The 139,954-nt window shown below is 40.7% G+C and overlaps 1 protein-coding gene across 1 annotated transcript; it reads left to right on the forward strand.

The window, feature by feature from the left end:
- The first annotated feature begins 38,700 nt into the window (after positions 1-38,700).
- Positions 38,701-115,417, forward strand: ptch1 (patched 1). The gene is made up of 24 exons (XM_078214409.1): positions 38,701-39,211; positions 40,373-40,565; positions 63,470-63,659; positions 63,937-64,006; positions 64,159-64,250; positions 66,662-66,860; positions 67,081-67,202; positions 70,115-70,262; positions 71,662-71,793; positions 73,975-74,130; positions 77,290-77,388; positions 78,295-78,420; positions 81,528-81,646; positions 82,815-83,220; positions 85,250-85,562; positions 90,463-90,605; positions 92,093-92,276; positions 96,372-96,652; positions 99,255-99,392; positions 101,920-102,062; positions 106,593-106,692; positions 108,112-108,366; positions 111,228-111,755; positions 112,543-115,417. The coding sequence occupies exons 1-23, from the start codon at positions 39,044-39,046 to the stop codon at positions 111,753-111,755; spliced, it is 4,305 nt and encodes a 1,434-aa protein (XP_078070535.1). The 5' UTR covers positions 38,701-39,043; the 3' UTR covers positions 112,543-115,417.
- The last annotated feature ends 24,537 nt before the right edge of the window (positions 115,418-139,954 follow it).

Genomic DNA, 139,954 nt, shown 5'->3' on the forward strand with positions numbered 1-139,954 from the left:
ATAATATTAAACTGCCTGACCAGCCTGTCGGCTGGATGGTTCTTCAGAAACTCCCAAATTTCAGAACGTTCTTGTTTTAGTAGTACTGTATAAAAGAAAATAAATTAAGCAATTAATAACGAACAGATCTTGAATGACTGCAACTGCATAGAAACCTGCTTCTACCTCTTTCCAAGTATGATGTCCTGAAGCATCAAACAAGGTACTCTCCTCACAACCACCTCATGAAGAACCACCTCCACTGAACCAACTATCTGAGGGTGGGGTGGGAGGGAGGGGGTGTTGGGCACTGGGTTATCTAATTAGTTTTCCGCAGGCATGTATTTCCACATTGGATTCCCTTTCACTTAATCTTTTCCTGTCACTTATCTTCCCACCTCCTTCTTCGCCTTCAGGCTTTGGTTTGAACCATTCAAAATACATAAGAATTTTTTCTCCTGTGGAATGATAAGACCATAAGACATAGGGGCCGAATTAGGCCACTTGGCCCATCGAGTCTGCTCCGCCATTCAATCACGGCTGATATTTTTCTCATCCCCATTCTCCTGCCTTTTCCCCATAACCCCTGATCCCCTTATTAATCAAGAACCTATCTATCTCTGTCTTAAAGACACTCAATGACCTGGCCTCCACAGTCTTCTGCGACAAAGAGTTCCACAGATTCACTCTCTGACTGAGGAAATTCCTTCTCATCTCTGTTTTAAAGGATCGTCCATTTAGTCTGAGGTTGTGCCCTCTGGTTCTAGTTTCTCCTACTAGTGGAAACATCTTCTCCACGTCCACTCTATCCAGGCCTCGCATTATCCTGTAAGTTTCAATAAGATCCCCCCTCATCCCTCTAAACTCCAATAAGCACAGACCCAGAGTCCTCAACCGTTCCTCATACAAGAAGCTCTTCATTGCAGGGATCATTCTTGTGAACCTCCTCTGGACCCTTTCCAAGGCCAGCACATCCTTCCTTAGATACAGGGCCCAAAACTGCTCACAATACTCCAAATGGGGTCTGACCAGAGATATATACAACCTCAGAAGTACATCGAGAAGCCTTCTTGACACGAATGCTAACATTGCATTTGCCTTCCAAACTGCTGACTGAACCTGCACGTTAACCTCAAGAGAATCTTGAACAAGAACTCCTAAGTCCCTTTGTGTTTCTGGTTTCCTCATCATTTCCCCATTTAGAAAATAGTCTATGCCTCCATTCCTCCTTCCAAAGTGCATAACCTCATACTTTTCCACATTGTATCCCATCTGCCACTTCTTTGCCCACTCTCCTAACCTGTCCAAGTCCTTCTGCAGCCCCCCCCCCTCCCCCCCCCCCGGCTTCCTCAATGTTCCTGTCCCTCTACGTATCTTTGTATCACCTGCAAACTTAGCAACAGTGACTTCAGTTCCTTCTTCCAAATCATTAATTGTGAAAAGTTGTGGTCCCAGGACTGACCTGAGGCACACCACTAGTCACCAGCTGCCATCCTGAAAGAAATCCCTTTATCCCCACTCTCTGCCTTCTGCCAGTCAGCCAATCTTCTATCCATGCCAGGATCTTGCCCTTAACACCATGGGCTCTTAACTTATTTAACAGTCTCCCATGTAGCACCTTGGTCAAAGACCTTCTGGAAATCTAAATAAATCACGTCCACTGGTTCTCCTTTATTTAAATTCTTTATTACCTTCTCAAAGAACTATAATAGATTTGTCAGACATGACAGGGCGGCACGGTAGCACAGTGGTTAGCACTGCTGCTTCACAGCTCCAGGGTCCCGGGTTCGATTCCCGGCTTGGGTCACTGTCTGTGTGGAGTTTGCACATTCTCCTCGTGTCTGCGTGGGTTTCCTCCGGGTGCTCCGGTTTCCTCCCACAGTCCAAAGATGTGCAGGTTAGGTTGATTGGCCAGGTTAAAAATTGTCCCTTAGAGTCCTGAGATGCGTAGGTTAGAGAGGTTAGCGGGTAAATATATGTGGGGGTAGGGCCTGGGTGGGATTGTGGTCGGTGCAGACTCGATGGGCCGAATGGCCTCCTTCTGCACTGTAGGGTTTCTGTGATTTCTGTGACCTCCCCTTGACGAAGCCGTGATGACTCAGCCCTATTTTATCTTGCACTTCCAAGTACTCCGCGATCTCATCTTTAATAATGGACTCTAAAGTATTACCAATGTCCGAAGTCAGGCTAACTGGCCTACAATTTCTCGTCTGCTGCCTCCCTCCCTTCTTAAACAACAGTGTTACATTAGCTACTTTCCAGTCCTCTGGTACCCTCCCTGCCTCCAGCGATTCCTGAAGGATCACCACCAATGCCTCCACAATGCCCTCAGCTATCTCTTTTGGAACCCTGGGCTGTAGCCCATCCGGTCCAGGTGGTCTTTCCACCTTCAGACCTTTCAGTTTCCCCTGAACCTTTTCCTTAGTGATGGCCATGACATCTTGGAGCACGAAGCTGTCCAAAGGGGTTGGGAGGAGGGGAAGCAAAATGTTGTGTAGTTATAGGAGATTCAATAGTCAAGAAGATGGACACAATCAACAGGATTCAGATCTCCACATGATATGGGTGTGGGCTCAAACTGGGTTGAGAGGATATTAGAGAGGAAAGGGAAGGATTCAGTCATTGTGATCCATGTTGAGACCAACAACATAGGGAAGACTAGGCAAGTGGTCTTGTTTGGAGTATACCAGGAACTTAGGAGCTAAACTGAATAGCATGATCTCAAGGATTATAATCTCTGAGTTATAACCCAAGTCACATGCTAATTAATGTAGGGATAAGCAGATCCAGTCGGTGAACTTGTGGCTAAGGAAGTGACGTGGGTAAGAGGGGTTCCATTTCATGAGACACTTGACACCAGTACAACAACATAAAGAAACTGTGCTGTTGGGATGAGTTGCACTTGAACTGAGCTGGAACCACGATCACAACGGAAATAATAAATAAGGCGATGACCTTACTTAAGGTGAGGACTTTAAACTAATAAATGGTACAGAGTCTTCTCTGGTGGAAAAGAACAATAGTTTGAAAATAAACAAAAGGGAAAAGAGTGGAGTAACAGTCAGAGATTGTAGTTTAGGCACCACAGGTAAAAGATTAAAGATGCAAAATAATTAAACCAGGAAAGAGAACTAAGAAAGTTTGTGAATAGAAAAGAAATAGAAGAGTATTATTTAAATGGAGAAAAACTACAGAAAGCTGCAACACAAAGGGACTGGGAGGTACTTGTGCATGAAACACAGAAAGCCAGCACACAGGTGCAGCAGGAAATTAGGAATGTTGGCCCTTATTTCAAGGGGGTTGGAGTATAAGAGTAGGGAAGTCTTGCTGCAACTGTACAAGGTACTGGGGGGGCCACATCTGGAGTACCGTGAGCAGTTGTGGTCCCCTTATTTAAGGAAAGATATTATTTCATTGAAGGCAGTTCAGGGAAAGTTCACTAGGATGATCCCTGGTCTAGAGGGATTGTCTTATGAGGAAAGGTTAAACAAGTTGAGACTCTACTCATTGGAAGTTAGAAGAATGAGAGATGATCTCATTGAAACATATAGGATTCTTTAGAGTTTGACAGGATAAATGCTGAGAGGATGTTTACCCTCATAGGAGAGTCGAGGACCAGAAGGCATGGTCTCAGGACAAATGGATGCCAATTCAATACTGAGATGAGGAGGAATTTCTTCCTCAGAGGGTTGTGAGTGTTTGAAACTCCAGAGAGCTTTGGGGCAGAGTCCTTGTGTATATTTAAGGCTGAGATTGATAGATTTTTGATCAGTAAGGGAATCAAGGGTTATGGGGAAAGGGCAGGAAAGAGGACGAGAGGAATGTTGGATCATCCATGGTCTTATTGAATGGTGGGGCAGGCTCAAGGGGCCAAACGGCCTACTTCTGTTCCTATTTCTTATGGTCTTATGGACAAGTTAGGGTGCGTGGCCTAAAATGGTGTTTTACAAACACACGGGCTGGACCTTCCCAAAATTTGGTTAAGTGTCATTTTTGGCCTGAAAATCGGAGCAAATTCCGACGGCCCCATCAGCCCGATCCATACTGAGATTGTTAAGACACTTTTTTTTTAAATGCTCATGGGAATAATGCCATGCCTGTGGCTCAATGTGTCTGAATCAGCTGCCCAGGGAAAAGCTGTGGCAAATAGCACTGTAGCGGAATACAGTGGTTCATCCATTGTGCAATGGTCCCATCCATTGACTCCGTCTACACTTCCCACTGCCAGCATAATCAAGGACCCCATGCACCGCAGACATACTCTCTTCCAACTTCTTCCGTTGGGTAAAAGATACAAAAGTCTGAGATCACGTACCAACCAACTCAAGAACAGCTTCTTCCCTGCTGCCATCAGACTTTTGAATTGACCTACCTTATATTAAGTTGATCTTTCTCTACACCCTAGCTATGACTGTTTATAGTCTGCACCCTCTCCTTTCCTTTTCCCCTATGTACTCTATGAATGGTATGCTTTGTCTGTATAGTGCGCAAGAAACAATACTTTCCACTGTATCCCAATATATGTGAAAATAAATCAAATCAAATCAAGAAGACAGGAGACCACTACCTGTTCAAGGACAATTAATGATAGGAAATAACTGTTAGCTTTATCAGCAATTCTCACATCCCTTGAAAGACTTTTTTAAAAATTCAATGGATTTTGGTATGGGCAAATGTGAGGTCATCCACTTTGGACATAAAGATTATAGAACAGAGTATGCTCTAAAATATAAAATACTAGAAACAGTGAAAATCCAAAGAGACATATCTAGAGGACCATGTACAAAGGTTATTAAAATGTAATGAATAGGTACAGAAAATATTCAATGGGCTTAATGGAATGCTGGCTTTTATATCTAAAGGAGGTAGGCTACAGCGACATAAAACCCTGTTTATACCACACTTGGAGGGTTTATGAGCAGTTCTGGGCACCACACCTGAGGAAGGATTGGTCTTGGAGGAAGTGCACCGGAGAATTAACAAAATTATACCTGGACTCCAAGATGAAGAGAGATTACACAAACTAGGATCACAGTCAATATACCCTCTAATTTTCTCTTTGGAGTCAGTGGCATCATTATCTTATTTTATGTGGTCACACATAAAATGTAACTTAAAGAGACTGATTTGTACACAGCCTGTAACTTTCAGATTGCCTGGAATTTAGAAGATAACTGGGCAATTTAATTAAGTTTTCAGAACATTAGAGGATATCAGAGGAACATATAGATAGGTAAGTCGAAACTATTTTGCTGTTTGGGGAGCTTAGGACTAGGAGACACAGTCTGAAAATTCGGACGAAGCATTTCAGGAGTGAGGTTAGGAAACCCTTTTACATGAAAAGAATGACAGTGGCAAGATGGCACAGTGGTTAGCACTGCTGCCTCACAACACCAGGGACCTGGGTTCGATTCCTGGATTGGGTCACTGTCTGTGTGGAGTTTGCACATTCTCCCTGTGTCTGTGTGGGTGTCCTCCGGATGCTCCAATTTCCTCACACGGTCCAAAGATGTGTGCGTTAGGTGGATTGGCTATGCTAAATTGCCCCTTAGTGTCAGGGGGACTAGCTTAGGTAGGTGCATGGGGTTGTGGGGATAGGGCCCAGGTGGGATTGTGGTCGGTGCAGACTTGATGGGTTGAATGGCCTACTTCTGCACTGTCGGAGTCTATGAATGACAAATAGCACTTGTTGCTGAATAAATTGTTAATTTTAAGTCTGTGATTGATATATATGATTTTAAACCAAAATTGAGGAATATGCAGCAAATATTGGATATGGAATTAGATTGCAGATCAACCATGGTTTATTTGAATGGCAGAACAAGTTTGACTGACTAAATTGCGTACTGCTATTCTGTAATCACTACTGAGATACTGGTAGGAAAAGGTATATTGCATTTAATGGGGAATATGAAGTCTGCTTATGGGACTAATGTGATATCCAATGTAAAAGCTGGATTGTCCCAATCACAGAGAGAAAGATAGTCTGGAATGTTAGATCTTAAAAGATGCAAGCAGAAGCAGAGAAGTCAATGATCATTAACATCTCGATGGCTAGAAAGAGCCATTATAACTTTACTTCAATGAATGGAAATCTAGAACATCGGCAAACCTAATTGAACTTGGTATTCATAGTGATGAAGTAATTCCATCAGCAGTTCCTGTGGAAAGGGAGTAATTAAAAACTCCATTCCCAGGCAGCAAAGTATATCTTGGCAGATTTTTCCCATTTCAGCAGTTTTCTTTTTCCAGTGATGCTAAGGTGAAAGTGAAGGCTCTGTGGGGTAGTTCGATCCTCACGTTTGTATTACAGATTCTGGTCCAGGGTTAATTATTCAGACAATTAGTGAAGTATTTATCTTATTCATTCATAGGATGTGGGTGTCACTGGCTGGCCAGCTTTTATTGCCCATCCCTAATGCCCTTGTGAAGATGGTAGTGAGCCAACTTCATGAACCGCTGCAGTTCATGTGGTGTAGGTATACTCAGTAAGAGTTTTAACAACACCAGGTTAAAGTCCAACAGGTTTATTTGGTAGCAAATGCGATTAGCTTTCACTAATGGCATTTGCTACCAAATAAACCTGTTGGATTTTAACCTGGTGTTGTTAAAACTCTTACTGTGTTTACCCCAGTCCAACGCCGGCATCTCCACATCGTGTAGGTATACCCACAGTGCTGATAGGAGGGGGGTTCCAGGATTTTGACCCAGTGACAGTGAAGGAACTGTGATATAGTTCCAAGTAATAATGATATGTGACTTGTAGGGGAATTTGCAGTTGGTAGTGTTTTCACGCATCTGCTGCCCTTGTCATTCTAGGTAGTAGATATTTCAGGTTTGGAAGCTGCTGTCAAATGAACCCTGGGGAGTTGATGGAGTGCATCGTGTAGGTGGTACACATCACTGTCACTGCGCATTGATAGTGGGGGGAGTGAATATTGAAAGTGGTATATGAAGTCCCAATCAAGTGGGCTGCTTTGTCCTGGATGATGTCATGTCTTGAGTGTCGATGGAGCTACGCATATCGAGGCAAGTGGAGAGTATTCCAACACACTCCTGACTGCTTTGTAGAACCATAGAATAGAACTATAGAATTCCTACTATGCAGAATTTGGACTATTGAGTTGATGGCCCACTCAAAGAGCATCTTACCCAGGCCCTGTAACCTCACACATTTACCATGGCTAATCCACCTGACCTACACATCGTTAGACACCAGTGAGCAGTTTAGCATGGCCACTACAACTAATCTGCACATCTTTGGACTGTGGGAGGAAACCAGAGCACCCAGACAAAACCCACGCAGACACAAGGAGAACGTGCAAACTCCACACAGACAGTCCGCCAAGGCCGGAATCAAACATGGGTCCCTGGCACTGTGAGGCATCAGTGCTAACCACTATGCCACCATGCTGTCCAAATAGTGTAGACAGTGGACAGGCCTTTTGAAGTCAGGAGGTGAGTTACTCTCCACAGAAGTCTCAGCCGCTGACCTGCTCTTGTAGCCACAGTATTTATATGACAAGTGCAGTTCAGATTCTGGTCAGTGGCCACCCACATGATATTGATAGTGGGGAATTTGGCAGTGGTAGTGTCATTGACTGTCAAGGGGAGATGGTTAGATTCTCCCTTGTTGAAGATGGTCATTGTCTGTCACTTGGCTGGCACAAATGTTACTTGTCACTATCACCCCAGGCCTGAATGTCATCCAAGTCTTGCTGCATATGGACAAAGACTGCTTCAATAATCGGGGGAGTCAGAAATGGTACTGAACATTGCACAATCATCAGTGAACGTCCCCACTTCTGACCTTATGATGGAAGGAAGGTAATTGGTTAAGCAGTTAAAGATGTTGATCCAGGACACTACCATGAGGAACACCTGAAGTGGTTCCTGAGACTGAGATGATTGACCTCCAACAACCACCACCATCTTCCTTTGTGTTATGCACAAGTCCAACCAGTGGAGAGTTTTACCTCCTGATTCCCATTAACCTTAGTTTTGCTTAGGGTCCTTGATACTACACTCGGTCAAAAGCTGCTTGTGTGTGAAGGCTAATCACTCTCACCTCACAACTTCAGCTCTATTGTCTATATTGTGACCAAGGCTGTGTAATGAGGGCAGGAGCTGAGTGGCTTTGGCAGAACCCAAACTGAGCACCCGTGAGCAGGTTATTGATGAGCAAATATCACTTTACTGATGATCGAGAGTAGACGGATGTAGAAGGAATTGATCGAGTTTGATTTCATAGAATCAAAGAATCATAGAATCCCTACAGTGCAGAAAGAGGCCATTTGGCCCATCGAGCCTGCACCGACAACAATCCCACCCAGGTCCTATCCCCTTAACCCCACATATTTACCCTGCTAGTCCTCCTGACACTGAGAGACAATTTAACATGTCCAATTAACCTTATCTGCACATCTTTAGGGTGCAGGAAGAAACCGGAGCATCCGGAAGAAACCCACGCAGACACGGGGAGAATCTGCAAATTCCACACAGTGACCCGACGCCGGAATTGAACCCGGGTCCCTAGTGCTGTGAGGCAGCAGTGTCAACCACTGTGCCACCCTGGATTTGTCCTCCTTTATTGTGTACAGGGCATGCCTAGGCAATTTTCCACATTGCCGGGTAGATGCCAGTATTGTAGTTATATTGGAACCACTCGGCTAAGAGCGCTGCAAGTTCTGGACCATAGTCTTCAGTACTATTGCTGGAAGATTGTCGGGGCCCAAAGCCTCTGAAATATCAAGTGCCTTCAAGTGTTTCTTGATATCACTTGGATTGAATCAAATTGGCTGAAGACTGACATTGTGTCATTGAGGAGGAGGCTAAGATTGTTCATTCACTTTGAACTTCTGGCTGAAGGTGGTTGCAAATGATTCAGTCTTCTCTTTTGCACCGATGTGTTGGACTCCCCCTTCATTGAGGGTAGGGATACTTGTGAAGCCTCCTCCTCCTGTTACTTGTTTAATTGTCTACCACCATTGGCGATTATATATGCTGTCTTACTGAGCTTAGATCTGATCCTTTGATTGTGGATCATCCAGCTCTGTCTATCACTTGTTGCTTTTACTGTTTGGCATGAAATTCATCCCGTGTTGTAGTTTCACCAGGTTGACATCTAATTTTTAGTTATGCTCCTGGAAAACCCTCCTATGTTCTTCATTGATCTGGTGTTCATTCCCCAGGTTGGTGGTAATGGTAGAGTGGGGGATATGCTAGGCCATGAGGTTGCAGATTTTGATTGTGTACAATTCTGCTGTAGCTGATGGCCCATTGAGTCTTGTGTGTTGCATCTTATGTTATTTTGTGATCTGAGGAGTTGTAAATTAAATGTAACAATGGAATCTCATGCACTGGTCTCTTGCCACTGTGTCTACTTCTAATATATGTAATTCATAGGTAGAAAGTCTGACAGAGTACAAGTTGGTCTTGTTCAACCCCATGCAATAGCACATGATTGGGCCACAATTTGTGCATCGAAAGAAAGGCCTCACTTCTGACAGTATCCTTGGTGCTGAGCAGAAGAACTATCTGGTGAGCATCCAAAACCATAAGAATGGTGGCGATGTAGATTGGATAAAAATATTAAAGAATATTACCCACAGACCAAACACGTTGGTCCTGACATTCCTGGGGTATTCTCCCAGTCCTCATTCATAACTCTAAGCACCTCCAAAAGTTTTCAGCCATTTACACAATTTCTTTGTTGGTAGTGGGGTAAGGGGAGCGGAGGAGGCAGTTCAACAGATCTCCCAGAAGAGTTAGAATGGAAAAAACATTGTGATTTTCAGTGTCAGGCTGTTCAATTTTTTAAATCTACGGGGTTTAAAATGAGCATGAGAAGTGCAGATTGTGAGGTAGAATTAGTCCCACCAGCTGTGTGGGGGGTGGGGGGAGGGGAGCAAATGATGGGCTTAACAATTAGAACTGCTTAGACGAGAGTTGCAAAGGAGCAGCACAAGTTCAAGGAGTCGTAGCACTGGAGTTGGGAAGAGTGATAATGTACATGTGAAGCTGAAGGGAAGTAGAAGCAGTACTAACATGCACTTGAACTGATGGAGAAGAGTGTTACAACAAGACCCAGAACATAGACTACAATGAACATTACCCATAATCTGGTACATGATCAACACAGAAATGCCAACTCCATTCCAAAATGTAATGATGGAATAGATGTAGTTAATCATTTGGAAGCATTTGAATTGGTAACTGGACATACAGATGAACCAAGGGATATGAGCAGAGAGATTTGTGCCATCATTCAGTGGAAAGTCCCTTTGCTAATGCTTGGATCCTGAACTATTATATTGTGAAATGTATGATTCTCATACCTTAAGTTCATAAGCATAAATTTAAGTCATTTCAGAAACTCAATAATGTCCAAAAAAATCAGGCTCAGAGGTTTGTTCACATGTTCTAGGAAATACATTAAATTCATGTGTGGACTTCATTGTAATGATTCTTATGAGCACTCAGCACTACCCTCACTGTTCATTGGTTGAAGAACTGTTTGGAGGGCTCTGGAAACTGTGCATCTCTGATGCCAATTAAAAGCACCTCTTAAAAGGGGAAATGTACTCTTGCTGTGGATAGCAGAGAATATTTATAAAGTGTAAAATGGCTGCAAGAGGTGCAGATACGGCTCCCAAGTTTGTGGGCAGCAAACAGCAAGAGGGAGATCCTGTTAGCAACCTCCAGGGAGCAGAAAGCCATCCAGACAACATCTTCATTGCCAGTGGCAAGAGGTTGTTGAGGAGGTTAATGCAAGGTGCTTAGCTCCCAGGAGATGATCATAATGTTGAAAGGTGTTCGACGACCTTACCAAATTTATCAAGATAAGAATACTGCTCACTGACTCTCAACTCACACTTCCACCACACCCCACCTCACAAAAATCCCATTATGAGTTTCCTTTCACTCACCTACAATCATTGTACAACAATTCATTTCACTACCTCTTCCCTAGATTCACACACTACTGTAATTCTCCCCACATATTTTGCACACCGCGTACCAACTATTCCATCATCACAGGCTCATTCTCCAAAAACCCCACAGGACTATCACTAGCACATTCCAAGTTTCCTCCTTCTTCTCCAACTTTGTGTTGGGAGTGTCTGATCGGAGAATCAGCCTTCGTGTGTTTATTTGAACTGTATGAGCTCATACTCAAAGAGCAATTAGGGACTTGTTCCTTAGTCTCTTCTTTTTCCAATCACACACACAATATGAAGCAACATTCAAGGAAACCACTTGTTTGCAAAGTTCAATAAATGGATAGAAAATCAGACACCCAAGGCTCTGGTTTTCCCTGTCTAGCACACCCTTCGAGCACTATTCCTCCCTAACCATGTGTAATTGGGGAATCAGCCTTATATTCATTATGTAAATCCTCTACAAACTTAAATGTTAAGTATAAGAAATACATGCAAAAGTAATCTGTGCTTGGAACAACCTTTATAAGAATGAACTTATACACAAAGCATAAGTCCTGGAGTGTTCACATTTGTGTGTTAGTTTTTCTTTCAATACAACAACAAATGATGGAAAATGAAATATTCATAACATGTGGGTGATGCTTTATGTTAAAAGAATGGGTTTGTGTTCTTTTAATATGTTGATTTGAAGATGGTGTTGTAACTGGATATGGATTGCACCACAGCCCTTTATTTGCTTGCTTAACCGTTTATAGTCACTATACTGAGCCTTTAGACAAGTTAAACAATGTGAAATTACAAAGTAAAATATCTTGAAATAAACAGTTGCAGCCAAATCAAAGCTAGAATGCACTCAGTCATCAAACATATTTTCATGATTAAAGTGATTTCTTTTTGCTTTCAAAAATGTAAACATAGTTCACATTATTTATTGATTGTACAAAGTCTTAGCAACAGCAAAATGACTTTTACAATGTTAAGACCTCATGACACTGACCTTAAACAAGGACAGTACATTGTACGCCTATGGGGACTTCCAAACTTCTGTAAATGAGAGGCAAGGGAAAGGGGAAGAAATGCTAAAACCATACAAAGTGGTTTGTGGCAAGGCTTTGTCAGAAATAGATGCAGCACCAGTAAAAATTCATTGGGTTGTTTGTTAACACTGATAATTGTGAAGGCAAATTGCAAATTCCAATTTGACGACAACCACTGGGTGAATATCAGTAGTTAGAGATGCAAACTTAAAAGGAGCAATGTAGCAGAGTTGAGTATTTTAAGGAGGCAAGAAAACAAGCATGATGCCTGCCCACAGATGTCTCTTCACACTGATTGGAAAGGAAAAAGAACATGGATGCAATTAAGACATGGTGCGCCAGAGCAAAACTCACAACAACACAAAGCAGAGGAATGCCAGTTCAAGCTCCACTGAGTTCTCAAATCCCAGTCATTCTGTTCAGGAGGCTACATTTGGAAGCAGGAACCGACCGTCTGAAGGAGGGAAAGTCAAGTGAGATGCCCCCACTGGTTTATGGTCAACTGAATATGGTAGCAGTAGTGTCCATGAAGCAAGTTGCCTACTTTGCTTTGTTAGCTAGGGAAGCATGTTGCAAAATCTGGGGATTGAAGATATCAACTGAACAGTTTCTACCTTTTATTGTATGTTAGCATGCCCTAAAAAACAACCAAATGATAAACAAATTGTTGCCGATTGCCTCAATAAGAAATGAAATACTTGACACCGCAACATGTTACAGGCACCATGGAAAACATACCTGTTTTATGGAGTCTTATTGAACTCAGTAATTTTGGATGGCAGTTGCTATTCTGCAGTTTACATTGGAATAAAACAGTTTATTATTCATACAAAACTCAGGCTTATCTATTGCTAATTTGATCTACCTCAAAAAAAGTTAAATGTATGTAGCAGACACAGAGAACTGGTCCAGTTCACAGGAGTTTCTTTAAAGTTTATTTATTAGTGTCACAAGTAGGCTTACATTAACACTGCAGTGAAGTTACTGTGAAAATCCCCTAGTCACCACACTCCAGCACCTGTTCGGGTACACTGAAGGAGACTTTAGCATAGCCAATGCACCTAACTAGTATGTCTTTCGGTCTGTGGGAGGAAACTGGAGCATGCAGAGGAAACTCACGCAGACATGGGGAGAACGTGCAGACTCCACACAGTGAACCATGCCAGGAATCGAACCTGGGTTCCTGGCGCTGTGAGGCAGTTAAACTCCTGTGTTCTGTTACCGTCCAAATAGATATTGGATGCTACAGGTGGAATTTTGCCATTTTTTTGGCAATGCATCATCTTGAATGAGGCCACCCTGCCTGCAACAGCCCCAATTCTAAAAATAAAATTGCAACACCTCCCCTCCCACCCCACAACCCACCTCCCCGCTGGCACTGCTCCCGGCACTATCCACTGACATTGCCTGGACAGTGCCAAAGTGTCAGGGTGCTGTCAAGGCATGACCCTCTCCCCTTGGGGGCTGTACTCACCTGTGTGCCTCCAGCAGTTTCTGCTCACCAGGTGTACAGTGTGGGGGACCTGCCATGATTCATGTCAGCGTGCCCTCGTACAGCATGGTATGACAATTTAACATGGGGGGGACTGTAATAAGTCTTTGGAGGCAGGAGTCCCTTCACCAGAATCCTTATATTTACAATTCTAACAGCAGTACACAGAATGCTAGCAGTCTATCTCCGGGAGCATCAGAGGAACTGACACTTCCAGTTAAATACAAGGCAATTGGATCCTTAATCAGGGATCTCATACTCTAATAGACCAACCTCAATGGCCTGATTGAAGTTATCACAGAGACTGTCTGGCATAAATACTGATAATTATACTTAACTTGATGCAAATGGGGATCCCAGCTTTTAAAGTCAGGGAAAGGGGAAGAAATGCTAAAACCATTGATTGGGAGTGGGGACATTCAATCAGGGAAATCCACCAGCGGAAAAGCCGTTTTGGGACTCCCGTGCAATTCTCCATCACTTCTGACATTCCCACCCCCTGAAAACAGGAGCAGAAAATCCATTCCCGCCGCACCCCCCCCCTCCCCCCCCCCCGCCTTTCCGAGTCATCAGTGAAGATTGGGATATATGTGGAGCCTTTTCCAAGTGGTATTCAACATGGAGTAATACTGATCAGATCAAATGAGGGAGGGTGGTAGGTGGTAATCAGCTAGAGGCTTCCTTTCCCATGTTTGACCTGATGCCATGGGACTTCATAGGATCCAGAGTCAATGTTGAGGACCCCAGGGCAACTGCCTCCAAACTGCATATCACTGTGCTGCCACATCCGATGGATCTGTCTTTTCAGTGGGACAGATGAGGGTCTGTGAGATTCAGTGAGTATGATTATATCAGTCTATTGCTTGACTAGTCTGTGAGACAGCTCTCCTAATTTTGATACAAACCACAGATGTTAGTGCAGAAGACTTTGTAGTTTTGATAGGGCTGGGTATGCCATTGTTACTTCTGATGCCTCGGTCATGCCAGGTGGTCCATCCAGTTTCATTCGGTTTCGACTTTGGCCGGATTCTCTCGAATTGAGACTAAGTGCCCATACCGGCTGGAAACCTTAAGGGTTTAATTCCGATTGACAGTCTGTGGTTTCACTCCCACTTTGAAGTGGTTTTCAAAAGAGGAAGTGAAACCACAGGCTGTCAATCGAGATTAGACTGTGGTCAGGATCAGTGGGGTACTTGAGGTAGAGTCAACCGTGAAGGGAAATAAAAATAAGCACAGGTGGCTGGAGGATGATAGAAATCCATTGAGTTGACAGCCGAATGTTTACAAAGCAATGCACAGCTTGATACAGATCAAAGGCTTCAAAAGTTTTCAATGATTTCTGCTTGCTGGGAAGTGTCAGCAACTTCAAATCAAAGCTGTGTGCATACATTGGGGCTGAGTGCAGAGCTGGGTAGCATGGAGCACACCCTCCCCCACCCCGCGCCCCCCCCCCCCCCCCCCCCAGGTGAAATTGAAATTTTCTCGCTGTCAGAGGACTTCAAAGAGGTCTGCTCTCACCTGCAGCTTCTGACAGGGAGAAAGGAAATTCTCTGGGGCCGGCGGGGGGTTGGGGGGGGGGGGGGGGGGGTGTTGGGGTTGGGGGGTGGAGGTGCATGGAGGTTAAAGTTAGCTAGCCACTTCAGAATTTGCACAGTGAACAAGCAGGAATGCAGAAATTGGTCACAGGGCTGCCTGAAATCATCATACCAGGGGTGATCTTCAGGTCTCCCGAGGCTAGAAGGGGCAGTCCAGCCATGACACTCCCATCCCAGTGGAGAGTGGTGAGGTCCGCCCATTCCCCCAGCCTGAGCCCACCCAACTCCCAGGACCCTTGGTGGACCCTCTCTCTACAGCCTGGCAGCAGCAGATGGGCAAATGACCTCTGGACCTACCTCCTCAAGCCCCCGTGGGGCCCAAAGCACCAGGCCAGGGTGGCAGTGCCTGAGTGACAGAGGGCAGTGCATTGTTGGTACTGACAAGGTGCTTGGCCTGAAGGGAAGCTGAGTGAGAGGTCTCTGGGGGAAGGGGGATCTGGGAGGGATAGGGGGCTGTGTGGGGGGGGGGTCAAAGGGGGAAGGAGGATGAGTGGTTAGGTGGGATAAGCCTCATGCCTGCGCAGTGTGGGGAGGAAAGATGCCTCTCATTGCTAAGGGGCTGGTGGTGCTTCCTCAACTCATAGGGTTTAACATGGCAGTTCCTTGCTTGTGAGGACCTGCATGAAAGCCCACCCGCTGAAGATCCCACTGAGAAGGCGGGTAAATAGCAAGGGCCATTTGACTTGGGTTGTAAGCCCGCTAATTATATCTAAATGTGTGGTTTTGAATATGCCACTATGGGCAGGAACCCGATCGATGCTGGCAGCACTGCCTGGGAGGGTTGCAACGCGTTTGGCGCCCGATGCAAAACCCACTTTTCCGCCGATTCCCGGTCCTCCAGGCCATCTTGATTCGCAATCAGAGCCAGCATGTGCGCAAAGAATCCCCCCCTTTGTAGTTGTTCGATACAACTGAATGTCTTGCTGGGCCATTTCAGAGGGCAGCTAAAGATCAACCACATTGCTGTGTGTCTGGAGTCACAAGTCGGGCAAAACCAAATATGGACAGATTTTCTTAGCGAACCAATCAACAATGGTTTCATGATTACTATTAGTGAGATTAGCTTTGAAATCCAGATTTATTGATTGAATTTAAACTCCACCAGCTGCCGTGATGGGATTTGAACCCATGTCCCCAGAGCTTTCGCTGGGACCGCTGCATTACTAGTCCAGTGACATTGCCACTATGCCACCACGTCATCTTGACTAAGAAGGGAGTCAACGTTGACTGGGGCTGTGAGGAATGTGGAGCTGAGGCTGCAATAAGATCAGCTCTGATCTCATTAAATGGCAGAGCAGGCTTGAGGAGCTGAATTGCTTGCCTACTGCTGCTCCTAATTTGTATGCTTGAATGTTTTCATAAACTGCACATGACATAAAAGGCTTTGGCAGAGATATGTCAACCCCTGAAAAGACATCTCCAGCCAACAATACCATTGGCGTGACACTTCCACAGTACTGAACATGTCTGCCTTTGACTAATTCAAGCCACTGGTTACAGATATACCAAGCAGGCAACTGGTGCTTTTCCATCAGGGTGAAAGTGCCACACTTTTCATATGAGTAACCAGCAGTCGAATCTGAGGGCAGTGTAGGTTTTCCTCTAGATCAGAACATCAGTGGTAGCACCCATTTTAGGAACCACACAAACTTTCCACTCAAACAATCTGCCAGTAATTTGTAATCATCAAAACAGCGTCATGCAACAGAGCGTTGATTTCTCAGGCAGCAGATATGTTGGGTGGGATTTTCCAGCTGCGCTCACCCTGAAACTGGATATTCCCGGCCAAGGTCAACGGACCTTTGCATGGTCTGTTTCCCGCCTGCTACGATTCCCTTGGCGGGCGGGGGATGGGAAAATTCTGCCTGTTTTCTTTTAAGGCAGTTCAAGTCAAAATTATTTGAGCCGAAAGAAGAATGCAGGGGCAGTGCCGGGGTGGGCGGGGGGGTCGCTAGAGGTGGGGCATCCCATGGGGGCAGTGGGGTGCCCTTTACCTAAGTTGCTGCTAGGAAATCATAGTTAACCTCTTGAGTCCCGGCTAATAATACCTTTAAAAGAATCAGTAACAGCAACACAGCACGGGTATACAGAAGCCAACACAGTCATCATGATTTTACCCCAATACCTTGTAGGTGTTGTATATTGGAGAATGACGCCGGGGAGCACAGAGGGTTAAAAACAACAGAGCTTTATTTACAGGTGTGTGTTCCCTTACATGGCTGCTTAGTCTCTGCCTGTTTCCCGCACTAGAGACTTATGACATTACTTCTGGTGAATACATGAATACAGCAGAGCTCAGTAAGCCAATAAGAATTAATAAAAATACATAACAGTAGGCAACTTGAAACAATGCATCTTCAAATGGTTATTATCCCCCCCGGGGGAAACTATAAACCAAAATGGTCAAATTTACTAACAGACCCCCAAATAAGAAATTACCGTCACGTCTTCACTTTTTCTAACTTTTACTTTAACACAAATCAGAAGCAACACAAATTGAACAGGAATTAACAGGTACATGATACTTCAAATAAAACGATAAATTTAACCTTCAATTGTCAACACAACAAATATAAGTCTTACACAACCATGAGCACCCACAGCACTCTCCATAGACATGTGGCACCATTCCAAATTTCGCTATATCAGGCTCTGGTGCATAAGATCTCTCACCTTCCCACACTATCAATTTGATTATTGAGTCAGATTCATTGCAGCTACATTCCATCTGAAGTCCCTGGAGTGGTCGTCACCCAAATGGCATACTCCTGCACAATCTTTAGCTATCTTCACAACAGCCATGGTGGCACAGGTTAACCAGGGACTCCTTTAGCTCATCCCTTTTAATAAAACCCAATAAACAGTCTGGTTAGCTGTGGCAAAATTGAAGCAGCAGTAAAATTATCTTATTTACAATCTTTGCTCTATCCATGCCTTTGGTTTCTGTCCTGTTTAACTGTGTTATATACACACATTTGTCTGTCCTCCCATATGCAGCAGCTCTCCTTTGTCTGCAGATCTCCTTTGTGTTTGGCCACATGGCTTTTGGTCTTAACTTTGTTTCAGATGGTACTGATTCCAGGTCAAGGGTCCCCAGGTTACATGGACCAATTTTTTTTATTATTGAAGAAAATGACAATTGATCACTTTACAAATGATACAAATACTTAAGAAGCCTTTTCAAACATCCTTAAAAACAATGACATATTCCATTGACATTTTAAAGAAATGACAAATATTCCTTACCTGTACTGCTTCCAGGTCAAATGTCATAAAGAACATTTGAGATAAGATCTCTAAAATGACCACGTTCATGCTCCACAATTTTGCCATCCATACAGGCATAAAAATTAAGCAGAGTACATAGGAAGATATTGAATCAGAGTCAAGAACACAGCAAGGTGGAAGATAGTCCGACTGACCCACATTTGTAGGCAGCGAGAGCATACAGCAATAATGACAGGATCAGAGAGTAGAAAAAAATGAAATAATACCAGACAAAGTTATTTCATCCGATTAATTTAACTATGTTTCGAGACAGTTAGAAGTCCTTTATCTATGAAGCATACAGACTTGAAAAACTGAGTAAGTGTTTGACTGGAGAATTCCAGAAAGAGTTTAGCACAGCCTTCCAAACCTCTCTTGTAACAAGGAAAATGGTATTATGTTAATTCCTTCAATTATTGTACATTCAAAATGTTTAATTCATTGAAGGACAATCTGCAAAATTAATTTTCACACACTCGTTTGGTTCAGAGAGCATTCCTTCACACAGTTGCATGCATACTCGGATTAGGAATCAGCAAAGTTATGAAAATGGAAATCACTTTTATGTCAATAAGAACACCATGTAACATTATGCAAATTGCAGGAGTATGTATGATGGGGGGAGGGTTGGTGTTAAGCAGAGGCAGAACTGCAGGTGTTCTTACCTGAAGTAGACCACCAGTGGATATATGCTCCAGTTGCACCTGTGAGCAACCACAACTGAGCCAGGATGCCTGAGGTGGAGCAAGTGTAGGCAGACAGAGAGTTTCAATAGCATTTGGGTGTTACCAATAGTTTAAACGTAATGTAAGTTTTTGAAATGTATTTGCAATACAAACGGTACTGAACTTCTGTGAAATTACACCGCTCTATTTACTCTACATTGAGTAATTTTATGAGTCTGCACCACCAGTAAGGAGCCTCACAGCAGCACATGGTTAAATTGTAGGCACATGCTGCCGACAATGCTCCAGCTGTTAATTTTGTGGTTAGAAAACCACAGGCAGCTCAAACCTGAACTTCCAATGTGTGGTTCCAGTTGGTGAGACTCCCTACTGGCAGAACAAACTCAAAATATTGCTTCATATTTGATATGTATGTATGTATTGATATGACTGTAGTCGCCAATGTCAACATATCTGCTGCAGGACCAAGTATTTCACTGAGCCTAGTATCCCAGAATGTGATGTTCCATGCCTGTACTTATTTGTAAGCTCTCATTTGCACTCATTTTAAGAAGTAGGGCATTGTTGCTGTCAACTGAATGGAAACTCATCATTTTGTTTAAAAGACTCCAAATTAAGTGTCTGGGAAATCCACAAAGGTAAGTTTCTGTTTGCCCAATGTTGAGTCAACATCCCCCTTGAAATAATAAGATGAAATGTGCCAAACATCTTACTCTTCTGCCTAACACAGATCCTCATGCGAGATCTTTGACAACAGGATGTGGCTATTCCAAACTTTCCTATCCTTCCAAGGTGCTCAATGACAGATCAATTTGTTACTGAAGCCACTCTTCCAGTTGATCATTATCCTTTGTTGCCACTTTACAACATGGTAACAACTAAAATTTCCATTTATATAATGCCTTTAACATAGAAAAAAGTCCCAAGATGCTTCATAAGAGAACTGTCAAACAAAAGTTGACACCCATCCACATAAAAGGATATAAGGGTGAACGACCAAATGACTGGTCAAATGTGTAGGTTTTAAGACACATCTTAAAAATCACAGAATGGTTTCAGCACAAAAGGACATCATTTGGCCATAATGTCCGTTGTAGCTCTCTGCAACAGCAAATCAGCCTTTTCCACTCCCATATCCTTGCTACAGGATGAGTGAGAGAGATAGAGATACAGAGAGGCTTATGAAGGAAATCCCAGAGTTTGGGGCCAAGTCAGTTGAAAAATACAATAGCCAATTATGGGTCAATAGAAAGCAGGGATGAGCAAGAGACCTGAATTGGAGGAAATCATGGGAAGGTTGTAGGGCTGGAGAAGATTACATTGGTAGGGAGGACCATTAGATCAAAGGTCAGCTCTGAGTCAAATAGGGTACCAAGGCTCAACCTCTGACAGTGGCCAGGGCCACATATCTGCAAAGCCCCTTCCTGGGAGTGATGATTGGAGTTTCAGTTGGGCACTGGATGTTTCCTGGCTAAAGCCCAACCTGAAGCATATGAGTCCTTCAACTGATCAGCTAGCTCCAATTTATTGGAACAAGTGTCTTCTATTGCTATTTAAGTGGTCAAACAACATCTTAATTTTCCCTATGAAAGTTTGATAATGTAGTCTGCCATCTTAAATAGTATGCAAATTGGGAGAGTACTCCACTGTTGCCAATCTGACTGAAAGTAGTACCTGGTTGACACCCATTCTTGCGGCATCTCATGCGATTATCCTCAATCAAGTCTGAATCTTCTCAGTCATGTTTGAAATTAGTGTTCAGCCATTCAAAATGTTTGATCAGGAAACAGCACTTCTTCCCTGAATAAGAGTGATGCTGAGGAATGCAATGTGAAATGATTAAGTTAGTCGAAACTTGGAACTCTCCTGAAACTATAAAGGGTCATGAATGAAGCCCAGTCCATGACTCAAACCAGCCTCCCACCCATTGACTCTGTCTACACTTCCCACTGCCTTGGAAAAGCAGCCAGCATAATTCAGGACCCCACACACCCCGGACATACTCTCTTCCACCTTCTTCCGTCGGGGAAAAAGATACAAAGGTGTGAGGTCAAGTACCAACCAACTCAAAAACAGCATCTTCCTTGCTGCCATCAGACTTTTGAATGGGCCTATCTCGCACTAAGTCGATCTTTCTTTACACCCTAGCTATGACTGTAACACTACATTCTCCACTCTCTCCTTTCCTTCTCTATGTACAGTATGTTTTGTCTGTATAGCACGCAAGAAACAATACTTTTCACTGTATACTAATACATGTGACAATAAATCAAATCAAATCAAATCCTAAAAGACTGTAGATGTTAGGTCAAATGGAGCTTTTAAGACTGAGGATAAGCAAATTTTTATTAGGATATGGTTTTTAAAAGGGATATGGTTTTTAAAAGGGATATGGTTAAAGGTAGGAAAATGCAGCTGAGAGTTAAATCAGCCATGATCTAAAGGAATGGCAGAGCAGGCTCAAAGGCCGGAAAGGTCTACTCTAATATACCCCAAAAACAGTGAAATGCCAAATGAGCCATTCTTTCAACAATACTTGCACTTATTCTGGCAGCAGATGTAAATTCACAAGTATCCTTAATAAATGCATTTTTAATACAAAGTGCATAACTTATTCCAAATACTGAACAAATTTAGCCATTAACACGTTTGAATAATCATAAATAGAAAATACATTGGCAACAGTTTTCAATTGTTGTGCATGCGAAGAATCAGCTATTTAGAATGCTTATAAAAAGATGTGATATCTTTAACAACTCACTATCACCATTGTGATTTATTTTAATGAGCTGTTCCTTCTTGCAGTGGTCACGCCATGCTGCCTGTAAGTGGATCTTGTAACCATTAAAAGCCAGAAGATGGGGCCTGCACAGGCTGCATAGGATTCAAATAATCCATGATTGTGGTTATTCATTAAAATCTATTTTTCTCCAAGAACACAGTATCCTCATCACAACTGAGGTCAGGAGAAATTTCTTCACCCAGAGGGTGGTGAATATGTGGAATTCACTACCACAGAATGTAGTTGAGGCCAAAACATTGTCTGATTTCAAGAAGAAATTAGATAAAGCTCTTGGGGCTAAAGAGATCAAGGGATATGGGGGAAAGGGGGATCAGGATATTGAATTCGATGATCAGCCATGATCAAGATGAATGGCGGAGCAGGCTCAAAGGGCCGAATGGTCCACTCCTGCCTCTAGTTTCTAAGATTCTATGTAACCACAATCAAGTAGGATGCTTGATTTTGAATTAACCAACTATTTATTTACAGAAATTAAATAAATAAGAAATATATAAAACACTGTAGGATTACAACAGTAAAATAGCAAGATTTTTTAAAATTACACTCTGCTTCTAAAAGTAATAAATATAGCAATAAAAAATAGTAAAAAGTAGCAAATAAAAGTCACTTGATTACCAAATTGTAACAGATTCCTACAATATCTTTCTGTTTTAGAAAATTCTGATTCTCAAATTTCCTACTTTACAATTTTTTCTTTATTTTTGGAGCCTCCACCTCCTTAAATGTAACATGCGCCTTTGAATTTAAGCTACAGAAACTTCCAGGCAGACATAAAATAATGCATATGTTTCAGTAATTATCAGGTAAGATGATCCACCGGAGGGATCTACAAATGTCTTCTTGGCTTAATTAACACTTTAATACTTTAGAGAATTTGAAGACAATAGCAACCTTTCAGAAACCCGCATGCTGTTGTTGGATGACCATCACAGAGTTCACTCTGTCTTAACTTTACATTTGTACAGCTCCCAATAAGTTAATAGGTACAGTTATACTGTTTTTACTCTATATACTTTACACAGTGACAATACCATCCAAAGAGAAAAAGTGCAAAACACAATAAAATGCATTTTGTTTACTTCCTGCCTAGTGGCCCGTATTATTCCTGTTTGTGTTTAGAACAGCATGTGCCTTCTACTTCCTGGTCCATTACTCCCTTGAGGAGATGTGGGGGGGAGGGGGCAGGGGATGTGAGTTAATTGTGGTGGCAGACTTCTAGTACTCATGGGATTAATTGGTGAAATACCTCCTGATGCTAGGTCATAAATGGCCTAGCCACTATTGCCAATACGTCAGGTCCCAAATTGGCTGGTTATGTCATAGTTGGTGTCTGGAAAGTCCTTCCAGGGGCTCACTTGAGTTTAATGAATATGGCAGCATCATGAGAGGTAACTGTCTCCTCCTAACTGGTGGACATTTCTTCTGAATGACCCAACAATCTGTATTGGAACAGATCACTGGGCGTCACAGAGGTGTGTGAAATCCACTAACTCAAGCAAATATCTGCATAATCCAGAAATATGAGCAAACTATAAATTGGAGATCCAAGTCTCAATAGCTTCATGAAGAGAATTCATGATGGAAACTACACTTATGTTTTAGAGCACTGTTGTTAGAGCTTCCCCTGCGTGGAATTCCCAAGTGTTCCATTTTGTGCTGCAAGTTTATGAATGCATTTCACATTGCTGCAAGGACATTGGTGCTGCTGGAAACTGCAAAGTCTCTGAAACACCATTCAAAGTGCTATAAATATTCCTGAAAAACCTCATGAACACTTTTGCTCATTTAGGCAATCTCTATAAGAAATAAATGAAGGATCCCTGTGGTGAAATGATACCTAAGTCACCTAATACCATTCAACTGATTCCTGCTTCTTGGTAAATTTACATAATGGGAGTGAGAAATTGGGGGAATTAGGACTATGGATGGCAGAGTACCATAATGTCACTGGCAGTGATGGGAGAGTGAAAGGAACCATGTAATTTCCTCCTCCCCACCACTGCCAATTCAACATACTGGTGGCAAGCAGAAGAAGTGTCTACTCTCAAAGTGCAATTCTCTGGGCTGTGAAGAAGGAATGGAAATCTAGCAGATCTGCGTTTCACCTGAACTTCTATTTCCACCACATCACCTCCAACTCCATCCCCACCTCTCCCCGCCAATAGAATCAAACTCAATTTGGGCAATTCTCAAGGCAAAATTTCTTGCTTTGTATTTTCAGTTACACCACATAAGAACATAAGAGCAAAGGAAATGGGATCAAAAGTTGGCCATTTAGTCCCTTGAGCCTGCTCCGCATTCTTTGCTTCCCTTAGTATCCAAAACTCTGTTGATCTCAGACTTGAAAATACTGATAAGGCTGATGCACATCAAAATAAATGTGAAATCTTATGAAAAGAACTGTGACGTAAAAAATGAGTGGATCCATGCATCAAAGTAATCTTATAGGTTACTTGTATGTGGAGCTGTTTTCAAAGTGTAAATTATTTGCATTTTGCTGTATGTTTGGCTACAGTAATTGACTGATCAGAGATGGTCCATTAACATCGGGTGAAAGAAGAAATTAAATTGCTCATGAAGACGAGGAAATGGGGGCAGAAAGTAATTGTCAAAATATTTGGAAATTAAACAAATGAAACTAAATTTCTATTTTTTGAAACTTGGATATTCCATTTCTTTAAAAAGTAACAAATATGTCACTATGACTTATTTTTTGTAATCAATTTAAAGAACTCCAATTTCACTAACAAATTGCATTTTTCATTTATTTACAATCACAGCATAAATCATATTGAAAGAGATGTTTAGTGTGGCTGAAAATGGAGGACAATCTGTGATATCACCTTGACAGTTACCCTGGGTTCTCAAGGCATTTGCATTAATTAGGGAAAATGTGTTCAAGAAGAAAGATATTTGGGAGAATATGGATGTTTAGAGATTCCTACAGATTATAGAAACGGGTTAAAAGAGGAATTGTTTTTCTCAAGTGCTGCTAGAAGCCTGCCCCTCGCACTTGAGGTAAAAAGAAACAAAGACAGAGTAGGCAAGAGAGAAAGGTGGGAAATGATAAACTGACTGTGACAGGAGGGGACAGAGAGTACAAATCTAAGAGTAAGTCAACAGATAAGGCTAGATGCTACAAAAATAATAAAAAGACAAAACTAAAGGCTTTGTATCTAAACGAATGTAGCATTCAAAACAAAAGAGATGAACGGATAGCACAAAGAGAAATTAATAGGTAAGATCTGAGAGAGCCATTATGGAGACATGGCTACAGGGTGACAAAGACTGAGACCTGAATATTGAAAAGTACATGACATTTAGGAAGGATAGGAAGTTAGGAAAAGATGGAGGGGTGGCTCTGTTAATTACTGATGATATTAGCACTTGGAGGGGGATGACCGAAGTTCAGGAAACCAGGATATAGAAACAGTTTGGGTTGAGATGATAAATGATAAAGTAAAGAAACTACTTGTGGGAGTGGTGTACAAGCCCCTTACTTGTAACTACATGGTAGGACAGAGTATAAAGGAAGAGATAATGGGAGCTTGTCAGAAAGGTACAGCGATAATCATGGAAGATTTTAATCTACATATGGACTGGGAAAATCAAATGGGCAAAGGTGGTGCAGATGAAGAGTCCATTGAATGTTTTCAGGATAGTTTCTTGAAGCAGCATGTTCTGAAGCCAACCAGAGGGCAGGCTATGCTGGTATAGCAGAAGCATATAACTGCGCAATGATGGGTGGTAGATTAGAAACTTGGACAGATTACAAAGAACAGCAAAGAATGAGAAAAAGATTAATAAGGAGGGAAAAAATTAGACTATGAGAGAAATATAGTTAGAATGATGTATAATAACAGTTTCTATAGGTATTTAAATAAAAAAAGAGTTAACAAGGTGAACATTGGTCCTATAGAAAATGCATCTGGGGAATTGAAAATGGAAAGTAGGGAGATGGCGGATGAATTGAACTGATATTTTGCACTCCAGAGGTTACAAGTAAAATCCCAGAAATATCTGTAAATCAGTAAATAAAAGGGAGGGAGGAACTCAGAAAAGTTACAATTACCAGGAAAGTGGTATTGAGCAACTTTTTGAGGCTGCAAGCTGACAAATCTCTGGATCCAGATCGACTTAACCCTAAGGTTTTGACAGAAGTGGCTAATGAGACGGTTGAAGCATTGGTTTTAATTTTCCAAAATTCACTAGATTCAAGGAAGGTTCCATTAGATTGGAAAATAGCAAATGTAACTCCATTATTCAATAAGAGAGGGAGACAAAAGTGGGAAACTACAGACCAGTTAACCTAACATCTGTCAGAGGGAAAATGTTAGAAGCTATCACTAAAGATGTTATAGCAGGGCATTAAGAAATTTTTTTTTTGATTTATTATTGTCACATGTATTAACATATAGTGAAAAGTATTGTTTCTTGCACGCTATACAGACAAAACATACTGTTCATAGAGAAGGAAACAAGAGAGTGCAGAATGTAGTGTTACAGTCATAGCTAGGGTGTGGAGAAAGATCAACTTAATGCAAGGTAAGTTCATTCAAAAGTCTGACAGCAGCAGGGAAGAAGCTGTTTTTGAGTTGGTTGGTACTGTGACCTCAGACTTTTGCATCTTTTTCCTGAAGGAAGAAGATGGAAGAGAGAATGTCCGGGGTGCGTGGAGTCCTTAATTATGCTGGCTGCTTTGCCGAGGCAGTGGGAAGTGTAGACAGAGTCAATGGATGGGAGGCTGGTTTGCATGATGGATTGGGCTACATTTACGACCTTTAGTAGTGCCTTGCGGTCTTGGGCAGAGCAGGAGCCATACCAAGCTGTAATACAAACATTCCAAGCAATCAGGCAGAATCAACATGGTTTTGTGAAAGGTAATTCATGTTTAACCAATTTATTGAAGTTCTTTGAAGGAGTCACCTGTGCTGTAGATAAAGGGGAACAAGTGGATGTGTTGTACTTGGATTTCCAGAAGGCATTTGATAAGGTGTCACATTAAGAACATACGAATTAGGAGCAAGAATAGGCAATTCAGCCCCTCAAGCCTGTTCCACCATTCAATATGGTCAAGGCTGATCTCAGCTCGGCCTCATCGCCACTCTCCTGCCTGTTCTCCATAACTCCTCAACCCGTTACTAATTAAAAATCTGTCTATCTTCTCCTCAAACTTACTCAATGTCCTGGATTCCACTGCACTGTGGAATAGTGAATTCCACAGATTCACGACACTTTGAGAAAAGTAGTTTTTCTTCATCTCTGTTTTAAATCTGCAACCCTTTATCCTAAAACTATGCCTCCTGTTCTAGATTGCCCCACAAGAGGAAACAACTGCTCTATTTCTAGCTTGTCAATACCTTTTATCATCTAATATACATCAATTAGATCTCCTCTCATTCTTCTAAATTCTAGAGAATATATGAATCACACAAGGCTACTATAGAGGTACAGCAAGTAATTAGGAAAGCTAATAGGATGTTATCATTTATTATGAGGGGAATTGATTACAAAAGTAGGGAGGTTATACTTCATTTGGACACAGCATTGCAGAGACCACATATGGAGTACTGTCTCCTTATTTTGGAAAGGATGTAAATGTGTTAGAGGCAGTTCAGAAAAAGTTTATTAGGCTAATAGCAGGGGCGCGATTTAGTGGCTCTGTTGATCGTGGGAGCAAATCCTATAATGACCGCTAAATCTCGTGGCTTTCTATAAATCCATGCCTCCACCACACTTTCAGGCAGTCTATTCCAGACCTGAACTATTCATTGTGTGAAAACACTTTTTCCTCACATCACATTTGTTTCTTTTACAAATTACCTTAAATCTGTGCCCTCTTGTTCTTAATCCCTTCACGAGGGGAACGGTTTCTCCCCGTCTACTTTGTCCAGTCCCCTCATGATTTTGAACATCTCTATCAAATCTCTTCACAACCTTCTCCTCTCCAAAGAGGACAGTCCCAACCTCTCCAATCTATTCTCACAACTGAAGTTTCTCACTTCTGGAACAATGCTTGTCAACTTCTTCTGCACTTTCTCCAATGTGTTCACATCCTCTCTATAGTCTGGAGCACAGACAATATTCCAGCTGACGTTTAACTAGTGTTTTAGATAAGTTTAGCATACCTCCTTGCTCTTGTGCTCTATGCCCCTAATAATAAAGCCAGAATAGTGTTTGCTTTATTAACTGCTCTCTCCATCTGTCCTGCCAACTTCAATGATCTATGTATATATACACCCAGGAAGTGCAACTTCTGGACCCCTTCAATAATTTTACCCCTTATTTTATATTGTCTCTCCAAGTTCTTCCTACCAAAATGCATTACCTCACACTTCTCCGCACTGAACATCATCTGCCACCTATGTGCCCACTTAACATACTTGTCAATATCCTTTTGAAGTTCTACACTGTCCGCTTCACAGTTTACAATATCTCCAAGTTTTGTATCATCTGCAAACTTTGAAACTATCCGCTGCTCATCAAGGTATAGATGATTAATATATATCAGGAAAAGCAAAGGTCCCAATACGGACCCCTGGGGAACACCACTTCAAACCTTCCTCCAGCCCACAAAATATCCATTGACCATGACTGCCTGCTTCCTATTTTTCAGACAATTTTGTATCCAGGTTGCTACTGTCCCTTATATTCCATAAGCGGTAACTTTTGTCACAAATCTGTTGTGTCGCACTGTATCAAATGCCTTCTGAAAGTCCAAATACGCCACCTCAACAACATTACCCTCATCACCCTTTCTGTCACCTCCTCAAAAAACTCCAATAAATTAGTTAAATATGGTTTCCCCTTCAGAAATCCATGATGGCTCTTCCTAATCAACCCACATTTTTCCATGTGACTACTAATTCTATCCCAAATAATTGTTTCTAGCTTGCCCACTACTGTTTTAAACTGACTGGCCTGTAATTGTTGGAGCTATTCTTACAACCTTTTTTGAACACGCACGTAACATTTGCAATTCTCCAGTCCTCTGGCACCTCCTCTGAGTCTACAGAAGACTGGAAGATTATGGCCAGTGCTCCCAGAATTTCCATTCTCGCTTCCTTCAATATCCTTGGATGCATCTCATCTGGTCCCAGTGCTTTGTCAACTTTCAGTACCAACAATCTATTCAACACTTTGTCCTTATCAATTATGAACCCAAAATTTCCTCGACTGTCACTATGTCCTCGGTAGCATCTACTTCCTTGATAAAGGCAGATGCACAATATTCATTTAATACCTTAGCTTTATACCTGGGCCTTTATACCTTTATACCTGTATCTTTTATCTCAAGGTTTACTGAGATAAGCTACCGCTTTTTGTAACTGCTCAGCCCCAAGATAGCAGAACCTTCTGTTTCAGTGATGTAAAACATACAACTAACATCTTTTCCTTTATGTATCCCTCTAGTTTGGATTGTCTCTAGCTATCGAACCTCAGTTCCCTCATGTGCCATTAACATGACATTGTTCAGTTTCAGACCGCCTTTCCTTGTGTACTCATTTTCTTTCAAATTTTCGGGCAAGATATTATGGTATAGCCTGGGTGGGATGATGTTATTCTGTGCTTTGGTATCAACCTTTACATTCAGATTTGTTACTGTGAGTCTATTTCTCATCCTCTTTGTGATCTGAATGTTTGAGTAAATTTATTTTCTCTGAGAAATGTTGCATCCAACCACCCCATGCAAATGGATGGTTCCTATGTCCATTGTGTCCTCAAACTCATTATGTTTTAATTATTTCTATTATTTTAATTTGCCCTGTTGCTCTGTCCCTGGTAACTTGTTTACCATTGGCTTTCATTGTCCTGTACGTCTTTTCCCAGTGATTGGATTTTCCGCAAACTCTGCAATTTGATCTATGCGTAGAACATTCCTTATTGTCGATGAACTAATGTGGTCATCCACAGATCTTGCACATCTTACCCTCTGCCTCATTAGCATTCTTTTGCTGCTGTTTCACTGCATCAACCATGCTGCCTTTCTCTTGTCTTAACTGAAAGTTAGCCATTTGCATAGTCAGCATCTTCGTTCTGTCTAATTGTGGCTTTAGGCACTCTGGCAGTGTCTACAGGCTTGCAATATTGTGACTTGCTCTTTCCAGTTAAATCATTCCTGTATATCAGGGTGTGCACGTCTCCAATTTAACTGATCTAGTGGCTTTTGTCTGTGTTCTTGAATTTACATTTTCTGGTTACATTTTTCAATCTTGTTAGGAAATTGCCAACTGGCTCACCTGATTCCTTCACATTGCAGGAGACCTGATAATTTGGCTGAAGATGTGTGTTGAATTTTTCAAAATGTTTTCTCCAGGTTTCTGCTGTTGTGATTACTCAGCTCCCAGCTGTTAAATGAATTTAACTTTTTCACTCTGGCCCAGGAAAGGACAGGGTTGACCCTTTGTTCTTTGCCACTGCCTTCCAGTAAACTGTTAAATGTCAGTTTGCACTTTTGATTAAACTTCTCAAATGCCTTCCATCAGCCTTCCAATTCATCACACATTGGGGCTGTGTTATTGGTCCGGTGACCATTTCATTTTTGCATGATTCACTCAGTTTCTTTCTCTCTGGCTCTATTTCAGTTGAATTTTCAATCTCATTAAGCATTATTTTTGTTTAAAATGTTTGGGCTTTTACTCACTGCCACCATGTTATCTATTCGAGTTCCCAGAATTCAAAATAATCATATCTTTGGACTCAAAATGCTGGGCTTCAATGAGAGCATGTCTTACCCTTCATCATGTGGCTGGTAAACTAATAGAATGATGCATTGCTACTGCGCACATGACTGCAGTTCAATGTTGCACCCTGGGCCATATGTTTACATAACAATTAGCTCCTAGCTCTTTAAGAATAATATAACAATGTAGCATTGCCTATTATGGAGAGGTGAACGATGTTTTTAGACCCATTAATTAGACCTAGGATGCCACATTCTCATATGAATGACATTTCAATCAGTTTGCAAAGCCGGTAAAGGCCCGGCCAGGATCAGTCAGTTAGCCTGGTGCTCCTTGCTCAACGAGAAAGCCCAACACCGGCCTTCGCCTCCAGACCTGGGACATATTGATGACAACCTCCGGCTCCCACCAACTTCAGCCAAGAGTCCCCATCTCAGTTAATATAGCACGGCATTGAACAAAGCAACATATTGCTTCACTTAGGGACTGTTATTGGAAAATGGGAATGGTTTCACTCTTGTACCCCCATGTGGTAGTATCTCAGTATCTTCTCTGTCAATCTCTTGCTGAACTGTTCCTACAAAACCATTTGGCCATTGAGGCGCGCAAGTCTGCAACTGGGAAACATTCTGTGACAGATATTAAAGCTGTTGTTCGTTTTTACTGGCAGTAAGATTTTTAAAGTTGCTTTAATGAAATGTCACATAAACTATTAACCCGGTTAGGGACTGAGTGTGCAAAACTATACAGCCAAATTAAAATAAGAAAATTCGATATTTAAAAAAACCAGACTGGGTTAGTGCAACTAGAACAGACGCACTTCATTAAGGGTTAGAATAAGTTTTTTTTCTTATTGTTTTCCAACTCTGTCTCCCCGTCTCGTAGAAAAATGCAATTAAAACAGCTCAAAACATTATCTGACATCTGCGGAGTGTTCTCAGCTTCCAGAATGAAAGGAGTTCTCTGCAACTAAAATAACAATTTAAAAATTATCAACGAACACTAACGATATCCCTTTCCACCATAAGATAGCCTCTCTAAAGATTAACAGGATCCAGCGTTATCTGTTTCTCATACTGTTCATTTCTTGTGATGAACAGAATTGCCACTGTTGAACGTTGCTCACCATTAAGTTTGTAAAGGACAGGAATCTGTGATTATATCATATTTGTATACACTGTACAACCAACAGGACAAAAATCAAGAATGATTACTCTGCAGTTAGTTACCCTGTATTCCTTGGCTCTGATACGTGGGTCGAAATCAATCTATGTCTTGTTTAACATTTAAAAAATGAGCTACTACACATTACACGTTGATGTATTAATATATTATACTCGATCTCTTTCGCAAATATTCTTATTTATAAGCTGACTCCTTCACTCGCTGTGTTTCTCTATCACCCCTACACACAAACGCACACACTTTAACAGTCTGTCTACATTTGATGTGTTTCTGACAGTATTTCTTACATTTTTTCTGTCTTTCACTCAATCTTCTGTCTTGGTGTCTCATTATTTCTAACACTGTTTTTCTGCCTTTCACCTATTGTTGCTCGGTGTCTCGTTCTCTTCCTGTATCTCTTTTTCTCACACATACACATCTTTTTGTCTCTCTTTATTCCACTGTCACATATCTTTTATTTTCCATGTCTTTCCATGACCATTGTCTTGAATCTTGCATCCTCGTCTGGTTCGCTATTATTCATCCCTCCTCGCCTCGTGTTACACTAAAGATATGAATTATTAAACGATAGACTAACGGTAACATTTAATTCCCAGATACCTTTGTTGAATTCTGTCGCAGCATGGGGGTGATAACAATTCATACCTAATGCAATTGCTAGATTGGGGCGGATAACTGTATGTAGTTAAGGTTTATCACAATCCAATTATTGGGGGCAACATTTTGAGATGTTTGAACGGCTACTTGTGAAATTAAGTGAATTAAATGGCTGTCTCTCTCACATAAGCCATGTAAAGGACGTAGTTACACAATTTCATCTTTTCAAACTGAATCACGTCAATGTACAATTGTGTTGCCATTCAATTTGGTCCCATTTATTTTCGTCACACAAAGAATTGTTTCGTGCAATTTCACGTCCTGTTTTAGTTGTCAATGCTTTTGGAGAACTGAATATGGATTTCACAGCAATTGAATACGTGGTTCCTCTTGGTTTGTGCTTTGCAGGCTGTTTACACAGTACTGATAGCATGCTAGTTTCGTTTAGATTTAAGTTTAGTTTATTGCGGGGGGGCGGGGGGGCGGGGTGGTGTTGGGGCAGTCACGTGACGGTGACAGGTCCTGCCTATTGAGAGCAGACCACCCACCTCGAGGATCGCGCTGCTTAATAGAAACAGGCATGTAATTGTGAGACCTTCCAGCACACAGCAGAATGACTGCAACCTAGCAGGATTATTACACTCCCTGTTCCTTAAAAAAAAATATCACTTTTTAAACCTTGTGAAAAATAACATCGCATACTCCCCGAAAATATAAAGCAAAGCTAGACCAGTACGGTCACACAAGGGAGCCTCGAGGAAGATGGTAAGTAAAATTACCTTTGGTGAAAAAAAAGACTGCAATGCTCTTGGGGTAAACTCTTGGCAAATAGCTTGGGCATGTTGTGTTACTGATATAGTTAATTCAGCCACTGTTGCTGTAGCTAATAGTGGGATTATTATGGTTGGGTGGTATCAGAGCATTGATATGTATCTGAGGTGATTTTGTGTTCTCACTGTATTCGGAATACTCACAGTTAGACTTAGTTGCTGAACAGACGGGGTCATTGATGGAAACGCTGACAGAGTTGGGGGTCCTTAGGATCCCTGTAACCTATTTTCACGCTCCGAGGGGTCGCCCCCAGCTTCCGTTCAGTGCAATTCCTATTGAGATGCACCTCTGGGACAAAAAGAAATCTCTGATTAGTGCTGTCCTCAGCAGGGGAAAAAGACATCTAGATTTTTTTTTCACCTCGATTGCTGTTTCATTTAAATTATTTGTCAGTGGATGTTGTATTTTTTCTTTGCTTTACTTCAAACACATTGAATGCTTTAATGATATTTAAAATCAAAACTAGTTGGTCTGCCTATAAAAGTAATCCAAAGCATGGGTGATAAACCGAATCATTTATTTCTGATCACAGGCAACAATACAACGTGCAGTCAGATAATTATATTTAAAGCGTAGTCCTTTTGCAAAAAAAAAATCTTCAACCACAAAAAGGGGATGGTGGAGATCGCTGCGTGTAAAGAAATGTCTTAATCTTTCTCATTTTCACTTAAATAGTTTTCCCCCATAGACATCAGCAACCCCCCCCCCTTTATTTTTTGCTGGTAATAGTCCTATTGAGTGATGTAGGCGTGAGGTGTAAACCGGATTAGCAGAGTCAAAGGGTGAGCACAATGAGGCGCGATTGTTTTACTTCCTTTCATTTCTCATGCCTATATATCTAATAAATTTGTTGCTACAGCGGTAGGTCAAAGGATCGTGTCGCCAATCGTGTTCGACAAGACGTGATGCTAGGTTGTCAAATGAATGGCCCCTGAAATGATTAAAATTACTTACTGAAAGCAGATCTTTTTGTGTGTGTTTGTCAGTGTGTATATGCCTGTGTGTTGTACCCCTAATTCGGTGTCCATGCTCTGGACAGCATGCAATCCACTTCTCTTTCAGCTCCATCAAGGGTAATTAGTTGCATTATTTTGACAGATTTTGTGAGCAGTGCCCCCCCCCCCCCGCCCAACGTGTGTGGGAGAAGTGGGAGGAGGGGAGGAGTGGGGGGCTTGACATATTGAAACGGGTTACAAGATTAAAACTCACTGGAAGACAATATCTACTTCAGTTGAAAATCCCTGTTAACTGAAAATAGTTCAAAGGAAGAAGTGCAAGTAATGTTCGCATTCTGATGAAGTATCCTTATTAATTAGTCCTGGCAAAAAGCTACATTGAATATATGTTGCACTGTGAGATGAGTCAATGTGATCTGCAATGTTCCATCACTCAAAGTGTTCCAGGTGTAAAGCCAATCAATATATGAAAAACTCAAATGAAACTAAACGAATTAGAAGTGTTGAAGAGAGTATTAATTCAAAATCAGTAGGCGAAACACATAACTCCAAAGTAACACTTGGTACAAGTTGGAAATGATGTCCAAAGTCCCAGTTCATTTATGTTTATTGGAATTGGAAATGGGATGAATGATCCATGTTAGTCAGTGATGGTCATTTATAGAGAGCCTGCACTTTTTGTACCGTTGTCGCCAGAGCTGCTTAGAAATGGGTGGTCTTTAAATTCTAAAGATTAAAAACCTATATATGTTGGAGTTGGAAGAATATAATGGGACATGTAATGTGTCACAATGCATACCTGCTGGCATTGCCTGTTAAGCGGGAGTTAATAATGCAATACTTCAAAATCTGCCTGAAGGCAGCATGGGCAGAGGGAAGAACAGCCTGGCACAGTATATGGATGGGTGGATAGAGTGAAAAAAGGAACAGTATATCTGCCATATTTCATAATATGCACTGATTGACCTAAATATACGATTGGATAGACAACTTGTAACAGATCCATATAACAGTTTTTAAAAGTATACCCTTATTGCAAATTTAAAACCAAACCAAATGATGCTCAAAGAAACATGTTCAAGATATTGGATTTTATGTATGTCTCTACCTAACCATGATGATAAATGAAAAATAACAGAGTAAAGTTAAAAATCCACGTAACGTAAAACATGGGTATCCCGTTAATGTATGAATGGGTGGTTGACTAAATGTATAGAAATCCTGTTAATAAGTACCATTACAGAAAAGAGTGGTCAAACGCAGGAGAGCCAGACTAGCTTGCTAGTTGTACTCTGCAAAACCCAACTGACAAATAAAATTGATTCAATCCATTTGAGAAAAAAACGATTCTGACCACTATGAGGAGACCTTTAGTGATTTGTTGAAGTTAACCCAACCGGGCGTCGAGCGCCGTTTACATGAGCAAGGCATGCATATTAAAGACAACAATGCTTCCAAATGTAAATAAGGCTAGATTGATTACGAACAACATTATCGCTTCGGAATGGAACACTCGCATGCATTAGCAATGAGGCAAATTGAGGGCATCCATAGCTGGCCACCCAAGTTGCGAGTTTGTGCTCACACTTCTTCCTTTCTCTCCAGCCATACAGAAGCAAGTCAATTATATGCCAAATGTACTCCATCCAATCCCTTTGCCATTAAAGCAGTTAACTGAGGATCACAAGATTAAAATGCCTTTTAAACTTTTTTTTCCTATTTTAAGTAGAACAACAATTTATAATAAATTGGAGGAAAAATCATCATTGTAGCTTAAACATTTTGTCAAAACGGGTCTCTGAACACGTTTGTTTCACCACAAAACAGATTTGCACACCTTTAAGTATATATGTAAATAGGTGCGTGAAAATGAAGTTCTCCGCAGCTACTGATTAACAACGCCCCCTTTCAGATAGTTTTGTAATGTTAAGGTAGCAAATACATTTTTCATTCAGGTCAGTGTCATAATATCAGATTCAATCAATAAGAATTTTCTCGTTAATCGTATAAAGCTTTAAATCGACAAAGGTTTAATGATACAATCACCAAGAATGACTTTCCTTGACAGTTCAGATATAGAAGACATATTTTGTATATAGATTAAAATTCACAGACAAAAATGACCCAATTAACATGATAGTGTTCCTTTAACATTTCGTGGTACTATTATATGTGGAAAATTATCAATTAAGAAGCGTGGATTTTTACCCAAATTACGTTTATCTCTTGAAATTTAATATTATTCTTTTCTCGTGTTTCATCTGTGATGGCTTTATTTAAAAATATTTATTATAGACAGAATACCAAGACCCCTAACACACACATACACACATTCAGAGAATGTAGGATACATTTTGAACAGGAACAGCTATCTTGGTAGTAAATGCTAATTCAGAATTTGGATTGCATTTCGACCAATTCATCAAGCTTCAAAGTGGTTCATTGCAGTACCTATTCCGGTCTCTAAGGGGCATAGTATAAAATGCATTTTGGGGGACAGGTACAGTCATAAAATGCATTCACCAGATGGGTATGGTTAACGATATTGTATTGCATTACAGTTAACGTATTGACCAGAAATGTATGTGTCTGTTTGCATGTCATACATTCATAATTGGGACCTTATTTGCTTTCACTGTCCTAATACCAACAGAAATACTAATCCATGAAGATACTGTGTTGACCACATATCTGTAGGGTTCATGTAAGTACAGTCGAACCAAATTGAAATAAATAATGATTAAATAATAATTCTCAGATACTAAACAATTCATGTATATATTGAATAAATTAAGTCAGTAAAAAGTGATGGAATGTTTAGTTGTTTGTAGTAGTAGTCAACGAGCTTTCCATTTACTCAATAATGAAATCCAATTGTGCTAAGAATTAAGATGAAATAAAAATGCGAAAACATCTGTGGCTATGATGGAATCGATTTATCCTCAATATTGGAATAAATGATGCTTTATTATGCAAAGTATGGTCAATTACTGAGAATTGGTACTTCTTTCTTGAATTGATAAATCGCGACTTCTGCGGTTATGTTAAATTTCTCCTTTGGTATTGAAGTAATATGACCCTATTTCCGTTTGATCTCATATGAAAAGGTTGAAAAGGCTGAATAAACAATTCCGTATGTCCACCCGGCCCATCCTCTGCCTTGCCCACATGCTCATGTTTCAGCTCTTGCATTCCATGTGATTGCTGGTCCCTGTGATTCTGAACTATTATTCCAATTGAAACTTGAATTTGTTATAACATACTGCAGCGTCACGTTACAGTATTGCGCTCGATAAAATAACACATCTCAACGAGCCCAGCTCAAGGCCTTGAAACACTATCTAATTGTGGCATTGAATGAAAGGAGGGCTGCAAAGGAAATAAAGTTCCTGCTTAGGTTCAAACTTCCACCAGGAGCACTGGTAAACGGGACAGTATTGGCTAACGGCGAATGGGTAGCCCTCTTCGGGCTTGTCTCTAAAGCACCTTAACAATATGAAGGTGAAAGCAAAATACAGCGGATGCTGGAATCTGAAACAAATACAGAAAGTGCTGGAAAATCTCAGCAGGTGAAGGTGAAATTCGATTTATCAGGTTTCCTTCCCCAGCCAGCCACCTCCTTTTCCTTCTAGAAATTAACAGAAGTTTGTTAATTAGCCATGCAAATCACATTGATTCTGATGGAGTTTGACAGGACTACTGAGCTTTTTGTTTTCTTCCTGTGTTACTCCTGTCATTCAGTCATTCCCACATTGTTGCAGCGCGTCGCCCTGGGTACGCCGGTCACATGACCTCCAGTGAAACTCCCCTATCTCAATGAATAAAATGAAAATGTGTGTGTGTGGTTTGTGTGGGGGCGGCCGGGAGGCATGTGGGAGATTTCTATGATTAAAAATTGATGATAACCTTATTTGTATCCAAAATGCACCCTATCCCGTGATTTAACAAATAAATAAGTTTGTTTTTCTCCAGTCTGATAATATTCCCTTTTACTCGGGGCGATTCGCCCCCCCACAAAAAAAGTTTATTTTGTTCTTCATTTAATGTGTGGATCGAGAAAGAGCAGCTATTGAGATTTCGAGTGAATGCAAAAAGCTGACACTTCCCCACTGCACGATGCAGGCACTGTCATTATTTGTGCAAGCTGGCGATTCAACGGGGAGACCTCCCAGCATTTGTTACAACTTGGGGCCAAGATGCCGCTAAAGGGTTTTCTCTAAACCAGAGCAAAGTGCCTCCAAAAGTTCAATCTCCTCGCGAGAATCGGCCCGCTGTGTAATCTGCAGAAACCCCCGAGGTGCCCGCTGAAGAAATATAATCCCAGGATCATATCTTTGTACATTAACTCTTGTTTTAAACCGAGTGCGTGCAAAAGAAGGGAGAGGGAGACGGGAGTGGAGAGCTATGATTTCTTTCAGGCGAACCGCGGCTCCCCTGAAGTGGGCATGGATGCATTCACAGCCTGGGTGGTCTCTCTACTTTGGTGAGCTGTTGCTAAGCAGCTAATAATAGTCGTGTTTGCTGAGTAATTTCTGCCTTCCTCGGCCAATCAGAGCCAAGCAATACAAGCCTTCTCCCAGCCATCTGACGGCCCTGGAGGCGGGTTTTTGCTTTCCTTCCCCCCTAAATGGAGAGAGAGGCTTTTTTTCTATTGAATCAAGGCTCACAGAGTTCCAGGGCCTGGTGCATAGAATGGTTCAAGCGAGTGATCGGTGCGGGTAAACTCCCCAGTCTCTGGAAGAAGGTGAACGTTTTCAAGCTTCGCTCTCCGGGTCTCTCTTAAAAGCGCACCGTTCCCGTGAATGTAGAAGATCGCCGGGATCCCCCAGATCGCGAAATGTGGGAATGGAAGGCGCAAACTTTGACTCGCCATCGCTCCGAGGAGTATGAAGTTTGCCAGACAGCGTCTACTTTGCTGAGGATTAAAGTGGCCGTTTGGTGGGAGCTAAGACGGTGTGTGATTATCCTAGCCCAGTCGCATCCACAACATGGCCTCGGCTGTTAACACTGCGGAGCGCCGAAGGACAGAGGAGGACCATGTTCAGCAAAACAGGAGGAGGAGAAGGAGAAACCTGCGGCATCCGACAGCGGTTTTAGATTATCTGGAACGGCCGAGCTATTGCGATGCTGCCTTTGCGCTGGATCAGATCTCAAAGGTGCATTTCCAGTTTGTAAAAATCCTTCCTTTTTCTTCCTTTTTGCACACCCTTTTGTGTTCCCTATTATTATCCGAAAGCGAGATAGTGGGAGCTGGACGCCGCCGGACCATTGCTTTTTACCCGTGTTATCAAGCAATTCTCTTAAAATGAGTGAAAGTTTGAAGCAAGGGTAAACAAAGCTTAGCTCTCGGAACGGTGCTTCCAGAGCTGCTGCAAGTATTAGTAGCAGGGGAACATCGGGCACACTTGGAGATGTGTGTGTGTGTGTGGGATTTCATGTCTCTTAACACGCCATTTTTCCAGATAAATACATTAAACCGAAGAGGATCCCGGATTATCTATTGTTTTAAGAAAGCACGAGAGGCAGTAAAGATCCTGGCTGCGTGTTTAAGGTTTAAAGTAAACAAAAAGCGAAGCATTCTTTGAGCGATGGTATCTGTTGAGAGTAGGGTTCTAAGCTGAAATCCATGTGGCTGCCCTCTTCCGTTCGCAAATATTGTCGTAAGTCTCAGATGGCTGCTGCACTTCCTAATTCAGATCACAGCGTCCTGATACTGCTATGGAAATGAATTACTCCAGCTTATGATGTTTCAGCAGAGCAACCACGTGGATGTACTATTTGCTACTATGTATTCCATTAGATGTTGACCCAATAAATGTGGTTGTTACATTGAACATGCTAGTTGGGAAAACTTAACATGTTGATCCTCTTTTGGTGTTTAACCCCCCCCCCAAAAAAAAAATATGCATTTTGTTGTCATCTTAATTCATTTGCTGAGAAATGTAGCTTTGATACCACGAATCTGTTTGCAACATCTGTATTTCACTCCCCGCAGTATCCTGTCACCACTGTCGGTAGATTTGCAATGATACCCCACTCAGACAGATGATGTGACAGTCGCTGTGGTGACCAGCCGTCATCTTTAGTAACATAATACCTTTACCCTCAATGTGTTTTGAACACAAAAGAGTTGCCGAATGTTGCAAGTTTGGGTAAACACCTTGCGATATGAAAGGTTCATTTTCTGACTGAAATACTTCTCACTGTGACTGGCGGTGGGCTATCAGAAGGAGTGCTGTCTCTTTAAGGACGCGCGATTGTCCGCTGAGTTCCCCTCAGTTCCTTAAAGTCTCTCATTCTGGTCTTTTATTTTCTAGGGAAAGGCTACTGGAAGGAAAGCACCGCTGTGGCTTCGAGCTAAGTTTCAGAAACTGTTGTTTAAACTGGGCTGTTACATTCAAAAGAACTGTGGAAAGTTCTTCGTTGTGGGCCTGCTGATATTTGGGGCTTTCGCAGTGGGATTAAGGGCTGCTAATCTAGAAACCGATGTCGAGGAGCTGTGGGTGGAAGGTAAGAGGAGACTTTCTGGCCATTTTCTTTCAGCTTTAAAACAAATAATAAATGTGATATTAGACGGGGGGTGGGCGGGGGGGAGATGAAGAAACATCGTCCCAGAGTGGGATTGTTTATTGTATGGCTGTTTTGGCCAAGAGCCAAGGGAAAGTTACAAAGAAGTTGCTGTAATCCATAATGATGAATTTCTACGTTTGTGCAAAACTTGCTGGAACCTGGTGTTAGGGGTGATGATAGTGATTTGTGGCATATTGTTCAGGAGAGGCGGATGAGGTCTTAAAAAGTGTTTTTTTTTGGTTTAAAAGAGTGCAGCTTGTCAAAGCCGCCATTTTGTGAGTGCCCCCAGCAGCAGAATGTGATCAGTGCAGCTCTCTGTGAGAGAGAGAGAGAGAGTGTGTGTGTGTGTGGTCCTGTTTTGGACAGCTTTCAACTTTCAAAAAAAACATTTGTCTCAGGAAAAAAGTGAAGTCGTACAGACTGGAACGCATGTTTGCAAAGTAGATTAATGTAACCTAGCGGGTGGTGACGTATGTTTAATATAATTGCAGTTAGTATTGCATTAAAAAACAAGTTTTCTATAAGTCGTGTTTTTTTTCTTCTGTGGGAGGAAACTTAAGTTCAATTAAGAAAGATTTTGTGAGCTTTGATCTACATTCTAGTGGTCAAAAACAATGGGACAAAAATGGTGAATTGTTAATTGATGCATGAGTAGTTCACGATCTGAAATGCATTTAGTGAGCTTTTAGCACTGCAAATGAACAGTTTTTATTGTTTGGGAGGGAGAAGTGAAAACATTGTTGTCTCAAATGTTTCTCACAGTACTTTTTTACTAATTAAAAGTGGATTGTGAAACTTGTGCAGCGGAAGATACTTTTCTTTAAACTGTTATTCTAATATATATATCAAATGAAACTTTCATTTGTGAAAGTTTTTGTTTCTTATTTATATTGATAAAGTCTCATGAAAGTCAGTAAATGCCACTTTATGAACTAAAGTTTCAACATGTTATTTTTATGAGTAATCCTCTTATGGTTTTATTTTCATTTGTTCAAAGTTTTTATTGCTACCAGTAGCTGTGATTTTTTTTTCCAAATGATTTTTGTCTTCTCATTTGCTTCACATATTGCCTTTGTCCCTCTGTCTTTCCTCCTCCTCCCCAAATGGCTGACAGCAGCAGGAATCTTATGTAGCTGTGTGTGTTCTCAGTAGAGTGTGTAACGCTTTGGTCACGAACATGGGCTCTGCACAAATAAACCAAATGAGCAGCAGTTGCATATTTCTGTGGTTAAATGTATAAACAGAAGGGAGTGCAGAGTGAGGAACTGAGAGAGAAGTTGTGGGGGGGCATGGGGTTCTGTATGGGGGGGACCAGTTTTCTTGGTTTGCGAAAATTGACATCATAAATGATGGAGTTGAGAGGGGAATCATCATAAATAATGGGTTGAGGGGGGATCATTGTGAACAACAGTTTCACAACCTTTATGTTCAGTCCATCAATTTTCAATCAAAAATTTTTGGAGCATTTTAGTGTAAATTTAATTTGACCTATTGCAGAAAAGTATTGCTTTCATACTCCACACATCACTAGCTACTGATGGAATCCAGTAAATATACCTTGCTGATGAGAATGTGCTGAGTTTCACATTAAAATTGTATCTAAAATTGATGATACAAAATCATTTTAGTTAACTTGTTGTTTTGATAATTTGTTGAAAGGACATGTAGCTATTTCTATAGTTATTGGATTTTCATAATTCATTGCAGTTGGGTGTGCGTGCATTTTTGCATATTGAAAAATGTGTACAGTATCTGTCCCATATGAATGAAGATGATGTTTACCAAATCTGGTCTTCAAAAGGTTCATATCTAAAGGACTGAGCTCACTAAATACAAAAGGATTCTGTACATTTGCAGTTTTCTTCCAATGACTCTTATAATGTGGATACCCCAGAAGTTAATAAATTATACTTCATAACATACCACTGTGTCTTTCTACAAGGACATGGATTTAAATGTTATACAAATTTATAGCCAAAATATTTAAATTGTTTATAATAATGTACTTTTGGAACAGTGTTACAAGTTGCATAATCTTAATTTAGTCACTTAGCTTTTTGTACCTCCTTTATTATTTACCACTTCAATTTGTGAATTCTCCATTTTTTTGCTCCACAGTTTATTCACCAGCAGGTAAATTTGAGCAGTATGGAATGGTTACCAGCCAACTGTTCACTTCTAGCCATGATTGGCAGGTGCTCCCTAGGAGAAACTTGAATGTAGATATAATTTGTTACTAAAATTGATATGGTTATAGGCTTCTTGAGAGTTTTCAGACATAATTTTCTCTTGAAATTGGCTTTCCTATCAGTCAATTGATAAGAATAATGGGGCACTACTTTATCATCACTAAATTTATATACAGTGCCTGGCACTGTTGGTATCTTTCAGAACAAACTACCACTTATTCAGATCATGTATCCAATTGAAGTAGTTGATGCCAACTGCCTTGTTAATAAACAAAAGGACCTAAAATATTGTTCCGTGTTTGGTTAAAACAACAACGTTCAAAGTCTTCTAGGAAAAGGACCTCACTGTTCAGATCAGATGTATTTCCTGTACTGTGCCATAGGATACTAAGCCATACCATACCTGTTGGCATTGAACCGGATGCATTCAGTGGAAATTAATATATTTCCTTCTGGAAAAAAAATCTAATTGATTACAAATATAACATCCTAAAAGAAGATCTTAAACTGGAGTCTTTCTCACCTTGTAGAGTCAACATAATCAATAGATTTTGAAGTTTCTCTGCATTTATTGACAATTACTATTTATTCCTGTTATTGTATATTTACCAAGTATTTCAGCAATGAAAGCTTTTTTTGATGACTAGTATTCTGAGTTAAATAAATGATCTAATTAGTTGAATACTCACTATTTATGAAAAGCTTAACACTTACAATAAGTTAAACGATTTAAATTATAAAGTGCAAAACACCTGGGAGCAGGTTAAGAACAAAAGAAAGAGTAAAATCAGGTGGGGGGGGGGCTTCACCCATTGAGGCCATTTCTTCCACAGACCATATATAATCTATTGTATTTTAAGTGTTTTCCTCTCCACCCTATTTTGTTTTCTGCCTACATACTCCTTGATATCCAAAGGCTTTTAAGCATTCACACCCAGTACAAACAAGGTCTTTGCCTATTAGAGTTCTAAATTCCTCCTGTGCACAAAATTGTGGCACCATGATATAAACTAACATTTAGTTTCCTCTTGAGACATTTTGGTTTTTTTAAATTTTAAAGATGTTCTTTACAGAGCTTCCCAGTCCATGTGGTAAAATACATAGGAACATAGCAGTTAGGAGCAGGAGTAGACCATTCAGCCCTTTGATCTTGCTGCACCATTTAATAAGATCATGGCCATGATCTTGGTGTTTCTCAACTCCCCTTTGACATCTGCCCCCATAATCCTTGACTCCCTGGTCTATCAAAAATCTCTCTAATGCCGCCTTGAATAAATTCAATGACCCAGCCGCCACTTCTTCTTTCTGGGAAAGAGAGTTCCACCATACTAACGACACTTTGAGAGAAATAATTCCTCCACATCTCCATCTTATGGTGGTCTCTTGTGCTTGAACTGTGCCCTTTGGTTCTAATCTACCCCACAAATGGAAACATCCTCCCAATATCTACCCTATCAAATCTACCATCAGGATCTTGTATGGTTCAATAAGATCACCTCTCGTTCTTCTAAACTCTTATGGATATAGGTCCAACCAATCCAATCCTTCTTTATATAATAAGACCCTCATTCCAGTAATGAGTTGAATGAACCTTCTCTGAACTGCTTCTAACCAAACCATACACATAAGAAATAGGAGGAGAAGTAGGCAATTTAGCCCCTCAAGCCTGCTTCGCCATTTAGTATGATCGCAGCTGATCTCATTTCGGCCTCAACTCCACTTTCCTGCATATTCACCATAGTCCTTCAAACCCTTACTAATTAAAAATCTGTCCACCTCGTCCTTAAATTTACTCAATGTGCCAGCATTCCCCATGCTTTGTGATACTGAATTCCACAGACTCACAACCCTTTGAGAGAAGTAATTTCTGCACATCACTGTTTTAAATTTGCCACCTCTTATCCTAAAACTATGACCTCTTGTTCTAAATTGCCCTACAAGAGGAAATATACTCTCTGCGTTTACTTTGTCAATCCCCTTTATCATCTTGCACACCTCAATTAGATCTGTTCTCATTCTTCTAAACTCCAGGGAGTATAGGTCTAAGCTGCCCAATTTCTCTTTATAAGACAAACCCCTCCTCTCTGAAATCAAAATACACAGTATTTGAAATATGCCCTGTGCAGTTGCAGTAAAATGTACCCATTTTTATATTCAATTCCTCTTGCAATAAGTGCAAATGTTCCATTTGCCTTCCTAATCACTTGCTGTACCTGCATACTAACATTTTGTGATTCATGTATCAGGCCACACAGATCTCTCTGTACCACTGAGTTCTGCAATCTCTCTCCATTTAGATATTATACTGCTTTTCTATTCTGCCAAAGTGGCAAGTTCACATTTTCCCACATTATACTCCATCTGACAAAATTTTGCCCACCCACTTAACCTGCCTACATGTCCCTTTGCAGACTCTCATCCTCCTCTTGACAACTTAGTTTCCTATCTATCCTGGTGTCATTGACAACTTTTGATACCATACGTTTGGTCCCTTCATCTAAATCATTGACGGAGATCGTAAATAGTTGAGGCCCCAGCACTGATCCTATAATTTTCACTTGTCACAGTTTGCCAACCTGAAAAAACCCATTATCCCTGGTCTCTGCTTCCTGTTTATTAACTGAATCTTTATCCATGCTAATATGTTACTCCTTACACCCTGTAATTTTATGTTGTGTAGTAACCTTTGATGTGGCACTTTATCAGATGCTTCTGGAAGTCCAAGTACACCACATCTACAGGTTCACCTTGACCATCTTGCTTGCACTTTTTCAAAAAAACTTTAATAACTTAGTTAAACATGGTTTCCCTTTCACAAACTCATGACGACTCTACACAATCAAATTATAATTTCCTAAATATCCTGCTATGAGCTCCTTCTTAATGGATGCTAGCAATTTCCTAAGGCAGATGTTAGGCTAACTAGCTTGTAATTGCTTGCTGTCTTCCTTTTTTGAATAAATTAGGTATTTTACAATCTACTGGGACCCTTCCAGAATCTAAAGAATTTTGGAAGGTTATAACCAATGCATCTACTAACCCTGCAGCCACTTCTTTTAAGACCCTAGGATGCAGGCCATCTGGTCCTGGAGACTTGTTAGCCTTAGGTCTAAAAGCTTTCTTAGCACCTTTTCCTTAGTGACGATGATTGTTTTAAGTTGATAATTGATTTTCAAGTATCTTTGGGAAGTTTTCTAAGTCTTCTATAGTAAAAACAGACACAAAATACCTATTGAATGCCTCTCCAATTTCCTTGTTTTCATTATCAGTTCCACAAACGCATTCTCAAGGGGACCAACACCAGCTTTAATTGCTATTTTCCTATTAAAAAATTTGTAGCAACTCTTATATGCTTTTAAATAAGTAGCTTGCTTTCCGCCATTCTCTTCTTTCTCTTTTTAGTTGTTCTTTGTTGATTCTTAAAAACTGACCTAACATCTGACCACTAATCTTTGCAGATTTGTATGGTTTTTTTTTCAATTTGATACTATCCTTTAACTTCCTTATTCAGTCATGAATAATGCATCATTCTCAAAGAGTCTTTTTCATTGGGATATATCTTTGCTGAAAGTTATAAAATATCTCCTTAAAAATCTGCCATTGCATTTCTACTGTCCTACATTCTAACCTAGCTTCCCAATTCACTTTTGCTAGATCTGCATTCATACACTTATAATTATCTTTATTTAGGTTTATAACACTAGTCTTAGACTCACACTAAACTGAACATGAAATTCTATCATGTTATGATCACTATTGCTAGAGACTCCTTTACAATGAGGTTATTGATTAATCCTGACTTATTGCTCATTACTAAGTCCAAAATACATCGACAGAACAAAAATAAATCAATCCACCACTACTAAAAATGGAAGTATGGCAATTCAAAATTAAAAGCAGAGTAACATTGGTAATTAACTCGCAGATTATGCAACTACCATTTATTATGCAAAATAAACTTTGATCTGGATTATAATTGTGGCAGTACAGTCAGTATTTACAAAGTTGGAATTCAGTTCCACATGACCATTTACCAGTGTGCAATGAACATCAATGCTTCCTATAACATACCTTAAGAAGTACTGTTACAGTAGCATATAAACTTAAGATAACACAATTGTTTGAAAATTCCTTTCTTTGCTGAAATGTTTTATGCCAGTTTATGCACTTACTGTCAAAAATACTGGGATAGGCTCTCATTCACTAGTTTGGTTTGGACTTGAATTGAGTTCTCCCAGACAGTATAAATAAGCTGTCCAGGCCATAATGAACTTGAGCGTTCACATTGTGTAGTGTAACTGAATCTTTTGATCTCCTCCGTGTCTACATACTCTTGCATCCTTCAATTGTTGTGCTCCCCACTTCGAGTGTTCATATGAACATATGAATTAGGAGCAGGAGTAGGCCACTTGGTCCCTCGAGCCTGCTTCTCCATTCAAATAAGATCATGGTTGATCTGATTGTAACCTCAATTCCATATTCTTGCCTATCCTGAACCTTATACCCCTTTGCTTATCAAGAACCAATCTACCTCTGTCTTAAAAATATTCAAAGACTCTGTTTCCACTGCCTTTTGAGGAAGAGCGTTCCAAAGTTCCATATGATCTGTACAAGGTTTAATAATTTATTTGGAATATTACTCAAGTTCCACTAGTAAATTTTAATACTCAGCTAAAACGGTCGATATGATTCCATATTTAACCTAAATAATATCATCATTTGACATCAATAGTATAATTGTGTACATGTATTACAGTCTTCAGCTACATTCTCAAATGCTTATTCCTTTTGATTGAGATTTCTGACTCCCAATAAACTACAGTTTGATTTATGTAAAAGATACTACAGATGTTGTTATTGCAGTATTCTATTGAATGATCCACTGTTGCACAGTTGCTGCTTGAAACATATTTTCTCCATGTTGTTCCACAAGAATGCACAGCTCACACAAGGATGAGTATTGCATTATTGACTGCTGTTGCAATCTCAAAGGTACATTGTCTGTACTTCCAGTTATACAAGAGTGACCTCAAGCCAAAGCTCCCTTGGCCCAGATAATCTTCAATTGAGGTAATGGCTAACACTTCAGTAAACCTTCAATGACAGACATTCTAAAAATGGAATCCTAGCCATATGAAATACTAGTTTTTTTAAAATGAGAATGAACAATGTTCTTTAAAAACTTGTTCACCACTTTGGTCGCTACTGAAACAAACAATATAACTTTTGAAAAATGACTCATAATCCATACCATTAGAACTCTGAAGGTTTTGTCTATTTTATTGACTTATTTTGTTAGAGATTGGGTTACTGCTTCACCCTCTTTGGGCCTGGCTAATCAAGTAGTCCATTTTGTTATTTTATATATTCATTCTGGTTTAAGCCATGCTTTAAATTTGGATTATATACAATACATGGTGCAGGAATGACCATTCAGCCCAACCGATCCATGTCAGAGTTTATGTCCTACTGGTGCCTTGTCCCATTTTTCCTCCGTATAAATGTATCATAACCCTCTATTCCTTTCTCCCTCTTATACTTGTCAAGCTTCGCGATAAATACATATATAATGTTTGCTTCAACTTGTCTGCAAGAATCAGTTCCAAATTCTCATCATTCTTGGGTAAATAAATTTCATCTGAATTCCCTATTTGTTCCTGATTTAGTCATTTCTACTTACACAACCACTACTTTTCTCTTGAAAGTTTGAATGAGATTCATTTTTGTTTGTTTTCAACACACCGGTAACAATTCTACAGCTGTACTTACCTGGTCATTCATTGCCAAGATGTCCCAAAATGTATTAATAATTTATAGTCTTGAATTCAATATTAAAATAGCTCTTTTATTATCTTTTTGATGTTGGTAAATGTGGATGTGTCTTCCACTAAATTACAGTCATGTCATGTGTGTTCTGCCCAAAGGCAGGACCTTGGCTCATTGTCTGCTGATGCTTCATTCTGAGCTGTTTCCTTGTCTGTTTATGTCAGTGGTGGTCTCAGGAGCAGGATGAGGAGCAGGTCCAAAGCATACCCCAGTCAGGACAGGAATCAAACCCAGAGGTGCTATTATGAATCACATGTTGGCCACCTAGCCAACTGAGATAACCAGACTCCCTTAAGTTATAGTGTAACATCTAATCTCTTGTGCTGCAAAGGACATTATCACATCAAACTATTCACTCATTGAAGATCTCTTCCACCACTGTAAATCTGTAAACTGGACACCTTAAACATGTCGAATAACTTGTGTTACATTGGTATTAATATATTATTCCAACATTCAGGTCAATGGAGCACCATTTGAGTCTGGCAGAAATGCCAATTATGTATTTTTAAAATAATTTTTTCCCTTAATATTGTGCTGTAATCAAGTATCACACATTGCCTAACATGCATTTTATAAAAAGCATCTTCTCTTGACTCATACAAAGCTCTCCTTACTGCATTGGACAATATAGGACAACATGTGGGTAAAGCACTTGTAGATTGTAAGATTTATTTTACAAGGCTCTGACTCTCAAATGTAAAACAAAAAGCTTGTATGTTGGACCGGTATTTAAACTGTATATATCTGTGCTTGAAGACTAAAATAAGACAGCTTCCAGATGTATGAACTGAGTGATCCATTTGTTTAGATTATGCTCCACAGCTGATGCCTAGATTAGTGCTGGCTGGACGAAGCTATGGGAGATTTGTCTGGTTTCCACGATGCCATGTTTATATTTCATTTGGATTCCTCCTTCAAAGCTGACCTCCCTGTGACCTGCTGATAGGCTATGTCCACTAGGATACTGGCTTCATCTGGGCTGCAACTGATCTCAATTGAAAAATTCAGATTCAGATTTTTTTTTCTGTTCTGTTTTTATTGTCCTGCTTTGAGATTAATTTTGTCCAAATAATTTTGACCTTATTCTGAGATGTTGCTGGTGGAAGTTGGAGGTAACTGGTTAATTATATCTTGTTGCACTTTGGAAATGTATTATATCAAGACTGGATTACTATATATGTAGATCAAGATGTGCAGTTCTCTTGCATTTATTATTTAATTAGCTTAAAAAGTAGTTTAGTGCCATTGTTGATGGAAATGAGGACAAAGTGGTTGATGTTATCAGTATCTTTAGTGATAAATTTCCAAATAAAAGTATTACAAAAGGGAAAGGAAATAAATGGCTAGTGTAGAGGTTTTAAAATAGTATAGCTAAAAGGCTTTTGGCCCAAGGCTAAGGGATCCTGCCCAAAAATGCCATATGTATTACACAATCATGCACTGCAATGTAAACAGAATACTGTGCCATGGAAGCAGGGTGGTCTAAACCTCCATCCCTCTTTCCTCCCCCTCCCCCAGTTAAAAAATCTTCTGTGCTGTGAAATGACCACAGTAGTTGTAGTGTTATTTCTGTTTTGGCTGCTGAGCCAGGTTTTGGAACAAAACTGACAGTGAACATTTGAATTATTATAGACTCTGCACTGCCAAAGAACTGCAACTGAATTCAAAATCCGGTAGAATCTGGGTCAGATCCAATTGTCTCATTGTTTTTCAACAGCTTAATATACATATAAAATATATATCCACGTTTATATTTGCCAACTTTAGTAACATAATGTATTTCTCTCTTTCTATATATACATATGTTACATAATTTCTGCCAATGGTACAGCCCAATTTTACCATCATTGCCTTTGATGTAGTGTCCTTTTAAATAAAAGTGAATTCAATTTGAAATGTAAATGTCTTTAAATTGCATCTAAAGATACAATATTTATATAATTTATACTTTGACAAACTCTGAAGGTGTTTGATAATTAAGTAGCTCAAAATATTGTGCAAAACTTTTTCTTTCAAATTAGAAGGCAGTCTTTTCCCTGAGCATTCTGGAGGTGGTTGTTGCACAGTATCTTTCAGCAGTCCAAGATGATTTTATTGTTAATTAGTAATTCATTTATTCTCTGTGAAATACTGGAGGAGGAGATTTTTTTTCTGTGACTTTTATCTAACTAGTTTTATTGTTTTAATACCTGCTGTAAAGAGAACCAATGCGCTTCATTCTGGAGATCTTGGGAAGAAATGGGTGGATCTAGTAGTTTTTCTTTTTTTTTAAAGCTACTGTTTCACATGGCTTGCAAAAGATATCTCTTTTTTTTGTTTCCCACACCAATTGATTTATCATTTTGCTTGCAAGCAGACTTAGAATGTTAGGGCAGGAACACACTCACTTTTTTCTCGTAACTTTTTTGTTGCAGGCCGAAACCAGTTGACTTGAATAAATTTTTCTGCAGTCTGAATGAAGCCAGCAACGTGGAAAAATCTTGCCATTCAGGGTTGTCTGAATGTACATTTCAGCCACACAGTAAGCTGTATTTGTAGGCAGTGGACTGCTAAATACAACCATTTTTCGCAGCGGAGAGTTAGACAGGTGATTAGCATAATTAGCACAGACCAAGCTATACATATGGAAATGCTAAGTGTGTAAATGCCAGCTGCGGTGTAAAATTTATGTCAGGGGGTCGACAGGGCTGTGTGAAAGTATTGTGTTACAGCTGCAGGTCAAAGCCTCCATTCCTTACCCCCTTTCTTTTGATAGTGAATGCGCTAAACAGAAGAGAGGAGAGAAAGAACGGGAAAGAGAAGAGAAGAAGGAATATAACAGATAAGGCTTTGATAAAACATCATGATTGCTCTAAAAGTTTCTATTTTCTTTGGTGGGTTTGTTTTTATTCTTTTTCCCACCTTCAGTGCATCTGTGTATTTGTTGACTTTAACCGTTTCTTGTCATAATTTCCATACAATGTTGCACCCATTTTAGTTTCTGAAATTTGTGAAATACGTTTGAAAGGAAGCATCTGTTTTGGTTTGCAGTGAAATATAACAACCACTGAGACAGATGTAAGTGTATTTTTGTGTAAAATGTTCCTTCCATGTGCATAAATATCAATTTGGTAGCAAAACTGAATGAGAGCCTACTGTAGCATGAGATGTGATCTTTTGGAAGATAAAAGTCTAGATTCCTTTAGTTTTTTTCAGATAGGTTATTAAATGTATTTCTAAAGTTCCTTCTTATTTCCTGACAGGGAAAAAAAGCACTAGGGGGATATATTTGAATGAGCACATAAGTTTCATTTTCTATAAATTGTTCATTCGGTTTTTGGTTGTGTACCTATTTTGTGATAGACTTGTGGTGTCAGTAGTGGAGTATAGTTAACATCACACTGACCCTGTGATGAAACTTCCTTGTGTCTGCAGGGGGTCCTTATGAGTCGGCCCCTAATCCAGCTAATCCTAGTCGCAACAAAATCATGAAAGTGGCCCCCAGTGATGTGTGTTTCCCTGCACAGATGCAGAAGGAAAAGTGTTGGTTATAAATCACTCTGAAATGATGTTCCATACAGACTGGGGAGCTTGTGTGAAGCTGGGGGCGGCCATTGTGTTTGCCCCATGTGGCCTACAGTGGAAAACCAATGAAAAGAGACTTTGTTGCCTAGAGGTGAGACCTGCTCAGAACTGATCAGTGATGTCAGCTTTACAGAATGTGGATAAGAGGAGTGGGGGTCAGTGTGACGCAACAAAAGTGAACATAGTGACATGAGATTTCAGCTTTTATCAGAGTGTAAGACACAAGTTTTTTTGTAATAAGACTAGTCAAGTAGATGTTAGAGTTTTTTTATACTTTGGAACTCAAATTTATTTCCTTTAATTTCATGAGTATTATGTGTTGCAACGTAAATTTATTTTTACAAGAGGATAGCCAAAAGTTAATTTTGCATGGTTTTACAATTATGAATATTTACAGTTCAAGTTTACATTCAACAAAATTGTAATTTTCAGTTCTATATGCCTTTTTTTTATTCGTCACAGAATGTGGGCATCGCAGATCCCTAATTACCCGCAGGAAGGTGGTGGTGAGCTACTTTGTTGAACTGCTGCAGTCTATTTGATGTAGGAACACCCACAATGCTGTTAGGCAGGGAGTTCTAGGACTTTGCCCCAGCGACAGTGAAGGAATGGCGACATATTTCCAAATCAGGGTGGTGTGTGACTTGGAGGGCAATTTGCAGATGGTGGTCATGCTCCCATGCATCTGCTGCCCTTGTTCTAGGTGGTACAGGTCATGGGTTTGGAAGGTGCTGTCGAAGGAGCCTTGGTGAGTTACTATGATGCACCGTGTAGATGGTACACAGTACTGCCACTGTGAGTAGTAAAGGGATTCAGTGTTGCTGGAAGGGGTGCCAATCAAGCAGGCTGCTTTGTCCTGGATGGCATCAAGCTTCTTCAGAGTTATTAGAGTTCATCCAGGCAAGTGGAGAGTATTCCATCAACTCCTAGGGTGGTAGCCTTGGGTGATCAGGAGGTGTGTTACTCTGCAGAATTCCCAGCCTCTGACCTGCTCTTGTAGCCACAGTATTTAAATGGCTGGTCCAGTTCAGTTTCTATGAATGGTAACCACCAATATGTTGATAATGGGGGAATTCAATGATGGTAATGCCATTGAATTTCGAGGGAAGATGTTTGGATTCTCTCTTGTTGGAGATGACATTGCCTGGCGCTTTTGTGGCGTGAATGCTATTTGCCACTTATTAGCCCAAGCTTGCTGCGATGCACAATCATGCAGACCAACTATCAAGTCTGATCTGTAACTGCCTGTTAACTGATCCAGTTAATCAAGCACTGCAGTTATTCTCCAAACCAGCCGTTAGGATGGAACAAAAATCAGCCCAAGGTTCTTGCTTATAATCAGAAATGTTGCTGGAAAATAAACATGTCTAAAGAATGGCTGAAGGTGGAATCAGTTCAGCTATGCATTCGTGCTGAATAGTCTGATAACACTTACTTACGCGTGATATCAGAGGCTTCTAGTATCAATGGAATGGTACCCCAGCGTGATTTGTCTCCTTCAGGAGAGAACACTGAAACAGCATTTATTTTTAAGTCACTGAGCTACAAATCTTAATCTTGCTTTTGGTGAGAGTGGTACCGATTCATACATGATAGTGTAGTGAACCTGATCAAATTTTTTGTAAAGATAGTAAAATGTGATTTTGTTCATTTTCACTTTATCTTGATGGAAGAGTGCCGGGTTTCAAATTTACCCAAACTGTGCTCCTAGGGTGGAGGTCAGGCATGACAACCCGAGGTAGGACATTTTCCATGACCCAGGGATGCTAGAACTCCAATCTGAATCTTGTCTGTTGATAATGCAGCCGGCCTGGTTTTTCCATCCATTCCAAGTATCAGAGCAGCTGAGGAGAGGAACTTCCAACCACTGAGGGCAAGCTGGACATGGAATGTGTACAGGTCACTCAGTGGTACATTTGGGGTTCACCAGGAGTCCAAGCTTGGTTCCAGCCCAGAATCCCTGTTGGAAATCCCATAGCATGATGGGCATCAGACCGCTGTACCTTTTATAAATAGTTTATTTTGAAGACTGTCAATGACTGACCATTTATTTTCACCAAGCCTCCTCTGGTAAACTATGTGCATCATGACAAAGGCATCCATAAATTGAATACAAATCAATTATCTAATCTTTATCTTGGAAATTTTTAACAGGGTTAGAAGTGAGGATCACCAGTTCCCACTCTGCGAAAGCCTACTTTGACAAAGCAGGTCTAAGGATTTTTGGGTCTATTTTGATTAGTTATGACATTAACACTATTAAGAATCTGGTTTCCTGTATAAGTTAATCATAATGCCTCTGTTATTAATATTGAAGTAGACTGGGTTAGCAGGAGATACTATCTATTAAACATTTATCTTCCCATGGCCAATTTGGATGGGAGATTTTATCACCTATTCATCTCCTGTGGTTAGGCTGGCATGGTGGGTGGTTTGACCACCAACAGTGCTGTTGTTGGCCAGACAACAGGAGTGACTCAGTGGGGATTAATTTTCTGATTTTTCTTTTCCATATGAGGTCTATAACCAGTTTCTTCCAATCAATATAGCTGAGATTGGAAATTCATTCTAGTGAACATTCTCTTTTTAAAATGGCTTCTGTGAACTTGGGTAACAGAAACCATATTGATTTTGTACAAAAGAAATTCAGTGTAAATAGTTGACAGAGCAGAAATGTTCCAAATGAAAAAAAAATACAGATTGTTGGCAAATAAAACCATACTTTAATGAAAAAGGAGCTTTCCTGGTTGTTTCTAGCAGAACAATCACAATTCTTGGATGAGGCATGGGGACTCTGCAGGCAGTGACATGATTTGAGTTTCACTCACTGGGAAATGTTGTTCTGATCTGATCATGCTCAGCGGAGAGTATACATAGTGAAAACTTTGCATTGTGCAGGACTTTAGAACTCCTAAGACTTCATGGCATTGGTAAATAATTTCAGTAAACCATACCAATCCATAATTTTTTCAATCAATTAATAAGTGAAACTTCTGAGGCCTTGCTGCAATATATATGTCTGTATTTCCTAATTTAATGATAACATTTACAGACATCTGATTTCAAGATCCTATCCTTCACTTACGATTTCATGAAGTAAAATACATCTTGCATAATTTGTGTATTTACATAGTTTCCTTGAACACTGATTATTACCTAAATAAAAGAGGCCTTTCGTCTTGCATTCATTAGGACAATTGGCAAGAGTTCCAAATGTAAAGGGAACAATAATTTATACTGCATGAGAAGAGAGTGCTGGACACTGATTGGTAGAAGCATTGCCATGGAGAATGAACCAGTTAACCGATGACTGACAGTTAACTGCCAAAACCAGGCAGGTTGACTTTAATTGGTCAAGGCATTGCCCTGGGGAATGAACCGGAGGCTGGCTGTCACCCACTTTGTTTAGTTGAAAAAGACGCAATGTGTGTACGTGTTCTTTCTGTCTGCAAAGGATAGGGTCCTGTGTATTAATATATGTAGCTTCTATAACATGCTAAGTGAGCCACACTGTAAACCCGACTGATAATCTTAAATTGGTTGACAGTCTAAATCCTTAGCAATATACTTGAAAATATATCAAGCAATATTTTCAGCAATGTATCAAGATACTTTATTACACAAATATTGACTGGGGTTAAGACAGTAGCAGTAAGTTAACTGTTGACCTGAGTGTTCCTGAATGTGAGGAAAATGTCATCATTAGGTTGAAATATCTCTCTGTGATATTATTAACACAATAATTAAAGGGAAAATATTTCTAGCCTCTTGACTTTAGCTTTGGGTGGATATCACGGGTGCATCACCAAAATTATTCCTATTTTGGCCCAAACTAAAAATCTACCCTGTGGCGTACCATGATCATACATATACAGCTTGGCTTGAACTTCCATACTATGTCATTGAAAAGCTGAACGTAGATGAATTAGAGGAAGGAGCTAAGAGTTGATCCTGGCAGGTTTCCCAATGTGACAGCGTGGGGCTGAGAAGGGAAGCCATTGATAGTCTGGTAACAATTGGGTAGATGAATGGAACCAAGCAGCAACCTTTCCATGGAGATGGACAACAAGAACAGGAGAATGATGTGGTCAGTCACTTCATGTAGCCAAGGAGGAATATTGCTTTATGGCTGGTGTCATAGAGAATTGCATTCACTGGTGTAGTGGAAGAATGCCAGATTGATCAAACAGAGCTGCGGGAGAAATGGCCGTAGAGCTGGGAGACAAGGTGGAGTGGTAATTCTTGAGAAGAGAAGGTCAAGAGTGTGTTTTTAAGGAGGAAGTAATGATGGTAGTTTTCAAAGAGCGGCGGGGGGGACAGTGTCCGAGAACTGGGACATATTTACTTTGCCAGTGGATGTTGGAAGGATGTTGAATGGTAAGGAGTGGGAATGTTGCCAACAAACCAGAAGGAAGATGAATTTGGGGAGGATAGCATGTGATGGGGAGGATCTAGAGGGAGATAGGACTTTATGGCTACAGTAGAAAGGAATGGCTTGAGAGCAAATGGAAGGAAGGTGGGGGTGGAGTAGCAAAGCCGTGATAAACTACCTTCATAATATGTTAGAAACATCCTGACCAACGGGATCAATGTAAAGGTACACTGTTTGATTTCAGATGATACTTTGGACTCTTGATTATTTCAATAGGATGGTAAATAATTTGCTTTTATCATTACAGCATTCAGTTACAGTCAGTTAGGATTATTTTATATTGTATATTTAAAGTTCGTTTTTATCAAAATGTCCTCCATTCACCTGCTTAGATTCTTCTACGTGTTGAGTTGTGTTTTGGTTTGATGTGCGTGGATGTTGGCAGCAAAGAAGTTTCTGTTGATCTGAAATGTTCAGGACACAGTGTGGAATAGAGAAATTGACCTACCCATGATGATAAAACAGTCTTGTAAGGAAACTGGAATGACAACATGGCAGAATGTTTTGTTGCACAAGCTGCAGTTCATTTTTATATGGGTTGAAGTTCCACTTAAACCTGTATTGAACAGTCCGAGGTAATTAAACTTCAGTGCACTGGGGAGCTTCAAAACTCTTGCAGCTGAGTAAAATGTGTATAATCAGGGAACATAAAAGTTTGTCCAATTTCTGTGAGTTGCCATTGATGATTGCAAAATTCCCATGAGGTAGTATCAAATATGTTTTTAGTAATGGCATTAAGAATGTTGAAATTGTGACTTTGGCTGGAATTTTCTGGCCCTACCTGCAGGCGGGGTCTCTGGTCCCACTGAAGTCAATGGACTTTTGGCTGGCTCATTACCTCACAATGGGGCCAGAAAATCACCTGGTTTAAGCAAATGGAAGTAAATCAAAATGTGTGCGATGGAACCATTAAAAGCTGGTCAGTGCGATGTTTCCATCAATTGAAAACACTTTTAAAAAAATTACTTCAGGGAAGAAAAGATTGAATTTGAGATGATCCTGTATTCTGGGAAGTGTAAATTCTGCTAGGCTCCCACATTTGTTGTTGCTGCATCCCAGAGATAAAAGGAAATAACACGCTGAGTACAAGAGATGAGAATATTTTCTTCTCCAGATCAGAAGATATAATCTCTAAATTATATTGTATAAATTTGCAGTTTCCTTCTTTTTATGTTTTATTGACACTATCAACTTTTCAATGACCACAAGTTTACATCTGCTACCATAATGTTATTGTTGTTTTGGCCTATCTAAAATCAGATGCCATTTGATAGCAAGAGAAACAAGTTTTATATATTGAATATTACAAAATCTGTACTAGTGATCTGAATATCTGTCCTGAATTTAAAATAATCTGAAAATTAGTGTTTATTAAAATCCTGCACTAAAAGACTATGAACTGTCAGTGATCACTGAAGTTCTGCATAGGGAAATCAGATGGACCTGCGCACTAAAAGTCAAATACTAATTTTGTATTTGTAGTAAATTCAAATGGAACTATTGATGACCGGATTTAGAGTTTTCCTTTTTAAGCGTTGAGTAATGTCATATAACACAGATCAACAAACCATGCCCTTAAGATCTTTAATGGAATTTGACAGGAGCTTGTTTGGGAAATAATAACTAGTGTTGATAGTAAACAATTGGCCAGTTTGAGAAGAGATGAAGAATGTCTTGTTTGTCCTGGTCAGGATTTGTCTTTGATGCAAATTAGTGTTAAATTCCATTGATCCCAAAAGGAAATATCATCTCGGGCAAGAATTCCTAATAGAGTCCCTTTGCTATTGAATGAAAGACTAGCTTCTGCAGTTGGTGAAGTTCTTTTTTTTTGTCTTGACCCTGGTGGGGATTTAACAAATCTTATTAAGTAATACTTTATCTGTATGGATGTCAGGGGTCTTTACTGTTTCAGCTCTTTGATTAGGGTGATAGTGCTGGAAAATGTTACAGCTGTACTGATACTAAGCACTGATGCAGACAGTCTCATTGCTGGAGTAATAGAATCTCTGTGCTGGTGATTGTTAATGAACTGTGTAAGTGGACTATTTTGGGCTCATTTTGTACACTGCTGATTGCTTTACTATTGCAAAGCCTTATGTTTGAGAGAAGTAGAAAAATCATGTAGTGTAAGTTCCACAGTATAATGATTAATGAAAACCAGGACGTAATTGTCATGATAGGAAATAATAGCATATAGGGCACAAAATTACTTTCTAGGCCCCTACAGTAATTTAAATTTGAAGTGAAACAAAGTAATTTATTATAGTGAGTGTTGAGTATCTTTGCCTCCAGTGTACTCGAATAGGCGCTGGAGTGTGGCGACTAGGGGATTTTCACAATAACTTAATTGCAGTGTTCATGTAAGTCTACTTGTGACATTAATAAATAAACTTAAATAAACCTCACTTTGCTTGCACTATTCGCTTGTTTTGAGGATAACCTGAAATATTTCCTATAATAGTTTACCAGGTGAACCGTAAGTAAAAGTGTCCTTGGTACAGAATTTACAAAGATATTTGTGACCAAAAAATAGTGAAGTTTTGCTAGTTAAACTGTAAATTCTACATTAGTTGCAAGTGCTGTATTTGGGCAGGAAAATATTCAAATAACTTTAGAAATTGCATAACATATTACAGTTTTTCTACTTGGAAAGAGGGACAAATCAATTTTGTTGCTGCGTTTGCACAAGTACTGCAGAATATAAATTGAAAATAATTATCAATACGCATATTGTAAGTAGCCCATTTGTTCTTGTGAAAGGTTGAGGGAAGGCTGGTTTCACTGCCAAAATCATGGTTCTTTAGTCTAGGACAATAATGGTAACATTGTTCTCAGAGAACTTGATGAGATACAGAAGAACATTTTAAATGACATTTTTTAATAAGTTAATTTGACCCATTGCATTCTTTGGCAATGTTTATTCAGGCTACAGGTACATATGAACCATGTGCAGGCTGTGGGAATATTTCAACTAAAATCATTGAATCCCTACAGTGCAGAAGGAGGCCATTCGGCCCATTGAGTCTGCACCGACAACAATCCCACCCAGGCCCCACTCCCACAACTTCACACATTTACCCTGCTAATCCCCCTGACACTAGGGTCAATTTAGCATGGCCAATCAACCTAACCCGCACATCTTTGGACTGCACATAAATTAACTACCATTTAAGGAGTAGCAGTAACTTTCATGCCGTTTATACATTGCGAATCTATTATCCCAAAATTTAAAATCAGCTATTTCATAGTCACTTCTATATAATTTGTACAGCAGCAAAGCTTGTTTAATGTCCCATATTGTTCTGGTACTTTGCAATGCACAACTAATTTAAAGTTAAAACAAAACATAATTAGATCTATTCATACCTGGTCGAGGTGTGAATTACCCTATGATTAACATTATTTCTGGACGTAGAGTTAATCTTTTAATCCCATCACACCTGTTTTGCAAAACATGGACATTTAGCATTCTCATTTGTCAGTTTTTGTGGCTTTCTGTTGTTTTTCATTCTCTTTCTTGTGTGTTTTCAAAGATCTCTCTCTACTCGTGCTGAGAAAGTCTTGTGTTATTTAGTGCAGATGGTTTGTTTCTGTCCTACAGAATGCATTTTGTAAATGTTTTTGTTATAAGGTATAAAGATCTTAATTTTCAATTTTAATATGCAATTGTTTTCAGAAAATAGTATGAAATGTAACAAAGGAATGGCTTCCATTAAGCCTGGGACGTACAATCTTATATTTTGTTGTTGCTGTTTTAAATTCTCAGTGGCAAGTAAGGTGCTTACAAATAAGTGCAAACTTAAATTTTGAATCGGGGAACTGAGCAACTAAAGGAACTTCCTAAAAGCTATGTTAAACTGAATGTGGACTATACAAATAATATGACATGGTGGAGGAATGTTACAATTACACTAGCACATCCATCATGGAATTGCTGACACTTAGTTGGAGGTTTTATGAGTAGCTATGTTATTTCAAGTAGTATTATCATGAGCACTGATTAAACAGGATTGGGAGAAGCCTGGGATTTGACATTAATGTTGTGGGGTCTCAGAATCCATGACTACTTAGGCACGGTTTCAGGATCTCACAATTACCAGAGAGGTGATCCCATGGTTTTGGGACACTAATATGGATGGAGTGGTTCTAGGATCATTGCAACAGATCTTGGGATCCGGGATCATTGCAGTAGGGATCCTGAGATTGATGACTATTGGGAAGGAAAATAAATTCATTCTCAGTGGAAATCCATCCTTCACAACTGCTGCTGAACACAGTTCTCAACTAACTGTGTACTTAGTAATAGAAAAGTTCTTTTTACCTTAAATTAAATCTACCCAAAATAAATAATTGACATTCACTCTCTGGTTTGATTTTTTAAAAACCTTTTGGAAAATCAAGGATCTCACAAATCTTCAAATGATGAAGGGATTTGCTTTACTGCTTCAAATGCATGATGGGAAGTTCTGCAAACTGTACATGCTCAGAATGCACAGTTGTGGTTGGAAGTTCTGTGCAACATTTTCTAAGCTAGAGGACTCCAGTCCAAGTTTAAGTTTTTAAGATATGCTGAGACCTTGAAGTAAAGTTTCAAAGAAGACATCAAGATACAAAATGAATGATAAATTTAATCACATTATTGTGAGATATGTCTTTAAAATATTTTGTTTAAAACTTGTTTTGGAAATTATAAATTTCAGTTACTAAGAAAAAATGACAAACATAACATTTTTGATAAACATCTTGATTGGTTCATCAACAAACTGACAGGCAAGTGGCTAAATTGTAAATTAACATTATAAATATTTATATCCACAGTTTCAACTTTAAATGTTGACTTAAAAATTCTGACAAGAATTGGATAGAAATTGCATGCTTATGAAATATTTTTAATAAGATAAATTGATATTCTAGAGTATATGCAAAATGCTATGCATCAAGTCCTGATGCATTTCAGATCCACATTGAGGATTGTATTGAAGCTGCGGGCAGGAAATTTCTTGTCAACACATATGTATAAGGTATATATTGTATGTATACACATATACTGTATACATATGTACTATATGTATATATAGAATAATACAAATAAAGCAAAAGTGTAGTCATTTAAAACACAGTGGAAAATGCAATATCTAGAAATTTTTCCATAATCAATTGTGGCGTAGTAGAAATACATTAGAGCACTTAGCGGAGTGGTTAATCTTCAAGCAAACCTTAAAATAAATTGACAATAGTGCATTTTGTCAACTTGTTCTTTTAAGGCAATAAACAGTCTGGCATTTTGGTGCTAAATGGGCTGTGAGGACTCCAACCAGGACTGTGTCCTTGAGAGACATAAAGAAATGTTATTTTATTTTGTTTCTTTGTTAACAAAAATGCTATAATCAATTTGTGAGCTACCAAACAACATAAGGGTAGGTTTTTGTATTTGCCACTTCAGCATTAAGCATTGTCAGAATGTAGTACGGAGTAGAAAACTGGTTGGGAAGGATTGCATGCCTGGTGTAGAACCTATCCTGTTTTCTTCCCATCAACTTAAACAAAAGGAAAATTAGACAGGCTATGTTACTGGCATGCAATCTTCCTCACTCGAGTTTATTCTGTGACCATCCCAGGCAGTGCTTAATTCCCAGATAATTAGGATGAAAATCTACCTAGCAGTATTTAGGAGAGTTTTATGGTGAAATGTCTGTGCGATACATCGAAAGAATAACAGTGCGTAGAAGGAAGCCACAAAACTGTAACCTCATCATTTAGTGAAATGTGCAAACTGAGGTTGAAGAAGTTTGTACCTGTGTTTTGCATATGATTGTGTGACTTTCATAGTCCTGTCTCTTCATTTTTACTGCATGAATCGTTTCAGAAATGGGTGATGATTAGTAATGGCAACAATGTGCTACACGTTTTATGTTTAGTGATTCTAGTGAAGAATTTATTCTTGCTGTGTTCCGAGTTTGTTTTATCACTATTCATATGGGAAGTGGCTCACCCATGAAAATGTACCAGCCTGAACCCAATACTGAATCACTGAGCAATGTTGCAAATTACTCCTACAATCAACCAGCTTTTTAATTTTATATATGTAAAAGTTTTTCCGTGCTTGACTTTATTCTTAGAAGTCAGTGCCATATGAAGCTAGATCATGGTTAATATCAGAAATTATGCCTTGTGGAGGACATATGGAAGAATGTAGGAAGTTTTACATTCTGCAGCTAAAGAGGAGATTCACTAGGTTGATTCTGGAGTTGAGAGGGTTGGCTTATAAGGAGAGACTGAGTAGACTTGGGACTATACTCATTGGAATTCAGAAGAATGAGGGGAGATCTTATAGAAACATATAAGATTATGAAGGGAATAGATAAGATAGAAGCAGGGAGATTGTTTCCACTGGCGGGTGAAACTAGAACTAAGGGGCATGGCCTCAAAATAAAGGGGAGCAGATTTAGGACTGAGTTGAGGAGGAACTTTTTTACCCAAAGAGTTGTGAATCTGTGGAATTCCCTGCCCGGTAAAGCAGTTGAGGCTACCTCGTTGAATATTTTTAAGGCAAAGATAGATTTTTGAACAGTAAAAGAATTAAGGGTTATGGTGAATGGTTGGGTAAGTGGAGCTGAGTCCACAAAAAGAACAGCCATGATCTTATTGAATGGTGGAACAGGCTCGAGTGGCCAGATGGCCTACTCCTGCTCCTAGTTCTTAAATTATTTAAGTATTTGGGGATTCATTTAAGAAAGCAGTAATTTGTAGAAAGGTTTTACATCTTACCAATGTCATTAACAACAAATCTTGGTCATAATAACTGAAAAGACCCTTTTTTTCCCCCTCAGTTGGTGGTAGAGTGAGTCAAGAATTATCATACACACGACAGAAGATAGGGGAGGAAGCCATGTTCAATCCTCAGATCATGATTCAAACATCTCCTGAGGAAGGTGCTAATGTTCTAACAGTTGAAGCGCTGCAGCAGCACCTTAACTCTGCATTTAATGCCAGCAGAGTTCAAGTTTATTTGTACAACAAGTAAGTAACATCGATTCAATCACATCTCTTCATATTTTCTAAATCGTGTGGAACTGTTTTCAAAATCAAATTAAATCTTTGTTCTTTATGGCGATTTGAGCCTCTAATGTGGGCAGGTGTACCATATTGCCACTATTTCAGACCTGTTAAGCCTGGTCCAGTCTTCTTGTTGAGGTGCAGTCTAATCTTCCTGATTTTTCATGTTTATCTTGCCGATGTGTATTTTTTTAACTAAGAATTTTTTGTTTCTTTTTTTTTTGTTCTTTTTATCATTCAGACAGTGGACCTTAGACAACTTATGTTATAAATCAGGAGCACTTGTAACGGAAACTGGTTGGATGGCTCAGGTGAGTTTGGATTCCTCCTTAACATAAATGGAACTTTAGAAAATCAAAACATATTCCATTAGACAAAGTAATATTTCATCTTTCAATTTGTTTTTTTATATATGCTGGCTATACTTGGTGAGCTAAATGTGATACTTCTATATTTTTACCAGCTTATTGAAAAATTGTATCCTTGTGTAATAATCACACCCTTGGATTGTTTCTGGGAAGGTGCTAAGTTACAGTTGGGAACAGTCTACTTACCGTAAGTAAATCTTAGTTGCCTCTAGTTTTAGTTTCATCAATTAAAACTTATAGATTTAGATTCTTAGAAAATACTTGTGATTTTTCTTGTGTATACTCTTTTATTATAAATGTGAGTTATTTTAAAAAAAAGCTAACTGCAAGGTAAAGCATTGCCCATACATTGATTCAGGATTTTAATTGGGTCCTTCACTGACGTAAGGGTCAAGAATGTTGAAACTTTGAGGTTGTGCTGGTTTAAAAATGTCTGTCTGTAGAATATTTTTAATATTTATTTCGCTATACCCTCCTGTACTAAGTGCTTTAGAAGTGGGCATGGGCTGAAATTGCACCTTGATGCATAAACTGAGTGCAACAAGGCCCAGTTTGGGATCAAACTGTGTACAAATACCCTTGAAAAACATCCAACCAAAATTGGGTTGGGGCGATTTTTGTGTCCCTGCCAGCCACCTATAACAGGCGCCTTACATTTGTAGGTTTATTAACTGTTTTCGGAACTTGTGCAGAAATTGGTTGCGCTAGAGTAAAGCAGGCTCTCCTCTAGATTCTTCAGTGGCCATTGTTTTTGAGCCAGGGGGAACAGAAGTGCTCCCCCAAATCTGCAGTGTCTGATTGCTGTTCCACATCCACTCCAACCCCTTCCCCCAACCCCACTTCCTAGGCCACTTCCAGCGAAGCAAGTGACCCGATATTCATTTTTCAAATGGGTAAGCTGCCTGTGGAGTTGCGACAGGAGCCAGCAGCTTACCCTCTCAATAGTAATGAGACTCGAGGTACAATTTCTTGCCAGACTCAAACCACCTGGTTCTAGTCACTCGTTTTGGCCACCGTCATACCTAAAACCAAACGCCAATATATTTTTACCCCTCAATCTTTTTACCCAGTTCACACAGCAAACATTTGGTGCCATCAATCTCTGTTCTACTGCCCATTCACATCAATCAATGGAGACTTTTGCCTGCTGACATCAATTAACAGGGAGTAGTGAAAACATATTTTTTCACGTGCGACTGCTTATCAGTCACTTACATTTCGTATTTAGACATGGAATATTATGTAAATTTATAGGAAAATGATCCTAACAAGAATCATAAGCTTTTTTATTCTCTCTGAGATTTTGGAGGTTTGCTGGCAGTGTGGGCAAGCACAGGGAATAGATAATGTAAAAATGGAATTGTAAATAAGGGTTTTGTGTTTTCTGGTTGGGAGAGTTGAAATAATGACTCAAGCCTGGTTAAGCAGATACAATGTGGTTTGAACCACAAAATAACCCAGCCAAAAGCCTCTCCAGTCTGTCAGCATCAGGAAGAAATTCAAAGGTGGGGGTGGGGGGGGGGGGGGGGGGGATGTTGGTCGATTGCCAGGTTGTCAAAGAGCATAAAGAAGTAAGGTATCATTAGTGGTAATAAAGGTCAGGTACTATGATTGATTCAAGTAGAAAAACAGTTATTATAATACAGGAGGACTGTAATCAGACATTATGTCACAATCTTTTGATGCTGCCAGATGCTAGTTTCTTATCCTATTAATGTGCAAATGTGACATCATATTTTCACAGTGGAAAAGTCTCAGTAGGCATAGGCTGTCAACACTTTCATATTAAATACTAATTCATCTCACAATATCAATCAAAGTAACAGGCAGAAATTGGAAGAGCATATCTGTTAAAATATTTATATTTCTTTAGATTAAACAGAAACAAATAACTATCCAGGGAAGGAGAAATATAATATTCAATTTATTGGAAATGGAAAGCAACCAACATTTTTGCTGTTCATTCGCTTACAGTTTGAGAAACTTAGACAATATGATAGGTGTTTTTTTTTCCACTTCAATGTCTGCATATATAAACATTTTTTTAGCCTCACTCTCAAAATCCTTTATTTTTGTGAGGATTTTTTTGATCTTTGGACTTTATTCTTTTTGCCTATTTTTGCCTATTCAGCCTGATACTAGTGTAGGGTGGCTTCCAGCTCTCCAATGCTGTTGGTAGCCACCAGGAGGTGCTAGAGATCACCTAGGTATGTCCTTCCCTCTAAATTTCTATTCTTTCTACTGGGAATCCTTTCAGCCTCCCACTCGATGCAAATTATAAATGGAACTGCACCGGACTCCATAGCACTGACTATTAGCATGCAAACCCTCAACGTCACCGAGCCTCCCAGAAAGTTCACTTTGACCCATTGTGCATTGAATGAATTTTAACACAAAATAAAAATGTTAATTTTATTTTTCAAGATTTCACTAAATTAAGAGATTTTATGTGGTGAATTTTTTGGCAGCCATATTTAATAGGGATGGCAATTCTGGCAGCAATCAATTAGTTCATAATGTAACTAAACTCATAATGCAACTCCCAACTGTTTTTAGATGTTATTTTTTTAATGAATGAGTTTATCTGTTTCTTGACAGGGGTAAACTGCAGTTGCAATGGACGAATCTTGACCCTTTAGAATTCCTGGAGGAGTTGAAGAACCTAAAGTATGAAGTGGATGGTTGGGAGGAGATGCTGAACAAGGCTGGGGTTGGACATGGTTACATGGATCGGCCATGCCTGAACCCTGCAGATCCAGAATGCCCACACACTGCCCCTAATAAAAACTCAACAACGGTAAGTAATAAATGTAGACCTTCATATCATGGTAATTATTACTGAACTTTCATAGTGAAACAGTGACATAGACAATTTGCCATAATGATCATTTTTTAAAGTGTTAATTAAAAGTCTATCTGAATTTAAATTGAAAAATGTGGGAAACAATGAACCCTCTTGTTACTGTTTATAATTGTATGGTACCCAGTTATCTAATGATGCTTTACTGTATTTGCAGCCTCTTGATATTGCCCGTGTGTTAAGTGGTGGTTGCCAGGGCCTGTCCAAAAAGTACATGCATTGGCAAGAGGAGCTAATTTTAGGGGGCACCACAAAGAACAGCAGTGGAAAACTACACAGGTAACCAACCACTGTAATCAATTTGCACAACTCAAGTTATAGAGTTTCATTTGCAGTATGCAACAATCAGAAGTCAGAAATACACAATATTGAAACCTTAGCAAGGATCCTCTGGTCACGGCCACATTATAGACCTGATTTTAAGCTCCCATAGGAGTTGGTTATGGAAGTGGGCAGATGCTGCTGGGGAAATCACTTTGTTTCGCACAAAGTGTGTGGAATTTCATACCCTCTCAGGCGGTGTGTTTGGATTTGGGTGGGGGCACATTTAATCAGGCTTGAGGGTGGGAGGTCAGGTCTCCACCACCTTCTGCTGTCAATGCCCACTTAAGGGCCTCATACTGATACAAGCAGCAGGTACAAAATGCAAACTTCCTCAGGGGGATGGGGTGGGTGGGGGTTGGGGTGGGGGAGAAGTGGTTTCCCATTCAAAGGCACGCAGTGCCAGATTGAGTGACCTAGCATTGGTAAGGGGAGGAGGACATTCAGAGCCACCCCAGCTCTTTCTTACCCTCTTTCCCACAGTCCTCTCCCCCGAAGACCATCCCAACCCCGTTTACCTGTGGCCTGGGTCCCTCACTGATCATGGGCCCTGTGGTGCCGACAGCAATGGGGAGCTGTTGGCCTTTGATCAGCCCACAGCTCTCAGGGTGGGTTGGGGTGGATTTCAGTTCCCAGGGTCCTGGATCCCAGGAAGGCATGCCGCTGGACACATAAGTGCCTGACTGGCACTTAATACAGCTAAAAGAAGATGACTTGGGGTTCTTGCCAGCCAGCAGGTAAAACCCTGTCACCTGGATTAAATTCTGGTCAGTGCAGACTTCTGCTCCCTTTTTAAGCCTGATTGTGGGGTTCAGAAACCACATGGAAATCCAATCTTATATGTTGTAAATATTCAGGGAGCTATCATCGAGGAAGGGGAAGCTCTCCAAGTAGACATTTTTGTTAAATGTGAAAAGACTTGAGCAGTGAACCTTTTGTAAACCAAAGAGGGATCTTGTCTTAGAAAAGACAACTATTTTTGTAAAGACACAGCTATTTAAATGATCTGTTTTTAAAATGGCCATATTTCCTGTTATGTATAGAAGTCATGATGTGGAGATGCCGGCTTTGGACTGGGGTGAACACAGGAAGAAGTCTCACAACACCAGGTTAAAGTCCAACACGTTTATTTGGTAGCAAATACCATAAGCTTTCGGAGCGCTGCTCCTTCATCAGATGGAGTGGGAATTTCCACTCCATCTGACGAAGGAGCAGCGCTCCGAAAGCTTATGGTATTTGCTACCAAATAAACCTGTTGGACTTTAACCTGGTGTTATGAGACTTCTTCCTGTGTATAGAAGTGCCATAGATGACAGAGACCTTGTATTAACCCCTCCCAAGAACCCACAGTCACAATAACCAACACACCCATCCTGTGCAGTACAGAAGTTTAGCTATCTTGGGAGCTATCTTTGAGTATCCTCTCCTGGATATCGATGCTGGGTGACAAAATCAACCATCACCGGGTAAAAGCATGCTCAACGTTTGGCAGGCTCAGCTACAGACTTTGGAAAGAGTATGGCATTTGTCTCTGAAAAAGATCCAACCAGGCAGCAGTTCTTGCATCACTTCTTTATGGGTGTGAAACTTGGACAACCTACTGGCATCACGTAAAGCAACCTGAACCATCGCTGTCCAAGATTTATTTGCACCATCAGGTGGCAGGACAAAGTCCCAACACCGAGGTTCTTGCAAAGTGCTGTATGTCTGGTATTGAGAGCATGTTCATCAGTGTTCAGCTTTGCTGGGTTGGTTATGTGGTTTACGTGGAGAATTCCCACATACCAAAGGCAGTACTCTACGGCCAGCCGAGCATGAGAAATCACAGAACAGGATGTCCCAAGCTTAGGTATAAAGACATTCTGAAAATCAATCTCAGAGCTTGCAAGCTGGATCCCAACACATGGGAGGAAAAAAACACTCTTGGAGAGAATCAAATAGCGAAGTCCTTAAAAGATTTCAACATTTGAGGAAAGTAGAATCAAGTGTTGTAAGGACAAGTGAACATGACACAAAGCCAATACTTCCATCCAGCATTCCAACACTGACTTCATATACAAGAAGTTACCTAAAACAAACATTGGTCTAATGTAACACATGAAAAAACTTCAACCTAGACTGTAAACTGGATTGTTTTTGCTGAACTCATATCTGTCAAATTGACGGGAGAATCCATTATGGAAGTGCATAAATAGCCATATTTAAATGTATTTTTAAGTAAATGTATAATCTAGACAAGTTTATTTATAATATTTTAGTGTGGACCAGTTTTTTGGTCCGGCTTAGACCACACAATGTGTTATATAAAGCCACTGAGCTATATTTAGGAGACATTTTATTAAAATGAAAGGGTAGTTGTCCAAGGTATTTTGTTTTGGAGTGATGGGAGAGTGGTATTTTCCACTTTGTCCTGCTTGAATTCAATCCTTTTTTCACCCGTGTACCATGATAAGCCCACCATTGATAGGAACTGCCTCTTCGTAAACAGATCATGAAGGAGGTAAGCAGTGAAAAATAAAAATAAATTCTCATCCCCCCCAAAGATTTCCAACCTGGTTTTAAGTGGTGTTCAATTTTACTTTGTACAATCCAGAACGTAATGAACTAATCAATAAAATAGACCTTCAAAGCAAAACTACTCATGCTCTTTGTATTACTTCTAAGACAAACTATGGACAGGTAAATTGCATATTTATTCCAAAGTTCATTCACTTAAATAGCATTCCAGCTTAATAAAAGTCATGTTTTTAGAGGGTGAAAGAAGTAGCTAAGAGATCTTGCGCATTTCATTTATGACTTTGTAAACTGAGTTCTCTTCCTGATAATGTTTATTTTTTTCCCATCCCCCATCTCTCTGTGCCTCTGTTCAGTGCCCAGGCTTTCCAGACCATGTTTCAGTTAATGACCCCCAAGCAGATGTATGAGCACTTCAAGGATTATTACTACGTTTCGGATATCAACTGGAATCCGGACAAAGCTGCAGCCATTCTAGAGGCCTGGCAAAGGAAATATGTTGAGGTAAACTGGAAAAAAAAGTAAATTAAAAGTGCTTTTGTATATATAGTGAGACCAATGTGTTGGACCAGGAGATAGTAATATTTTAAAAGAGTTAATCGCCACAATATTCACTTTACAACATTTTAGTCATACATCTATTTGTAGGGTCTTGCCGTATGCTGAATGACTGCTGTATTTGCCCTACATAACAATAGTCACTGCCCTTCAGGGTAGTATATTGTACATGAAGTGCTTTGAATGATCTCTCAGAGACATTTATGTTTTCCAGATATGTTACAAAACCATCATTTAATAATTTAAACTTATTCCAAATAAAATATTTATTTTAAGTAAAATCCCATTAACATTGTAAGCTTATGTGCATTTGCTTTTCCCTTTAACTTGTGAGTTGGAAATACTATGAGTTGCATTTCAATGTTTAGAAAACTTTGCATATAATGGCTGTGTGTAATAGGAAGGATGTGTCTGTTGAATGGTCTATTTAGCCTCCAGATGTGGCTTCCTGCAGTGAAGCCTGCTTCTGTCTCTTTTTGCTTGCACAGTCTACAAAAAAAAACTCAAGCTATGCAATGCCTGATTTGAGATAAACCTGTTGGGATTCAGAGTTATTGGTATTGCTTTTTCTTTGGAATACTACCTGTGGAGATTGTATTTTTAATGCAAACAAAAGTTGTGTTAATATTTCAACCAAACTTACAATAACATTTGTTTTCAGCTGCATTTACAAACATAATATGGAAACAAACAAAGCCTACACTGAAGTGAGCAACAGTCGCCCACTGTGATTGTTACTCTGTTTATTAAAAAAGGTGTCTGGAAAACATTAGCTAGGCACAGAATCTGCTCACAGCTGCAGTCCCATTGGTAGGGTCATGTGACATCATCTGGCATTTGTTTCCCGGGCAGTGACCTTTCTAAAACAGCCTGTGACCCCGTGTGCTGGCCAGCCAATGGAGCATGAATGAGAAGCCAGAATATTTTTTTTTGTTTTTGAATGAAGAAGAACCTGATGAATTGCCCAAGCGGTGACTTTTACTGTCAACTGGGAGTTGGGGGAGTTGCAAGAAACAAAAATTGCTTTACATATAAGCAGAATAGGAGATTAATTAAACATCTGTAAATCAGAAATGCAGTTCAAGTAAGATAACAAGCATGAAATAGTTTTATCTTATTTTCAAATATTGCTCTGTACCTTAAGTAAAATTCAAAATTACTTATGTAGAGACTGAATCTTTACATCTAATTGATTAATTATTAAATAATTTGGTGTTTTTTTAAAAGTCCTTTGTTGCAACAGTTTTAAGAAAACCATAGGTTTGGGTATAATTTTTAGTAAAAATGCTTATTGACAATCGAATGAATATCTCCTTTTAAAGTTGTTTTTGTATATTTTCGATAGGTTGTCCATCAAAGTGTTGCACAGAATTCAACCCAAAAGGTTCTTTCATTCTCTACTACGACCCTAGAGGACATTCTCAAGTCATTTTCTAATGTTAGTGTTATACGTGTGGCTGGTGGCTATCTTCTAATGGTAAGTCATTCTGTGTATCAGAGACTGCAGCAATCGAAATAATAGCATCAGTATTTTTAACAATGAAAGATAATGTTAGGGAAGCTGCTGACTACTGTAGTTTAAGGGCATTTGGTAGAGTAAGGGTTAATGTGGGACTGGGGAAACAGTACAGCCCACATAGTGATGCAGAGTCACATGATGGTAGACTGTGTAGTAGAGTCTGGAAGGAGATGGTACCCATGTCAGGCTATACCTTGAAGATGTAAATAGTTTTGGGTTAATAATAAATGATTTGTGTTCAACCACACAAGCCTCCAGACCTCTCACTGAGACACAAAACAACTGTACAACATTGTGGCAGGGAAGGGTGGACTCCGAGATCCCAGAGAATCTGGAGAAGAAACCCAGAATCCCAAAACATGAAGAACTGAAACCTAACCGGAGTGAAGAGCACCTAAACTGAAGACCCAGATGGAGATTGCCTAAAGAGAAAAGTTCCATTGCGGAGGCGGAGGCTGAAGGATTCCCATCAGGATACATAGAGGGCCATTGCTAGGACAAGGGACCTAGCTGGTCACAAAAGACTGAGCAAATTTCAAAAAAGGAGAAAAGCTGAAAAGCAAAGGAGTTACTGGTGAATCAGAACAGTTGGTTGAATGCAAAATTAACAACCAAAACTAGTGAAATGTTGGAATTTCATCTTGAAAAGAGCAGGGAAATTCTTGAACATTAATCCAATCTGAAGAACCTGAAAGCTGAGATGCACAGTATGGAAGAGCAAATTCAGACTTTTAAAAGCCGATATCTCTGAAATAACGGAACTCACCAGAGTAGTTGCTGAGTTGAATGACAAGGTTCATAAGCTTGTAAAATGATTGGAAAGTAAGAGAGCAAATAAACGTTTAGCTGAAATTATGGAACAAATGGAAATGAAGCTTCAATTGTTTTGAAATGTCAGTGTCCAGCAAGCTCATGGTGGCTCCCACAGAAAGGATAATCTGAGTCCACTCTTATTTATTTATTTTCTTAGTGTCACAAGCAGGCTTGCATTAACACTGCAATGAAGTTACTGTGAAAATCCCCTAGTTGCCACATTCCGGCACCTGTCTGGGTACACTGAGGGAAAATTTAGCATGGCCAATGCACCTAACCAACATGTCTTTCAGAAATCTAGGAATAAACAGAGTGAACATTCCCTTGAGAAGGAAAGGGACAAACCCATGGGATGGGATTTTCCAGCCATGCGTGTCCCAAGACCGGAAATTCCCACCCGAGCTCAATGGACCTTTAAATCATCCATCAAGTATTTTTTGTCTCGTACACTATGATTCCTGCAGCGGGTCAGATGGGAAATTTTCGGCCATGGTGTCTGAACAAAGCAGATATGTTGTTGAGGAGAATTGCCACTCTAAAGGGCACAAAAAGTGAATCAGATGGAGACAACAAAGTGCCGGAAACATAAAGTGCCACAATTTCAACATCATACCAACAAAGTCAACCCAAAGCAACTGAAACTATCATTCATCCCAATGTGACAAGAATGAGCTTTGACAAAGGGTCATCTGGACTCGAAACGACAGCTCTTCTCTCCTTACAGATGCTGCCAGACCTGCTGAGATTTTCCAGCGTTTTCTCTTTTGGTGACAAGAATGAGATCTGGAAGAATTGTCAGGCCTCCAGACTGAATGTATAAAGTCAGAGAGTTGAGAAGGGGAGCATAGAAGTGAAGAGGATTGTGCTATAAATATATTTGGGTAAGGACTGGGAGGTGTAGTATAAGGGTGTTCGGGTTAATGTGGTACTGGGGAAACAGTACTGCCCACTTAGTGATGTAGAGAGTCACATGATGGTTGGCTGTGTGTAATAGAGTCCGGAAGGAGCCAGCATGAAGACAGCCATCATGCAGGGCTGTACCTTGGAGGATGTATGTAGTTATGAGTTGTTAGTATTACAGTATATGTTCAACCATACAAGCCTCCTGGCTTCATAATGAGACATCAAACAACTTTACAATGACAACAAACTGGTTTGATCATATTCTCGAAATTGTCACAATTTACATCACTCCAATGTTTTTGAGTGTGACGAATGTATGAATCATTGTTTTATTTCAGGTTTGGCTATATTTAAGTAATTCTTCATTTGGAAAACATAAAAATTGGATTTTAATGCTCGTCTTCTCCCTTGTTCTACTTACAGCTTGCCTATGCCTGTTTAACCATGCTACGATGGGACTCCGCCAAGTCCCAGGGTGCTGTGGGGCTGGCAGGTGTCTTGTTGGTTGCACTGTCAGTAGCTGCAGGATTGGGCCTATGTTCTTTGATTGGAATTTCCTTTAATGCTGCAACAACTCAGGTACAAAATAAAGTTGATTTTCTTGTATCAAAATAAAATAAGTTATCTCTTCAGTCTTGTACATATTTAAGTAATGCTATGTGCTATAATATCATGAGACGAGGAGTAATTTATCTCCAGGTGTATCCCACAAATTATTATTGTTTTGTTTTAAGATTAAATCATAAATTATATTGTAATGGCTTCTCCTTCGAGCTATGTGAATAATCGTTTTACAGAGTAATATAGAGCGGATAGATGGCGTTGTCTTTCCCTCGCTCAATAAAGTTAGTAAGAAGTCTCACAACACCAGGTTAAAGTCCAACAGGTTTATTTGGTAGCACAAGCCACAAGCTTTCGGAGCACTGCTCCTTCATCAGGTGAGTGGGAGTTGTGTTCACAAACAGGACATATATAGGCACAAACTCAATTTACAAGATAAAGGTTGGAATGCGAGTCTTTACAAGACTGAACAAGACTTGTACAAGACGAGCATTCCAACCATTATCTTGTAAATTGAGTTTGTGCCTATATATGCCCTGTTTGTGAACACAACTCCCACTCACCTGATGAAGGGGCAGTGCTCCGAAAGCTTGTGGCTTGTGCTACCAAATAAACCCGTTGGACTTTAACCTGGTGTTGTGAGACTTCTGACTGTGTTTACCCCAGTCCAACGCCGGCATCTCCACATCATCAATAAAGTTAACCAGTGGAATCAGACTGTAGCATTCTGAATTCCTATTGCTCGCAGCAGTGCATTCATTTTGTTGCCCAACTGATTAGGAAACACTCTGCTGAGTTTTTGATTTTCTAAAGTTTAACAAAAAAACTTGAGTGAAATATTTTTAAAAGCTGCCCTGAAAATGTCACTAAGAGATGATGAATGTGACCCAAAAATGCCAGCAGAACACATTTCTTGCAATGTTTCACTCAGCTGTTGGATTACTTGAACAGCGCATTGGAAAAATTTAAAATGCAATCACTTAACTAATATTTTTTCAGGAAAGGGAATTACATGGGATGCTTTCAGAGGTTAGTACTTATTGATCATAGTACTTGCTGTTTGAGTATTGTTGTCTTGAACAGAATTTTATAGCCGGAATTCTCCAGCCATTCACGCCAGTAGGATTCTCCAGTCCTATCGGCAGCGCACCCTCATCCAGGGGTTTTCTGCTAGCCTGGGATGGCATCAGTGGGAATTCCCATCGACAGCGGTGGGACTAGAGAATCCCCCACTAACAAACAACATGCCACCTTCTACCGGCGGGGAACACTCGGCTGGGAGGCTGAGTCTCGCCCTGTCTCTTTTTAATTTGCGTACCTGAGTTATAATCTGAAACTGACAGAATTAAAAACAAATAAACTTGCATTGTCAAAAATCATCTGGTTTTCAAAAGTATAAAGTAGCATTTTTCCTCTGCTGCCTTCTCTCCTCTTAGACATTTTGTACACTAAACTGACAGATATTTAACTTGAATTACAGAGCAACAATATCCATGAATTTTCCAGCATTTATACCAGCAAATCAGACACCCATATTTTGGGAGCAAACTGGTAAACCTAATTGCTGATGGGTCTAGTGTTTTGCCACCAAAGCAAGGGAGGAAGATTTACTAGTGTTAACAATGGAAGCCTTATCATGGTCACAAATCTCTCTGATTTAGACCTGAACACATGGCATTTTAACTACCTCTCAAAAGAATTATGAAGTTGATTTCCAATTAAATTGAGTCATCTGTGAACTACAACTTTTTTTGACCTTTGTAGCAGTACTTTGATTACCTCTGGAGTAGACCAAGGTGTATTGTCATGGGCTTGTTGGCACTGGTGATCCTGAACTACTGCGTAGGATTCTCTGGCCTCCCCTCAGCGTTTTCCTCAGCTGAGTGCTGTTCGCTGGTGGTGGGATCCCCTGGTCCTGCCGCTGTCAGTGGGAATTCCCATTGAAGCCACTGAACGCTGCCGGGAAACCTGCCATGGGATATGCGCCGTCGGCAAGACCAGAGAATCCTGCCAGCTTGAACAGCTAGAGAAATCTGGCCACTATCACCAAGGAAATGTACTTTGTTTGATCAGTAAAATATACATCACAATCTCAGATTGCATTGGACATTTTGTGTAATTGTGTATTGCTCATTGAAGCTATAGCACTGGCAGTTCAGTTGCTAATTCAAAATGTAATCCTCACGCAAATTGATCCCAAATTTGAAATCTAAATGCATTTAATTTCCTGACCTTAAAAACTTTGTAAGCCAAGAAATGTACAAATGTTACAGAAAACTAAACTAGGACTAAGTGCTAATAGAATAAATGGCCTTAATCTTTTATGCAAATGATTAAGTTTAATGTCACTACTACTACAACAGCAACTTTCATTTATATAGCACATATAGCACAGAGAAATGTCTCTAAGTACTTATTCTTAATACTTAAATATTAAGGAATCCCAGCGGATCTCCGGACCGAAGGCCAGAGAATGGGGTGGAACCTGGTTCATCTGAGATTCCGTCCCATATTTCAGGTATGGGAGGCTGTGGGAAAATGTTCAATCCACGTCCACCCCACATCCCCCCCCCTTATCATTGGGGTGTGAGTGGGAGAATTCCTGGACAATTAGAGTTGGTGTGAGGTTTTGAGGCCTTCAAAAAGGCACCAAATCCTTACCAAGCAAAGGTACCCAATCGTAATTCAAGGGTTCCTTTAGAAGTGGAGAGTTTTAAATGTCTTTTTAATTTTTGAACCCTAAGAGAGCCTTAAGCATAATCTAGCAGAGTGTCTTTTGACCAATCTGCTGCCAAATCAGGTTAGACTCTACCAGTATGCCCTTGGGTGCCAGTGGCCTGCCCTGTATATGCTGATGACTTTGTCCCTGCAATGTGAGATGGGGTTGAGGGCATCAGCACAAATACAGCTTCCCCAGCCATACTTCTGTCAGCTAAGCAAACCAATTGGAATTTTGATCCCTGAGGACTTTGTTGGATTTTGGACTAAGCATTCCAAGCACTTCATGGAATTAAATGCAGATGAAAAATATTTTGTGATATTTGTTGACTCAGTTCACTGAAGTAGCATATTGGTGATATTAGTTACTTATCAGAACTGCTTTAATAGTAACAGTTTTAATTCCACATCTAAGATACGTGTTAAATTTAGATTGTATTGGTGTGCCTTTATCTGCAGGTTTTGCCTTTTCTTGCTCTTGGTGTGGGAGTGGACGATGTCTTCCTTTTGGCACATGCATTCAGTGAAACAGGACATAATAAAAAGATTCCATTTGAGGTAAGAATAAAAACTTAATTTCAGAGAAGCTGGCAAATGAATGTCCTTACAATTTGTTTCTTTTTTTGTACTAGTGTCCCTTTGCTAGGCATATTTGACGATATTTCAGAGCATGTGTCATTTGTAGCTGGAGATGGGGGAGTACTTGAATAGAAAGTACTCGCCTCAACCTTAATTGGCTTTTAACAAAACTCATGTCTATGTCTATAACCAAGGTGTGGGCTTCTGGAGTTCAATGACAAAGAAGTAATTTAAAAGAGACCCATATTTGCTTGACTTTCTTCCCAGCACCAACCAATTCCACCTCCCCCTAACTCTCTGCACGCAATATACACTGACTCTTCAGTTCCCAGTGTCTTTGTTAGCAAGCTTAAAGCATTTTGACTGTCTCATTCTGCTGGAGCTTTTATGTGCTTTAAATCAAAAAGTAAACAGTTCCCTTTGGTAGAAAAACATTATCCCTCTGGTTTTGAATGACAGACTAGCTCAATGTGTGGTCCAGCATTATATTGCTTCACCCTTTTTTTAGAAAAAGGAGCGTCATTCTGTGTTGGAAGCCCTGCAGATATACCATCAGCTGAAATATGAGGATAATGCAAGAATAGTGTATCAAAAACAGGGATTGTTTAGCTTTGATGAAAAATGCCCACTATTCTTCTCCAGCACAATAGGATTGTGGCGCATTTTGTGAGGAGAAGATTTAACATATGATTAGATCATCTTAAAGAAGTCAACTGTTTTATGGTGTGGAGAGAGACTGGAGGCTGCATAGAGTTTCTAGCTTACTATGAATGAAAAGTTTATTATGTCCCTTCAAAAACAACAACTTGGTATTTGATGTCTTATGGGAATAGCCATCATAAATCTTGTTTTGATAATCTTCCACCTAATTATGCCCCTCCACAGGACCGAACAGGAGAATGTCTAAAGAGAACTGGAGCAAGTGTGGCCCTTACCTCCATCAGCAATGTGACTGCCTTCTTCATGGCTGCTTTAATACCTATCCCTGCTCTAAGAGCATTTTCCTTACAAGTAAGTGAACCAATACCAGTCAGTCCACTTTTTGGAAAATTATGTATGTCCCTGTCATTGCTAATGAGTGAGCTACATGTTAAATTGTTACAAAATAAAGTGCACTCTCTGAAATTCTGTAAATGAGTGCCTTGTGATTTAATAAAACAGCAACATGCGTGCAGTTCAATGAGTCTTACTGTTTTATCAATAATGTTATTGTGGTAAGATGCGAACCACGAGTTATCTTTTAATGGGTGATTGGAGAAATATATTGTCCATAAGCTGTCATGATGGAGAAACTCAGAGGTGCCTCTATTCAGCAGCTTACTGTTGGGAGAAAAATACTTCTGGAGCATTTCTACAATTGTCATGAAACTATGGTAAATTCTTTGCAGTTTGAAGGTGGTCAGCATTTAATGGTATTTAGAATGGTACCTTGCTTGCCAGAACTATAAACACTGGAAGCAAAATTCCTTGAGAACTCATTTAATACTTTACGGCTGTATGTATAGAAGGCTGCAGTCATTATTATTGCTACATAGGTAGGTTAAAATAATAATCTAGTAGTATTATTCCAGTAATTAAAGTGAAATTCCTGCTCCGCAAATCTGCAAAAGCATTATTTTTCTAAAGTAATCCAACTGCTAAGTAAAACATCCTGGATCGTGTCCAGTCAAAGTGCTCAATTAATTGGCCTTGATTCTAACTACAAGCCTACATTCTAAATGTGATAGCAAGTAAATCATTTTTTGGTTTTGAGTAGCATTTTTCCAAAAGCATCAAAAGGTAAGTACCCCAGGCTAGCTGATATTCATAAACTCAACGCAGATCATATTCCTTTGTGATATTGCTGACTGGAGACATAATTGCTTCAGCTTAACATGGAGACAATTTATGAGGTCAACTAACCTCTGCAGTGCAGATAAACTGTACCATTTCAGAAGAGTAATTTTACTTTTTGTAACCTGTGTCTCCACTCATTTTTCATGCTGCTTGACCTCTAACCTCCCCAGCGGAAGTGAAGGGTTGTAATTTTTCTTGATACCTGAGATAATAATTTCAGCAGCTAGACACTGCCACAAAGGCAGTGCTTCAAAGCTCGGAGTGACAATGTGGTTACAGTAATTGTTGTTTTTAGATGGAGAGGATGAGAAAACGTTTGGACAACTGTTTGGTTTCTACTTGATATCAAGGTAGAAAGTACAGAAGCAAATTTTCATTCTTCCAATCCCTTGATGATAGAAGTTTGAGTTCCCAAAGCACCTGTTCAAATCACTGATTGGCTGGCAAAGCAGAAGTTTAGCATTGATTGCAACTTTAAACAGAAAGAGAATGCGCCTCATTTCTTTCAGCTTTGTTTGACTTTTCATGATTTTTCAAAAAAAATTCCAGTTGATTTATGTTTCAAAGAGGGAGTTGACGTTGACCTTTTCCTTAAGACGGTGTGAGATAATTATCAAAGTATCCACGTCTTTTGAGGCCCAGTATCTGTAAAGCAATCCAGCCGCTGAGGGAGAGTGAATGGTTTCCTGATTAGTTCTTGCAAATGCAGTCTGGTTTCAGTCTTGCATGTCAATGGTTTCTTCTTTCCTTTTTTCCTGTTGTTTTGCTTGGAATGTTTGGCATAGTTTTCTCCTTCTGAATTGTTGGTTGAGTAACAGATCTAAATTTGATCAGTTTTTGGTGTCACAGTTGACAAACATATTAAGGTAATCAGATCTAAGTTGGTAATTTTGTGAAACTTGCACAGACCTGCAAAGAAGACTGGTGAAGTATTTTTAAATACACCTATGCGTATTTATTTATGTAGTATGAATAGGTTTCAATGGAAAGCATTACTGTATATTGAAGAGGAGAAAAATAAATCCTTGGCACCGTTGTGGTAGATTGAGTAAATGTGGTGAATGGTCTTTCTAGCCCCCCCCCCTTCCCCAATTCTTTAACCTTTGTAGACCCCTGCCTTGCACACTGAAAAAAAGCTGTCGCAGCAGTTTAGAACAGGGTATTGAAAGGATCAACAAAGGGAGGATCTAGCAGAGTTGCAAGCAGGCAGAAGTAAGGTGGGAATTGTGGATGACAGGCCTCATCATCTGCTCATCACCTCTGGCTATGCATTACACTCATTCTCTCTGGGTGGTCTACCAGGAATGGTGGATACAGCATGTACCTTGGACTGGGCCCCTACCAACCAGTCATGCTGGCTTCTCTTTGTGTACTGCATGCACAGGCTTTCATTCTTTTTAACCTTGGCATGAAGTAACTAGTTTCACTACGAACTATTGATGATGCATGTTTGAATTGTTTGATTTATTTGATTTGTAAAAAAAAGTTCTTTGCTTGAAAACACACACAAATCTGTCCTTAAAGCTTAACTCCACTCAGAGTTGGTATGTTCATTCAGAAAACATTTTTTGAAGGATTTTACTCTTTTTTTAAATTAGCACTGCAAAATATAATTATTTCAAAATTCAAAAAGTAACTCTAAAATTGAAGAATCTTACTAAAACAACAGTTCGTTATAATTGACATTTTGGTATGTACCTCTGCCTTTTTTAATACAGTTTTTATACTTAAGCCACACAAACTCAGGACTTTAAGTCCTGAGGTTTATTTTAAGGTGATTTGTACAACAGCAAACAAAAGGTAACTATCACAGATTTCCAGAGACCAGTGCTAGCCTTTCATTGCTGCCCTTATTGTATAGTTGTGGTGCGATGCACATTACTACATGGAATGTTGATCCCAGCCTTTGTTCTTTTTGATAAATGCCATATAAGTTACAAACGGCTAGGGGTACATTGATCTAGGTGAAGCACACTAAATGTGTGAGCAATACATGGCAAAACAAAGCTACAGAATAGTATTAAATTTGGAAAAGTTAAAACTCTTTTTAGAAGGAATGTGATTTAGCATTTGTTCATTTATTTATGTTAACTAGTTGTGAGAATTACCCTCCTCCCCCAAGAGCAAACCTTTGTTCCTTAAATTATGAAAGGTTAACAATTTTGTTGCTGTGATTATTTAACCTGAGTTACGTATGTGTCCAGATACCTCCAGCAATGTGTCCACACACTCTACTTTGTCTCTCTTTTCTCAAACGGGCTGTCTTTTATTTTCGTTTCCAGGCTGCTGTTGTTGTGGTATTTAACTTTGCCATGGTTCTGCTCATCTTCCCTGCTATTCTCAGCATGGACCTCTACCGCAGGGAAGATAGGAGACTCGACATCCTCTGCTGTTTTACTAGGTATGGGCCAACTGAAAAGCTGACTTTTGTACATCTCCTAAAGATTCTGTGGTATGTGAATAATAGACCCGAGTGGCATCTCCACATCAATAATAGACCTCACAGCTTTGCTGCACTGCTTTTCTTGAGAAGTGGGATAAGAATGAGTTTTATGGCTCTTTTTGACTGGATAATTTACTAGAAGCAGAATTGTTTGAAGAGCAATAAACTCTCTTGGCCCTTAAAAAGTAACAGATAAATCAGAAAGTTATGGTGCATAGAAGTGAATTTCAGATTTTCTCATGGATTTTAGTAGAACTGATTAATTCCTTTCATATTTAAATGCTTAAAAGTTGTCATTCCATTTTTTAAAAACTCATAATACCGATCTGAAAAGTTTGTAAGATTTCTTGTTGACACTGAAGAAAAAAATTAGTAATGCTATCAGAAATTTAGAGTAATAGCTAACATTTTAGTATGCAGTTGGTCTTTGTTACAACCTATAGGCATCCATGGTAGACAGATAAAGAGTAATGGGTGGTAAATCCTTAGGTACTAGATTGCAGATGATGCAGGGTCTAGTTCTGGAGAGTGGTATTAGTTTTTAAGTGTAAGCACTGCTAAAACTTTCTGTTGCAGTAATACTGATGGGATGGAAGATTGCTGCATGCTTCTCACATTGTTCTTGGGCTACAAAAAGAATGTTGCTGGCCTGCAGATCAGAAACAGGCCAAATTTTGGTAGAATGTTTCTTGGTTCTGTGCATAATTTTTTTCCAACTGGGTTATTTTCATCGCAATCTCAGCCCACTGTGACACTTTGGTGAGTTTCAGGTCAGGTTGATTGGGATAAAACACAAGGGGTTGGAGTTCTTCAATCTCATTCGTCCCGCCAATGCTAACACCAAGAGAACTTGGTGCTCAGCCAAAATTCCCATTCACTGTAGCGGTCCTGGAGAATCCCTTCCACAGGTGATGTCAGCGAATTCCAGCCAAGAGGTTTTGGTACACATGGAAAGGTCTAGATTGAAGTGTTACAAGGCTAATTTGTTTGTCTATTTAGTGATCTCTTGGATTTCATGCAAAATGGAAGACGTAAATTATGAGATGCAACAATGAGCAACTCGGAGGATAAACATAAATGTCAACTTTACACTGCATCACTGAAATGTTTCTTCTCTTTCTTTCAGTCCTTGTGCCAACCGAGTGATTCAGATTGAGTCACAAGCATATAGAGATACCAATGACAACCATCCTTGCCAACCACCGCCACCTTACATCAATCAAAATTTTACCCACGAGACTCAAATTACCATGCAGTCTACTGTCCAGTTGCGCACAGAATACAATCCTCGCACCCAGGCATACTATACAACTGCTGAGCCTCGCTCCGAGATATCTGTTCAGCCAGTCACCCCAACTACGCAGGATTCACTTAGCTCTCAGAGCCCAGAGACTGCTAGCTCAACACGGGATCTTCTCTCCCAGTTTACAGACCCCAACCGTAACTGTGTAGATCCACCCTGCACTAAATGGACTCTCTCTTCTTTTGCCGAGAAGCATTATGCACCACTGTTGCTAAAGCCAACAACGAAGGTGAGTACTAAGGCTAACCAGCTTTACCTTGTTTACTGTTTGCTGAAATAATGACAAGGTATTTGCATTCAACCTCCTGGGTAGATATAGGGAACCATTTTTAAACTTTACACCCTTGACATTGAGTTGGTGGAATGAATAGTCCAACATCTCATTCCAATCAAAATTAGTGGTGGTAATTTGCAGACAATACAAAAATAGGAACAGGTTTGATTGTGAACAAAGCTGTAAACGACTTCAGGAAGAAATAGACAAACTAAGAGATTTGATAGATAGCAATGGAGTGAAATGTTCATTTTGAGAGGAATGGAGGAGAAATGTGTAAATGGTAAAACTTTAAAGAAAAAAGCAAAGATTGAGGAATTTTTTTGTCCATGAAGTTGTTGGGATATGAAATGCGCTACCAGAAACAATAGTTGAAGCAGAATCGATAATGGCGTTTAAAAAGGAAATGGATAAATATGTGAAAAATCAAAGCTCAGCACAGCATGGAGGAAGGGCAAGGGAATGGACCAAAGGAGAGGTGATAGACCAAGCGACCTCCTTCAGTCCCGATGTGGGTATTGGAAAAGGTGAGGAGATGCAGAAAGATCAGTGGCCAAGAAGAGGCCCCTGAGAAAGCAAGAGAGCAGCAAATCCTGCACCTTCTCTGCCCACTGCCTTCCTCTGCAGCAAGTGCAACAAAGACTGCCATGCTATAATGGGGCTCCTGAATCACACCAGGCGACGCTTTACCTAGACTTGACCACCAAGTTGCAAACCATCATGTCACGAGATAGACAGCTGCCAAAGATTTGTTTTATGTGTTTTTTTAAAAATGCTGTGTGGGTCATAACATTCCATTTCTAAGTGTATTAAAAGCTCCTACATTCAGTTCAAAAGAGGCGTTGTGTGTATGCAATACTAATTTCTCATCTTTAGATTGTGCTACAGTTTGCCTTTAGAATATTAAAAGACCTATCATGATAGTGTTAGCTGCAAGTGCCATTGGAGTATTCTGTTTTTCTTGCATTAAACTCTAATTTGAACCCTACTGAAAGGGAGTTAATTGGAGCTGTAATTATTTTGAGCAATCAGTAAAAGTGAACTTAGAAATGTGACAGGCAAAAATAACATGGCTTTAATTAAAATGTTGAAGCACAGCCGTTTTTAAATGCCCTTTCCCGTCTCTTCCCCTCCCACTACCCATTCTTTCTCTCTTTTCCTTTTCCACTCTCCACTTCCATTTTCATTCCTCTCCTCCACCATCACCACTTAGCTGATTCACACCTTCTCCAACCTGTCACCCTGTTTGATTTGAATACTTTACTCAGTCAGTTCAGAAGATCTACATTCCATTTCCTGTATATTATCTATCTCTGAAATATCTGATAATTTATAATTAAGGAATCTAAATCTACTGTTTGCAGAAAATATCTCAGCCATTGCTTATCACCAGGATTTGTCTATTATCTTTGGAGAAATAGAACGGACTACTGTTCTTCAGACTCCTCACATAGTCAATGAACAGATGTACATAGGTATATTTCAAAACCGAGGGAAGGATTTTCCGAACAATCCACCGCGTGTTTTGCCTTGGCAGGAGGCAACCTGCCATTGGCTGATAGCAGAATGTTCTGGCCCCATCATTGTTAGTGGGGTCTCCCGTTGAATGCAACCCTCGCAGCAGGGAAACCCACAGCGGAGGTGAACCGACGGCAGGACAGGAAAATCCCGCTGCTGTGAACAGCCAGAAAGTTCCAGCCCTTCCTTTTGCTGTAAGTGGGACAGTAAGATAAATGTAAGTTTTAATATTTAATATCTGGTGTAAAGGTCAGCTAGGTAACTACAGTAAAATATTATCTCTGCTTATCATCGTAAGTTAACATCACTGGTTAAATTTCATATCAAATAACACTGGTGATAAATCACCCATGATTAGATTGGTTGCTCGGGCTACCACCAAATGTTTTTCTAACTAATCTTGCCCAGTTTTTGAGCCTGTGAATCCTGTTGAGTTCTGAACCTGAGTTTTTTTTTAATGTCACAGATATTGGTCACATTGCTTTTCTTGGGTTTACTTGGGATCAGTCTCTATGGAACTACAACAGTCAGAGATGGACTGGATCTTACGGACATTGTACCTCGTGATACGCGAGAATATGACTTCATCGCAGCACAGTTTAAATACTTTTCTTTCTACAATATGTACATTGTAACTAAACAAGATACAGACTATCCCAATGCTCAACGCCTGCTGTATTACCTCCACAAAAGCTTCAGAAATGTGAAATTCATTTTGTTGGAAGACAATGGGAAACTTCCAAACATGTGGCTGCACTATTTTCATGACTGGCTACAAGGTAAGAGCAGCAATCCTTTCCTCTTATTTTTAAATTATAAGATGAGGAAATATATATTAAAACGTTATACATACATTAGATATTGTCTAGTTTTTTTTTAAAAAGCACCTAATTAGATTGCTGAAAACTGCAACCTTCTGCAGGAGTGTATATATTTGGTATTCTTCAATACTGAACATTGATATTTATACATTGTTTTGGCTGTCGATGCTTCTGTGAAACACCTTGGGATGTTTTGCAATGTCAAACGTGCAATATAAATGCAAGTTGCTGTTGATGCAGAATGTTATGGAATTTCTTAAAGTTCAAATAAAAGAACAACAATGTGTTAAAAATGCCCATTTAGAAATGATAAAGTCATAATGAAGCCTTTTTAAGTGCAGAAAGATTAGCCGTGGTCTGTAATTTAGAACCTTAATCAAAATCTTTCAGAAAATATTGGGTGCCAAAAATCTGGAAGGGATTGGCATGTTGTGGTATAAGTGCTGAGATGCTCCCACCTAGGAGTTCCACTGTTGAGTTGGCTGGAATTTATGGGGTGGGAATAGGTATCCTGATTTGCCTTGCAACAGCAGTTCTTTGTGCCACAAGGGGTACATCTAGGATGTCCTCTGCTAGAAACATTCTGGAAAGTCTATTAGAAGTGGCTGAGCCGAGGCGTGTCAGGCCCACATCTCTCCCAGAAGCATACTATTATCTTCCTTATAACCGCTTTCATAAATTTTCTGTGTGTATGTGTGTGGGTGAGTGGGGTCCATTTCCTATCTTGTCAGGAAGGTCCAGCTTTGGGCTCTGCTATGACTTCCGGCAGGAATTCAATACTATGATGGTTTCAGCAGATCTGGAAATCCTGCCAGTAGAGCACGGCAGAGTTTGATCCTGATGCAAACCAGCAGATTTGGTAGATATCACTAGTTCAGATAAAGCTCGGCACAACATCGTGGGCCGAAGGGCCTGTTCTGTGCTGTACTGTTCTATGTTCTATGTTCAATGAGGAATGACTTGTAGCAAGAGGCTTTTTCAGTTACTGGGAGGAGGAGGAGGAAATATAACTTCTATTAATACATGAACTAAGATGGACAGTACAAAATATTTCAAGTATTTTCTATTGCATTTCTTATTAAATTTGGAAATATTTTGCCTCGTGTGCTCTATTCTAATATAAAACAAGAAAGTCTGTGCATATGGTTAATTTTTAAGTTCTGTAAATCATTGTATTTTATTATTGGCCAGTTATGAAGTTCATTACTGCAGTGGGATGTGTTTGTGTTGATGGGTTAGTTGATAATCCAGTTGAATTATTATTATTTAAGGAAGCTAAGCTTTGAAAACATGTGCACAAGCCAAGGCCACACCGAGTGGAGTGCTTTGAAATCACCTAGGTGGTATTTACAAATTGGTTCCTCTTCATTTCAAGCCAGGTCTGGGAATGTGCATCAAGTTTGGCAGGTGTGCTGTGTGTGCTTTTGAAGCTGCTGCCATTGTTTCAGACCAGTTTGTTTTAAGTTGATGTCTGCAGGTCTACGTGGGAGTTTTATTTCAAACTGGAATGAGCAAGCTCAGCCCTTAGGCAATGGCATTTGTGCCTGGCTTCTTTAGCCTTATCTCCTTACAGCTGTAGTTAACCTATCAGATCTGTAATGATGGTTTTGATTACAGCTTCAGTGCAGCTGTGAGGTGGGTCTAAACGTCGGGGTATGTGGTTTGTCATCTGCTCACACAGAGGCTCGTTGTACAGGATTGTGGCTTCCTGTTCCAAATCTGATCCAAATTACCTGCTTGGAACAGCTAGTGATCTTCCATGCTTTTTTAAAAAGGGTACAGAGGAAAATCGCAGTTGAGAATGAATAGGTGTTGGCTGTGATCTTTACACGTGCTGGCAACAGATCTCACGACTTGTAAGTGCTGCCCAAGTCAAACAGATGGAATGAATTGAGGGCACAGTGCTAACTCATGCTGTGCTCAAGGAACGGCTGAGTTCCTTTTACTTTTTAACTTGTGCATTCATACTGTTTTCCCCCTCTGTGCTGAATACATTTTCTTCCAGTCTGTTCCATGGAATTGGTTCTGTAATATTGCTATTAGAAAAGGTGACTATACTGTGCATACTATACATGGTTACAGATTTCACATTCAGGGTTTTATTTTACCATGCATCTTCAAACAAGGAAACATAGAGGGAGTTTAAAAGATATTTAAGGATCAATGTTAACCTGGTGCAGATTCAGCGGTGTGGAGACTGTAGCAGGTGGTGAACCATCCGTCTCACTGGTGTGTACGCCCAGACACTGACTCCTGCCCAAATGCAGTGGCAATACTGTTAAGGGGAGGCAAAAGTGGAGAGTCACATGGCAGTGGAGATTCGGGACTGTCAGGTTACTGCCAGGCACCCGTTGAGGTGATCCCTACCAAACTTAAGTGAGCTAGACGGATAAGCAAAGATCATTGAGGGGGAACCATAACTGGGACAGAGGAGGCCCAAAGCATCTTCTTGGGACCAGGAGGAGCAGTTCTGATCCTACTTGCTCACAAGGAACCTTTAAAAAGGAAAATAAAATTTACAAGGATGGTACCTGTTATCTCTTTTAACTGATGAGTTCAGAACTGTGCAATCCTTCATCAGTGTATAGTTGTTATGGCAAGCATGCCTAATGAAATTAATATAATGAAACATTGCAATTTAAATTAGGCCCCTTTCTCTGGGCTGGTAGCCTTTCCCATCCGTAATTTCAGTCAAATTAAAATGCTGGGGACAAGGAGCGGGAGTGAAGGTGGGGACACATTGAGCAACAATTCCGCCAAATAGGCTGAGTTAAAATTGAATCTAGCTTCTAAATTTTCAGCCTTTAAACTTTTGGGGTAATACGAATGCTTTGATATCAATGCTCTCAAAATTGCTTTGTGTGAATTTGTGATAGTTTGTATGTAATTACGCTCTTGCTATTTTAAGACGGGTATTAATTTTGCTAAAGTAACGGTTTAACACCTCTTAAGAATCAGCGTAGGAATTTCATTCGAATATACAAAGCACTTGTATGTTATAATTTATATAGTGATATTTAAGACTGCAGAGTTTCGGATTAATTAGATAAATTGATGAATATCTCCCTAAATTTCTGTAAAGCTCGTCAAAATCCATCAAGCTTTTAGCCGACCTCCCCCAGTCTGTTTTTTGGTTCGGTGTCCATTTTGCTTCATACTATTTGTAAATGCCTTGCCAAATTTCTTGCATTATTTTCAAATGCAACTTGTTGTTGTAACGTTTCTTCCCTAATTCTGCTTGCATAATTTCAGTCATTGTTTTTTTTCTTACTCTGTTACTTTGCATGTGATTTTATTGTTTATGGATTTCACTTTCTGCCAAACACACCTACCCCTGACCTAAAAGATGGGCGTATTTGATGGCTGAGGCAGCCTTCCTGTCCCCCCTTCCACCGGGTGCTCTGTGACTCATGCATTGACTTTTCAGTGCTCTTTTGGGGAGAAGGAACGACTTGCTATTATTCTTCATTTTTTCAAAACATTCCAACTGAGACAGCAAGCTCTCTGTGCAGAATCTCAGTCATAAACTTCAGACTGGGGGGTCTGAAGTGGGAGCTGTGAGCACAGCAGGTTACCAAACTAACTTGCTGTGTACCAATTTGCACTACCTAATATCAAGTGTCTCTTAAAACACATTTTCTGCCAATGATTCTGTAATTCTACTGGAATTTCTCGCTACGTTGCCCATCCCCATCAGGGATCTGACATACACATTTCTTGTAATAATGCGACAGTAATCAACATTTTCATCTCCCGAACAATGTGATTCATGTAGGCTACAGTTCCAAGAGCAACAGTGGCCCTGTAATGCCATGTATAATTGGTCGATTTTCATGCATGAGTCCAAACAGTGAACCCTCAAATTATTCAGCCACCAGGGCATCACAGTCAAGCCAAAGCTGCTCTGGTTTTCAATCTGTACAAATGCAATTTAGAACACCATTTGCTGAACCGGGGTCAGAAACATGGGAATCCTGGTCAGCCTTCCCTTTTTCAGCCTTGGGATACCCCTCAGGGCAACTTTCAATTAAATGCATGCTGACAATTTCATGCCTAAGAAAAAAGCAGCCAGAATTGAAATTGGGGCATTCGGGGTGGTGGAGAATTCCAGCTCAGTTGCCCAATTTGATACACAAGGCCCTGTTGATGCAAATTTCAGGTGAGCCTCAGGAAAGCAGCTCACCTGCGTTTTTCACCTCAACCAGGAACTTGTGACCTTTAGTGACCAAATGATTCAATGACGCAGCAAGTTGTGTATTTAGTATCATAGAATCCCTACAGTGCAGAAAGTGGCCATTTGGCCCATCAAATCTGCACTAACTCTCCGAAAGAGCATCCAATCCAGGCTCTCTCCTCGGTGCTATTTTCTTAACCCCACGTATTTACCATCACTAAAACATCTAACTTACACATCTTTGGACACTAAGGGGCAATTCAGCATGGCCAATCCACCTAACCTGCATATCTTTGGACTGTGGGAGAAAATTGGAGCACCAGAGGAAATCCACGTTGACACAGGGAGAATATGCAAATTCCACATAAGACAGTTAACCAAGGCTGGAATCAAACCTGGGTCCCTAGCACTGAGGCAGCAGTGCTAACTACTGTGCCACCATGTCACCCATCTTTTAAACTCCATAAACTTTCCTATTCAAAAAATCTGAATCCATTTTGCGAATGCAGAAAGAAAGCAATATTTTAGAATGTGGTCACACCCTTTCATTTCCATTTGTTGTGACATATGCCAATTATTCTGTAAAGCCAGTCTCACATTTACCTAGTGAATAGAAGTTAACAAATGCTTTGGAGATTCAGGCTACTTGTTATACACAAAATGTTTCAACTCTTGTCTAATCAGGTCTACAAGACACCTTTGACAGGGAATGGCAAGCTGGGAAGATTACTCACAACAGTTACAAAAATGGGTCTGATGATGGTGTTCTGGCCTACAAGTTGCTAATTCAGACTGGCAATAGGCATAGACCAACTGACTTAAGTCAGGTAAGGATTTTTTTTAAGACATCAACGCCTGTTTTGTTGATGAGTGAGAAAATAGCTCAATTTCTTTTGTCTTTTGAGTTGCTGAGTGTGAACCCAAAATTCCTCAAACGTTTTAGTGGCCCCTCTCGTAGTAATACATTATTTCTCCACATGGCTTCTGCACACAAGGTTACAGAATTACAATTTTTTATTTGTCTGCCTTCATTACAAACGTGGAGTCTCAGTGGAAATGGTACTGAGCACTGAAAAAGCAATTAGGTCTCGCTCAAGCCATTTGTCTTTTTTTTCATTTTTTTGGCAGAATCCCATCAATAATGTGCTGAGAATAGCTCTGCTTATTCTCTACCTTCCCCGTCATATTCAAGATGACAGTTTTACAGAGTACATTGTTTAAAGTTATTATGTGGTGTAAAACATGTTGGTTTATTGCAGACTACAGCATACCCGTTAACACTGAAAGAAATAAGTCACAAAACACTGATGTAGAGTTACTCTGAATGAGTATTTACTCTGGTAAGCTTTAAATACAGTAGTTCATTCTTTACTAGGTGTAGCTTGTGGGACCAAGTGTTGGACTGTAACTTCTGATGTAATTTCCTGTGCCTGGGAGGGAGAAAAGTGTGCCATGCCCACAGGGGTTGCTAGCTGCACTGTTTGATTCCAGATACAGCTGAAGACATACAGTTGCCGAGTATCCTGTGGATTAATTGAATCCAGAGCCTGCGAATCAAATCTTTTTTGTACTCCTGTCACAGTTGTGTTTCATTCAAAAAAGACCTGAAATGGGAGCTTGGCCAGTGTGCTCAAAAGCAAAGGATTACATATTTTCCATAAAATTCTCTTAACATTCAGCCTTCCAGCACTCCCTCACTCCCACCCCCCACCGATCCCAGCACCCTGAAAAGTGCAAAAATTGGCAGCTGTAGACGGTCCCTTTTGACACTATAGTGCATGCTGCTTTATGTCCGAGATGAATACTCAAAAGATGATTGCCCCCCCGGTGACCCAGGCAGGATCTCGCTTCTGTCTGTTTCTTGGCGTGGTGCATTTTCCGAATATACCCAGGTCAGGAGAAGCAAGTGCTAGCAAAATTTGTACAGATGTTGTTTTATTTTTATAGCTCTCCTCCATTTGCTGGGTGGCATTTCCTTCAGTGTTAACAACAGAGGTTAACTGCGCACAGACGTGCACAGGGACTCTTGCCAAATTTTTTTCTTTCCTTTTTTTTTATTGTTATTTTAACTTTCATATTGTTTCTATAGATACTTCAATTCTTGAAGAGGACTTGCTACCAAGTGAAGTGTTTGTAATGTGTTTGGTAGCTTCAAATTGAAGTAAAAATTGTTGCAATTCATTCGCTGTGTGAAGTCAAGATTGCTTTCCTTAAGCATTATGTTCATGAGTTGTTTTTTATTGCCCTATGGCGTTGAGGCACATTGATTTAAAAAAAATCCATGTATTCAAAGTAATTTTTCATCTTGTTACAGTTGACTAAACAGCGCCTAGTGAATGCTGATGGAATCATCAACCCAAATGCTTTTTACATCTACCTAACTGCCTGGGTCAGTAATGATCCTGTGGCCTATGCTGCCTCTCAAGCCAACATCCGACCACATCCTCCAGAATGGGTACATGACAAGGCAGATGACAGGCCAGAAACTGCGCTCAGAAGTAAGTCTACCCTTTTGCCTTCCTTCAACTGTTATACCCAATTTCTTAATCTTAAGTACTTTCACTGGCATGGTAGTAACTAATGGTCTTTAAAGTCAATTTTTATTGACAATTTTGAAAAGTGGTGTACTTTTGAATATTTTTTAGCATCAAAAACTAAATTAAAGCAGCAGGAAAAAAAAATCAGATTTTAAAAATAACTAGATTATGGCCGGAATTTTCTGATGTCATGCGTCCCACCACTGCTGCCAGCGAGAACAGAGAATTTGGCACTCAGCCAAATTTCCATTCATTGCAGCAGGACTGGAGAATCCCAGCCGCAGGTGAAGTCAGAAAATCCTGGCCTTTATCTGGAGAAAATCAGAGTAAAAATCAGCTTTTGTTTTGATCATCGCCCTCATGTTGTCATTATTTTATGTCAGCCTACCTAATAATTTACCCCATGTAATCCCAACTAATATGCAGTATGTGATACAGATTTGTCTTGATATGTGTGATAGACTGTCTTAGCTTATCATACACTCCACACAATCGTACCTCATCATGTTACTCTACATAATCTTAACTTGTCATGTACTTTATATAAGATTGAACTGAAGCAATTCTATTTTTCACAGTTTGGAACAATTAAAATGAGATTTCATGAAGGCAAATATCTAGTTCCAATTTTGTCAATATCTCAGTCACCCTACAATTCTGCACTAAGTTCCCATATAGTGATACATTTTATTCCATATTTAATGAGAGACAAATGAACAGCAGTTGCAACATTCTTAATTCCATGGATCAGTGGTTGGCAGCAAAACAATAAACTCCTTGGATTACCCGCTCTGCGAATTCTTTTTCTCTTGACATATCTAAAGTTTCCAGTCATCTTGAGGATGAAAAGGGTAATTTTAATCTAACTCACCACGCGGGAAACAACCGGCATAAGATTAGCAGCCCATTTCACACCCAACATGATTTTACTTGCATTATTATGCTGTTGGTGTCATTCCACATGCTATTGATGTATTTGCACAGAACATGTGTGATATCACTCATGTGACCCGCTGAAAACCCTTGAGATCAGGGAGAATTCTTGTTTTAATGGTGGGAAATGGACCAAAACTCATTTTAAAAACCTGCCAATCTGGAAAATTAGGGTTTTATTAGTGGAAATTATTTTTTTTAATCATTGATTGTAACTTACATTAGACTACAGATGTATTAATAAGTTTCTAGCATTGCATTCCTCATACAGATCATTTATTTTTTTTAAAAGATGCATTTGGTAATTTGTAAGCCTTGCTGAAACACAGAAGTTGTAGATTGGAGTGAGACATAGTGTGGAAAATTAAAGAAAAACAACTTCTTTTCAAGTACAGTATAAAAAAACATGCTTTATACTCTTAAAAGCATACTTTATATTCTTGCCAATAGTATACTAAATGCAGTGTAACATTTATTATACTTGGATTATTTAAAATGAATACACAGTTACGGTATTACATGAATAATTCTGGTGTTACTAACTAAGCATAAAAAGAAATGAAATTCTATATCATCTCTCTCCCCAGTACAAAAAGAAAGCCAAAGGTTAAGTGAGGGAAAATATTACATGTGTACTTTTTTCTAGAATTCATTTTATGCTCTGTAGAAAAAGAGCATACTTTACTTCACAAACTGTAAAGGGTTTTCCATACCCATTAGCCAATGATATGATACTAGAATGTGGGTTGTTATACACCTGTGCTTCATCACAATCATTCTGTGGAGTATTGACCAGGAGGGGGTCCTTTATGTCTCAAGGAGGGAACTTGGATTGATTTAATTTCCATTCAGGATTCAGTTATGTGACTGCCTGCTAGTTGAGGTTATTGGTCTGTGGAGTGGGCTCCTGAAAATGTGATTGGATAATGAAGCTCCACTGTATTCCAAACCCTGGAGCCTGGTGGCAGCCAGCCAACTCTTGTCTTAATGAAAATTTATAGTTGAGATTATAATAGGGCAAATCATGTTTAGCAAGTCAGTTGAATGACCCTGCAGGGTTTGGAACACACAGCAGCAAAAACTAAATGCTGGTTTTGTTGGGAATTTTTTTTTCTGGTTAAAGTCTTGCGTTTTAAAAAAAAGGAAAAGCCCTCGTTGAAAAATACAGTTGGTCCTACAGATGTAGAGATTTTGGATTTTGATTTTAAACAAAGGCTTCATTGTCATATTGTACGATCACATTTAGTTTCACCAGTTAATTAGGTCTGGATATTCTTTAGCTTTAATGCCACTGAGGCCACCCAGATGTGAATTTCTAATAATGCAAATAGTCATTCTGTAGATAAGTTACAGAATATTGTGCTTGTTATCTAGGTACTGTTGAATTGCTTTCTAACTAATTTAAGCTGTTAACATACAAAATTAATTTGGGTATGGATAAAATGGCAAGAACCATTTCCTTACAGTGTATGTAGCTAGTTGTTCAATGTATTTGGAGTTCTTTGGGGCAGGGTGGAGGAGTGGATAAAACTTATGATGTTTTTTATACTAATCTTCAAACCCAAATGACAGACTACTGATATTTATCAATTTTTCAGGTTGTTTGAGATTAGCAATTTGGTTAACACTGTACCCCTGAATTTAAAAAAAAATATATTTGGCAGAATTCAATGCTGCTCCTGGTAGCAGGTTCAGAAGCATGTCGTCAGGTGGGAAAGTGCAGGTTGGAGACCATGCCACCTTTCTGTCTCCCTCTGATTTAGTCCAGAAAGGAAAAGGAGGATGGCCTTCTTACCTGCAGACATACGGGAACACCACCACCCTGGAAGTGCCCTCCCAAGCCATTCAGCATCCTTACTTGGAAATGTATCGCCCTTACTCCACTGCCGTTGGATCAAAATCCTGGAACTCCTGACATAGCTTTAAATTGAGGGGTGATAGATATAGGACAGATGTCAGAGATAGGTTCTTTACTCAGAGAGTAGTAAGGGCGTGGAATTCCCTGCCTGCAACAGTAGTGGACATTAAGGGCATTTAAATGGTCATTGGATAAACATATGGATGATATTGGAATAGTGTAAGTTAGATGGGCTTTAGATTGGTTTCACAGGTCGGCGCAACATCGAGGGCCGAAGGGCCTGTACTGCGCTGTAATGTTCTATGTTCTACCAGCATTGTGGGTGTTCTCACACCATATGGACGGCAGCAGTTCCAGAAGGAAGTTCACCACCACCTTCTAGAGTTGGTTAATAAATGCTGGTCTATCCCATGAATGAATAAAACAAAACCTCATCTTATTCGCACTGCCAATCCTCTGCCGAAGCCATACTGCAGTACTGGCAGTGGCTACCACTCCTGGTAGTGCTGTTGGTTCTGGAAAGCTGCTGGTCCCTGATTGGAAGATAGCCCTTGGGGTGGGATTCACCTTGCACTAGGGTTTCTGTGGGAAAATTTCCCACACATAAACCAGGAAGCCTGACAGCAGAAAGGCAAGTACCCGATCAGGGACTTAAATCCCACTGGGCCTCCCAAAAATGGCCATGCTAGGGTTGCAACTGGTTTACTTGCAGGCACCATCACATTCTGCCCATTGAGAATGAAATTCTAATTTTTAGGGTCCATGTTACACCCCACCCAATTTCCCTTTCCTAATTAAACCCCATCTATTTTGCGCATCCCCATTTCACTCCCATTCTGACTGTTTGTTTATTTCTTTCCCCTCCTGGAAGTGTTGACTCCTTCAACATGATCATTATTTTTCAACAGTGAGGCCTACAGGCTATCCAAAACATCACAGCTATACTTACGTCTGTCTATAGGCACATCTGTCAGGAGTAAGTGGGTGATGATCTGAAGCTATTTGTTGCTGTTTGTTTACCTTCTCCATCGCGGGAGCTTTTCTTCCAATTGCAGTGCTGCAAACTCAGCACAGGCCAATGATTGAACCTGGATCTTTCTGGTCTGAACCATTAGGGCAGTTGTATCATCATAGGGGAAATAAAAGAAACTTCTATCTATTCAGTAATTCTGATATGCCATAGCAGACCAAAATTATTTGCAAACATTTGTGTGCAAGAAATGTAGTTAGTTTTTTTTAATAAACTGGTTTCGCTTTATGTTTAGTTCCAGCTGCTGAGCCCATCGAATATGCCCAGTTTCCTTTCTACCTCAATGGACTACGGGAGACTTCAGATTTTGTGGAGGCTATTGAGAAAGTCAGAAATATCTGCAATAACTTTACGAACCAAGGACTTTCCAGTTACCCAAATGGATATCCATTTCTTTTTTGGGAACAATACATCGGGCTCCGACATTGGCTGCTGCTTGCCATCAGCGTGGTCTTGGCTTGCACTTTTCTGGTGTGTGCTCTTTTCCTCCTGAACCCATGGACGGCTGGAATCATTGTAAGTTTACAAGGAGCTTTGTTGCTGCTGAATTCCTTTTGGTATAGCTCTTTCTTTAGTCGGGAAGGTTTTGTTTATGTCTGGGCCTCTGGTGGGGTATGCCTGTGACATCATTCATGAAATGTTTATTCGGCTTGGAAAGATGACGACAGTGAAAATTTAAACATTGGAAAAAAACTCTAAACGTTAGTTTCAAATTTTGTAAGAACTTGAAGGAAAGAAAAGCCTTTATTGTTCTGGATGATTTGCCTAACTGTTACAAAAATCATGCAAGATACTGTTGCTCTTGCTTTGACTGATTTCAGAATAAGAGTAAAATTGCACAAAACATTAGAAGTTGTTCAAAATAATACCAGATGTGAACCAATTAACTGACAGTGAATTGTAAACTTTGTGTAAGTAAACATGTTTTATGAAGAGAACTGTTTAGTCTGTGATATGTTTTGCATGGATGGAGTGTTCAAGTGAAATTAGGATATTACTTCAAATTTCATTAAAACTTAAAAGCATTTTCACACCAGACAAAGATTCCTTTCACATAGGTGGCTTGACCAGGACCTGATTTTTTCTTAAAAATTGCTTTTGGTTTTTGTGTTTTATTGCAGAACATCATTTAGACTCTTTATAAACTTTATCAGCTTGTGCTGCTGGCATTTTTTTAAGTTTTACTGTTAGATGAGAAAAATGTCATGACTTTACCTCAAATTTAATTGTTTAATTTAAATTGCAACCAGACCGATCCTTCAGTGTTTTTTTAAGTAACAGAGAGGCCCCTGTAATTTGACTCTCATCAGCTGATAATGGCATTTAGTCTTTGGAGGCTTTAGGCCTACCACAGAGTCATCTTCACTTTTTTAGGAATCCTGCAAAACTATTCTGAATAATCCAGCTTTTTTCCTGAACCTTTGCAAACAGGAGCAATTTTCTGCTCCTATTACAGCATCAAAAGACTTTAATCAAAATCACAAATTATATTCTTTGTGACTGCGACCATGGTCCACTATCACTCCTTTGACCTTTTTGATCCTTCTGCAGATTTGACATGGTCGACCAGAACAGTGTCCTCCAAATTCTCTCCTCTCTGCAGCTGAATGGAACAGCTCTTCCCTGGTCCCATTCTTATAATCTTAGGCAGGGAATCACCCTCATTCTCTTCTTCCCAGCTGTACCTTGCTATCCCTGAAATCTCCTAAGGATCTATCCTTAATCCCATCCTGTTCCTCATCTTATTGCTGCTCTTCGGTTACATTATCCATTGACGTCAGTTTCTGCATGTTTGCTGGTAACACCAGGTTCACAATCTTGGTCTCCTATTTGACCCTGAGCTGAACCTCTGACTCCGATTCCCCTCCACCAGAAAGATCGTCTAATTCTACCGCTTAAATTCCAATTCCTGCTCCTTTAATGCTGAACCTCATCCATACTTTAAGCAACTCCAGGTGAACCATTTCAATGCCAGCCTTCCATCCTCGCCTTCCATAAACATCAACTCATCCGATGCTCTACATCCTGTATCCAAACTACACCACCTATCACCAACTATCGTTGTGCTCATTGACCCACAATGGCTCCTGACCCACTACTGGCTGAAATTTAAGATTACCATCCTTGTACAAATCCCTCTATGCTATCTCTGTGACTTCCTCCAACCCAACTTTCTGAGAAGTTTTTAAAATTGTAAAGTTTACTTATTAATGTCACAACTGGAATACATAAACACTGCAATGAAGTTACTGTGAGAATCCCCTCGTCGCCACACTCCGGTGCCTGTTTGGGTACACTGAGGGAGAATTCAACATGGCCAATGCACCTAACCAGCACGTCTTTTTGGACTTATGGGAGGAATTTGGAGCTCCTGGAGGAAACCCACACAGACACGAGAAGAACATGCATTCTCTGCACTGTGACTCAAGTTTGGAATTGAACCTGGGTCCCTGGCGCTGTGGGGCAACAATACTAACCGCTGTGCCACCGTGCTGCCCCACTATTTTATGAATACATCCCTGCCTTCAGCTCATCATGAGCATCTGTGCTTTCAGTTGTCTAGGCCTAAGCTCTGGGCTTCCCTCTCTAAACCTCTCAGCCCTTCCACCTCTCATTGCTCCTTGATGACTTTCCTTAAAACCTACCTCTGACCAATCTCTTTGCCTCCTAATCTCCTCCTCTTTAGCTATATTACAGTTTTTATTTGATTACATTTCAGTAAAGGGCCGTGAATTAAGGGTATGCTATAAAAGCAGATTGTTGTTGAATGAGAGTGAAACCTAATTTTGAAATATTTGCAAATGCTTGCTGTGGAACACCAATTGGTGTTTACAAATGTGAAGGGGTGCCCAGCGATTAATGTGAAGAATTCCATCAGTAACTGTCAGCACAAAGCAGTAGGTTTTAACTAATAGAAGAGTAGAGTTATTGCTGCCCTCTGTCACTTCCTGGAACACTTTCAAATTCACTTTTTGGAGAACCTAGAAATAAATCTGTATGTGTTTTCATTGTTATAAGAAGATAGATCCAGTAAAAAATCTGTTATTTTTTTTCTCTACCCATCGCAAGCTAACTTATTTTGACATAATTAATGATGGTTTCTGTTAACCCCATTTAGGTATTAGTCCTAGCACTGATGACTGTGGAACTTTTTGGAATGATGGGCCTCATTGGGATAAAACTGAGTGCAGTTCCTGTAGTGATCCTCATTGCCTCTGTTGGAATCGGGGTGGAATTCACCGTTCACGTTGCTCTGGTATGTGAAATGACCCACATCCACTTCTTCTTTTGTCAAAGTGGAATGCGAGAAGTGTGCGCAACTTTCCTACGCCACGCGCTGAGAAAAACCACAAATCACAGAATCGCAAATATGTTACAGCGCAAAAGGAGGCCATTCGACATGTCATGCATGCACCAGCTCTCCGAATGAACAATTCACTTAGTGCCATTTTCTCCATAAGAAGTTTCTTTTACAGTTCACCATAACCTCCTTGCTCTTGTACTCTATACCCTTATTAATAAAACCTAGGATACTGTATACTTTATTAGACATACTCTCAACACATCCTGCCACCTTCAATGAATCATGCACATATACACCCAGGTTGTTCTGCTCCTGCACCCAGTTTATAATTGTCCTCTTTTATATTGTCTCTCCATGTTCTTCCTAGCAGAATAAATCACTTCACATTGAACTTCATCTGCCACCTATCCGCCCTTTCCACCAGCTTGCCTATGTTCTTTTGTATTTCTACAGGGCCTGGGTGGGATTATGGTCGGTATAGACTTAATTGGGCCAAATGGCCTCCTTCTGTACTGTTGGGATTCTATCATTCTGTATACTATCCTCTTCACAGGTCACAATATTTCCAAGTTTCGAATAATTTGCAAACTTTGAAATTATGCGCCTAGGTCATTAATGTACATCAAGAAAAGCAACAGTCCCAACACTGACCCCTGGGGAACTCAAGTACAAACTTTCCTCCAGCTTGAAAAACATCCATTGATTCATCTGTGATTTCCACACGCACTTCCCTCCGTAAACTTGGATTCATCTGATCTGGTCCTGGTGTCTTATCCACCTATCCAATGCCACCTCCTTATTAATTTTAAACCCTTCTAGCGTCTGAATTACTCCCTCTTCAACCATGGCTTTGGTGGTATTTTCTTCCCTGGTAAAGACGAGGACTATATTTTCAAGATTTGAGTACACCGAAAGATCTATAAGGCAATGCCCTTTTGATTGTTGGTATTAATTACATGCAGAAATTGTTAATACAACAGCTAAGTGGTCATGGTTTAATTCATTTAGGTACATGGGAAAAGCATTTATGGTCATATTCAGGCAGTTCATTGATATTTTAATTTGAACAAGATGAAGTGGAACAGTACAGAAACTGCATAAAAACATGCATAGAAAGCATCATATTTACAGTAGTGTTAATGTGCCTGGAGGAAATCCACCTTTTTTAATAGTTATTAAAAATATTTTGTATTAAAATTATGATGAAATAATACCCTTTCTACACTGGAATCTAAATGAGAGCTCTTTAGATGCATACATTAATCAAAAATATCACAATTGTTGTTAAAAGATTGATGCAATTGTTGTGTATTTGCTCATACGGTACTTCCAGAAGCCTGTGGGTAGAATGTCTTGGGACGACAGGGGTCTTTGTTGCCAACTGGAAAGCTGAACATAGTGCCATGTTGCCACCCATTTTGTGCCACTCAGACACTTAACAAGCCAATGGCAGACCTTCCTCCGGGATCCTCTGTGCACTCCTCCATTCAAATGGTGGGTTCTTCACCCAGGAGGTATTGAGTGTCTTTGAACAAGATACCCTCATCGGCATCTGCAAACAACCTTGCCCACAAAGCAAACCCCTCCATGTCCTCCAAAGGGTTGATGCCAGTGGCGAGAGGATGAGGCCCTTAAGTGGACTTTAATTGCCCACTTAAGGGCCTCAGTTGGTCGACGGAGAGGGAAGGCTGTCTGAGGGCTTTCCAGTCATGGACTTAATCAGGGTGGAGGCTGGAAGGTGGCAGAGTCATCATCTATCACCGAATTAAATGCACCTCATCACAGGGGATTGGCATATTTGCAGTTTAGTATGGACTGACTGCAAATACGTGTTCTATACCAGAACACACTAGCATGAGAAAAAGTATTTTGAGTCTTTGAAACTTGCTGTTCCAGTACACGAACTCTTCCAGTGAAACATCCAACAATATTTTGGAAATAAACTCTAAAATTAAAGTCAGCTATAACTAACACAAGATGATAATCATGAATCACTGAAATTATAAATAACAGTAAATTTAAATAATGATTAGTATGTTGAGAAAAGCAAAGACTTTACATGGTGGAGAATTTGAGGAGCAACAATGTAGGTAACCATTTAATGTAAAAGCAATATAAAACTGATTAGCTGCCATCCTTTTACAAATCTGGAATACTTAATACATAAATGGCCTTTTAGTTGTAATATATAGAGACTCTGGGTTGAAGTTACACAGGGATCTTTCTAATCATCTGCTGTAACTACAGCAGAAGAGCTCCATGTAGCTCAGGAAAATGGAGTAAATTCAGCCCCTCTATCCTTAACAAGTAGGATATCCAAGGATTTAAATAAGGCGTAGGCATTTTTGCTGCTTGGTTAAAATTAATCTGAAGTATTTAGTCTGTCACACATAATCAAAACAGTTGCTGAACTGTTGGGAAGTTCTTTATAGGTTTCAATACACATGAGGTCTGATTGTATTGATCTTATTGCCTGCAGGCATTTTTAACAGCCATTGGAGACAAGAATCGGCGGGCAGTTCTTGCACTAGAGCACATGTTTGCACCTGTGTTAGATGGGGCTGTGTCAACTCTTCTTGGGGTTCTCATGCTTGCTGGATCTGAATTTGACTTTATTGTCAGGTAAGAAGTTTCCCTTTTTCATGGCCAATACCAGAAGTTCCGTTCCTCACTGTCCACCTTCATTTTGAGCTGTATGGTCATTTCTTTTTAAATCTTATTTCACTCTGTTGGTGGCATTTAGTTGTAAATTACTTTCTGTCTGAAGTTTTGGTTGTCATAATTAATTGGCTGAAATGTGTGCGTGATGGTTACTGATTGAGATCACTTTACCTTAACCTCTTTCACTGTTAAATCCATCCTGAAGATCCAAGATTTTGTGCTTTATAATTTTAACAATGGAAATAGAATGATTGATTTATCATAACTTTTATGTGATGTACTATAAGATTATTATACCAGAGTATCAGAGTGTAAGATACTGAAGTTGTAGGTGCACAGCAAAAATTGAAGCATACAGTTTGAAGGGAGTTGAGGGGGAAAAGGAGAAGGCACAGCAATGGACCAATAATACATCCTTTCAGTGCCTGATCATCTGCTTTACTGAATGTAGCTGTTTTACTTACCATTTCAAGATTAAATTCCTCCCCTATATCTTTCTATGGGGTGGGGGGGGGGGGGGGGTGGAGACATGTGAACAGCTTGACCACACCCCCATAGCAAAATCATCTGGAAACCAACTTGCATCACCCCAGCCCACCCCACAGTCATAAGGCACTGCTGGTGGGCCCAAGTACCTGACAGAGGGACCTCCACCCTTAACTGGGAGGTGTTCTCACCCTCGCGAGCTCCGGCCCATTAAGCCAGCAGCTCCAACAACCCTGGCAGCACCACAAACTCATTAGTGGGCCCTGCTGGAACTGCAGCCAATTACAAGCAGAAGGCCTGATGGGATTTTGGAGTAAATCCAAAATATTGGGTGGGGAGGGTTTGGCCAGCTTGGGGGTGCGGCTGATGCGTATTGGAGGGTGGGTGGGGAGGAGAAAGTGTGGGATACCACCTTTAGGGGAGCTGCCCCTGATGCACAAAGGACACCCTCCTGAAGATAGTAACCCCTTTCGTCTTTGCCCTTTTAAAAGCTTTTTAACAAATAACCTGTCCACTTCTACCTTACTGCCCACGCCAACCGTCTTTTGGTGCAAACAGTATTATTGGTTTGTTAACAAGCTCAATTGACCCTTTATTATTCATTTAAATATGACTAGCAGGCTGCCAATTCGGGCACCCACCCTTCTACCATGGGGTGAGCTTGGCTGTTTACTTGCCCTTCTGCTAAAAGCACGCCTGACGGAGGCACATAATATCCAGCCCTCTATTTTCAATCTCTTGAATCCTGCTTTCACCTACAAAATTTGACTCTCTGGGCACACAAAAACATAAGGGGCAATGTTAATCCTTCATGTACAGACAGTTAAAATAGTCTGTGTAATATACCCACACCAATGGGACTGTCTTCCACTAGCCCGTGTTCTTAATGATGAGAGGAGTGTCTGGCAGAAAACAGTGAGGTCCTTCTTTAAATCTATATGTGAAGATCCAATTACATAATTGCAGAGTAAGTATTACTCAGGAGGGCCACAACTATACGGACATTAACTTGGAGGCAGGGAGTGGTAGTTAGATGTAAGGGAAAGGCTTTCTACAGGTTCAGTCAAAATTAGGCAAGACCTGACTGCATTTTATTATCTTAATTTCAGGGCCACAGTCAGCCAGATTGAAGGGCTGGCTGGCTTTTGGTCAGATAGGCCTATGGCATCAGATGATAGCCAGGGAGTGGAGGGAAGATCAGGGAATTCAGAGTCTAACTGGAAAAGTACTTCACTCCTGGATCCAGCAGTTCTCACTTCCCTTTGCTGTTCTGTAGCCAAGGCCCAGAAATCTCTGTCGTCAGGGTCATATTTAAGTATTACTTAAATATAAGTTGTCCATTATAATGTTTAAATTACTAATACGCCACCTTGGAGCAAGCTGGCTACTAGTCCCCCATCCCACATCTGTTAAAATTGGCCATGGCCATATTGGAAGCAGGTTGGAGTCAGGATTCAGTTTTTTAACATTTCCTGTATTAACATGAGAGATGGCATCATGTCCCATTCGTGCTACTGGGCTGTGGTGGTTTCACACATCTACAGGCTCTTGGAGATCAATAATTTGAATGAATCTCTTAAGCATTCAGCCTCTCAGCCTATCAAAACAGAGTCCAGAGCCTGCATGGCCACAGTGGGAGCATTCCTGAGAGATGCTTTAACTGGTGACACAGCCCTTGTCAAGGGCAACTCGGCTGCAATGCCCATTGATGTGGCCACACACTCCATAGTAAACTGCAGAGTTTCGCTGTCCAACCTGTAAGGCAATACGCGACATCATGTTTAGGAAGTTTCCTTGCGGACAGTTCAACGCCTTCAACAAGTTGTTTGCTTAAAATGTTGAGTCCCTGATATCTGTCTCAGTCCCATTCAGCTGAGTTTGCATGTGATCAAACCTTTTTGTTCTAATTTTCTTCCCTCCTCTGAAGCCATGGACTCATGCTAATGTGTGGATCCACAGATGATCTCCAGCGCCTCATGCAAGTGGTCATTTTGGAGAGTTGAGCTTAGACATTAGGGGCATGAATGATTTTCCAATCTTGTCTACCCGCCCCTTTGCCAGTGAGAACTGAGAATTTGGCATTCCAGCCAAAACTCCATTGACCGCAGCGGCACCATAGAATCCTTGCCATGAGCGAGGTCAAGGGTTTTCAGCATAAATGTCAGAAGGCTATTTGATCGTGCAGACATCACAGCAAAGTCTGATCCTGTCCTTTAGTCAACGACTCTACAAACAACATTCTCTCAGAGTCACTGGATAGCGATCAGGAATGGGATCACTTTTCCTTTCCAATTAATACACCTTGCAGCACACAGACTGCTACTTCTGGCTGAGATCAGCTAACTCAGCATACAATAAATGCTTGCCATGCCAGCAGTGCCCAAATTCAATGAATTAATTATAAAACCCATCACCTATCAGGGATCAAACATGTTCTGCATTACTCAGTTCTGCAACTGAACCAGCTAAGGAAGTCGAGCCTAGTTTTTAATTACCAATTTAAGTGGATACATTGCTTATTTTTTGTTGTTTATTTATTTTAAAGAGAGTAGTCTGTTGGGTTTTGTGACACTGTCTTATCTGATGTTCTTGTGGCAGAATGTAGCTGGGTCAGGGCATCTTTATATAAGTACGATTTAAAATAAATACAGTTTTGTTGCAGGGCTGGGGGTGGGGCCTAATAATGACCCCTACATAATTGGCAAGATAGAGAGGGGAGGGTGTCATTAAGCCAAATACTAAGGCAGCTTAATAAATGCAATATATTTGAATTGATCAGACATGAATAGATGCAAATGGCTGTATAATATATTGCTGATATGTCAGGTAATGAAATTTTGATGGGTAGTTATGACAGCATTTACATTTTGTAAATTTAAAAACAAGCAGATGTTTGCTGCTCAACTTAATGCATTCAATATATGAAAAAAAAGTAATTGTGCATTGGGACATAGTGAAAATAACTGTGTGCTGTACTGCTGCACAGCAATGGATCAATCCTTTATTTGAGAGAGTCCATTAAAAATATACTCAAGGTAATGGCCTTGAAGTCATTAATCGTAAATGAGTCCATAAATTTAGTCTTAGTCCCGGCTGTGCTTTATAGCAATTGGTAAGACCTCTAACGTTAAAAGCTTGCCTTGGTATTTATGAAACCTCCCAGTTCATAACCTTGAATGGTGGGAATAGACAACCACTTGGATGCTTTTCCTTTTTCACCAGCATTCTAGCTTTTATGTTTAAAATGGTTGACGCAAAACAAGAGTATTCATAATGTTAAATTGTGCCACAAAAGATTTAGTTTGCAGTGCAGTGATGCTATTGTGTGAAGCGCTCTTATCAAATACAATGCTGGAATCTGCTATAGAACTGGCAGCATTTTAAAGCAGAATGCTGGTTCATGCTTTATAAAGGATTGCAATTTGAGCTATTTAGTAAAACTAAAACCCAGCATCTCTGAGGACTGTAGGCAGAAAGTTTTGATTAGTGTTGTGAGAGGAAACCTACTTGATACACTTGAGATTTAATTAGTGATTCGGTTGTGAGATGCAGCAGCATTTCACAGTGGATTAGCTGCCTGAGACTTTGCTTCTCCTGCCTCTAGACTAAATTGTTTAAATTCTGCACCCTTTACTTCATTTGTTTGCTTCTGCTGGGGTTAAGGTAATGGGGCCCCTTTCATTGTGCACGTTGTATGGTCCTGTTCAGTCATTCAGTTCACGTTCCATATTTTTGTGTGTGTGTAACAAACGATTCATGAATAACAGTCCATACTGTGTGTTTGTCAATAAAATTAACAAACTAACATCCTGTTCTTTTTTTTTTGGTCAACTAACACTGTTGTTGTGGGATGTAGCCTGACTGATGTAAAAGGTAAAGAATTGTTGTGGTATTTTTCTCTGACACTTAAGGTTTGAGTTGTAAATGACTTTTAAAATGCAATTAGCTTGACGTAAATAAAGAGGTCCTTAAAATTAATTGTACTACCCTTTGCAACTGTTACAGGTACTTCTTTGCAGTTCTGGCTATTTTAACAGCTCTGGGTGTTCTGAATGGATTGGTACTACTTCCAGTTCTTCTTTCTTACTTTGGACCATATCCCGAGGTACTTTTTCTGTTCTTTTCCTGATGATTCTAACATATTTGGACTTAAGAAAGCTCTTAGCAGAAAAAAATGATTAATTCCCAAACTCTATTTTTAACGGAGCCAGGCTTGAAAAGAGCATAGTCAGAGAACCAGCATGACAGCGTTTATTTATTTTATTAGTATCACAAGTGGGCTTACATTAAGACTGCAATGAAGTTACTGAGAAGTCGAAGATACCTGAGAAGATACCTGGTCACCATACTCTTGCACCTGTTCGTGTATACTGAGGGAGAATTTAGCTTGGCCAGTGCACCTAACCAACATGTCTTTAGGACTGTGGGAGGAAGCCATTGCACCCGGAGGAAAACCATGCAGACACGGAGAGAACATGCAGACTCCGCACAGACAGTGACCCAAGCCCCAAATCAAACCTAGGTCCCTGGTGCCATGACGCAGCAGTGCTAACCACTGTGTTACCGTGCTATATCTAACCCACGCACCTTTAACACATAGCACCAGAAGCTCAGAATTGGTGAATTCATCCTATAACAGCATGAGTTGTCAGGGAACCAGATACGTGTAGTCATGAATAAATGATGGATTGGAAAATCACAGAAAATATATACTTTTTAACTCTCGTTCGTATTTTCATGAAATAAGCAAGATTTAAAGTGCCAGAGTTTAACAGATTCATAGAGCACCAAATACCTTCTTGACCCCTACCTAAATCCATCGCCCTGTAAACAACCAGTAGCAAGTCCGCATTATTGCTGCAGATAATGCTGGACAGAATAGAATGTCGGTGCCCTTCCTCTATTCTTTAAGCTACAAAGAACAGGGAAGATTACAGGTTATTGCCCATTGGCCTTGCTGAATGGGGAGACCTTGATTTGCCAGGTGTTTACATAACTCCACAATAAGGTGAACAAAAAATAATCCGGGGTCAGCAGTAGCTAAGACTCCCAAGGAGGGAAGAAAATAAAAACCTAAGAATAATACTTGAGGTTAGTTACCCTGTCCATGGTCTAAAATAAATGTCTGAGGGGTAAAAACGCATGCATATCTGGCAGATAACTGGTCCTGGATTAATTGCCTGATTTGGGTTCGTCATGGCAAACTACATCGTGTCTTGTTTTGTTCAGACAGAACCACTCCCAAAATCATCCATGGGACAGATGGAGGGAAGCTCCGGGAAAGCCCTGAAATCAGACATCCTATAATAATGTGACCATAATGAACATGGTACTTGTGCCTAGTATTATCTATGGACAGAGTTGATGTTCTGCAAAGAGCCAAGTAACTGGAAGAGCTCTCACCAGACCCCCTCTGTACCTAGTGTGAAAGAAATATCACTCAGCGTTAGAGCTGATTCGGTGTGACAGCAACAGTGATGAACACTAAGTGAGACTAATTACCCTCGGCACGTTTGGTTCATAGGTTTCACCTCTCGATGGGAGAACCCGACTACCTACTCCATCACCAGAGCCACCACCTCGAGTTGTGAGATTTGCTGTTCACCCTGAGCAAGGGAATTGTGGATCTGATTCTTCAGATTCTGAATACAGCTCACAGACTACAGTTTCTGGGATCAGTGAAGAACTTCAGCATTATGAATGCAATCCCAGCTCTACTGCATCAGCCCATCAGATCATGGTGGAAGCAACTGAGAATCCTGTCTTTCCCAGATCCACAGTAAGTGAAACCAATAACTTCTTTCTATTTAAAAAAAATCTTGCCAGTATTTGAAGATTCAGCATTCCTCTTAGCTACCATTGCTTTAATTTCATTGAAAGTGATTACCAATAAAGGAAATTTCTAATTATTTGATTTTAAAGGCAATAGATTGTTACATGTAATCATTGATGAAGACTATTATTTGCCAGTGACACCTATTTCTTTGTTACTTTTTTGTTCATGCGATGTGGGTGTTGCTACTCGACCAGCATTTATCCCCCATCCCTTTGAGCAGGTGTCGGTGAGCCACTTTCCTGAACTGCTGCAGTCCATGTGGTGTGGGTATACTCACGGTGCTATTAGGAAGGGAGTGCCAGGATTTTGACCCAGCGACAGTGGAGGAATGGTGATAAAGTTCCAAGTCAGAATGTAGTGTGGCTCAGAGAGGCACTTCAAAGTGGTGGTATTTCCCATGCATTCTGCTGCCCTTGTTCTTCTAGGTAATAAAAGTCATGGGTTTGGAAGGTGCTGAGGAAGGAGCCTCGTTGAGTTGCTGTAGTGTATCTTGTAGATGGTATACAGTGCAGCTGCTATGTGCCAGTGGTGGAGAGAGTGGATGTTTAAGGTGGTGGATTAGGTGCCAATCATGCGGGCTGCTTTATCATGGAGGGTGTCATGCTTCTTCAGTGTAATTAGAGCTACGCTCATCCAGTCAAGTGGAAAGTATTCCATCACACTCCTGACTTGTGCCTTGTAAATTGTGGACAAGCTTTGGGGAGTGAGGAGGTGAGTTGCTCACCACAATATTCCTTGCCTCTGACCTGCTCTTGTAGTTACAGGGTGTGATTCTCTGGCTGTTCATGTCAGCGGGATTTGGCTAAACGCCAGATTCTCCATCCTTTCTGGTAGCAGCGGCGGGGAGTGAATGGCCGGAGAATTTCGGCCGTAGTATTTATATGGCTAATCCAGTTCAGTTTCTGGTAAATGGTAATAGTAGGAAACTTAGCGATGGCAATGTCATGAGAGATGGTTAGATTATCTCTCTTGCTGGAGATGGTCATTGTTTGACACTTGTGTGACGGCAGCATCCTGTTAGTAGAAATACCTTAGTAGCTGCACGGAATGGCTAGCTTCACCTGTTGCTCAAACTTTTGAGATACTTTAACCTTCTAGGATAATTTGCGGGAGAACTTTCCACCCTCCCAGGCATGTGTTTCTCAGTGACAGGAGGTGGCTCGCGAAAGGATTCTTCGGATTTCCCATTGATGTCACCCCATGGCGGTGCAAAACCCGCGGGAAGGGGTCCACTGCCAGCAGAACCAACCGCAGAATCCCACTGGCGTGAATCAAAGAACAAAGAACAATACAGCACAGGAACAGGCCCTTCGGCCCTCCAAGCCCGTGCCGCTCCCTGGTCCAAACTAGACCATTCTTTTGTATCGCTCCATTCCCACTCCCCCCGTTCATGTGGCTATCTAGATAAGTCTTAAACGTTCCCAGTGTGTCCGCCTCCACCACCTTGCCTGGCAGTGCATTCCAGGCCCCCACCACCCTCTGTGTAAAATACGTCCTTCTGATATGGGCGGCACGGTAGCACAGTAGGTTAGCACTGCTGCTTCACAGCTCCAGGATCCTGGGTTCGATTCCCGGCTCGGGTCACTGTCTGTGTGGAGTTTGCACATTCTCCTCGTGTCTGCGTGGGTTTCCTCTGGGTGCTCCAGTTTCCTCCCACAGTCCAAAGATGTGCAGGTTAGGTTGATTGGCCAGGTTAAAAATTGTCCCTGAGATGCGTAGTTAGAGGGATTAGCGGGTAAATATGTGGGGGTAGGGCCTGGGTGGGATTGTGGTCGGTGCAGACTCGATGGGCCGAATGGCCTCCTTCTGCACTGTAGGGTTTCTATGACTTCTATGATCTGTGTTAAACCTCCCCCCCTTCACCTTGAATCTATGACCCCTCGTGAACGTCACCACCGACCTGGGGAAAAGCTTCCCACCGTTCACCCTATCTATGCCTTTCATAATTTTATACACCTCTATGAAGTCTCCCCTCATCCTCCGTCTTTCCAGGGAGAACAACCCCAGTTTACCCAATCTCTCCTCATAACTAAGCCCCTCCATACCAGGCAACATTCTGGTAAACCTCCTCTGTACTCTCTGGAGAATTTCCCCCATTAGGTAGACTGGGCATTTCTCAGCTCTGAAAGGGGCAGCCTTAGGCCCATTCGTGAATATACATACCACACTGAGCAATAGGCTAACTGGGGTAACCATATCACATCCATTTCCCCTCAGATTCCTCCTCCTAAAAAAAATTTGGACAAGGCCAAGCAACTACATTTAAGTTGATGTCTGTTCACTGCTTGATGTTGTTTCAGGACATGTGTTTTGCCCAAGGCAATTGCGTGATTCCAGAAACTGGATTCCATTGTGATCAGGGACAGCTTCTGTGATGATGTGAATCTTAACATAACAATAGAAGGATCTTTCGGAACATTAAAGGGTCTTTCCCTTTTTGCTATTCACAACCATGCTTTCTCACCACAATCTTTCTCCAGAATTACATTGAGTTGTTTCTTGAAAATATTTGTATAGATACTTTAATGGCTTTCCTAGGTTACTTATTCTAATAGATGTCTTTTAGGATGAGAGCATTCTGCATGACTTTTGACCTGCCTCGAGCTTTTACCGATCAAAATATTTTTAATTAAGTAAGTTGTATTAGCAATTATTTATTAAGTTGCACTGCAGCGTAAAATGTGCGGATTAGGTTGATTGGCCATGCTAAATTGTCCCTTAGTGTCAGGGAGACTAGCAGGGTAGATATGCATAACAGTAAATAAGTTTATATGTACAGTATTAATAGTTCATATTGTTTACAGGTTGTTCAGCCAGATTGCAGATTTCATCGACCAAGACCAAGGCCATCTCCACAACAGGATATTAAACATCAACAATCCTGGAGGAATTGTAAAGACCACAGTTCGGAGGCAAGGGAAGGATTTCGACAGCCTCCTTGCAGACCACGCATGGACGCTTTTGAATCTGCTCATGAAGGGCATTCCAGACTCAGTAATAGGGATCGACAAAGTCATAGATCCCGTTCTCATAAGACTAGGAATCCAACATTCACTGCCACCGGTGCTCCAGCACCAACATACTGCCAGCCTATAACTACTGTGACCGCCACAGCCTCAGTTACTGTCGCTGTGCATCCTCCCATACCCAACCAAAATGTATTTGGAGGGTACCCACATTATGAGGGGTACAATGAAACTGATGAAGGAGCATTTGTTGATCCTCATGTGCCTTTTGATGCACGTTATGAAAGAAGGAACTCAAAGGTGGAAGTTTTAGAGTTGCAGGACGTTGAATGTGAAACACAGAGCAGTGGGAACAGAACTCATTAGGTAAGTCTCCTGCAGAAATTCAATGAAAGGTGCATTACTGTTTAAAATATTATGAATCATCGATACCTATGTCAAATTCTTTGGGCTAACTAGAAGAGGAAAAAATTACGATGTTTCTTCTAACAGACAGAAAATTATTTGATGTAATTGTGTTATTTCATAAGTTAAATTTGTGTTGATAAGTCTTAAGTGGATTTAGAAAGATTGCAACCACGTAAACTGTAATTAGTATGTGTTTATGTAATATAAAAATAATTTCTTCTTTAAAGTTTATTTATTAGTCACAAGTGAGGCTTACATTAACACCGCCATGAAGTAACTGTGAAATTCCCCTAGTTGCCACACTCTGGCGCCTGTTCGGGTCAATGCACCTAACCAGCACATCTTCCAGACTGTGGGAGGGAACTGGAGCACCCGGGGGGAAACCCACACAGACACAGGAAGAACGTGCAAACTCCACATAGGCGGTGACCCAAGCCGTGAATAGAACCCAGATCCCTGGCACTGTGAGACAGCAGTGCTATCCACTGTGCCACGTGCTGCCCTCGGTTCATAGACTGAGTTCTGACATTGGTGTGCAGTGTCGCGAATAGGACAGGGGAATTTGGAAAGCTGTTGACTTTTAATGGCTTCAAATGTTTCCATCCTGCCCACGACGATGCCCAGCAGTGTCAAGGCTGGAAAATCCCAGCCATAGTCTTTAAACAAATGCTTTTTTAAACGTGAAATGAGTTACCGAAATTTTTAAAATATCTGTTCCTCATAGTTCTTTTTTTACCCTTTCCAGTATGGAATTTACGATGCACAGATGGCCAAAGATGGAAAAACTCTTCACTTGCCTAGTCCTTGAAACTCCAGGCTATAAATACAGGCGATCCTGAACTGGGAAAACAGTTTACTGCAAATGTTAATCTATTGTATTATTTGTTAAATATTCTCTAAAATATTTAAAGGATGTACACATATGTATTATACAGATGTACAATGTAAAGTAGTATAATATTAGGAGTTGTAAATCTCCTGTGAATGGATTGGGAACAATGTTGTGTGATCTATACATTATGTACATTGATCTGTGTATCTGTGCCACATTTACGCTTAATCTAGTCATAAATGTCAGCATATGTTGCTGCTGCTTAAAATATTGTATAATTTACTTGTATAATTCTATGCAAATATTGCTCATGTGATAGGATTTTTTTGTAAAGATACACATTTTAAAAAATATTTTAATTTTGCATATCACAACCCTGTGGTAGTATAAAACGTTACTGTTAACTTTCAAGCACGCTATGCGTGGTTCTTAAAATGATCAGAAATGAAGAAAAGCACGTTAATCTTTATGACCTTGTTAGTTTTAGTTGTTTGACTCTTGCTGTGTATTATACAGGTCTATGTTGTTTTAATTTAACCCTTAGTGTGTGTATATTTATTGATCCTCTCCAGATTCTTTGAATGATAAACTGTATCTGCAATTTCTAACTGTCGGACTAACACAGAGACAGTCCTTTTATATTTTTTCTTTATTTATTGTCAATCTAAATAGAATGCATTTTTTTGAAAATGACCCACCATTAAGCTCAGACACTGTTCTCTTTAGCGTAGATTTTAATATTTGTAAAGACATACATTCAACAACGGAACTTGTGATAGGGAGGTTTAAATCCAATCCCAACTTTATTTGTAAATATTTAGAGGGAGAAAACTGTCTCTTTTTAACACTGATTTATGTTAATGTTAAACTCATCTACTACTACATATTTGGCATCACTGTAATCAAATCAGGTGGACATGCAAGGTATGAATCTTTCAGGAGGAGTCTTAAATCTATGCTTTTTTATCTATATAAAATGTATTTTAAGAAAAAAAAGAGTTCCTATGTCACAACAGATAAAGCACTTCATTAGCTATAAAGTAGTTTGAGGCATCCTGAGGCCATAAAAGGTACAATATAAGTTCTTTCTTTTCACTCAATGTTCCAAAATCCAAATGACATCAATGATTGAACCTCAGTATTCTGTTAATGACTATCCTGCTGCCGTTTGTGTTTTTGTCCTGATAATGAATTGGGTTGTCATTATGGGATGAAATTGTAACAAACACAAATTCATTTGTGCATTATTTTAATGTATTTGTTAATTCATCTAAAATAATTTGTGTAATCAAATACAATAAAATAACACGAGGGACTCCATACAAATGTGATAACATGATGGTTACAATATTTCGGACAGTCATTTTCACATTTCTTTTGGTGTTCAATATTGATAGATTGGGGGCAATTTTGACTTTTGTCATTTGCCTAAAATGAGCGATTTTGGATCTGCTCATTTTACACCTCTCTCTGATAGGAAAATCAGGACAGGGGTATAACAGGTGGTGAACTGTGATCGCCCATTTTACATGAATTTATGGCCATTGAATATTGCGATTTATTTTGGTACTTTGCCACAGTCTTGTTGCTATTGAAATTACAGATGATGCCAAATTGTGTCACATAGCAAGTAGACTGAGTTATATTTTCTGTTTTAAATATTAAAATAAGCTACTGCCATTAGCACACTAAGGGTTAACCCTAATTGCCAACTTTCTTTTATATATAAAAAAAAGTTTACTTTCTGGCATAGAAATGTGTGTGACATTAAGCCACAGATTTCAATGTGGCACTTGTGGTGGATTGACCTGAGATCATCCAGGATCCACAACAAAAACTGTATGGTGTTAATTGGAACTAACCTCAGCTGCCATAGTGCTTATTAGATTGTGTCAAAAGTTCAGAGTGACTTCCCACTGCTACTGCCTTAGCGTCTTGTCTGTCACTTCTTACCAGTTATTTTCTCCCTCTTGTTTAATGGCACAGATTCTATCAAATGCAGATATAGGTATATGTAATTCCTCCCTTCCGTCCCCCACTGTCTGCTGCTTCTGCACAATGTAGACATTTCCTCCTATAGTCACATTGGCAAAGGGAGAACTTCTCAGTGGCTGGCAACTATGTTTTTAAGAAAAAATGTATTTTTTGTGATATTTATATTTTTGTATCATAAGAATGTTTTCTTACAGTATTTGTTGTATGCCAGTTTATAACAAAAATGCAGGGATTTTTTTCTTCTATTACAGCTATGTTTTACTTTGTAATGGATTTTAATCTGTATAAAGTGCTTACTAATGTTAATAACTAAATAGGAAAGATATATAACAGTTACATTAAGAACTCGTAGATTTTAGTATGAGGATGCAAAAGGAAAATATTCAAACTGGGTCTCATCGCCTGCTTGTTCTGGCAGAGATGGGTTTGTGTCATTTCAGTTACAAAGATAAATGTATGCCATATAATTTATTTATATGAAAATTTATTTTTGTAGTGTATATAGTAGTCATCAAGTCTTTTGACAGAAGTATATTTTTAAAGAGTTTATATGTAATGATACCATTATGTTGGATCATAACTGAGACAGTTACAGTGCACACTTTCATTGTAACTTACACTTGGAAAAGATGTTTTACAGTGTTAAAATGAAAGCAACTATTCTAAATGTTACATAATTTGGTTCCAATTTCCATGGAATACGTGCCTTGTGTGTTTTATCCATATGCATCATGGGACATGGAAATTGTGCAAGTTCTCTAAATATTAATGTTCAAACACTGATAGAATTTCTAACAAATAAAAATAATATAACTTAACCATGGTATCATGTTCTTATTGCTTTAGTAAATTGTTTTGAATTTATAGCCTCAGAAATTCACAAACCTTCTGGTATATTCAAGCCCAGCAGAGCCATTCAGCATCAGAAATTCCTGCTAGTCTCAGCTCAGGTGCTCCTAGACCTACAATACCTCAATGGGTGAAAGTGGCACCCATAAGGATGTTCCAACCTGGTTTTGTGCCCTGAAAAGCTGAGTAAAAATACTTTTTTTTTCTCTAGAAGAGGGCCTGATTTTCAGTCCTTGGCACCATCTTCAGCCAGACCTGCCGGCTCTGCATGTAAGCACCCAACCACCTCCACATTTGCCATAGTCCTGCCCCCATTTAGCAAGTGCTCTAGCTGCACTGATGCTAGCACAGATACCCTCTAGTAACATGCAAATTACTTGACCCCTAGAAAACAATGGGGTCAATCACTTCCCTTTCAGATGCTTAAGTAAGAAAGAGGAAGAGAATAGTGAAAGCAGATGTTGGCGCTTTAGAGGATGGAAATGGTGAGGTAATAATGAGAAACTCCGAGATGGCAGAGGCACTAACCCAATATTTTGTCTCTACACAGCAGAAGATAATAATTCTGTCCCAAAAACTGCAGTTAATATAGTGGAACTTGGTGAAATTACTATAACCAGGGAGAAGGTACTCAGTAAACTGAGAGATTTAAAAGTAGATAAGTCCCTGGGACCTGATGGCTTACACCCTAGGGTGTTAAAGGAGGTGACAGCTGAGATAATGGATGCCTTAGTTATGATATTTCAAAACTCCCTAGATTCCGGAAAGGTACCAGTGGACTGGAAACATGCTAATGTGACGCCCTTATTCAAGAAAGGAGAGAGGCAAAAAGTGGGAAACTACAGACCAGTCAGCTTGACCTCTGTGGTGGGAAAGTTGCTGGAGTCACTCATTAAGGAGGAAATGACTAAGCATCTGGAAAAGCAAAGTTCAATTCACCAGTGTCAGCTCGGTTTTGTGAAGGGCAAGTCTTGTTTGACAAACCTGCTAGAGTTCTTTGAGGATGTAACCAGCAAGGTAGATAATGGGGATCCTGTGGATGTGATCTATCTGGACTTCCAGAAGGCATTTGACAAGGTGCCACACAGGAGACTGATCCAGAAGGTTCAATCCCAAAGGGTTGGGAGTAGAGTAAGCGGCTTGGATTGAGGATTGGCTGACTGATAGAAAGCAGAGGGTTGGGATAAATGGGTCATTCTCCAGTTGGCAATCTGTAACTAGTGGGGTTCCATAAGGTTCAGTTCTCAGACCACAACTATTCACAATCTATATCAATGATCTACAAGCAAGAATAGAGTGTAACATAGTGGAATTTGCTGACGACACGAAAATAGGTGGGAAAGCAGGCTGTGATGAGGAGATTAAATAGTTTACAAATGGATATTGACAGGCTAAGGATATGGCCAGAATCTGGCAGATGGAGTTTAATGTGGATAAATGCGAGGTTATCCTTTTTGGCCAGAAAAATAAAAGGGCAAATTACTATTTAAATAGGAAACAGATTCAAAAGGTGTCTGTGCAGAGGGATCTGGGTGTCCTTGTGCGCGAGTCTCAGAAAGTGGGTATGCAGGTGCAGAATGTTATAATGAAGGCCAATGGAATCTTAGCAAAGGGTATAGAGTATAAAAGTAGAGAAGTGGTGTTACAATTGTATAAGGCATTGGTGAGACTGCACTTGGAGCATTGTATTCAGTTTTGGTCACCTTCTTTGAGGAAGGGTGTGGTGACACTGGAGGCGGTTCAGAAGAGGTTCACTAGATTGATTCCAGGTTTGAAAGGGCTGTCGTATGAGGAGCGGTTGAGTAGCTTGGGCTTGTACTTACTGGAGTACAGAATAAAGAGGGGATTTGATTGATGTATATAAAATACTCAACGGGATTGATAAACTAAATGTTAACCAAATCCTTCTAGAACAGTCTAGAACAAGAGGTCATGGTTGCAGAGTAAGAGGGAGGGAGGTTCAAGACAGGCAAGAAGAAGCTACTTCTCACAGTGGGTTGTGAATCTATGGAACTCTTGTGAGTTCCATAGATTCACAACCCACAGAGTGCAGCGAATACAGAATCAATCAATGGATTCAAGAAAGAGATAGATAAATATTTGATCAAAAGTGGGGATAAAGGGCTATGGAAAAAAGGCAGGGAAGTGGAGTTAGGATGAGATGGAGATCAGCCGTGATCATATAGAATGGCGGAGCAGGTTCGAAGGGCTGAATTGCCTACTCGCTCTTAATTCTTATGTTCCTATCTCTATTTAAGGTTTCTCCATAAATACGCCATTTGCACCATTCTCTGGGCAAAAATGTTTCTCCAATTCCCCTATTGGATTTTTAGTGAATATATTGGGTCACCCACAAATGCAAACCTCTCTATGTCTGCCTAATAACTCCTTTCAGAACCTTAAAGACCTCTATCAGGACACACCTTAGCGTTTTTTTCTAAAGAGAGCCCAGCCTGTGCTAATTCCTAACTGAGCCAAAGGCGAAGTTCTGGGTTGATAGTCCCCACTCACTGCTGTTGTTCTGCCTCTTCAGGGCATATAGGAATTCCTGGAAACAACAAAGGCTTCCCCAAAGAATATTGGCTCATAATAAAATATTTGCTTAAACAAACATAACCAGCTTGTTACAAATAGCTTTCATTTCAATGCCTGCTCCAAAATTCAGAATACAAGAATTGTAAATGACTGTGCCGTTACAATTGCATAGCTGTCTCCCTTATCTGAATCTGAAATAAAAGCAAAAAATGCTGGAAATGCTCCACAGGTTAGGCAACATTTGAGGGAAACAGAGTTAATCTTTCAGGTCAGTGACCCTTCATCAGTACTTTTTTGATGAAGGGCCATTAACCGGAAACGTTAACTCTGTTTCTCTCCACAAATGTTGCCTGCCCTGCTGAGTGTTTCCAGACTTTTATCTAAAACATTAGTTCCAGAAGTGAAAGAATGAGTGTTCCAACCAATCTTCCCAACCAGTTCTATTATTTTGATATTTAGAGGCATCGTTCTTGGTGAGATGACTGTAGGATGTGTGATATTTCAAAGACTGAACCTATTATGCAGCATGAAGTTCTACATATTACCATTACACTTGTGAAGTTTCCTTTCTTGGAATAAAGATTGTGAATAAGATAGTTCCATACTGACTACATAGATTTATATATTAAGCATATTGTTCAAGGTCGCACCTTTAAAGAGCCACAACACAGACTCGATCAACAACTGGTATCAGAAAACAGGAAGTAAAAAGGTCAGGATATCTGGTGATTCAGGTTATAGCAGAACTCTGTTGCAACATAGAGCAAAGCTTTTAATTACAATGGGTTTGTTGAGAAATTCTTAAAAGGTGTCATTCATAAATGTACCTCTTCTAAATTGAAAGGATGAAATCGCTAATATTATGATTTGTCTCTGGAAAGTAAGAAGTGATGAAAAAGTCAATTTCACTGTCTGCTTTTAACTGGATCTCCAGTCATGTGCCATAATGGAGAGAATCCATCTGGAGATAATGGAAACTGTAGGGTGATTGAGTCTCTTTATTGTGACAGGGTGGCCTTGAAATTGTACAATGGGATACTAGCAGGAAAATGCTTAATGAGCTTGTCTGAAATTCCTCTCTCAGCTATTTTACTGAAAGTATTATCCAATTTTTGTAACAAGTAATGTGTCCACTAAAAGAGCGAAGAATTTCAAGTAGACGTGTTGATATCTTGTGGCAAGATTTTGTAATTTCACAACCTTGAAATTTGTTATTTCTGAATGGCTTATTTAATGTAATCAAATTTCCAGCATATACAGACAAGACCTGTTTTCCCCCCACTTAAAGACATAGATTCTTGAAAAAATAGCTGCCAATATAACCTGAAACTCTGATTCACAACTGATGCAAAAATTCTCCATAGGTAGTGAATTTTACCAGGTACCAGGCATTCAGGCAACTATTTATTTGACATATACCAGAGAATGCGAAAAAAATGTAAAACAAATTTCATTTTAACTAATTTCTGAAAATCTAAGTTCCAACTCCCAGAAAAATGATTGCAGATAATGGGAATGCAGCAAATCGCAATTCCATTGCAGTTTAGTTGTACAGGTTATGAAGCAGAAATAAGGCTAGAAGTTACTTCTGACAACGGACACCACCTTATTTAGGATACTTTTATTAAAGTAGCAGAGAGAAGAATTTGCTGCAGGCATGTAAAGTTTCCATACATATATGAGGCTAGAAAGTGGATGTGCTGATTGACTCCTACTTTCCTACTCTTCCTGCAAATCCTTTTCTTCCTGAGCTTCTCCCAGCTGGTAGGGGCTGTGCCCTCAACATGGTCAGGTTCTGGAAGATACAAAAGAAAATACCTAAGCCATGAATAAATTGGCATTGGGTAAATAAATTAGGGAGTGGAATGCTTGGCTCAAAAATTGGTATGGACTAATGGGTTTCGATCCATGGAGAACTGGCACCAGTACTGGGAAAAGTGGGACATCCTTCCATAGAGTCCTTTTCACTGGAAGTATCTTTGCTGAGTGTTATGAAATATCTCCTTCAGGCTCTACCACTGCATCTCCACAGTTTGGGCAGTCTTCACCTGAACCTTGCTGGGACCAGTGATCTGACAAGTTGTATAACTATGGGGGTAGAGAGGGCTTTAAACTAAATGGTGGGTATGAGGGATAAAGTGTGGGAAAATGTGATCAATTAAAGAGAGATGACGTAGCAAGAGAAGAAGGGAGCAATAAGAGAAGTGAAGACCAGAGCTTGGCAGGAAGGAACAGTGTGTACAAACTTAAAGTGTGCCAACAGATAAGACCGGACATTACAACTATGGTAAAAATACAAAGTTAAAGGGTCTGTATCTGAGTGCATGTAGCATTCGTAACAAAATAGATGAATTGACAGTTCAAATATAAATAGATATGTATGATCTCATATCCATTACAGAGACATGACTGCAAGATGACAAAGTCTGGGACCTGAATATTCAAGGGTACATGACATTTGGGAAGAACAGGCAGTAAATTAAGGATGACACTACAATAGAAAGAGATGACTTAGTTCTAAAGATTAAGTTGTAGAAACAAATTGGTAGTGATAAGAAATAGTAAAGTGGGAGTAATTTATGGGCCTCTAACAGTAACCACACTGTAGGACAGGGTATACAAGAGAAAATAATGGGGTTTTGTGAGAAAGGTATGCTGATATTCAAGGGTGATTTTAATCTACATTAAATTGGGCAAATCAAATTAGCAAATGTAGCCTGGAAGGTGAGTTCACAGTGTTTTCAGAATAGTTTCTTAGAGAAGCATATGATGGAGCCAATCAAAGAGCAGGCTATTCTAGATCTGGCAAGGTGCAACAAGACAGGATTACTTAATGACCTCACAGTAAATGTGCCCCTAGGTAGCAGTGAGCATAAGATGATTGAATTTCTCGTTCAATTTGAGGAAGAGAAGAGTGGGTCTAGGACTAGTGTTTTGAACCTAAATAAGAGCAATTTTGAGGGTATGAACATAAAGCTAGCGAAAGTGAACTGGGAAATTAGGCTTGAACTGGGAAATTAGGCTAAGGGATAAGTCAGTGGAGATGCAGTGGCAGACCTTTAAGGAGGTATTTCATATCATTCAACAAAGATACATTCCAGTGAGAAAGACTCTATGTAAGGACATACTATCCATGGCTAATTAAGAAAGTTAAAAATAGTATCAAATTGAAAGAAAAAAATGTACAGGTCTGCAAAGATTAGTGGCAGGTTAAAAGAATGGACAGAATGTTAAAAAACAGCAAAAGATGGCCAAAAACTAATAAGGAAAGATAAATTAGAATATGAGAGAAAGCTGGTTAGAAATATTAAAGCAAGAGCTTCTACAGGTATTTAAACAGGAAAAGAGTAAATGAAGTGAATGTTGGTCCTCAAATGTTCAAAGTGAGTCTGGGGAACTAATAATGGAAATAAGGAAATGATGGATTGACTGAACAGATATTTTGCATCTGTCTTCACTGTAGAGCATACAAACAACTTCCTAGGAGTGAGTGTGCATCAAGCGGTGAAAGTGAGGGAGGAATTAAAGCAATTACAATGACCAGGGAAAGTGTGCTGAGAAAGTTACTAGAAGTAAAAGCTGTCATTGTCCCCAGGTTCTGATGCACTTCATCCTGGGTCTTAAAAGAAGTAACTGCTGAGGCAGTAGATGCATTGAAGGGTCTTTATTTTCCAAAATTCCCTAGATTCTGGAAAGGACTTATCAGGTTAGAAAATAGCAAATATATTCAAGATAGGTGGACAACAGAAAGCAGGAAACCTCAGGTCAGTTAGCCTAACATCTGTTGTAGGGAAAATGCTGAAATCTATTATTAAGGAGGTTATAGCAGGGCACTTAGATAATGTCAATCCAATTAGGCAGAGTCAATGTAATTTTGTGAAAGGAAAATTGTGTTTGACTAATTTATTAGAGTTCCTTGAGGAAGTAACAAGCAGCATGGATAAAGGGGAATCTGTGGATGTGCTGTACTTAGATTTCCGAAGAGCATTTGACAAGGTGCCAAATCAAAGTTTACTACCCAAAAAAGAGCCTAGTCAGAGGATTGGTTAGCTAACAGGAATGTTAGAGACATAGTTTTGTCATTTTTGGGTTAGCAAGATGTGACAAGTGGAGTGCAACAAGGGTCAGTGCTTCGGTCTCAACTATTTACACTCTATATTAATGATTTGGATGACAGGGTCAGTGTATGGTTGCTAAATTTGCTGGTAATACAAAGGGAGGTAGGAGAGTAAGTTGTGAAGTGGACATAAGTCTGCAAAGGGATATAGATAGGTTAAGTGAGTGGGAACAAAAATGGCAGATGGTGTATAATATGGGAAAATGTGAACTTGTTCACTTTGACAGAAAGAATAAAAAAACAGCATATGATTAGTAAGGCAAATTGAATGTTGTTGTTTATTGCAAAAGAAATGGAATATAAAGTAGAAACATTTTAATGCAGCTGCAGTTGGTGAGACCACATCTGGAGTAATAAGTAGAGTTAAGGTCTCTTTATTTAAGAATCGAAATATCTGTATTAGAAGCAATTCAGAGGAAGTTCACCTGATTCTGGGATGAGGGGGTTATCTTATGAAGAAATGTTGGACAAGGTGGGCCTGTATCCATCAGAGTTCAGAAGAATGAAAAACACTCTTATTGAAACACATGAGATCATGGGGGGAACATAAGAGGTGGGATGCTGACGTTTCCCCTGGTGGGAGAGACTGAACACAGTAAGAAGTTTAACAACACCAGGTTAAAGTCCAACAGGTTTATTTGGTAGCAAAAGCCACACAAGCTTTCAGAGCTGCAAGCCCCTTCTTCAGGTGAGTGGGAATTCCCATGAAACCAGGGGATACCATTTAAAACTAAGGAGTCTCCCATTTAAGATGGAGACAAGGATAATTTATTTTCTCTCAGAATGTTGTGAGTCTATGGAATTCTATTCACCAGAGACCGGTGCAGGCAAGATCATTGAATATTTTTCAAGGCTGAGTTAGATATATTCTTGAGTGACAAGAGAGTCAAAGCGTATAGTGAATAGGAAGAAAAGGAGCTGAGGCCATGATCAGATCAGACATGAACTGATTGAATGGTGGAACAAGTTTAAGGAGCTAAATGGCCTACTCCTGCTCCAAGTTCGTATGTATGTTCATCAGAAACCAGGAATCAGGGCAGATAGTCTGATGAGTGCTGGAGAGCTCCTCCAGAGCATCCAGGCAGCTATCCCGAAACATTTGGCAGTACAGAGCCAAACTTCTGGCCCCACAATCAGCAGGTGAGGTATTTGACCAGTTCATTTGGTCCTTTTTAAATTAACGTCATTTGGGGGAGGAAAATTGAATATGACACTGGGAAAACTCTTGTTTTTCTGCTAATAATGCCATTTCAAATTTGGCAACAGATTACTGTCTCATCACTTTCCTAATAGTATAGTGAGTCTTGGCAGAACAGAAGTAAAGGGGACAATTGGAAGCAGGTGGGTAGTCATATATTGTTACAAAATATGGGACCATAACCCTGCTCCAATGTGCTGATTTTACATTTTACTTTGATGCATTTGGCTGCGTGTGAGTATCATGCTTGCCAGAATCAGGACGATCATTACTGGAGGCTGGTGGGCAGTAAAGGCATCATTTAAGGTGATCAGTGGATGCAAACCTATGCCTTTTCACACAAATTAACTTTGCCTTTGGATTTAATACATGGGTTTCCGAGGATTCAGTAATTGACCAGTAAAATGGAGGTGAATAGCAGGTGCACTTCATGGGGGTCTATCAACTTCAGGTAGCCTGTAATCAATAAAGGCTGAGTTTTTACAGCTGCTTTGTCAGGTCCCTGCGGCAAATGTAGGCAGGGATTTTTTGTGATCACACAGATTTTGGAGAAGTTTGGAGGCTTTCGAACAGACACTAGCTGATGGGATCCACATCGGATGTTTTACAGTACATCAGAAGAGCAAGACAATCACCATCCACAACAGCAATGACAATGATGTGGTGGGATAAGTAGGGACTGGAGAGAGGTGCACAAGAGGCACGACCCGCTTAACAGGATGCATAGACAGAGACTCAATTTCCTTGACCTGTTGGATGGGTAGTCCTTCCACAGGCTGAGATTATCACTTTAGATTTTTTCCCATTCATGGGACGTGAGAGTCACTGACAAGGCCAGCATTTATTGCCCATCCAAATTGCCCTTGAGAAGATGATGGTGAGCCACCTTCTTGAACTGTTTTCCATTTGTGCGATCCATGTTGTTAGTGAGAGAGTTTCAGACTTTTAACCCAACAATAATGAAGAGAAGAGAATATATTTCCGAGTCAGGATGGTATGTGGCTTGGAGGGAAACTTGCAGATGATGGTGTTCCCATGCATCTGCTGCCCATGTCTTTCTAGTCAACAGAGGTTGCAGATTTAGAAGATGCTGATTGAAATAGCCTTGGTGACTTGCTACTGTGCATCTAGTACACATTGAAGTAAGAGAAGGACTTGCATTTATCATAGAATCATAGAATCCCTACAGTGCAGAAGGAGGCCATTCGGCCCATCGAGTCTGCACCGACACCAATCCCACCCAGGTCCTATCCCCACTTAGCTACCCTGCTAATCCCTCTAACCTATCACATCCTCAGACACTAAGGGTTAATTTAGCATGTCCAGTCAACCTAACCCGCAATCTTTGGACTGTGGGAGGAAACCGTAGCACCCGGAGGAAATACAGCATCCTTCGTGACCTCAGGACATTCCAAAGTACTTTACAGCTAATAAAGTGTACATTTGAAGTGTATCATTATTGTAATGTAGGAAGGTGACATCCAATTTAAACACAACAAGCTCCCATTAACAGAAATGTAATAATGACCAGATAATCTGTTTGTGTGATGTTGATTGGGGATTAATATTGGTCAGGGCACCAGGGACAACTTCCCTGCTCTTCTTCAAAATACTGCCACAGGGTCTTTTACTTTCTTTTGCAAAAATATATTTTTCATTTGTAAAATATCTGACAGAACATTACAAACATTTAAAAAAGGCCATCACACGAAGTTCAAGTTTTCTACATACATCATGTTGCACTCTGAGGTGCTTCAAAAGAACATTACAGACATTTCAAAATGGTTATTACAGAAGATACAATGATATTTAAGTTGTCTGCATGGATCAAGTTGCACGATGAGGTGCTTCAATACAATTCTAATATATATAATATTCACCATATACATTCAATGTGAGACTTACATCCTGAGGGGGTTGTATACAATTCCCCTCTCCTCAGTTCACTGTGGCTGAAAGGTCTTAGACAATGACTTTTCCCCATTGCGTCTCTGCAGCAACTGCCCCAAGTTTTAGTGTGTCCCTCAGCACATAATCCTGGGCTTTGGAATGTGCCAGTCTCCTACACTTGTTCGAGGACAACTCCTTGCACTGGAAGACTAACAACAAGTTTCAGGCCGACCAAAGAGCATCTTCCACAGAGTTGATAAACAGTTGATGTTTATCTCGGTGTGCTTCCCTGGGATTAGCCTGTAGAGCACAGATTCCTGCGTCACGGAGCTGCTTGGGATGAACCTCAACAAAAACCACCTCATCTCTCCAGACCTTCTTTGCAAAGGCACATTACAGAAGGAGGTGGACAATAGTCTCTTCCCCACCACAGTCACTTTGAAGGCAGTGTGCAGATAGAACATAGAACATAGAAAGCCACAGCACAAACAGGCCCTTCGGCCCACAAGTTGCGCTGATCATATCCCTACCTCTAGGCCTATCTATAGCCCTCAATCCCATTAAATCCCATGTACTCATCCAGAAGTCTCTTAAAAGACCCCAACGAGTTTGCCTCCACCACCACCGACGTCAGCCGATTCCACTCATCCACCACCCTCTGAGTGAAAAACTTACCCCTGACATCTCCTCTGTACCTACCCCCCAGCACCTTAAACCTGTGTCCTCTCGTAGCAACCATTTCAGCCCTTGGAAATAGCCTCTGAGAGTCTACCCTATCCAGACCTCTCAACATCTTGTAAACCTCTATCAGGTCACCTCTCATCCTTCGTCTCTCCAGGGAGAAGAGACCAAGCTCCCTCAACCTATCCTCATAAGGCATGCCCCCCAATCCAGGCAACATCCTTGTAAATCTCCTCTGCACCCTTTCAATGGCTTCAACATCTTTCCTGTAATGAGGTGACCAGAACTGCGCGCAGTACTCCAAGTGGGGTCTAACCAGGGTCCTATAAAGCTGCAGCATTATCTCCCGACTCCTAAACTCAATCCCTCGATTAATGAAGGCTAGTACGCCGTACGCCTTCTTGACCGCATCCTCCACCTGCGAGGCCGATTTAAGAGTCCTATGGACCCGGACCCCAAGGTCCTTCTGATCCTCTACACTGCTAAGAATGGTACCCTTCATATTATACTGCTGCTTCATCCCATTGGATCTGCCAAAATGGATCACTACACACTTATCCGGGTTGAAGTCCATCTGCCACTTCTCCGCCCAGTCTTGCATTCTATCTATGTCTCGCTGCAACTTCTGACATCCCTCCAAACTATCCACAACACCACCTACCTTGGTGTCGTCAGCAAACTTACCAACCCATCCCTCCACTTCCTCATCCAGGTCATTTATGAAAATGACAAACAGCAAGGGTCCCAGAACAGATCCCTGGGGCACTCCACTGGTCACTGACCTCCATGCAGAGAAAGACCCCTCCACAGCCACTCTCTGCCTTCTGCAGGCAAGCCAGTTCTGGATCCACAAGGCAACAGCCCCTTGGATCCCATGCCCTCTCACTTTCTCAAGAAGTCTTGCATGGGGGACCTTATCGAACGCCTTGCTGAAGTCCATATAGACCACATCCACCGCTCTTCCTTCGTCAATGTGTTTGGTCACATTTTCAAAGAACTCAACCAGGCTCGTAAGGCATGACCTGCCCTTGACAAAGCCGTGCTGACTACTTTTGATCATACTAAACTTCTCTAGATGATCATAAATCCTGTCTCTCAGGATCCTCTCCATCAACTTACCAACCACTGAGGTTAGACTCACCGGTCGGTAATTTCCCGGGCTGTCCCTGTTCCCTTTCTTGAATATAGGGACCACATCTGCAATCCTCCAATCCTCCGGAACCTCTCCTGTCTCCATCGACGATGCAAAGATCATCGCCAAAGGCTCCGCAATCTCCTCCCTCGCCTCCCACAGTAACCTGGGGTACATCCCATCCGGTCCCGGCGACTTACCAACCTTGATGCCATTCAATAGTTCCAACACATCCTCTTTCTTTATGTCCACATGCTCGATCCTTTCTGTCCACCGCAAACCAGCAGTACAACCACCCAGATCCCTTTCCACCGTGAAGATGAGGTGAGACTCCGTGAAGATGAGGTGAGACTCCAGGCAATGTAGGAAGGATCTGAAAGGGAGGCTCTTTTTCACCACCATGTTTTGGTGCTTATTTGAAAACTCTGCTGACGAGTTATTCTGCCAAATATTTTTGACAGTCTGCTCAGGGAACCATCCGACAGGATCCACTATGGTGGGGCGGCATGGTGGCACAGTGGTTAGCACTGTTGTCTCACAGTGTCAGGGATCTGGATTCAATTCCGGCCTTGAGTGACTGTGTGGAGTTTGCACGTTCTTCCCATGTCTGCATGGGTTTCCTCCAGGTGCTCTGGTTTCCTCCCACTGTCCAAAGATGTGCAGGTTAGGTGGACTGGCCATGCTAAATTGCCCCTTAATGTCAGGGGGATTTGCAGGGTAAATACATGGGGTTAGAAGGGTATGGCTGGGTGGGATTTCTGTTGTTGCAGGCTCAATGGGCCGAAAGGTCTCACTGTAGGTATTCTATGATTTTATTTCCTTATCCCGCAGGGCCTTTATGAGGTTATGTGCAGACCACTGCCTGATGGACTTGCCCCTTCTGTGAGTTTTACTCATCTCCAAGGATTCAAGTGCCTTAGTCAACTCATGCAGTGTTAGCGGTTTATCCAGGTTCTCCTGCCTTCCTGCTGTCATCTAAGACTTTCATGATGGAAGCCAGGCAGGACTGGGAGGCTGTGCGGTCTGTGGGCTTCACTTCATACTGTCCAGCATAAAAGAATTTGCTGATCTTCAAGATGTCAGACTGCAATGATTTAACAAGCCACCATCTTCCTATAGGTGGCTTACCATATCTACTTCGGAGTGCAGATAGAGCTTCTCATTAATGGCTCATTTAAAAGATTATACCTCCAAAGTATTCCCTCAGTACCGCACTGCAGTGTCAGCCTAGGTTTTTATATTCAAGTGCTGGATGGACAGATCTATCCCCATCCAAAACCCGCTACTTACCTTTCTCCAACGGCCATGTCCTCCTTACAGATGCAGTTGTGCCCAATTCTGGTGCTGCTCAGATTGTTCGTGCTTCTGACTTGGTTAACAGCTCTGTAAGGACTTCCTTTGACTGAGGGGCAGAAACCTTAGCTTGTTTAAGCATCTGGAATGTGTGGGGCCTCTATGAGGTTATGCTGTGGGGCAGCCTTATTTAAAATCAGTTGGCATAGCAGTTGGCAGAAATCTGATGAAAAGTCACAAGACACTGGTCTGAGAATGTTAATTCTGTTTTACGCTCTCCACAGGTGCAGCCAGACCTGCTGAATATTTCCAGTCAAATGTTGCCTTGATGCCAAAGGTAGTCATTCACACTTGGAATGCAGGTCTTTTGACCATGCCTCGACCAAGACAGTAATGAGGTCAGGAGCTGGGTTATCTGGTAAAGCGTCAGTGAGCAGGTTATTGTTGAATGGTACACAGAGTTATGTACTCATAGAGTTTTACAGCACAGTAAGAGGCCCTTTGGCCAATCGTGTCTGCACCAGCCAGCAAGCACCTATCTATGCTAATCCCACTTTCCAACACTTAGTCCTCCCAAAATACATCGACTTACACTTTTCAGGATTAAATTCCATTTGCCACTGTTCTGCCCATCTGACCAGCCCGTCTATATCAACTATATCAGCTTTCCTCCTCACTATTTACGACAACACCAATTTTCAGGTCACCTGAAAACTTACTGATCATATCCCCCACATTCACATCTAGTATTTGTTCCTTCCCTCCATGGCTTCACACCCTTCCTATCTCTGTAAAACTTCCAGCTCCACAATCTTCCGAGATATCCACACTTCTCTAATCCTGGCCTCTTGAGCATCCCAGTTATGAACTGTTCCACTATTGGTGGAAAAAGCCACACAAGCTTTCGGAGCTCTTAGCCCCTTCTTCAGGTGAGTGGGAATTCTGTTCACAAACAGAGCTTATAAAGACACAGACTCAATTTACATGAATAATGGTTGGAATGCGAATACTTACAACTAATCAAGTCTTTAAGAGACGAAACAATGTGAGTGGAGAGAGCATCAAGACAGGCTAAAAAGATGTGTATTGTCTCCAGACAAGACAGCCAGTGAAACTCTGCAGGTCCACGCAACTGTGGGAGTTACAAATAGTGTGACATGAATCCAATATCCCGGTTGAGGCCGTCCTCGTGTGTGCGGAACTTGGCTATCAGTTTCTGCTCAGCGACTCTGCGCCGTCGTGTGTCGCGAAGGCCGCCTTGGAGAACGCTTACCCGAATATCAGAGGCCGAATGCCCGTGACCGCTGAAGTGCTCCCCAACAGGAAGAGAACAGTCTTGCCTGGTGATTGTCGAGCGGTGTTCATTCATCCGTTGTCGCAGCGTCTGCATAGTTTCCCCAATGTACCATGCCTCGGGACATCCTTTCTTGCAGCGTATCAGGTAGACAACGTTGGCCGAATTGCAAGAGTATGTACCGTGTACCTGGTGGATGGTGTTCTCATGTGAGATGATGGCATCTGTGTCGATGATCCGGCACGTCTTGCAGAGGTTGCTGTGGCAGGGTTGTGTGGTGTCATGGTCACTGTTCTCCTGAAGGCTGGGTAGTTTGCTGCGGACAATGGTCTGTTTGAGGTTGTGCGGTTGTTTGAAGGCAAGAAGTGGGGGTGTGGGGATGGCCTTGGCGAGATGTTCGTCTTCATCAATGACATGTTGAAGGCTCCGGAGGAGATGCCGTAGCTTCTCCGCTCCGGGGAAGTACTGGACGATGAAGGGTACTCTGTCCACTGTGTCCCGTGTTTGTCTTCTGAGGAGGTCGGTGCGGTTTTTCGCTGTGGCGCGTTGGAACTGTTGATCAATGAGTCTAGCGCCATGTCCTGTTCTTATGAGGGCATCTTTCAGCGTCTGGAGGTGTCTGTTGCGATCCTCCTCATCCGAGCAGATCCTGTGTATACGGAGGGCTTGTCCGTAGGGGATGGCCACGGATAACCTCACGATGCTCCACTTCTCCAGCTTCCACCCTAAACACGTTAAAGAAGCCATCCCCTACGGACAAGCCCTCCGTATACACAGGATCTGCTCGGATGAGGAGGATCGCAACAGACACCTCCAGACGCTGAAAGATGCCCTCATAAGAACAGGATATGGCGCTCGACTCATTGATCAACAGTTCCAACGCGCCACAGCGAAAAACCGCACCAACCTCCTCAGAAGACAAACACGGGACACAGTGGACAGAGTACCCTTCGTTGTCCAATACTTCCCCGGAGCGGAGAAGCTACGGCATCTCCTCCGGAGCCTTCAACATGTCATTGATGAAGACGAACATCTCGCCAAGGCCATCCCCACACCCCCACTTCTTGCCTTCAAACAACCGCACAACCTCAAACAGACCATTGTCCGCAGCAAACTACCCAGCCTTCAGGAGAACAGTGACCATGACACCACACAACCCTGCCACAGCAACCTCTGCAAGACGTGCCGGATCATCGACACAGATGCCATCATCTCACGTGAGAACACCATCCACCAGGTACACGGTACATACTCTTGCAATTCGGCCAACGTTGTCTACCTGATACGCTGCAAGAAAGGATGTCCCGAGGCATGGTACATTGGGGAAACTATGCAGACGCTGCGACAACGGATGAATGAACACCGCTCGACAATCACCAGGCAAGACTGTTCTCTTCCTGTTGGGGAGCACTTCAGTGGTCACGGGCATTCGGCCTCTGATATTCGGGTAAGCGTTCTCCAAGGCGGCCTTCGCGACACACGACAGCGCAGAGTCGCTGAGCAGAAACTGATAGCCAAGTTCCGCACACACGAGGACGGCCTCAACCGGGATATTGGGTTCATGTCACACTATTTGTAACTCCCACAGTTGCGTGGACCTGCAGAGTTTCACTGGCTGTCTTGTCTGGAGACAATACACATCTTTTTAGCCTGTCTTGATGCTCTCTCCACTCACATTGTTTCGTCTCTTAAAGACTTGATTAGTTGTAAGTATTCGCATTCCAACCATTATTCATGTAAATTGAGTCTGTGTCTTTATAAGCTCTGTTTGTGAACAGAATTTCCACTCACCTGAAGAAGGGGCTAAGAGCTCCGAAAGCTTGTGTGGCTTTTGCTACCAAATAAACCTGTTGGACTTTAACCTGGTGTTGTTAAACTTCTTACTGTGTTTACCCCAGTCCAACGCCGGCATCTCCACACCACTATTTGTGGCCATGCCTCCAGCTGCCCAGGTCCCAAGTTCTGGAATACCCTCCCCACATCTCTCCACCTCTCTAACCCACTTTTCTTCTTTAAGACACTCCTTAAAACCTATCTCCTGACCAAACTATCGGTCACCTATCCCAATACCTCCTTATGTGGTTTGTTGTAATCATTTTATAATGCTCCTGTTACTTGTCTCGGGTGTTTTGCCACATTAAAAGGCGCTATATAAATGCAAGTTGTTGCTTCAGCCATGTTCCCTTTTAGTCCAATAAAGTGAGCAAATATTTTTTCACACTAGAGTTAAAGTGAGGCGAGGTCCCAAATGGACAGCTTGCTAACTCATCATGTTGACATGGTTGATAATATCTTCCATTAATTTGCTGCCGATTAAATGTAGGCTGATGGGGAGTAATTGGCCGATTGGATTTGTCCTGCTTTTGTCTACAGGACATACCTGGGCAATTTTCCACATTGCTGGGTAAATGCCAGTGCTGTAGCTGTACTGGAGCAGCTTGGCTGGAGACATTTCTGGTTAGTCCTGGAACGCAAGTTTTCAGCACTACAACTGGGATGTTGTTGAGCTCCACAGTCTTTGCTTTATCCAGTGTGTTCAGCCATTACATGATATCACTTTGAGTCAAGCAAATTGTCTGAAAAGTTATTTCATAATGAATGTCAAATACATGATGTGACCCATTGGGCAGATATGCATCAGGTGGATGTGTGGTGAAGAGTTGTATAATGCAAAGGATGAGGTTGGTGGCTGAAGTTGGAGGTGTCGGTGGGAGCAGGCCAGAGAATTTAATCTGTGTTGTTGTCCTGTGGGAATCGCCATTGGCTGAACATTTGTTCCACTGGGGCTTCTCTGGCAGCAATGTATGCAGCTGGTCAAATTAGGGTAAGAGTGGGACTTCTGCCCCTCACTGAGCGGAGATCCCGCCCTCAAGAGCTACCAACCAATCTGATTGGCCATCAGCTGTCACAGTCCCGCCAGCACCAGAGCTCAGTAGTAGGAAGTAGCATGCGGAGGGTGGGTGGCTGCCTGAACCAGGAAGGGTCTGGGCTTTTAGGGCAGGGAGTGTGGGATGAGGCGGCCAGATTTTGGAGGCCAGGTGACGAGGTGTGGGTGACATCTTGTGGGGACAGGAGTGGGTGTCACTGGGTGCATAGGACTCCCTCTGAATGAGGTGCCCCATTCCTTCCTGCCTCTTTTCACCTTGGTCATAAAAGACAACCTGTCTACTCCTGCCTGCCTGCCTACACCAGCCATTTTATGGCCTGGGCAGTGTATTTTCCTGGTCAACAAGCCTGCTAACGAGCCAAATTGACCTTTAAGTGCTTATTTACTTACGGTGGGGGAGTTGCTGATTTCAGTACCTGCCCCCAGCATCTTATGAGGGTGAACTTGAGGGGCATGAACAGGAAATACTGGACAAACCATCCACATATTTTACAGACTTCTCCTCCCCCCGGTTACTGGAAACATGCCCGTCAGGGGCACGTAAAATCCAGCCCACAGAGTTTGCAAACATTAGCTCTGGAACTTCTTTCCAAGCAGGTCACAGAGTTGCCATCAGACGAAAATGCCTCTCAAACCACAATGGCTTCCTTGCTTCACTTCTTTCAATATTAATTCTAGGCTTCTGCCGAAAGGAGTAGGCCTCTTGCTTCCAGGACTTCTAACATCTCTAAATGCAATCAAAAACAAGTCAAAAGCATTGCACTGCCAAAGCACAGAAAAATGTCTCTGTCCCTTTAAGACATAGAAAAATGTCACTGCCCCTTTAAGGCACTGCTGCAGCTCTCCTTTTGCACCAGATATTCAGCAACCCTCCCCCCACCCTGACAACACAACCTCTTCACTCATGGGCCAATCTGCCCTGGAAGCGCCTGTGTGTGAGGAGAACATTGGGGAATAGCAGGAGGTCTCCACTACATGTCAGCAATTGGAGATTTGTTTGTGCACTTCTGGGAATGTAGAAAATGAAAAATCTCCCCTTTTAATCTCATCCTCAAAGCAGATTTGAGGATCTGAAGAAACTGATAGTGATGCAGTTACATTTATACCTTATACGGTAGGTAATCATAAAAAAAACGGTCAAAGACTTACTGGTGAAGTCCCACTGTTTTCAATTGGTCACAGGGTACAGATTGTCTTTACAAGCTAGTATAAATCAATGCTTGCAGGAACTGACTCTCTAAATAATAACATCACACACTGAGAAACAAAAAAATGCTTGGAATTCTTGTTAAAATCCTGACTGCTGCTAAGGTACTGCCGTCGGCTTTGACATCTCCAGGCAGCTTTAAACACAATTCTTCTGCATTTAGATATAACACCAATCTTCTTGGCAAGCAGTGCCAAATACAGAAAATGCACCACAAGTAATTTACCTGAACAAGAATTATTGAAAATATCTGAATAAAATAATGGCATTCCTGGAGACGTGTGGATTTCACAGTTAATACAATTATTCGCTTTTTCTGTAATGCTGGCCAGGATATTCCACGCCTGATGGTGACAGGCACGTTTGGTGGCGAGATTGGATTGAGTTGAATTATTATTGTCACATGTATTAGTATACAGTGAAAAGTCTTGTTTCTTCCGCATGATACAGACAAAACATACCATTCATAGAGCACATAAGGGAGAAGGAAAGGATAGGGTGCAGAAGATAGTAGTCATAGCTAGAGTGTCGAGAAAGATCAGCTTTACATGTGATAGGATCATTCAAAAGTCTGACGGCAGTAGGGAAGAAATTGTTCTTGAGTTGGTTGGTATGTGTTTCCCGCGGGAAGAAGGTGGAAGAGAGTATGTCCGGGTGCGTGGGGTCCTTGATTATGCTGGCTGCTTATCCGAGGCAGTGGGAAGTGTGGACGGAATCAATGGATGAGAGGCTGGCTTGTTTGTTGGACTGAGCTATATTCACAACTCTTTGCAGTTTCTTGCGGTCTTGGTTAGAGCAGGAGCCTTACCAAGCTGCGATACAACCAGTAAGGAAATCAAATCAATACTATGCTGAAATCAATGATGTCTACCATCACAAGTTACATCAGAAGGCAAAAACACGAAGAGTTTAACCACGCTGAAGTCAACCCAGAACTGCCAATTCATAAAGACCTTCGGAATCTACAAAATATGTGATTGAAATCATGCAAACTGTTCTGGAGCTCTGAGAATAATTTGAGTGATACTGGCTATGGCAAAAAAACAAATGGCAGATGAAATTTGATTATGTAAATTTTTGTTCGAACAGAGAAGATTAATGGGTGGTTTGATAAAGATGTCTAAATTATGAAGAAAATATAGAAACTGATTGTTTCAATGATTGAACTGTCCAGACCAAGGAAATGAAGATATAAAGTTAACTGTAAGTGAATTAGGACAGAGAGATGGAAAAACTTGCTGAGAGTGTAGAATGGAGAACACGCGGCCGACTCCCAGTAGTTGGATCAAAATTGGGCATTGGAGCTCATTAGTATACTTGCAACATGCTACAGGCACCCATTGGGAATCTAGAGGTAGCTGGTCAGACTCCGGAGAACTAGGATGTGCCAGTGCCTTACCAGCTTCAGCCCTCGGATAGACCCTGGGCGTGGGTGAGGAGCCAGCAGGTGAACAGAAGGAGCATGGGCCAGCAGCAGCCTACATTTGTACTGTGGGGCCAGGAGGAGGAGGAATACTCTTCCTGGCTATACCTATAGGTCAGTTTTTAAAATATTGTCATTTAGTGGCAGCCTCCAATGGTCCCTTTAATGAAAACTGATTAGGCTGTTGGTGGAATCAGAAAACAGAGAGGAACTGTTTGGTGCGTGCTCAATTCAGCATCAGTGAATGTCCAGGAGGCATTCTGAAACAGGTGTTAGGCTCCTCATTAATATAGCAAGGGGTCTAATGTCTCATCGAAGTAGCTGCCAGAGAGTGCTGCTTATCACTTCACGCAAATAGTGTGGGATATACTTCAGGAACCCTTTGTTCATGTTGACAACAAACTCAATTTCCACACCACTGTTTTTATAGAGAGATTCATGTGTGTAGAAAACATAGAAACTAGAAACAGGAGCAGGTCATTCGGCTCTTCGAGTCTGCTCCGCCATTCATTTTGATCATTGAATTCAATATCCTGACCTCCCTTTCCCCCCATATCCTTGATCCCTTTAGCGGCAAGAGGTTGATCTAATTTCTTCTTGAAATCAGACAACGTTTTGGCCTCAACTACATTCAGTGGTAGTGAATTCCACACATTCACCACTCTCTGGTGAAGAAATTTCTCCTCACCTCAGTTCGAAAAGGCTTACCCCTAGCTCTGGACTCCCCCAGCATTGGGAACATTCTTTCTGAATCAACCTTGTTGAATTGGAATTAGTGTTTAAACCAGAGATCATAGGAAGGATTTTCCTTGCCGGGTCAGAAAATAGACTTTGGGACTGATTCCAAGTCCGGAACTTGCTCCCTGTTTGAAGCAGTCACAGCCCCTGATTTTCACAGGTTGGGCCTGTTAACCAGCTGGAGGGTGGGTTAGGTAGCCAATTATCAGCTGCAGGGTCAGAAATAGAGGTGGGTCTGAAAGACAGCAAGCCCAATTTAAACCCATCAGGCCATTACTGTGGCTGACGTTTCACAGATATCTTTGCTGGAATAAACTTGGAACAGAAAAGGCAGAGGCTGGAAGCCAGGACAGGATTGTCCCTCGCTTTGTGAATGCTGATCCTCCTCAAGGCAGTGAGAGGGTGGATCCTCCCAGAGGGTGGCAGGGGAAGGCCACCTTCTCACAGCAGGCAGACCTGGATCAAGATCACTGGCACTGTGAGCAAAATGTGGTCCTCAGGAATTCAATCCAACGTAGGAAGAGATTCAATTTGCTCTGACAAGATGAGTGGAACACTAGACCTCCAGGATAGCCTCTGGGTTCAAACTCCAGTCAGCACACCAGCTGTGGAGCCTGAGGCCACATACTTCTGAACACGGGAGGAATGTATGGCCTGAGCACTTACTGACCCTTCAGCAAGGCTTAGTGCTGTAGTGCTACTGAGAATCTGCCAGCAACTTCATATATCAGTGAGCCACTGGCATTGGCTACAGAAACCAGGAGAATCATATCTCTCTCTTTAACGTCATTGCAAGGGAAATGGGCATATAATGTCTATGAGAGGACTCAGATGGATGAGGGGTTCCCTCCCTGTATATCATCATCACAATAGAAGAGCGAGCTATGGAGGACCGTCTTCATCCTACTTTGAGGCTGACAAAGAACAAGTTGGAAAAGGCTAGATGGGCATTTCTAGTGGAAGGGTGAATAGTGACTGCAAGTACTTACATTAAGGGGGTGCATTGAATTCCAAACTGTCTCACAGCAAGGCAACAACTGAACACTGTAGAAGTTTTTGCTTTCCAATGCTGATTCTCCTGATCACTGTGGATCACAGCTTTCTCACACATTGTTAAGGATGCGTGGTGGTCTTAGAACATTCATTGTGGGTATGATCTTCTATGGAGAACCCTCATTCTCCTCCTCCAACCTCGTAGAACTTCCACACTCTGCCTCCTCCTTTCTGTGTCCTGGTCATATTGCAAAGCAAGTGGTGCTGCAAACTGCCGTGGTAAGGCAGTGGTGGTCTGCCCGTCCTGTGATCGAAGACTCGCATTCCAACCATTATTTTGTAAATTGAGTTTGTGTCTTTATATGCCCTGTTTGTGAACAGAACTCCCACTTACCTGACGAAGGAGCAGCACTCCGAAAGCTAGTGGCTTTTGCTGCCAAATAAAATGGACTTTAACGTGGTGTTGTGAGACTTCTTACTGTGTTTACCCCAGTCCAACACTGGCATCTCCACATCCTGTGATCAACACAGTGCTTAAATTCCTCCAACAACTCATCACAATGCTTCCACAAACTTTCCTTTAGAAGCAAGTCAAAAGCATCTCAGCTGCAACTTGTTGAGTGTCTCTTTAAATAAGCCCAAAACCAGGGCCCATCTCACTTCATAACATTTGTTTCAGGAGTGATTCACAATGTCTGCACATTGACCAAATCTAGGGTATCCTAGCGTTGAAACTGTCTTTTGTATCACTAATAGCATCTATTCAAGGGCTTCGGGCACATGTAAGGGACTCACCCACATGTGTCATTGCATTAATGTTGCAATGACTTCACAGGAAGTGGCTAGTGACACATAGTGCACGTGGAATCATCTCGTAGGACTTCAAAGCACTGCACAAAAGACATGAACAAAGAGGAGAGAAATTCTCGCATAATTTAGGTTACTACTGACATCTCAATTAATTTCATAACATTTGTCTCATTGGCATTTGTGGGATCTCACTGTGTGTTGGCTGCTCTGTTGTGCTACATCATAAAAGTACTTCATTGACTGGAAAGTGCTTTGGGACTGCCTGTGGCCATGAAAAGCATTATATAAATGCTAGTTCTTTCTTCATATAAAAATCATCTCTATGTTATTTCAATGCATTAGTTCACTAGATTACTTTAAATGGCTTAACAAATGTGTTGAAATAATGTACAAAGACATTTCTTGCAAGCTCCATTTGTTAAAAATGTTGCACCCCATAATAGAATCACTGTTCTGGCGCAAACTGGTGAATTAATTTCTTCAATAACAGTAGGGAATTGGTACCACTAATGGGACTCAGGTGTGCAGGAAGTAGAAAATTGTGTTCCAGCCATTCCTGTCCCCACTAGAAACTCTCGATTAATATTTTTGTTGAGATTCATCAATAGAAGTACTGCTGGAAGATGTAAGACAAAGAAGAGTTACCATGTTTAGAACTGCAGCCAACACCTACAAGATAAGTTGTGCCGACTGAGGCAGGTGAGATGGTAGAAGAATTCAGTGCTGCATGCAAGGGACCTGGCTGCAGATGCTGAAGAAGATTATAGCTCATAGCAACTTAACCAAAGTAATACCACTCACCACGATGGACAAAGTGTTTTCTGCCACTCACGCTTCTCACAATATGGCGAGATGGTGGCTTGATGGTAATACATAGAAACATACATAGAAAATAGAAGCAGGAGTAAGTCATTCGGCCCTTTGAAGCTCTGCCATTCACTTTGATTATGACTGATCTTCAAATTCAATACCCTGATGCTGCCTTCCTGCCATATTTCTTGATCCCTTGAGCCCCAAGAGCTATATCTAATTCCTTCTTAAAATCACACAATGTTTTGGCCTCAACTATTTTCTGTGGTAGCAAATTCCACAGATTCACCACTCTCTGGGCGAAGAAATTTCTCCTCCCCTCAGTCTTAAAAGGTTTACTCCTTATTCTCAAACTATGACCCCTAGTTCTGGACTTCCCCACCCTTGGGAACATTTTTTCTGAATCTCCTCTGTCTGACCCTGTTAGAATTTTATATGTTACCAAGATAAACACCACCCATTCAGTTTGACCTGCTGCTTCCTCACTTCCCCATATCCACCAAACCTCCTCACAGGCTTCCTGTCTTTACATTGAACCCCTTCTACCATCTATATAAATGGCTTCCTCTGAGCTTATGTCATCCACTTCCTGCACTTTGATTCCATTTCCAATGAAATGCAGAACCACTGTTACTGCTTCCCCCTCAGAAAACCCACTGTTTAATCCCTCCGCCAGCTCCCTTTCCTTACTTTATTCCCCTCCACAATCCTTAGAAGTATTATCACCTCCCAAATCCATAGCCATCTCTTGGAACTGCACGTTTGATTCTTTCCAGCCCATCCCCACAGCACTGAAATAGCCTTAACCAAAATTATAAGCAAGTTTCTTCGAGACCATGCCCATGGTGCATTGTGATTTACCCATCCTTCTCAAACTCTCTTCAGCCGTTGGCATAGACAATCACACTATCCTCCTCTAACACGTTGCCTCTGTTGTCCAGCTTGGAACTGTTCTCATTTGGTTCCACTACTCCCTATCTGATCATACACAGAACATCTCCAGCAAATGGATCTCCTTGCACTATTATATGATCTCTGGAGCCCTACAAGAATCCATTTTTAACCTCCTTTCTTTCTCATCTACATGGTGACTTTTTTGCAGATATGGTTCAGCTTTCACATAAAGTATGTACTTATGATGCCCAACTGTATTCAATGCAACCTCTACAGTGCACCTGCTGCTAGATTGCTTCTTTGACATTTGGGTTGATCCAGCTAAACATTGAGAAGAGTGAAGCAACTTTTTCCGCCTTACAAACTACCCGGGTACTCCATCCTCTTCCTCAGCCACTGTCTCGGCTGAGTTGGACTGCTTGCAACTTCAGTAAGCTATTCCATCTCAGGTTGAGTCTCCAATCCCATATCCTCTTCATTGCTGGGACTACCTACTTCGAGCACTGTGACATCACTCACTACTGATCTTACAGCGATTAAAGTCACGAAAGGTATTTGAACACAGTGGCTGCAGCTATC

The sequence above is a fragment of the Mustelus asterias genome, chromosome 6 (genome assembly GCF_964213995.1).
Source record: "Mustelus asterias chromosome 6, sMusAst1.hap1.1, whole genome shotgun sequence".
NCBI classification, from domain to species: domain Eukaryota; kingdom Metazoa; phylum Chordata; class Chondrichthyes; order Carcharhiniformes; family Triakidae; genus Mustelus; species Mustelus asterias.

What these genes read in the sequence shown, in the direction of transcription:
- ptch1 (XM_078214409.1), top strand. Translation starts at nt 39,044, where the DNA reads ATGGCCTCGGCTGTTAACACTGCGGAGCGCCGAAGGACAGAGGAGGAC. An exon ending in CAAGTTTATTTGTACAACAA is followed by an intron (nt 63,660 to 63,936) that starts GTAAGTAACATC and finishes TTTATCATTCAG; the next exon opens with ACAGTGGACCTTAGACAACT. An exon ending in AAACTGGTTGGATGGCTCAG is followed by an intron (nt 64,007 to 64,158) that starts GTGAGTTTGGAT and finishes TATTTTTACCAG; the next exon opens with CTTATTGAAAAATTGTATCC.